The sequence below is a fragment of the Lissotriton helveticus genome, chromosome 1_1 (genome assembly GCF_964261635.1).
Source record: "Lissotriton helveticus chromosome 1_1, aLisHel1.1, whole genome shotgun sequence".
NCBI classification, from domain to species: Eukaryota; Metazoa; Chordata; class Amphibia; order Caudata; family Salamandridae; genus Lissotriton; species Lissotriton helveticus.
The window spans coordinates 1,048,520,312-1,048,664,490 of record NC_136057.1 but is presented as its reverse complement, the minus strand read 5'-3'; the positions used below and the strand labels follow the sequence as shown (position 1 = coordinate 1,048,664,490).

Genomic DNA, 144,179 nt, shown 5'->3' with positions numbered 1-144,179 from the left:
AGCAAGAAACCTCCCCCTGACACTCCTCGGACGCAAGCCCGCCCTTCAGCAATTTCCCGGGACGTTTCTCGTACCTAACCCATAGAAGCCAGCTGAGCTGAGAAAAAGAAGAAGTGGCAGCCCCCATCCAGAGAGGACAGTATTTATACCATAATTATTGGCAGAGTACACAAAGATGTAACATTTTTCAGTAAAACCTTTACGTGATTGGTCAGTCATGATGCATGAGGTCACACTTCCCTGACTCATTCTAAAAACCTGACTTCACTAGTCTTAACAAAAGAAGCATACATGAATAACTACATTTATAAACATTTGCAACATTTACTAGGAAAAATGTTTCAATCTAATTCATCCTTCCTTCCTTCTCAGCACAGTAGATGGACACTTTTAACTAACTGGTACATTGGCAGAATGACAAGAATGTGCAGTTCACGCTGTCCTTGACTTCTTGTCATGAGGAAAGCTGCCACAGTCTGCGCATGCTCCCTTCTCATTAAATTGCAAGTCATAGCCTTGATGGATTCACAGGCAACCATGTTTTGTGTAGGCCCCAAAAATAAAACAAACACAAAGATAATATTAATTTCATGTAAATCAGTCCATTATGTTTCCCAAGTGCATTATTAATTCACACACATTATAAAAAGAGGTGTTATTAACTGAAAATGTTTATCAAAATATGCAACAAGTCAAAGTCTATTAAGACAGGAATAATAAATTTAGATTGGCAAGGGATGAGCTGGGAAGAGAGAAACACATTTAATGAATCTTCAAAGGTAAAAAGGCCACTTTTCTCTACATTGCAAAAAAACACATGTTAATTCAGCAAAAGCATTTTCACACTGAAGTGAATAGGCCTCACTTTCAAGTTTTTCATGTGCCATGTTTTTAACCTGCACCAAAATGTGCGTGGCAATTTAAATGCAGCCTGTCTGAAGCACAAAAAAAATAAACAATGCATGACTGCAGATGAAATCTGCTCCATCAGATGGGTCCCCCTGACCATGTCCTACACTTAAGATTGAAATTGAATATTGCCTCTATGACCATAAATTTCCTACATTGCTGTTCAGCTAATGAACAGCAACATAGGAAAGAGACTTTACCTATGTTTCTTAGAATCCAGCCTCTAGGTTCCCTAACTGAATCAGTCCCCATGTTTTGAACAACTACCCCTATGATTGAGCATTCTCCACGTCTACTGACCAGACCTCTTGTTGTGACCTTTTTTCATGACCTCTCACAGGTCTTCTTCTTGGGCATATCACAGGCCTTCTCCTTGTGGACCTCATCCAGGTATTCTTCTTAGGCCTCTCACAGGCCTTATCTTTGTGGGCCTCTCACAGGCCATCTCCTTGAGGACCTCTCACAGGTCTTCTCTCTGTGTGCTTCTCCAGAGTCCTGTCCCTTTTCCCAGGGATCTTTACTCGACAGCCACGTGCATGTGCCTCTGGACGGCGCCGTTGTGGCACTCGCTCCTGACTCCATTCAGGCATGTTTCACAGGGTCTGTCACCTTGTGACAACCTTGGTCCTCTTCATTGCAGGGCTCTCTCTCCCAGGCTCCTGTAGTGTTGTCTGATCCCCAGACGCATCCCTTGATGCCTCTCTGACCTCACTTTCTTTTCTTTCTTGGTGGATCTCTCCCTCTCCTCCAGATCTGGAACAGTCTATGTCTGCCAGTGACCTCCCTTCTCACAGGGTCTATATTTTGGGCACTTGGCATCACCATCTTGGCCTTACTTGGCCTTGCTTTGCTGGGCTGCCTTGGTCACACTCAAATTGCTTAAACTGTCCTCTCAGCAGCTTTCTTGTTGGGGTCATATAGCCTCTCACTCTTCCATCACATTCACGTCTCTAGGGTGCTTCCCCCACTTCGAATGAGGCACTGGGCAGTCTCCTCTGCCCTGTGAAACTTTCCTCAAGAAAAATGTTCCCTTGAATCCCTTGCAGTAAACCACTTATGACCCTTAGGTGACCCTGAAACACAATTTAGAGTCCCCAACAGCTGTGCCTTGAATATTGTTCCTTTTTTTACCCACTACCTTGGTGCATGGCAGTGCAACACCATCCTCTTGGGAGCTACTCTGTCCCCAACACGACGTCTAAGCCTGGGTAGTTTTATTTCTCCAGGAGCCTTCTCCCAGACAGTGCACTCTTGTGGCAATCTCCCCTGGCCTCACCTCTATGTGGTGAGTGTCCTTTAGCTGTAGCCACCACTCATTTTAAACTTCTTCGGGCGGGCTGCACGGAGCCATCACGCCAACACAAGGCTTCATTTGTTGCCAGTACAGCAACAAAGGCCACTATGTGGAGCTTCCACCATCCCTCTTCCTTGTGGGTGGGGTGTCAGCATGCCACCAGGACCGAGTAATAACAACTGGCATGTACATATTCCCAAGGGAGGTGGCAGCTGCTTTGCATTCTCTTCCCGGGTTGCAGCACCTTTCCTGGCGCCGCCGCACACTGCCCTTGTGCGGCCTCATGATATACAGGGCTGACGCGGGCCCAGCCCCTCTGGTGTCGGAGTGCCATGCACTCTGCTGCAGAATCTGTCCCTCTAGCACCATGTGACACACTTCTTCACAGCAAGGAGGTGAGTTGCTGCACTTGCTCAACAGCAGTCATAATCCAGGCCGTGTGGCATTACTTGCTTTCCTTTCTAGGTAGTGGGCGGTTCACACTATGTCGCAGGGGGTCCACATCATCTGGGCTGCCTTACTTGGAGTGCGGTTACCTCACATTGTGCCCTGTCGTGCTACTTTTCACTTCGATAGGGGGAGGTTCTCCTCCCCTTTAGCGTCAACTAGGCTCCGGGGTTATGCGAGGCCGCTTTCTCTTTCCACTGGCAGGCTCTTCACCTGCTTCCCTTTTAGTGCAGTCAACTTTCTGCCCACATGGACACTTCAGGTGTGGTGTGGGCTCCTGTTCAGGGGGTTGGTGCACCAGACCCAGCACTCCACCTCTTATTTCACAGGGGGAGTGCAGCTCCTCCACCCCGCGGGCTCACCTCACACCCGTCGGGTCGGCAGGCACTTTTTGTCTTGTCATTGATGGCCTCTCAGAGGTCACAAGAGGCTTGCAGCAGGCAGCTACTGTAGTGTGACACACAGGTGGACACCATAACTCCATTCCGACTATGCAATGTGTCAGGTTTACACTCCACAGGATCCGCATGCAGCAACAATGCTCCACCTCCGGACCCCCCGAACACCCTGAAGTATAGACACAGGGTGTTCAGACGATACGGTGAGGGAAAAAACCCCAAAAGGGGAAAAACCCAAAAGAAAAGAGAAGAAGGAAGGGGCAGCAGGGAAAAAGAAACTGGAAGACAAAAGTACAATGGTCAATGCAATGTTAAACACTACACTCAATTAATTCTCACTAACACACAACCAGGAGAGTCACCTGTAGTAATTGCGTACAGACACCATACTGCTTGTTCTTCAGCCTTCCTTCTAACCTGTTTAACACAAGAGAAATGTTTACACATGAGGCATTACACACCATCTGCCTAAATCAGTGATTCTCGCTAGTAACCTACCCCCTAGCCTTCATTCATACATCCCTGGAGCATGGTACCATAAGTAATCCAGAAAAGCACCAATGAACAGGCAGCCCAATAGTGTGAAAATAAAGCAAAGAGATCCATATAGTTCGCCAGAAACCTCCTTTGATACAGTAATGCAAATGACTCCTTTACACCGTATATGCTCCCAAAGGTTAATCCAAACACGGCATGGTGTAGTACCTACTACTACCATCCGCTTTGGTAATTAGTAATCCAATCCAGTCTGAGTAGAACACCACGTCACAGATTCATGACGGTAGTGCGGAGGTCCTCATCCCCCCCTGCACTCCGCCACTTGCTAATCCCAGCAAAGTATCTAACAAACACACCACTGTTGGCTTTCACAGTGCGTGCACCTCTGAACACAGTCAATCCAAAAAAGAAGCTTCCTCGCAGACGCGAGTCCAAACAAACAGGCAATGTTGCTCCGCTCCGCAAAGACAGGATGAAGAACAAAAAACAAACAAACGCGCTAGCCAGCGCGTTTCAAACAATAACAGTCGCAGTCTCAAACCTCTCGATGGGTATTAATGCAAGGACATCACAGGAATACGCCGGACTCATGAGGAGCAGCCGCTCCATCCACACAGCCAGAATTACGAGCACCGATCGCCGAACTCCGCCCCGTGATATCCTGTCAGGACGCCGGGAATTCTGGGAACGGTAGTTTAAACCCCGGTTTTTGCTGGGAATTGTAGTTCATTGGGCAGGCGTGCTGACTTACAACCTGACAGTACGCCCACCTCCCAAGCGCCTCCTAGGCCCAGGCTTCGCAGGAAACCTCCTGTGGAACGACAGTACAGCCCTAGGAGCATTGACGTTTTGCACCGGCTCCCACAAATCCTCCTCTGAACCGTACCCCTTCCAGGAGACCAGATACCAAAGCGCCCCTCTTCGGAATTTGGAGTCACGGATAGACCTCACCTCGTACTCCAGATTCCCATCATCCGCTACAGCAGGAGGCGCTGTACGGCGAGAAGAAAGGGCTCTCTTTAACAACTGCACATGAAACACAGGATGGATTCTCAATGCAGTAGGCAACTTTAGCTTGTACGCTACAGGGTTGATTTGACGCACAACGGGGTAGGGCCCTATAAAACGTGGATGGAAAACGCTCCTCAGTTTGAAGCGTATGTATTTGGTCGAGAGCCACACCTTATCCCCTGCCTTGAACTGAGGACCCGGAGCACGATGCCTGTCCCCCCATCGTTTGTACACTTCTTTGGCTTTCAGCAAATGTTTTTGCACCTCTTTATGTACTCTCCTTAAGGTCTGGACACGCTCCCTAACCGAGGGCTGGTTTACCAAATCCGCAGGGATATTTACAGGCAACGTGTTGGCATCGTACCCAAAATTGGCCCTGAATGGTGACATGCCTATGGAGCTGTGCCAGACATTGTTGTACGCCAGCTCCGCCATCCACAACAATTCCACCCAAGATTCGTGTGCTTCCTTAGAGTAGCAGCGCAAGTACTTCTTCAATGTCTGGTTCAGACGTTCTGTTTGTCCGTCTGTTTGAGGATGGAAGCTGGTAGAGAGCGCTGACTCTATCCCCAATGCCTTGCACCACATACGCCAAAAACGAGCGATAAATTGAGGCCCTCTATCAGACACAATGACTCTTGGAATGCCATGCAAACGTATGACTTGAGATGCCAATAGCTGTGCTGTTTGACTAGCAGTGGGAAGGTTCACACACGGTATGAAATGCCCCATCTTTGTTAGATTGTCCACGACCACTAATACTGCGGTTTTTCCCTGATCAGCTGGTAGTCCTGTGATGAAGTCTAAACTTATGTTCTGCCATGGCCGATCAGGTGTGGGCATAGGCATCAGCAAACCTTTCTTTCTGGTGTTTTCCCCCTTTGCTCTGGCACATGTATCACACCTCTCCACCCAACGGTTAGCGTCTCAGACCAGTGACTCCCACCAGAAATGTCTTTTCAGCAGATTCACTGTCTTTGTAACCCCAGGATGACCAGCAGCCGGAGATTCGTGACACCAACTGAAGGCTTTCTTCCGAATCTCCTCCGTAGGTAGAAACAAACACTCCCCCTGGAAAGGCAAGCCCTGTTTCACCATCCGACCTGGTTTGGCAGCCGCCCACCGGACCCATGAATCCAAACACCTGAAGCCCTTGATGTCATCCAAAAACCTTTCGGCCCTGACCACACACACCACCTTAGCTGAAGGAATGATGGAACGCTCTTCCTCGCACTGTTTCAGAGGGATCTCCTGTCGAGACAGAGCATCTGCCTTCCTGTTTTCCGAGCCAGGACGAAACGTTACCACAAAGTTGTACTCGGAAAAAAATAGCATCCACCGCATTTGTCTTTGCGTCAGATGTCTAGCGGAGGACATGTATTGGAGATTCCTGTGATCGGTATACACTGTCACAGCCTGACAAGTCCCCCACAGGTAAGGCCTCCACTCCTGAAATGCTCTTTTTATAGACAAGTGTTCTTTCTCCGCTATGGAATAGTTGACCTCAGCCGAACTCAACTTCCTTGATAGATAAGCCACAGGATGAAGCTGACCCGTGTGTGAATCCCTCTGGGACAGGACTGCACCTATGGCTTCATCCGAAGCATCTGCCTCGACTATGAAAGGATGTTCCAATACAGGATGGGCCAACACAGGTGCCGTGGTGAAAGCTCTTTTCAGATCCCCAAACGCTTCCTCAGCCTCCCCTGTCCATACAAAAGCCTTTCCTTTCCGTAACAACCGAGTAATGGGGACTGCTGTCTGAGAAAAATGCAAAATGAATCGACGGTAATAATTTGCGAACCCCAAGAAACTCTGCACCTCCCTCACGTTCTTTGGGGCTGGCCAATCCCTTACCGCCTGTACCTTTCTTTCTGACATCTGCAAACCACTTGGACTGAGGTTTACCCCCAGGAATTCCACCTCATGAACCCCAAACTCGCATTTACTCAGTTTCACGTATAGTCGATGTTCCCTTAATTTGTCCAACACCTTGCGCACATGATTTGTATGACAAGACACGTCCTGTGAATAAATCAGGATGTCATCTATGTACATCACAACAAAGTGGTCCACGTATTCCTTCAGGACGTCATTAATAAAAAACTGGAATGCTGCAGGAGCATTACACAGCCCAAAGGGCATCACCAGATATTCATACAAGCCATATCGCGTCTTGAACGCTGTCTTCCACTCGTCCCCCTCTCTTACTCTGACCAGGTGATACGCCCCACGGAGGTCCAAACGAGTGTAAATCTTGGCCTCTCTCACCTGGTCAAGCAAGACCGAGATGAGGGGAAGAGGGTATCGGTTACGGATGGTATTTTTATTCAAGACGCGATAGTCCACACACGCTCTCAAGTCCCCATTGGCCTTTGCAATAAAGAAGAGAGGGGAAGCAGCTGGAGATCGAGATGGCCGAATGAACCCCAAACGAGAGTAATGCTCTATATACTCTTTCAAATGAGCTGTCTCAGGTACCGACAAAGCATACACCCTGCAGGACGGTATCGTGGCCCCCTCCACCAGATCTATGCGGCAGTCATATTCTCTGTGGGGGGGTAGAACTTCTACCTTCGACTCGCTGAACACGTCACTATAGGCTAAGTATTCCACCGGTATTTTAACATTTTTTTCCACAGCAGTAGCTGCCAAAAAAGGGGTGGCTAACGTAGTGACATTAGCAGAAACACATGGCACTAAATGATCCTGACAACGCTCAGGAACGAAGTGAAACGTTTTCGTCTGCCAATCCACCACAGGGTTGTGTTTCCTTAACCAAGGCATACCCAAAATAATTTCGTACTGAGGTGCAGCAATTATGTTAAGGGACAAAACCTCAGTATGCACAAAGCCTTGTACCACCACCGACAACCCCAACTCGCTGGTTCTTTCGGTAATCTGGCCTGATGTTAAAGGCTGCTCATCAACCACTAAAACTTCCTCGGGAGTCTCCCTAGAGACACGAGGTAAAGCCAAACGTCTCACCAGGCCTTCATCCACAAAATTACCAGTGGCTTCGGAATCTAACATCACCATCACCTGATATCTTTCTAGATCACACTCCAGTGTCATAACTATCACCAAGTGAGGTTCTGTTTCATCGTCACCCAAGGAGGATAAAGATGTGAGTTTCCAGGCAGGCCCCCTTTCTACACCAGAAGCGTTGTCTTCCGTCAGTTCGCTTTCCTGCACCGTCTTTGATACAGCAACCTTCTTGAACCTACTAACATTCCCTGAAGACTTGGGTTTAGAAGGACATTCCCGGACGTAATGTCCCTTCCTCCCACAGTACATGCATAAGCCCTGTACTCTTCTTGCCTCCCTCTCTTCTCTAGACAAAGGTGCTCTGAGCGCTCCTATCTCCATAGGTTCAGGTGGATTTTCAGTCCCCCCAGTTGCCTTACGCGGGTTTCTCTCGCCACCGTAAGACCCTTTTTCCCATCTTCGTCTGTTACTCCCTCTGTCGGACAGACGGCTATCCAGCCGTAACACCAGATTCACCATGTCAACAAAAGAAGTAGGTTGAGGATCAACCTGGGCCACTACATCTTTTAAGTCGTCATGTAACCCCTGATAAAAAAGGGACATTCTTTTTTCCTCCGGCCATTCTGCTTCTGCCACTAATCTGTTGAAAGCAGTTAGATACGTAATTAACTCTCCCCTACCTTGTCTCAAAGCTAACAACTCTCGATCAGCACTAAACATCGTAGCTCTGCGGTCAAAAACCCTCTCAAATTCGGTTTTAAAGGCTGACCAATCCGAAAGGATGGCATCGTCCCGTTTTACTAAGGGAACCGCCCAATCAGCCGCATCACCCACCAAATACGAGATCAAAAACGCCACTCTAGAATGGTTAGTGGGGAATGATGAAGGTTTACATGAGAAATGCATGAGGACTTGAGTCATAAATACATGCACCTTGCGGGGGTCCCCTGAGAACCTTTCAGGAGTGGCCAGTGGAATGGGAGGAGGCACAGTGACCTGGACATTAGAGGACGAGGCTGAAGCATTAAAAGGATTACCACTCAAACGTTCCACCTTGTCTCGTAAAGCTGCGGTCTCAGCTTTAGAAGAGGCCAACTCCTGCTGTACCAATACTAAAGCATGCAACACATCCTCCATAGACGCCATTGCTGCTACAAGTGGACCGGGCAGAGTTAAAATCCGTGGGCTCGTGATTCTGTCAGGTTTACACTCCACAGGATCCGCATGCAGCAACAATGCTCCACCTCCGGACCCTCCGAACACCCTGAAGTATAGACACAGGGTGTTCAGACGATACGGTGAGGGAAAAACCCCCAAAAGGGGAAAAACCCAAAAGAAAAGAGAAGAAGGAAGGGGCAGCAGGGAAAAAGAAACTGGAAGACAAAAGTACAATGGTCAATGCAATGTTAAACACTACACTCATTTAATTCTCACTAAAACACAACCAGGAGAGTCACCTGTAGTAATTGCGTACAGACACCATACTGCTGGTTCTTCAGCCTTCCTTCTAACCTGTTTAACACAAGAGAAATGTTTACACATGAGGCTTTACACACCATCTGCCTAAATCAGTGATTCTCGCTAGTAACCGACCCCCTAGCCTTCATTCATACATCCCTGGAGCATGGTACCATAAGTAATCCAGAAAAGCACCAATGAACAGGCAGCCCAATAGTGTGAAAATAAAGCAAAGAGATCCATATAGTTCGCCAGAAACCTCCTTTGATACAGTAATGCAAATGACTCCTTTACACCGTATATGCTCCCAAAGGTTAATCCAAACACGGCATGGTGTAGTACCTACTACTACCATCCGCTTTGGTAATTAGTAATCCAATCCAGTCTGAGTAGAACACCACGTCACAGATTCATGACGGTAGTGCGGAGGTCCTCATCCCCCCCTGCACTTCACCACTTGCTAATCCCAGCAAAGTATCTAACAAACACACCACTGTTGGCTTTCACAGTGCGTGCACCTCTGAACACAGTCAATCCAAAAAAGAAGCTTCCTCGCAGACGCGAGTCCCAACAAACACGCAATGTTGCTCCGCTCCGCAAAGACAGGATGAAGAACAAAAAACAAACAAACGCGCTAGCCAGCGCGTTTCAAACAATAACAGTCGCAGTCTCAAACCTCTCGATGGGTATTACTGCAAGGACATCACAGGAATATGCCGGACTCATGAGGAGCAGCCGCTCCCTCCACACAGCCAGAATCACGAGCACCGATCGCCGAACTCCGCCCCGTGATATCCGGTCAGGACGCTGGGAATTCTGGGAACGGTAGTTTAAACCCCGGTTTTTGCTGGGAATTGTAGTTCATTGGGCAGGCCCGCTGACTTACAACCTGACACAATGTGCAGGCATGGGTGCCTTATACTCAGGCTACACTCTTCCCATTTGCCAAACTTCAGGGCGGCTGTGGCCCACACGGGTTCAACCCGCTTGTCTCAAATGTAAAGATCGGGACCCTAGGCCCCCATGCAGTAACAATGACCACACAGACACAGCGGTTTAGTATCTAGAACTGGCCCAGGGCACGTGCACCCGGCCCCTTTTATTGGCAGAGTCACATGACCTGTGACACTTGTGATGGGTGTGGGTTGCGTGAGGAAACCAGCCCTCGAGAAGAGGCTGGTGAAAACACAGCCTTTGTGGGAAACAGTAGACCGTGACCAGATGGTCACTACAATACTATCAGGTATAGACTAGTAAAAGTTGAAACACTGGAATACAGTCACCATTGTCTGTCAGAGCGCCTAACCCCCTTTGGCCAAGTTCGACTTGTGTGCAATGCACAATCGGTACTAGTTGTTTGCAGTTATATACAGCGCAAACGTGGCAGGAGGGCATTAAAGCATTTTACATGGGAAGCACAAGTTCTACATGAAGGAATACTTTTTGGTTTTCATGGCACAGTGATGTATCTCAGGGTTGACTCAACATCCTGTGATTCTGGCCAAATGACTAAAATCTCCCTGTGCCATAAAAACAAAAAAAGTATGCTTTCATGTATAACTTTGGCTTCGAGTGTAAAACACGTCATGCCCTTTTGCCAAGTATATGCTATATGAAAGTACAACAAATGCTAATTATGCCTTGCACCTTTGAGCTGACCTTGGTGTAATGTTTGAAGGCGCGAGGCAGCGCCGCTGCCGCCTCGCGCCGCCGTAGCGTCCCCGCGCTGACGCATGACGTCAAACGCGGGGGATATAAAAATAAAGGGGCGTGGCCACGACAGACAGTCGGAGCCACGCACAGACCAAGAATTTGGCTTCTGTCGTTATTAGCGTAGCACGGCCGCTAATCTAGCGCTAGCCAAACCAAGCACGCTACACTGGCAACGAGGGTCCCACTGAACCCACTCCCCCACCTGCATGTGGCAGAAGTTCACTATTGGACAGCGTCAGGGGCGAAAAGTGCAAAGCCTGAGGCCACGTGGTCAGAGGCCTCGCTCGTCAGGTGCACTGCATAAGGGGGAAAGAGGCGAATACACCGCCCAAGAAGCGGATGCTGCAACTGCGTAGGCGAAAGGGGGTAAGGCCATCACCTCACGCCACCGCCCTGCGTCTAACACCACCCCAGGAGCCATCCACGCATCGCCACCGAAGCGCCTGGAGCCAGATCGGGTGAGCGCGCCCAGAGCAGGGAGGAACCACAGAACTGGCGCACAAGCCAGACAGCCAGCAGCCCCCAGTCCAGCGCCCCCTCACCAGAACGTCGAGGACTCGCCACAGCGCATCGCGCACGTGCCAAAATGGCATCTATCCCCGCCCTGGAACCTTTTGCGGTTGACGGTGCTCCATCATCCCTTGCCCCACGCTGGAGGGATTGGACAGACCGTCTCCAAATCTATTTTGAGGGCGCGGGAATCTCCATAGAAAAGCGCAGAGCTCTACTGATACACTTAGGGGGTAAAGATATACATCGCATTTACAAGACGCTAACGGAGGCCACCCCGAAGACATATCAAACACTCCTTGCGGCGCTCAATGCCTACTTTGAGCCTATGGCGAGCAAAGATTACGAGCGATTTATCTTCCGCCAAGCGAAACAAGAAGCCGACGAATCGTTGGACGCGTTCCACGGCAGGCTCAAAGAACTAGCCAGCTCGTGCAGGTTTCGGGACGACCAGGAAGAAATCCGTGGACAGATCATCCAAGGCTGCTTCTCGTTGAAACTCCGGGTCGCAATTCTCCAGGAAGATGACAAACCCCTTGCCGACATACACAAACTCGGCCGCTCCAAGGAACTGTCTCAGGCGAGAGCCTCCCACATGGAGTCAGCCCTCCATCGGCCTGTCAAGACGGAACAAGTGAACATGGCAGAAAAGGTGAACGTGGTACGGCCGAAAGGAAGACAAACAGGCGGAAGAAGGCAACCAGACAAAAAGAAGGAGTGTGGATATTGCGGAGGCCTGCCGCACCGCATGCAAGACTGCCCAGCGAGAGGGAAGAAATGCAGTGCATGCGGGTGGATGAACCCTTTTGCGGCAGTATGCAGGTCTACGAAAGCCAAGAAGGAGGCCGCACATGCAGTGAGAGAAGAAAGGGACAGTGAAGACATGGATGACGATACCGAAGACTATCCAATTCACTACGTATATGCGATCAAGCAGCCAGCAAGAAAGAAACGCCGCCTCCCGAAGTGCCACATCAAGATTCACCAGCAGGAGGTGAGAGCAACCATCGACACAGGGGCGTCCATCGAGCTAATGGCGGCGAACGTGTATAACCAATTGCAAGCAACGCCTCCTCTGCGAGAAGCCAAGATCCGGGTATTCGCATACGGCCAGAAGACGCCCATTCCCCTGATCGGGAGTTTCCAAACGGAACTACAACACCAAGAGGAAAAAGTGCACACAACAATCTACGTCACCAAAGAAGGTAGTGGCATGCTGCTGAGCGGACAATCGGCGGAAGACCTCAAACTTATTTCCTACGCCATGGCAGTGCTGGAAGAAGAACTAGACACCATCTTGGAGGAGTTCGAGGGGGTGTTCAAAGGTATCGGATGCCTAATATGAAAAGAAGTGTCTCTCCACATCGACCCGTCGGTCCAGCCCGTCGCACTCAGGCATCGGCGCATTGCATTTCATCTAAGGAAAAAGGTCGAAGAGGAACTCGAAACACTAGAAAGACAAGGAATCATGGAGAAGGTCAGTGGACCCACCCCCGGGGTATCCCCAATAGTGGTGGCCTGAAAACCAAAGCAGCCGGGGCAAGTCCGCATCTGCGTGGACATGCGGCTCCCAAACGCAGCGGTGAAGAGGGAACGACACCTGACCCCCACGATCGACGATATCCTAGGGGAGCTTAATGGTGCCAAATGGTTCTCCAAAGTAGACCTTTGATCAGGATATCACCAGCTATCGCTCCACCCCGACTCAAGGTATATAACCACCTTCTCCACGCACGTAGGGCTAAGGCGATACCGATGCCTCAACCTCGGGATCTCGAGTGCAGCAGAAGTGTTCCAGAACACCAACCGCGAGGTCCTGAGTGGACTCCCAGGAGTTCTAAACGTGAGTGACGACCTATTCATCTACGGGACGTCCATAGAGGAGCACCACCAATGACTCCGAGGCGTCCTCCTAAGAATCAAAGAGTCCGGCTTAACCCTACACCGAGAAAAGTGCCAATTCCTGCAGAACAAAATCAGCTTCTTCGGGTACACATTCTCAGATCAGGGAGTAGCACCAGACCCCGACAAGGTGAAGGATGTCCAGGCAGCCCCAGCCCCAACCAACGTCTCGGAGGCAAGGAGTTTCTTAGGCATGGTGAACTTCTGCGGTCGGTTTATCCCCGATCTCTCCAACCTCACCAAACCGCTCCGAGAACTGACCAAATCAGCCACTACGTGGCAATGGGGCCCAGAACAAGAAAAAGCATTCCGTGACACGAAGGCAGCCCTTTCTGCGGACACCACCCTCTCATACTTTGATCCCTCAAAGTCCACCAACGTAGCTGTGGATGCCAGTCCATTTGGCTTAGGGGCGGTGCTGACGCAGCTTCAACACAACGGAGAGTGGGCACCCATCGCCTATGCCAGCCGCTCATTGACCGACACCGAACAGAGATACTCACAGATCAAGAAAGAAGCTATAGCCATCCTTTGGGCCTGTCGACACTTTCATGTCTATGTGTACGGTCACCCCTTCACCGTGACCACGAACCACAAACCTCTCTTATCCCTATTCCAGGGATCAGCATCAAAACCACCTCCGAGAATAGAAAAGTGGATCCTTCAGCTACAGGGTTACGACTACCGCGTGGAGTACAAGCCTGGATCGACAAACCCTGCAGACTACTTGTCAAGGCACCCCAGAGAAGCCACATCAAAGGAGAAGGAGGAGGCGGAGGACACGGAAGAATACGTCCGACTAGTGACAGAAAGATCCCGGCCACTGCCCATGAGCCTTGACTCCATCGTAGAAGCAACGCAGGCAGATGAATGGCTTCAGCTGGTTGCCAACGCCGTCCGGTCGTGCAACTGGCGCCCCATCCAAGATTCTCTAAGCAAGAGGACACTCCAAGCCAAAGCAACCCTAGAATCCTTCCTGAGGATCAGAGAGGAAATGTCCCTTGACAGCCAAGGATGCCTTCTACGAGGTCCCCGTCTGGTTCTGCCAGCCAGCCTAACCCATCAGGCGGTAACATTAGCACACAGAGGTCACCAAGGGATGGTGAAAACGAAAAGCAGACTGAGGGCCAAGGTATGGTTCCCCGGCATGGACCCCTTGGTCGAACAAACCGTCAAGGCCTGCAACTGGTGCCAGGCCGCAGGACAACCAGACCGGCCCCACCCAGTGGCAACCGAAGACAACCCTCAGAAGCCGTGGGAACATGTGAGTGCGGACTTCGGACACCTCCCGGATGGGCGATACGTGCTTGTGATAATCGATGACTTTACCAAATATCCGGAGGTCGAAATAGTAGGCAGCCAAACGGCCACGGAAGTCATAGCCAAATTCGAGAAGACCATCGCCACTCATGGCATTTTTGGAGTGGTAAAGACTGACAATGGACCACCCTTCCAAAGCCAGGAATTTGCCGAGTACCTAAGGAGCTGGGGTATCCACCACAGGAAAATAACCCCGCGTTGGCCCCAAGCCAATGGGGAGGTAGAGAGGTTCATGCGCACACTCAACAAGACCATCCGCATAGCCCTCGCCGATGGGTCACCCCTAGAGAAGGCCATTTACAGCTTCCTAAGAGAATACCGCATGACGCCACATGCTACAACAGAGGCAGCACCCAGTGCATCGACCATGGGCAGGATAGTGCAAGATACACTCCCGAGCCACCCCAGGTGGGTCCCTCAGCAGGCCAGCCAGGAGAAGACACTAGCAAACCGAACCCGCTCCAATGAGCAAGCCAGCAAGCGACGCGGAGCTCGGGAATCCCCAATCCAACTGAGTGACCAAGTCTATGTCAAAGACCGATACCCAGGAAGCAAGTTCCGACTACCATTTGAACATCAACCGTGGACTGTCACCCGCCATACCGGCACCATGGTGACCCCCCAGAGAGGAGCTGAAACTGTGACACGAGACATCTCATTCTTCAAGAGAGCACACCAGGGTGCCTCACTCAGCCCAACGCAATCCGGCCCAAGTCCACAACAGGAGGAAGAGCCTGAGACTGACCCGTAATTCTCGGAAGAGGAAGGCCTGAGAGATCAAGACAGTCCCCGACCTTCGGCTACCCCGGTGAGCATAGAGTCCAGCCCGTTTTCTCCGGCCGGAGGAAACAATACCCCAACCCCGGGGACACCAAGAGTGACAATGCACAGAGGGGGCCAATCCAGGTATGGACTAAGGCGGAATCCAGCGCCCTCATCCCAACTCGCTGATTACCTGGTGGAGTGACACCCCAAAGGAACACTGGTAGACTGGTAACAGATCCATTGATTATATGCATCTTGTTTTTCTGAAGTTTGTTGTTTTAATAAAGGTTGAAAGGAATGTAATGTTTGAAGGCGCGAGGCAGCGCCGCTGCCGTCTCGCGCCGCCGTAGCGTCCCCGCGCTGATGCATGACGTCAGACGCGGGGGATATAAAAATAAAGGGGCGTGGCCACGACAGACAGTCGGAGCCACGCACAGACCAAGAATTCGGCTCCTGTAGTTATTAGCGTAGCGCGGCCGCTAATCTAGCGCTAGCCAAACCAAGCACGCTACACTTGGCAAAAGGGCACTAGGGCACTTTACATCTAAAAAAGAAAATGGTGATATTGTACATGTCTGTCTCTAAGACACGACCCCCCACTCACCCCCCCTGCCCCCCCCTCACCCGACACGTCCCTTCCTGACCTACCCCAATCAATTTGGTGAGCACCAGCACTTCTCTGTTCCCATTTAAAGCACTGACTGCGGGTTAAATAAATGTTACAGTATTACTATTAGCGTATGCATATTCACACCACCCAGCAGTGTGGCGGCTCCATTGAGTGAGCTGCAGGAGCCATGCTCTTGATGTCAGCGATGAGCAGAGCATCGTTTACATTTAATAAACGAGGTACAAGCGCGCGCCTTCTCATTATGCCCTTAATTTGTGTCAGTGCTGATTAGGTTTCCACTTTCCTTACTAGAAGACGGGGATGGATGGGTCTTGTTTTCCATCTGAAGATGCAGGAGTTAGTTCGGGTTACGCAGGGCTGAGTGTCAGCCTGAGAAAAGACAAAAGACATCCAGGAACACGGCACGTGCCTGCCAGTGAAGCACGAGCAGTGCGTCATAGGGGGCAACCTGCGTGGCGCGAGAGAGGCAGCCTGATGTGAGATGAGACGACCAGGGTGACAGGAAACAGTAAGGCGTAAGGTAGCCAGAGGCACTGGGGTAGGCAGCCAATGTACAACTAGGAAACTGGGGCTGCGACACGAGACTGCTAGGGTCATTTGATGCAACCTTATTAACCAGACGCAGCGAGTGACCAGAGGCAGTAAGGGTGGCACAATAGACTGCCAGTGTAACATGAGACAGTGATGTGTAGTGACATAAGGCAGGCACTGTCACTTAAGGGTGCCTTGTAACACCAGGCAGTCAGCGTGCTACGAGGAGTCCAGGGGGACAGGAGATAGCCTGCCATGGTACAGGGAGGGAGGCGAGATACTCGGGCAGAGGACAGTGAGACATGGGGCAGAAAGGTGACATAAGACAGCTGGGCATGTGGCTATACAGGGCGGCTGGAAGCAGCAAGGAATGAGGCAGGCAGTGTCAATGGAGACAGCCAGGCATAGGGTAAGTCAGAGTGACAGGTGACAGCCAGGCATAAAGCAAGCATTTGTGGCAGGAGACAGTGAGGCTTGGCACATGGAGGGTGGCAGGACATAGACAAACAGGAGGCAGCCAGAATGACAAGAACCTGTGTAGCACCCAAGACACAGGGGGGGGGGGGGGGGTGTAACATGCAACTATTTAGAGGGGGTTGAGGCAGCCAGTTACAGTGCCAATATCGGCAACACTCCCCATCAATAACTTAGAGAAATAATCAGACAAGACACATTCTTAGTGGAGAAAATTGCTGCAGGCTTATTTGCAGAACAAATATGCCAACATGGTGGGTTATCTTACGGGCGATCCCAGGGCAGACAGCCCCTAGCCACCTGCCCACCTGATGAGCCAAAATTCACAGTGGCCCTAGCCACCCGGTGTTTGTTGGATTTGGGGGAGGGGATATCCCCTCCCACCGGTGGACCACCAGTCCACCCCCTTACTCTCGCCCCCCCCCCCAGCTAAGGGGGGCGGAGTGTGCAGGCAACCCCCGGTTGCTCAGGTCCACAACCACCCGTAGGACTAACGGGGCACCATCGCTCCTCCAGGGTCCAACGTGAGGACCTCCCTGGGGATATTTGGCTTTAGTACCCTTACTGTGCTCCTGCAGAGGGTACCCTTCTGTACCTTACAGCCTCTGGATCGCCCTGTAACTCCGCCACAGCACTGGTTGAGGCCGCCGTCACCCCAGGGCCACCCCACCAAGGTAGGCATCTTTACCTATGTCCTCCTGATTCCCAGGCCTCGCCCCGGTACAGGTCCCTGTTTACTAAGTATGGGCCAAAAATCCGCTCCGCTCGCGGAATTTGCGGATTTTCAGCAATTTAGCAATCCGCGAATCTTGCGAAATTGCCCAAAAATCCACAAATCCGCTCGCGGGCGGATTTTTATTTTTTGCAGTTTGTAAGTTGTAACATTCTGGCCCACAGGAAGCACTTACAGAGTTAAGGCAGGTGCCCGAGTTGAAGCTAACTTTGTAACCATTTGAGAAGGGCGCCGGCAAGCCGCCAGAATTGAAGTTGCTTACTTGCAATTTGCAACTATTCTCTGACCCTGTCCTGACCCTAAACAGCCGGGTGTCCGAGGCAGGGTCAGAGAATAGTTGCAACTTGCAAGTAAGCAACTTCAACTCTGACAGCTTGCCAGCACCATTCTAAAATGGTTACAAAGTCAGCTTCAACTCAGGCACCAGCCTTAACTCTGTTAGTGCTTCCTGTGGGCCAGTTGAAGCTCAAATTCAGCGGTGGCAAAGTTACAGCCAGGCACACATGGTCACTGGAGACAAATCGTCTGGCCCTTTACGCAGCTGCAGTGTAGGAAAAGCATTATACATTTACCCAACGAGGTAGCACTTACTGATTAGCCAGTAGAAGTAGAAAAGTACAGTCTATTTGTGCACATTTTTTTGCAATTTAGCGCAAATTTGCGGACCACAAATCCGCAAAATTCGCCCATACTTACTGTTTACTCTGTACAGGTGAGACCCACTTGATCAAAACAACCTGTGTGCTCTGCATGCTAAAGCCCATGCCTGATAAAGCTAACCACCTCTGTTCAGTGAATTTCACGCATGGCACTGTTAACTGTCATAAGCAAGGATTCCTGGCCTCCCCTGGCCGGGTTCCTCGCCATACTAAAACAAGGGGTTAACCCTGACCCCTAACTCATATGCTCCCCGATTAGCTGCTCATCTTACACATGGAGGAATTAAATTCTTACAGCAGTGCCTTCCTACCCAGGAAAGTCAACTCGTTCCTCCTATCAGCACTAACAAGGCAACCTGCACCCTCTCTGGAATGGCACACTCGCGCCCCAGCTGACAGACAGTGCCTATTCGATGTAGCCCATGACCTTGCGTTTATCACTGACGGTATACCAAACTTATGTTGAAACTTAGCTGGCTCTACTGCTGATTGCGCATTGCACCAGCCCAGGTATGTCTTTGCCTCTTCAGTTTCTGGCTGCAAAGTTTGATGACATTGCCAGCCCCAATCCCAGGCGAAATAAAAGGAAGCCTTACTGCTACCCATGTGAGCCGCTGCTGGTGCTAAGAGGTACAAATAGCACCGGTAAACTAGATGCTGTACTATAGCATTAGAGGGCCATTGCAGCACTTCATAAATTCCATAGCTAACCAACTCACAGTATGGCTGAGACAAGGGAGGCTGCAAAATTAAAGCCTAAAGCGATGATCGTTGATAGACCCAACAGGGACTTATCCTGCGAAATGAGGTAGGGACCACCCCCACAACACCCCGCCTGTGATTTTGTCCTGGTTACTTTGTCATGTGCAGTAGTGTAGCCACAATTCGCCATCATCTAACCTGTGCAGTGTCCTGTTCTGTGCAATCCCCTCATGCTTCCACTGGGCACCTCTGCCTGATGTGCATGACCTCGGTACATAGTCCCCTGGCATTGCGAACTGCCAGTGAGACAATACATCACATACCACATAAGTACTACTACCTGCCTATGCTAGAATCTAGCCTGGCATCCCTTCATGCCCAGATAAACCAAGCAATAGTGGTTCAACTCCGTCAACTGACCTGACCACACAAAAAACCCACAGAGACAGATGCAACCCGTTAACCTTCCCCGCTAGTCTGTGGATAAAAGCATGACATTCATCAAAGTATCTCACACCGTTGGAACGTGGCCGCATCTCCCTGACATTAGTGCAAGAAGTATCTGCCACCCCCCAATTCTTCATGAATGCTGGTTTTACTGCTAAGTGTGCCCAGTTCCTACACTGCTATTCTTTTACAAATTTTTCTGTCTAAAACTGCAAGATGCAAGGAGATTGTAGGCCACAGTTCCAAAGTTGAAACAACTACAATGCAAGCCAAACTTGTCAGGGGACATTCAACCTCTGTCTATGAAGCGCAGCTGCCTGGCTAGTCCAATACAGAGTAAGTACGCCCATCTAATTACCCTGAACTTAGATGCCCCGGACTGCTGGTCCTATTACCTGGAAAAGTGGGGTGCATCCCCCTGCTGGTAACGTGTGTATGCCCACCAACCCCTGCATCATCCAACATGTGAGGCCCAAGCTGTTTTAGCAGTCCACCCCAAGTTTGCCAGCTATACTTTTACTCAAGGTGTCAGGCTCTTCACCTTCGAGCGGCTGCATATCTTTCTATAACTTCAAAATGCCAGGAGATGGTAGGCCCCAGTTCTAATGTTGAAACAACTGTAATGCAGCCAAACTTTTCAGGAGACATTCACCTCTGTCGTAGAAGCGCAGCGACATGGCAAACCCCTTCCCATTCCATCCTTACCTTCCACACTGTGTCACCACATGTGGACTTGCACACCGGATACTCTTGTGTGCTTGCAAACTGTGTCACTTCCTGAGTACTCGCACCTCTTGTGTACCTGCCCCATGGCAACTCATGTGTAACTGCACACAGTGTCGTCTCAAGTGTAACTGCAGTGTCTCCTCATGGTAGCTGCACCCAACATCACCTCCTGTGTAACTGCAGACATCGTCACGTCATGTGTAACTTGCACACAGCGTCACATCATGTGTAACTTGCACACAGCGCCAGCTCATGTGTAACCACACGCAGCGTCACCTCATGGGTAACCGCACACAGCGCCACCTCATGGGTAACCGCACACAGCGCCACCTCATGTGTAACCGCACACAGCGCCACCACATGTGTAACCGCACACAGCGCCACCATATGTGAAGGCACACAGCACCCCCCCATATGTAACCGCACCACCACATGTGTAACCGCACATTCACCTCATGCGTAAACGCACCCAGCGTCACCTCTTGTGTAAATGTTGTAGAGGTGAAGTGTCACTCCTAGTTGTAAAACGGCGCATTATTCCACTGAAATTAGAAGCATGTCACACATAGCGTTCTGCCTTGGCAGCTGTGTTGAATTAATGTAGCTAACACGCAGTACACTGGTTGTCCTGCTCATGTTGTAAAGCCTTCCGCTTACTTTGGGACCAGTCCGCGCTCTGTAAGACTGCACGTGAATTACATATTCGGATGCGCTCCGGTGCAGGACAGAGCACAATGCGCAACACTCATACAAGGGCCTCCCCCCAAGCAGCATTTGCCCAGCATCAACTAGCGCGAGCTGCGCACCCGCTTATTCCAGGTTCTACTGGACAGTTTGTGCAGTGAACCTGCGCTAACATTCTGGGCCTCGTCCCCTGTGCAGAGTGGACCTCGAGCCCCTAATAACACTCACCGCATGCTCCTGTGAAACAAGAACTGTGAAGGAAGGACGAGCACCTGAACAATGGAGGGGTGAGGAATGTGCCACCAGGCAGTCCAGTGCCAGTATGCTCACCCACACAGTGATGCTGAATCCTCACCTCAGCGCAAATGAAATTATATAAAGGCATAATCATTGTAACCTGTTGGGCTTTTATCATAACATTCTACTGTTAAAAACATGAGGCCCATGTGTGGTAAACTGCGGCCTCTGACAAGCCTCGAGCAAGGTGCTACACTACACCCCGAGCCAAACTTCGTGGGTGATAGTTGCCTCAGTGAATAAGCACCAGCTATGGCTCCGTTGTGAGGATAATGACATGCAATGGTTCAGGAATGATGAGGCTGTGCAAGATCCTGACCAGTCACTTTGAAGTTACATCCCCGTCACTACTGTCTACAAAACTACAACGTTATCACTGCATTGCCCCAATGCGCACCCCAACGCGAGCCACCGTTGAGGCACCTAGCTTACAGCCCGAAGCCTACTGTTGCTACTCTCCCTAAAACAACGAACCCTGCTAAAAGACCCCTTTACTACCCATGGTGCCCTACCTCAAACTGGCTCCATTCCCACGTTGCCCCACAGAGTATCACTAAACCACATCAATGTGAAAAAGCGTTTCCAATTTAGCGCTGTGAATGCCCCCAGCGTCCTTTCCTTGTCGCGTTTCGCCAGTCGACAATTGACTTGTGAAGGACTTGAGACTGTATCAAAGGACAAATCAAACCACTTAGATCTATCTTGCTGAAAACCATAGAGCAATACCCCTGATTGGTATTAGTGAATGGAAAACAATATACATTCATGTTCAGCCAGATCGTGAAACACTGCCCCCCCAGGTGGCCCTCATACTTTCTGGTACTCTGGCATACAAATTCGTATAGCGCACCCATATTCCCTCAAACTGCTATGCTGTTTTGCCCAACCCAGGGCACCCTGTCCGGTTCCAGCCAAGGCGGACGCACCGCCACGAAAACTGAAGGCAGTGTAAAAACAAGATCTGACCTGGAACTGTTGGCAGCGACACCCACCTAAAAACGCCCAATGTTGCGCAAAATTAGACTCAGCCTTCGCCAGCATTACATTACACATGAGACACGCGCTACCAGGATCGGCAGTCCAAACACAAGCATGTCTCACATGTCACTTTTGGTTCTCCTCCCTTGTTCTGTGAAACCAAAAAAGGCGAGTCAATCCAGGAGCCCCAATCCTGGCGCCAGAGGCCCCTACCCCGCCAATGCCGCCCGACTACCTCATTATGGTCACTGGTATAAAGAAACAAGCTGCAGTGCGACCAGCTTGCTGCAGTTGTGAAACGGTATAATACAAGCTACAAGACGTAGCAGGAATACAATAAAAATACCACCGATATAAATAATAAGGATCCCCATGGCAACTACGAGTAATGCCCCCAGCAGGTGTCCTATTCAATTAACGTGGTCCTATGGTGAAGAAGTGTGGCTCACTGGTTAGAGGAGGCAGACCCTGAAGCAAAGGTCAGACCCGGGACCAGGATTCAATTCCCGACGCGACAGGGTCTTGAGCCCAAAATGTCCACGGACTTGATAATTCTCGCTTCAGTGCCTACTCGAATCGTGGGTTCACACTCTGCAACTCTCGGCAATAGCTTGCTTAATCTCCACTACGGCCCCCCCGCGGCGGGATGCCTGGCTTTCACCTTGGGGATGCCCAGTTAGGGGTTATCTCACAGGGAAAAGCCAGGACGGGTTCCCAAAGCAAGCGCCTTGAGACCTTGCGGTGATAAGGCGCTATATAAGAACCTTTGACATGACTATGCCGAATTTCCAAATGTGTGCCTAAGTGAAAGAGGCGGAGATGCATGTGTTATGCCTTGGGCTACTCAAGCCTCTTTATACACAGTAAACCTCCCTATGTACCTGGTGTGAGGGCCTACTAAAAACTTGGCAACCAGACACAGGGATTTCATAGGGTTTAATGATGATATTGTGCATAAATCTGCATGGGGGATAGGCAGCTGACGCCCAATATATTATTGTGAATATGTGTACCTGAGCATGTCGCAACAGTTTCATTTAATTTGTCGACCTGATTAACGAAGGAGGGGTAAGGCCTTTGCACACATGCAGTCCAGCATTCAAGATCTAAATAAATAGTAAGCACATGGATAGTGAAACAGTCACCACGGAAAACAGCCCTCTCCTAATCCGGCGCTAGGCCCAACGTCACAAACAACGTCTCCGATGAAAAGCGGCACCACCTAAGTAGCTGACTCGTATATTCTGAAGCAACCTGGGGAAAGTTCAAGCCATGTTCAAGTGTCAGAGCCCCTGCCCGTCCCCACAAAGGCTTGGCCATGCCAGCATCGCTTACAGTGCACCGCACCCCTTGCTCTGACCGCAACACCTTCAAATCAAGCAGCTCACCCCCAGCCATGTGCGCTCTCTGCACCCGGCACTGGGTCCGGATTTTACTCCTGGGCAGCTTATTCTGCCTCCCAGATGCAGAACCCCGGTGACACAAGGAACCCCCTTAAGGTTGCAAATTCCCTATAAAACTATTTCCTCACAAGCGGCGACCTTCGCTCTCACATATGCTTAACAATAATCGAAGCAGCTCGCAGTAGAAGGGGAGAACGTCGCTAAAACACGAGGATGGCATTGGGAAACTAAGTGAAGGCGTCTAGCAATTCAAAAACAGGCTTGAGGCAGAAAGCAGCATGTTTTTGAATAATATTTTCTAATTAAGGGTCGTTTGTGACATTGCAGCTGCAGACACACGGCCCCCTCGGAAGCCACGACCACATCAGCTGCCCGACGCCCATTTCCGGTGACACGCTGAGGTGACCCACCCTGCCGAAGCAAGGCAGGCCCAGCCACTTATGCAACATAGCCTTTTTGAAGTTACAATCATAGTCCCAGATGCAAGCAAAGTGCTTTTGGTGCATGGTGTGACCCTGGGCAGGGTGCCAATTCGCCTAAACCACGCTTGTGACGATACTTCTCAAAGACCGCGATGAGATCCCGACCCGCACTCGATCACGCTGCGAGGTCATATGATGTCAGTAGGAGCTAAACAGGACTCTGTAAACATATCGGGCGCACCGAAGCCCTTCCCGCCTCCTTGGCGCTCATGTGAGGGTAGTGAATATGGATACTAGTCTCGCCGGTGCCCACAGTGGCCGCCGCAAACGCACTCAGGGACAGTGAGATCCTCAAATAGAGGACACACACGGCACCCCAGACTGCCCACACTAGCAAAGCATACAAGGCCCTACCCGGCCCGCACACTACGGCCACTACTAGGCCCCACTCTATGGATCCCAGCACCTGTGAACCTATTGAAATACCTAGGAACAGGTGGGGGGTGGACACTACGAAGTTGAAGCTACGCGCCCTTCCCCCAGTGCCGCCTGAAGACAACAGGGCCTCCAGCACACCCGCCCACTCAACACGCCCCCAGAGGTCGCGGCACCGGTTCGGAATGGCTGACCAAGAGACAGCAAAACTGAACCCGGTACCACCATAAGGCGCACAATACCGTTACCCCAACAAAAACTAAATCTTGCTTGGGGAACAGCGCTCCATGCCCGGAGGATACCCGTGACATGAGACACCCCCCCCCCCCCCTACCCCCCACCCCCGACACTGGCTGGAGGAGCTGCATCGCCCCCTTCAGCGGACACCCGTCCCAGGCAGTGGCTTGGCGGTGCCGCTTAAGCTGCGGAGAGGGGGAGGAGGGGTACAGATTTACCACACAATAGCAGCTCCTGGCTGACCAGCGACACGTCCAAACGGCGTTCAGGCAGACTAGAAAAAGAGGGTGACCAGTCTACCGCCTTGTTTTCGTCTGTCAGACTCACAGTGGTGAGTTTTTGGATACCGAGGCAGTAGCCTCATTACTCAACATTAATTTTGAATTTTTTAGTCGCTGTTTAGGTTGTCTTATTGATGTGTGACGCTTTGTCACAGTTGAGGTTGTATCACAGGGTCAGCTCAGTGATGGGCCGCGGGTAGCGGTCAATTGAGTTTGCAGAATTGTCAGCATGTTTCCTCAAAGAGTCTCGTCTTTGTCTATCTAGTACCTCCTGATAGTGTTGAGTTTTGGCTGCCTGCCGAGGCGATTATGCCGTCAGACAGTGAAAGGGTTTTGGTTGCCTGCCGAGGCGATTATGCCATCAGGCAGTGATGAGTTTTGCGCACCTGCCGGGCGATTGCCTTCAGGCAGTGATGAGTTTTTGGATGCTGCGTTGCTGTTTCAGTTTCACAAGGATAGCACTTTGTGCGTTGCTGTTTCAGTTTCACAAGGATAGCGCTTTGATGGGTCGCGGTTAGCGGTCAAATGGGTTTGCAGAGATGTTGGCAAGTTTGCTGATCAGTGGGTTTTCTTTTTGACCCACTCCTTTGTAGAAGTTTTGTTGAGTTTTCGAAGATGGTCATCCAGCATCTCAACGCCCAGGACTCTGTGAAGGTCCGCTATTCTTGTGAAGTTAGAAGCCCCTGCTGCAATACTTAAGGCCTTGCTCAGTACTTTCTGCAAGTTCTGTTGATACCTCGCATGGCAGCCACTACAAACAGGTGAAGTATACGTCATTGTTGGTCGTATTATTGCATTGATTGCTCGCACCTTGCTCTGTATGGGCATCGACTTGGTCTTCAGGAGTGGGTTCAATGCAGCCAGTTTGGTTGCTGCTTTCTGGCAGGTCTTCTCGACGTGGTTTCTCCAGCTGAGTTTAGAGTCCAGAGTCACCCCTAGGCAGGAGCTGCTTGTTTCCCATTTGATCTCATCCCCATTGAGGAGGATCTGAGGGTGTTTCCTGTTTAGCTTTCTGGTGAATAGTGTTGCTGTGGTTTTGCTTGTGTTCAGGGTGATCTGCCAGTCACTGTACCATTCAGAGAGTCTGCTGAGTGATGCCTCGAGGTTCTTAGCCACTTCTATTTCGCTGAAGGATTGGAAGATGACTGCAACATCATCGGTGTAAAGAGCAAGATCAGTCTTCTTTAAGTCCATGGGCATATCATTGGTAAATATATTAAAGAGAAAAGGTCCAAGGATTGATCCCTGAGGTACTCCAGCGAGGATAGGGCGTGTTGTTGAGCATTCCTCCCGTACCGCCACGTGGAAGATCCGTTCTAACAAGTAGCTAGACAGCAGCTTAACCAGGTAGCTTGGGAACTTGAGCTTGATGAGTTTGTAGAGCAGTCCCTTGTGCCATACTCAGTCGAATGCTTTGGCTACATCCAGAAAGACTACTCCTGTAGTCTTGTGGATGTTGAATCCATGGCTGATGATGTCCACAACTCTGAGAAGTTGGTGATTTGTTGAATGGTCTTTCTGGAACCCAAACTGTTCTTTGGAGAGGAGGTTTTCACTTGAGGCAAAGTCCGTGAGACGTGCGAGAATAACTTTTTCAAAGAGCTTCGATAGGCCTGATAGCAGACTTATGGGTCGGTAGTTTGCAGGGTCTCGCAGTGTTTTTCCTGCTTTAGGGAAAACAATGACTCTTGCCTCTTTCCAGGCTTTGGGGAAGTACTGTTGCTGCATACACGCATTGAATATCTCTGTGAGTTTATCCACTGCAGCATCTGGGAGCATCTTGATGGCTTGGTTTGTTATTCCATCCTTTCCTGGAGCCTTGCCATTTTTTAGTTTCTTTATTAGGGCTAGGACTTCACCTGTTGAGCATTCCTCAATGGTTGAAGCTGCGGTTTCTGACGGGTGCGCCAGGTGGTGCTTTGTGACCTCTTGTTTGACTTCTGCTGCCATTTTGCTTGCCTGGTTGGGCCTGAAGGATGCCTCCAGTGTCTCGGCGAGGACCTCAGCCTTGTCCCTGTTGCTGCATGCCAGGTGTGTCTTTCCTTATATGGGTGGGTTTGGTTCTTTCTTTCCAGTCAAGCGTCGGGTCATTCTCCAGAGAGAGTTGTCAGATTCCTTCAGATTGGCTGTTGCTGCTTCCCATTTCTCACCTCTGTGCTGGCTTATTTGCATCTTCAGCTGTCTTGTCAGTTCGTTGTATTTTTTCAGCAGATCAGGGGTGCGGTACTTTTGCCACTCTCTCCGGGCTTTGTTTTTGACAGCTATCGACTTCTTGATGCCATTCAGGAGATCGTAGATGGTGCAGCGTTTGGGCTCTTGCTGGGGATTGCTGCGTTCGATAGCAGTATGGACTGCAGCTGTGAAGTGGTGGACCGCCTGATCAATTTCTTCAATGCAACGTATGGGGCCAGGGGCCAGTGTCTCCTCCAGGCTTCTCTTGTAGAGACTCCAGTCCGCCTTTTTGTAGTTGTGCCTGGTGCCCTGTTGTTGGTTTTCAATCACATCTCCAACTGTGATCAATACTGGGTTGTGATCAGATGTCAGCGCTGTCAAAGTCTCAAGCTCCATAGATTGTGATAGGTTCTTCATGACAACTGTGTCCAGGACATCGGGATTGTACCGTGCAGCACCTGGGTAGTGTGTTCGGCAAGTTGGGCCTGCCACTACAAAGTCCTTCTTCCTTGAGTGGGCGAGTAAAGCGTGTCCTTTCGTGTTTGCAGTGCGAGAGTTCCAGCACTGGTGCTTGGCATTAAGGTCTCCTCCAATTAGTGTTGGGATGTTGGGGTCTAGTAAGGCATCTAGGTCTTTTGGGTGTAGTTTTCTGTGGGTGAGTAGGCAGCAATCAACCGTAGTGGGCCTGCTGGCATCTGGATCTGTATACCAGTTGCTTCAATGCTCCCCACTGCTGGTAGTACAATCTCGTGGTGCTTCACTTTTGTGCTGACAATGACTGCTGTTCCTCTGCCCTTGGCTCCGTTCGGGCGATCTGTGCGGTACACCCTGTGATGCGCTAGGTTAAGTTTCTGGCTTCTTTGGAGATGAGTCTCGGAGATAAGCGCAACACTTACATCCTTAGTTTCCATCAGGTGTAGGAGGTCATCAGTTTTCTTCTGAATGCTGTTAGCATTCCACATCAAGAAGAGGGAGTTTCTTTTAGTTTTTGCTGCCATGGGTGTTGCTTTCCTCACCTGGGAAAAGTCCGGCGATGATATTCACCACCATTGTCACCACACGGTGGATGTCCATGTCTGCGACTACTTTCGCAACCTTCACAATGAGTTCTTGCCAGTTGATGGTTGAGCCTATTCCACCGGATGGTCCCGGTGTGGTTGTTGTTGGGGATGGGCTGACTTGCTTAGGTCCTGTAACGTTCGCGCATGTCCTTCCATCCACGTGTGCATCACTACAGCTGTCGGTTGTATTGGGGGTTGAGATCCTGTGTGCCAATGCGGGTCTGCGGTTGTAAGTCTTCCTTTGACCCTGGTCTGTTGCTGATGAGTGTTGGGAAGACCTTTGTGGTTGTGGGGGTGGCTTGTGTTGTTCATCCTTCTTTGCCTTCTGCAGGTAGGGGCAGCCGCAATAGCTTGCTGGGTGGAGTCCTGTGCAGTTGGCACATATTGCTGGTTCGGTTTCCCGGTTCCTTGCGCATTGGTTAGAGGTGTGCTCGCCTCCACAGCGTACGCACCTTGGCTTCTGATGGCAGAAAGCCGAGGTGTGCCCCAAGCGCTGGTAGTTGTAGCACATGACAGGTCCTCGTTTCCCTCTAGGCGCTTCTGTGGTGACGGTGCAGCTGTAGAGCCGTGTGACTGCTGAGAGGTCTGCTGGCTTCCCATCATGGCTTGCCGACAGGGTTACTACAAAGAGGGGACATTTCTTGTTCTTATCTGCTGGAGAGGCGATCTGTGTTATGTTTTTGACTGGAAGTCCAAGTTCCGATAAATCCTCGGTGATGTACCCGAGGGATGCGTTTGCTGGGAGTACCTGTATTACAAAGCGCTGGGCTTTCGCGGTGGTCAGTGAAAAGGTGTGTTACTCCAGTTTCTGATCTGTAAGCATGCTGGTCACACTCCTGTAGTCCTCGGATGTGGTGAGCATGATCTTAGCGTGGTCCTGCCTGGGCTTGATTGTGAATGGGGAGCTGCAGTGTTCATCCAGTTGCTCCACGAGGTCCTTGTGAGTGGCTAAGATCTTCAGGATGATGGGAGGGATCCGTAGTCGCTTAGTGAGACCTGAAGAGGTCTCTGATTCAGTTGCCTCGTGGTCCTGGAGGTGGGTGTCATGGTTCTGGGTATGTTGGAGAACCAGATAGCGGTTTGAGGTTGCAATTGTAGGGCTAATGAGAGGTGCGCGGACAAGCTTTGTGACTTTTTCTGGTGAGCTTGGAATTGAGTCGCGCCCCTTTCTTTTTGACTTAGTGCGCCATTCCATGTCGTCTTCCGTGTTGCTGGGATGAGCCCTGACATCTGCATCCATGGTTGATGCTGCTTGGTGGGGGGGCTGTGGACGCCTTGGGCAGACATAGTGTAGTAGCTATGGGGCATCTACGGATATAGTATCACTCAGCTTTTTCTGAGAAAAAACAGAAAATCACAAACAGTTTGCCAGGGGAGTCGCAAGATCCAGAGTATAACAAAATCAAATGATGTAAAACCAAAGAATCAGTTGATGTTAAATCACAAATGCAAGCAATGCAAGAGAATAGCACAGCGTTTAGCAGGTCAGAAGCGCAGGAAACAAATGATGCAAAGCCACAAAATGAGTTGACGCAAGATCACAAATGCAAGTGATGCAAGAAAATATGACAGTGTTTACCAGATGAAAAAGCATAGAATCAAATCACCAATGCAATTGAAGCAGGTACTCACTGTTTTGCTCACCCCCGGTAATCCAGCGGCGACTCACAGGTAGGCTGCACGCCCCGCACGGGCCGCGGCGGGAGCAGTCAATCAAGGAGGATAGGTCTGGGGGAGGGTCTGGGGAAGCCCTTGGGATACTCAGGCAGTCAGCCTGCCCCCCTCTCTGGCGCGCAGCCTGGCCACGGTCAAGCCAGGGAGACGCAGGCCCAGCACCCAAAAGGAGCAAGCTGGGTAGTGGGTCTAGTCCTTCTCCTTCCCCTCCTTGGTGCGCAGCCTGGCCTTGGTCAAGCCAGGGAGCGCAGGCCCAGCACCGTAGAGGAGTGGGGAGAGAGGGCGGAGCATTGGAGAGCACTAATCAGGTGCTGCCATCAGGTGAATCTCATCTCTCTGATATGTACCTCACCCCCCCCTCCCACCCCCTCCTGCCCGGAAGTGACGTGGCCATGGGGGACCCTCAAGGGTCCCAAACACTGGAAGGCTGACATGTTGTGTGCCATCCTGTGGCACTAAGGTGGGCCGCCCTCTTAGGAGGGCCCCCTGCGTGGGCCCGGGGCAGCCCTGCATGTCTGATGCAGCCAACTGATACGGGGAAGTCAGAGTGACACAAGACTGTCACTGTTGATTTTGAGGCAGCCTTGGAGAGCTGAGGTGGCCAGTGTAAAATTAATGGGCGAGCCTCACACGAGGCGCCTAGTGTGGCGCGAGGCAGCCAGAGTATCACGAGGCAGTCAGTGCATCACAAGCCAGCTAGTGAGTCCTGAAACAACCACACTGGCTAAAGGCTGCCGAAGTGGCATGCAGCCGCCAGGTTTGCATTGGACAACCAGCCACGCGGCAGCCATTGTACCATGACGAAGTCAGTATTAGAGGAGTCAGCTTGTGCTGCAAGAAACAACTAAAGTGAGATAAAGCAACCAGTGTAACCGGAGTCAGTGAAACAATTAGTGGCAGATTTACAAGCCCCTTGTGCCACTTTTGCGTCACTTTCAACATGGGAAAAGTAACGCAAAAGTGGTGCAAGGGGCTTGTGAATAACGCCCTTACTGTGGCAGGAAGTAACCTCTGTGACACGGGTCTGCAAGAGAAACATGAGACATCCAGCGTAACACGAGACTGCCACTCTAGTACCCAGAGTAGGCTAGTATGATACTAGGTAGCCAGCCTGGCCCAGGGCTTCCAGGCCAGCACGGTGCAGCTTGAATGACACCATTCAGCTAGTGAGGCTCGAGGCTCCTAGGGTGACTTGGCACAGCATTGTACGATGACCAGTGTGATGTGTCAGTGGAACGGTGGAAAGCAACGTTACATGTTATACGATGCAGTTAGAATCTCCCTCTCTCTCTTTTCACATTAGGTTATTTCTGTACAGTAAGGCGTTGTAGTCATAACATTATCTTACAAATACGCCATGGTCTTTGGACCCCTGGAGGTGTCACAGTTAACAGGCTTTCTGCTGCCACCTCTGTTTCCTGTGGGGAGGTTGGGCTTCTTCTGTTCGCTTTCCATCTTTGTAAAGTTAGTGATTTTGCTGGAGAATTCCCATAGTAGACGATTCATGTTTCTGTACATTGGTGAAGTGTATGGGGACGTGAATCTAATTTGTTCCGATGCTTAGTTTCGTTTGTAGAAATAGTAGGATTATTTTGCTTTTCAGATCTGCTTGTGAGCCGTTTTCAATCGCTGGCATGTGATTTCCTTCTTATTAATAGTTTCGTTTAGTATTAGTCCATGAGGGCATTTTCTGTTAAGGCTTACTTTCTGTTTTGTAGCATTTTATTTTCATTTGTTTATTTTTCTTTCCCAGTGGAGCGCACATTTGTGTCTGTTTTCTTTAGATAGCAGATTCAAGCTCGTGCTTTCCACGTGCCTTGGCAGGTGTGTATCTCCTCTTGCCAGAGAGAGCCACCCTGTCACCAGGCGAAGCTCTCTCTTATTAAGAAAATTCTAATGTTTGTACTCTTTTTTGGGTGTCTTCCTGGTTCTGCTTGGCAAGCATTGTTGGAAGTATTCATCTGGACTTTGAAATTTTGCACACCATGTGCTTTGTGCAGTATTTGGGACACATTTTCCTTTCATCCAGGAATAGTGATTTGGGGACTCAAGTGAATAGTTTAATTTACCATTCCACTCTGTGGTCCCTACCTTGGCCTTAGCTTGGAATGAGGTCAAGTCCTACTTCTAGAGCTTCTTCATGCCTTTGGTGGCGTTTCTAGATCTGCTAACTGTTTTTCTTTACTCGGGGTATTTGATTGTTTAAATGATAATCCCCTCGCTTACTTATTGTAAATTGATATCACTTGGTTCTTACTTTGAGTTTTCCTGTAAGATTGACTATTGCTTTATTTGGTTTTTTTAACGCCCCATAGATCGCAGTAATTTTTCCACAAGCTGAGACAATGTTGCAAACCTTGCTTTGTGAGAAGCGTGGCTCAGTGGTTAGAGGCGGCAGACCCGGAAGCTGAGATCAGCCGTGGACCAGGGTTTGATTCCCGCCTCGGCGGGTCTCGGGCTCAAAAATTCCACGGACTTGACAATTCTCGCTCCGGTGCCTACTCGACTCACGGGATCACACTCTGCGACTCTGGGCAATAGCTTGCTTAATCTCCACTACGGCCCCTCGCGGCGGGATGCCTGGCTTTCACCTTGTGAATACCCTGCCGGGGTATCTCACAGGGGAATACCAGGACGGGTTCCCTAAGCAAGCGCCTTGAGACCCCTGGGTGATTAGTGTGCTATATAAATCGAAATACATTTACATTTACATTTGTGGAGGACAAGAAGACGCATTACCTGCATCAATCAGGGACCTGATAGTATCCAAGGGCCTGTGATTTTCTCACTCTATTCTCTCTCTTGGTCTCCATCATTCTCTTTCCCTCCCATTCTCACACTCTGGCGTTCTCCTCCTAAATCTGCACCAACTCACCTTGTCTCTCTTGCCTCAAGGTCTGTCTTTTTCCCTCAGTTTCTTGACATCTTTCTGAATTGCTCTTTTCACTCACTTTCACCCTTTCTCCGTTTTCCTCAATTTCCTCTAATGTCACAAGTTGTTTCTCTCTCACTGTCTTTCTCTCTAACACTCTTCCATTCTAGGTAATTTTATCTTTCTTTCTTTTTTGTCCACCTATTCATGTCTCTCTCTTGCTCTTCCACATTTTCTTGCTCTCCTTCTCTTTTTCTTGCCAGCCCTGGTATCTCTCCACTTTCACTCTGTTTCATAAATTTACAACCATAAACCTCCCAGTATCTGCTTTACCACAGTGACTAGAGACCCTCGACCACTGACGAAAAGAAGCTCGAACTATTGTACGTCTTGAAATTACTTTTATTTTATCTTTCCCACCAGGTGTGTGGTACACATGACTGTTATCATTCTGTGCTGCCAGTCCCATCAAACTACAGGGAAAACTCACAGCAAGCACTGGTTATCCATGCTAAGTTTGAGTGAATTAAAAAATGTTGGGAAACGTAAGCCCTTTGAGATAGAGGGCACAATTTGTGACTTGGCCCAAGATGAAGTTTAACTTCAAATTACGGGACAAGACTTCAGGTTCTAGCAAGCTGTCTATCCCAATAACACATGAGAAATTGAGTTGGTTGGTGACTGGGGCGTGAGGGCTGGTCAAGCAGCAACTACAATCGTTGTCAAGGTGAGGCACCAGCCAATTCTAAATTAACCTGTGCTCAACACTCTGGTAGCTTGGCACACAGCATCCAGGCTTAACTTAGAGGTAATGCGTAAAGAATTTGTGCAACACTTCAAACAGTAACAAAGTAAAAACACTGCACAAAAAGGATCCCACACCAACTTAGAACAATAGAGCTTTCTTTAGTAAGTAAAACAATACCAAAACAACAAAAATCCAATCAGTAGAACCGGAGATAGACAATTCTAAATATTTTTGGGAAAGTAGCACCAAAAAGCAAGAAGTGCCACTGCTGGATATCTGGTTGTACTGGACTGGGGCAAAATCACAAGTTCAGGCCAACTGCAAGGAAGCATGGGCCGGCTACAGGGGCCCAGTTTAGCCCACTGAACAAAGTACCTTATATCCTGGTTTGCGGGGCATTGCGAGGATCCACGTTGACGATGCATCGCACAGCCGAAGCGAGGAGTTTGTATCCAAGATGCAGGGAGGTTGAGATGTGAGGGCCTGCGTCACCGTAGAGAATCCTGTCGATGAGGCTTGTGATACGAGGCCCGGCGTTGAGGATGCAGCAAGCAGTCAGAGCGGTGCATCGGTTCCAAGGAGCTGTGAGCTGCGAAACAGAGTCTGGCATTGTCGTCGAGGCTGTCATTGATGAGGGATGTGAAAAGCCTGTGCCGAGGATACTTGCACAGTGGCGGTTCCGAAGGCATTGCAGGTTGCGGTGGCGATGCTGGTCTTTCTGAAGGGCCAAATCCAAGCAGCAACGAAGATGCATTGATTCTGCTCGGGGTTGCACCGCGTTGCAGAGGTGATGCATCTGGTCCGCTAGATCCACAGAGGCTGGCAGATCACCTCAAGCCAATTTCTGAGAGTCCTTAACTGGGGGCACACTTGGCAAGGTAGACTCAACACAAGCCGAGCCCAACCACTCCCTCTTAGAGAGGATCAGCTGTCAGAGGCTGTGAAAGCCAAGATTCTGTTAAAACAGATCTCTGACCAATAGAAAATGCGTTCATGTTGGTGTTTCTTAGGGTTTTAACACAATACTAGTGTTGACAGGCTGTGAAAGCCAGCACTATGATAGAACTTTTAAAAAAAGGCAACACAAATGCATTGCCTTTTTGACAAATCCGACCAATAGACAAGGTGTCTGTGTTGGTGTTTCGGAGAGTTTGAACACAATGGCTGCAAAAACCAGCATTTGGTTAAAACTTTTAAAAAAACGCCTACAGGAAGATCAAAGGCTCTGTCACAGCAGAGAGAGTACATAGGGAGGGGTGGGAGGGACAAGTAGAGATGCAGCCTTTGCTAGGAAAAGCGCCACAGGGAGAGGAGAAGGGTGCTCTCAGTGAGGTCCTGGGTGGCCCTTTGTCAACATGCAGATGCTGCTAAATTAGAGAGGAGAGGCTGTGAATGGGCTAGGGCGAGAGACAGAAGGAAGGGAGGGGGAGGGAAGGAGAGAGTTTAGGGAAAGGGATGGAACAGCAAAGAGTGATTAGCATGATTGGCTCAGTTGGTCTTCTACAGGCATGACGGGTATCTTTAGGACAAGTACTATGGGGTACAAAAAAGTATTTTCAAGGTTCCTATGCTTATTTTTACGTAGGCTCAGCTCGTATTGGTGCTATTAAATCCAGGCCAGACCCGTGGCTCCACTTTTCCAATTAATTATTTGGCTCTCCCACCTATGCTCCAAAGCTGTTAGCTATGGGAAGCCGATTGGCCACCTATCATGCCCCCACTAATATGCACACTGCATGAATATACAATGCTTGGTGTTTCCACATGCTGGTCATCTAGTTCCACAATGGTGATATAAAGCGCATTGTTAGGGCAGAATAGTGGTATTGGCCTTTGATGGTCATCGTTCGGGCTGCTAGTATCTTTTCTTTGAAAACAGAGGACCATCTGGCATTCACTACAGAAAAGATCAATGAACTCACTGTGCATCACCCATCATCCAATGACTTCCAAAGTTACAAAGTCAACTGACTCTTAACTTTGTGTAAATTATTAAAAACTTTGCTTTGCAAAATGCAAAGTTTCCGTTACACAGGAACCAGTCTCTATTCTGACTCGCCTCCAGACTCCATTCACCTGATGCTTATCATAAGGGCGACCAGCCTCATGAGTGAACAATTTCCTTACACTTTGGGCAAGACATTCTTGTAGGAAGCTGTGTTTCTGTTGAAGTAACCCCCCACTTTTTGCAAGAATACTTATGCACTTTGACTTGATGTGCCCTGGGTCCCTGCCAATCAGGTTCCCAGGGCATGTGCTCTTTCCCAAAACTGTACCTTGTACCCCGAATTGGCACCTCTCTGGCCACACGTCAGTCCCTTGTAAAAGGTACCTTGGGTACCAAGGGCACTGTGGCCATGGAAGGCGTCTAAGGCTGCAGCACTTATTGTGCCACAGTTAGAGTACCTGTACCTTTATGCACACACACACTCCCATTGCTGGCTGTGTGTTTTGGTGCAGAACAAAGTGAAGAGTCAACATGGCACACATCCCTGTCTGCCATGCCTACAACCAACTGCCCTGACATAGGTCAGCTACTCCTCTAGCTGGGTGCACTATACCAGTGGTGAGTGTACAGGTGCACGAGCCCTTTACCCTTACAGTGTCTAGACCAATTCTTAGACATTGTAAGTGCAGTAATGCCATTAAGAGTATATTGTGCTGGGAGTTTGTCATTACAAACTCCACAGCACCATAATGGCTTTACTGAAAACTAGAAAGTTTGGTATCAAACTTCTCAGCACATTAAACCCACATTGGTGTGAGTGTGGGATTTAATGAAAAATGCACTCAGAGGGCATCTTAGAGATGCCCCCTGAAAAACGTTCACTGACTGGTACAAACTAGCCTGCCAGCATGAGACATGTTTCTGGACTCCAGGGGTGGGAGCCTTCGCTCCCTGAGCCCAGAAACAAATACTTTCCCTGGCAGAGGTGGTCACACCCCCCCCAGGCCAGGAAGAACCATCTATGGCAGGAGAGCTTCCAAGGCCTTGACGCCTTTGTAACACGACCACCAGCCTCTCCTGCAATCAGGAGCAGACGCCCTTCCTGTCTCCCCTCCTGTTTGGCAGGAAGACATGTGGGGAAAATTTGCACAGCCCAGAAGGTGTGCCCACCTTTGCCAATCCCACTCCTCAGGTGGGGGAGGTGAGGTGAAGTCCACTCTTTAGTGCCCGTAATCTTGCAGGTGGCTGGCACTCTCCAATCAGGATTAGGGATTGTGCCCATTCCCCCATGTGCTGTGAGCACACCAAGGGTGTAGACACCCTAAGGTCAGTAGCCCATTGGCTACTGATCTCGAGTCCCCTAAATGGCCCACTAAATACAGTATTTAGGGGGCAGCCCTGAACCAAAAAAACAGATTACCGCAGCCTAAGACGAAGAAGAAGGACGGAAATAGATGTCCAGCAGAGGAGACTGCAGAGAAGAACTGACTTGCCCCAGCTCTACCGGCCCGTCTGCAGTTTCCAGAGATCCTGCACCAAAAATCACCTTGTGCTGCAGCCAGCGACCTCTGGAACCCTGGGAGGAATGATTGCCTTCAACAAAGACCGGATCTCTTGTGAACAGCAGCTTTGTTCAAAAGAAACTTCCAAGACAGACTCTGAGCCTGTTCAGGACAAAGAAGCCCAACGCCTGGAACCACCACTGCACCTAATTCCTATGTCCCGAATCCGGGTGGCCCACTGGTCCCAGCGAGGTATCCCATTAGTCCAGAGTCCAAGTCCAACATGGGTTGACCCCTCCAGGACTCCCCGACGTCACCTGCATCCTCTGTACGGAGACCCACCCCAACTGCGAGTGGCCCAGTCAGGTGAAATCTGACCTCAAAAGACACCCCTGCATCCAGCCACCATGCACCCAGGAGAAGAGAACTTGAGGTACACATACATCCCCTAGCCCTCCAACTTACCTGCCCAGCTGTTGGTTCCTTCTGGAAATCTTTGAAAACAACTGGGCACCCAACACCAAAACAGCACCTTGCACCCAGCCACTGCTGCGATGCTGTGTGTGCACCTGGTGTGCTAACTCGGATCCCATTTGCCAGGAGCCTAACATCTGGAGCTTTGCTCCCACAACCTAGTGGCCTACTTGTGAGCAGCCGCGAACCGGAGGCCTCCTATCCCCCATTGGATAACATTGCGCCTCAGCACTCTGCACCCGGCCGCTCTAGATCTGCTGAGGGTGTTCGTGAGTGCATCCTTGACCCTGGGGGAACCATGGTTCTAACCCTAGAATGCCAACTGCTACAAATAAGTACTTACTTGGAAACCGTTAACTTAATTTCCGTTCATAGGATTGCATTGACTGTGTGGAGTTGGTTTGTATGAAACATTGGAAAACTGCAAATTTACTAAAAGTAAATTACTTGCCTTCTGTCTAGGTAATGTCTCAGTGTGATATCTAGGCATATCACACTGATTAACAAAAGTAACTTAAAAATGTAATCTAAAATGTAATGTGCACAGTAATCTGTAAAGTAACTGAAAAGTCATTTTGAACTGTTGATTTACCTGTAATTCAACCAACTGCATTTGAACCTGCATTCAAGTGTAAATGAATTGCACAAGATCTTGCAAAGTAATATTTCACTTACCTGCACCAGACTTGGCTTGGTTCTAGAAATACAAATTTGGTCTGAGTTCAATCTTAGAGTGTGTGACATAATTTCTTGCCTGATTGTGTACAACAAATGCTGAATACTACCCTCTGATAAAGCCTTACTGCTCACTGACACTACCACAAATATAGAGTAAGGTGCTATCTACTTTTACCTCTGCCTACCTTTGGGGTTCCACTGGATTCTGTGCACACTATGCCTCATTTTGGTATAGTATATACAGAGCCAGCTTCCTACAATTCTGCATTAGGAAATCATCATGGACTGCAGGCTAGTCTGACTAAACTTCTGCTCAGGAGAAGTTTTCTGACTCTGTGGGCAGAGCCTACGTTTTCTTGTCGCTTGCACTAGGATTGCATTGTTTTAAGTTATATTGTACTTTTGCATTTTTATAGTGCTTTCAGGTCATTTTGAATTCTCAAAGTACGCTTCAGGTGGATGATATGATGCAAATCAATCTTCCAGTACATGGATTAGGAAGTGTTGTGGGTATAGGTGTCAACTAAAGCATACAGTTTTTATGTCATGCATGATGCCAAGCGTGTGCACCATACTTGTCAAAACAGCAGGTAGCAGAACTTCCACGTTTTGCAAGGTAGACCAAGGAACAGTTTCATCGTCCCCAAGAGGATATAATTGAAGGCCAATCTATGGAGGTCATTTTGAGTCATTCCAGGGATGGCAGGAACCCAATTTCTGGAGCCACTGTTATATCACTCATAAATTCCTCATACGTAGTCCACTAAGGAGTGATATGAGCTCAACCTCTGGAAGCTAAGTTAACCCTGGGCGGAGAACTACGCTCCGTTCGCGGAGTTTGCGAATTTTCAGCAACTTCGCTGCGAGCGCGAAGCTGTCGACTACTTCGCAAACGACAGCGTAGCGTAGTAGTTTTTCTTCCTCGCGTGCTCAATAGCATTCTCGCGTTCACGGTAATGACTTACCGTGGTTCTGCGTTCGCTTTCTCGCTTTTCTCTCCCGGTCGCGTTCGCTACGATGTTTGGAATCCGGCCACACAATCCCAACGGACTTTGAGAACGCGATTACGTCATTCGGACGCGCGAACATGTCATTGGGACGTGCGATCCTCCTTGCAGTGCCATGTTGGTAAGATCGCGTTTCCGAACACGCAGAAACTGCAATCTGGCACAGAATATCTCCTGAGCATGTTAAAATCTTCTCAAAAATGTTCTATTAACCCCTCAGATTATGATTTGGATGTATTTTCTTGGGCTAGGAGTCCTCTTTTTGTTTCTACTCTTTTTTTCAAGAGAGAGGAAGTGCCCCTGAGTCTCCAACTTCCTGTTCCTGTCCACCAGGCTCCTCCCAGTGCTTTGTCCATGTGGTGTTCACTTTCATTTGGAATTGGAGCTGGAAGGATCACTCTTTGTGTATGTCTGCTGCATCATAGCATTTGGATTTATTGAGGAATTTTGGATTTGAACTTTTCTTTTACAAGTAAGTTTGAGAATTGAGAATTGGTGTACTGTAAATGTTTTTTTGGTTTGGTTTTTTATAACTACAGTTTTCTGTGCTTCTCAATCTTTCTTAAAAATTATTATTGAGGGAGGCCTGTACTTTCATGAGGGGCCAAGTTGTATGTGTTTGAAATTTCATCCAGTAGGCCTAGAGGTACCCAAGGGTCCACCCATGTTTCTGTGGTGTCTGTAAAACATCAAGGATGGCATTGGATTTAATTGCATACTCTGTTGTAGTGGAATTAAATTTTTATTTTTGTAAAATTAGGTAACCCTAGTAGTTCATGTAGTTATTGTAGGCCTGCTTGAGTTCATTTACTTTCTGTGGGTGGCTTGGCCAGGTGGTGGTGGCCATTTTATGTTTGTAGCCGCTGTGTTTTTGCCATAGGCCTCCAAGCTTGTGGCCTACTCTGCCAGTAGGCCCAAGGGTACTACTAGAGTCCTCATCATGGGTGCATGAAAGTTGTTCAGCTGATTTTGGGGTGTTTAAGTTGTAAGTGTAACATCATAGGTCATGGATGGCTTTGGATTGATTAGCAAAATGTGTTTTTGGTGTTGAATTGCAGGTTTTGGGTGTGTGTTGAATAATTTGGCTTTTTCTGCGCACTAGGTAACCCTAGAATTCAGCTCGCATAGTTTTGGTAACTTTGCACAGTGCTACAACGTGACCGTACAGTTTTTGTCTTCTTCGCGCGCCCAATGTGCGTGCTCGGGAACGCGAAAACGATGTTTTGTACAGTTCGCGCTGCCGAACACGCAGAATTTGCATTCTCGCGAGCAATATCTCCCGAGTTGGCTAAAACCTTCCCGAAAATGTAGATGCTGTTCATTTTGCTAAAGAAACTCCTCAGGTTGTCATTTGCTTGTAGTTTTTGGAGCATGGACCACTTACTGTTTCTGTCCTCTTTGTACTTTGTTGTTTGAGGGTGGCCTGACCTTTAGGGCGGCTTGGCGGCCATTTTGTGAAGCCAAGCAATGTCCTTTTGCCATAGGAATGTATTGTCTGTCTTCTCTTTCTTTTCATGTTTGTGGGGGTGGCCAGGCCATGGGGGGGGGGGGGGGGGCGGCCATTTTGTGTGACCTTCCATCGTACTTTAGTTTTTTTGCCGCAGGCCTACAAACTTGTGATTTTTTCTGCCAGTAGGCCTAGAGTCCCAGAGGTAGTCAGCGGGGATGCTTGATGTAGCGGTTTCCATTTTGTCTGTTGAATTTAACATCATTTAGGGCATGGGTGGCAATGCATTGAATTTTCAAATGTGGTGTTTGGGGTGTAGTTAACTGTTTGGGTGTAAACTGTAAATGCCTTTGTTGTTTGTGTTGTTGTGTAACTTTCAAACCTTTTCGCCATGGGGATTTTCTTTTTTGCATTAAGCTGTGATGTGTAACAGGCATCCTCCTTTTTCTGGCCATATAGGGTTATTGATAGATCTGCTTGAGTTTATTTAAATCGTATGTACTTTCTTGTTGGTGGGCTGACCATGGGGCTGGTGCCCATTCCCATTTGGTGAAGCCATGCATTTTGCTTTTCCCATAGGCCTGCTTTGTCTGGTTTTTATTTTTATTCCTTCCTTATTTTTTTATTCCTTTTCTTTTTTTATTGTGACCGCCTGTCCATGTGGTGGCGGCCATTTCCTGGTACTAGTAGTAGCCTCTGTGTTTTTGCCTTAGGCCTCCAAGCTTGTGGCCTACTCTGCCAGTAGGCCCAAGGGTACTACTAGAGTCCTCATCATGGGTGCATGAAAGTTGTTCAACTGATTTTGGGGTGTTTAAGTTGTAAGTGTAACATCATAGGTCATGGATGGCTTTGGATTGATTAGCAAAATGTGTTTTTGGTGTTGAATTGCAGGTTTTGGGTGTGTGTTGAATAATATGGCTTTTTCTGCGCACTAGGTAACCCTAGAATTCAGCTCGCGTAGTTTTGGTAACTTTGCACAGTGCTACAATGCGACCTTACAGTTTTTGTCTTCTTCGCGCGCCCAATGTGCGTGCTCGGGAACGCGATAACGACGTTTTGTACAGTTCGCGCTGCCGAACACGCCGAATTTGCATTCTCGCAACCAATATCTCCCGAGTTGGCTAAAACCTTCCCCCGAAAATGTAGATGCTGTTCATTTTGCTAAAGAAACTCCTCAGGTTGTCATTTGCTTGTAGTTTTTGGAGCATGGACCACTTACTGTTTCTGTCCTCTTTGTACTTTGTTGTTTGAGGGTGGCCTGACCATGTGGGCGGCTTGGCGGCCATTTTGTGAAGCCAAGCAATGTCCTTTTGCCATAGGAATGTATTGTCTGTCTTCTCTTTCTTTTCATGTTTTTGGGGGTGGCCAGGCCATGTGGGGGCGGCCATTTTGTGTGACCTTCCATCGTGCTTTAGTTTTTTTGCCGCAGGCCTACAAACTTGTGATTTTTTCTGCCAGTAGGCCTAGAGTCCCAGAGGTAGTCAGCGGGGATGCTTGATGTAGCGATTTCCATTTTGTCTGTTGAATTTAACATCATTTAGGGCATGGGTGGCAATGCATTGAATTTTCAAATGTGGTGTTTGGGGTGTAGTTAACTGTTTGGGTGTAAACTGTAAATGCCTTTGTTGTTTGTGTTGTTGTGTAACTTTTAAACCTTTTAGCCATGGGGATTTTCTTTTTTGCATTAACAGGCATCCTCCTTTTTCTGGCCATATAGGGAGGGATATAGGCCTGCTTGAGTTTATTGTTTTCTGGCCTTTACCCATGTACCTGTGATGAGAGTGCCCATGTGGAGCTGTGGTGGTAGTAGTAGTGTGCTGGTTTGTTTTTGACAAATTGGCCTGTGTCTTGCCATTGTTCCTGTTGGCTTACGACTGTTCACATCCCCATTGCTATCTGCTGCAGGTCACTGATGCTGCATCCATCCGAAATGATGCACAAATTAAGGATAAACAAGTTCCACTTCCACTACATTTGCATTTTAGTTCTTTGCTATTCTTAATCTTACTGAGTGTACTAATACTTCTAGTAAAAATTAAAATTAAAGCTAACAAAAATCCACATTTGACTGATGTTGTTCTGCCTTCTTTGCTTGTATGTGCACAAAAGACTGAAGAGGAGGTGTCTGTCATCATTCATCGCCTGTTCTACTGCCAGACGGACGTCCTTCTGTACTACGTCACGTGTGGTGTGACTAACCTGACCAGGCATCATTCTCAACAACTTGTGCAAGTGAGTGCTGCTGCTGACATCTGAAGAAGATGGGCCCAAAGAAAGCAGGTACCAGGTCCTCCAAGACCAATAAAGTTGCTGAGAAGAAGGAAGAACAGAAGAAGGAAGTGACACTTAAGTCTGGTGTTGACCCGAAAACCTTTTTTGGGAAAATAAAAAGTACGCCTTCAGCAGCAGTGGCCGGGGTCCAAGCTGGGGCCAGCACCTCTGCATCAGTGGGCCCAAGCCACCAACCCAGGCCCAAGCAGATGAGTGGGGAAGAGGTAGCCAGCCTAATGGTGGAAAGCAGTGATACTGAGCCTGACCTGAACTTATCGCTATCTCAAAGTAGTACACATTCCACGCAAGAGGGAACACAGCAGAAAAGTGGTGAACAACAACCACCGGCCTCAATAGTAGATGTTCAACCTCAGCAACCGCCCGCAATAGTAGTTGTTCAACAACCACCGCCCGCAATAGTAGATGCTCAACGAAAAGAACAACCACAACCACCGCCTGCAATAGTAGTTGTTCCACAACCACCGCCGGCAATAGTAGATGTTCAACGAAAACAACAACCACAACCACCGCCTGCAATAGTTGCTGTTCAAGAACCACCACCGGCAATAGTAGTTGTTGTTCCTCCCGAAGTCGGGGCAGTTCAGGAAATTGAGCCTGATGCAGAGCAAGAAGAGGCAGCACTTCATGCAGGAGATCTATTGTTTTCCAAATCCCCACCAAGGAAAAGGAGGGTTAGTCCATCGAGTTCTTCGCCAAGCATCCCTTCTGATGATCTTGATCTCAATTGGGAGGCACAACAATCTGAGCATGAGAGGCAGAGACATCCCAAGAAGACCAGGCTAGGGAAAAGGAAGCTTCCAGGAAGCCTACCACTTATGGAGTGCGATGTTGAACAGCCGGATAATGATGGTGATGACGAGTCAGACCCAGTCATCACAAGCATTACTCCTGGCCCTGAGGACATGGAGACCAACATTTTAACCCTAGCGAGAATGGCTGCGACTAGGGATGTAGCACGCATACCACCAACACAGGCCACACCAAAACTACCTCCAGCTTCCATTTTTACATTTGCACAGAGCCGGCAGCGTCATACATCCAGCACAAGTCCCACCTCAGCAGAAGTAGGTAGTGGTACTACTGCGCAGCCACATAGTGAAATTCAACACACAACCTCCAGTTCATCTGGCATTGGAAGTGGCACCTCTAGCAGGAGACAAAAGTTAAGCTCCCCAGTGTGGGACTTCTTTACAGTTAGCGCAAATGAGGAGAACATTGCTATATGCTCCATTTGTCATTCCTCTGTTAGTCGTGGTAAGCTTGGTACAAACTATGGTATTGGAGGCCAAATGACCCATATGAAAAAACACCACACAATCAAGTGGGAGGACCACCTACGTCTCATAAAAGCAGGAACCATTAATGTTGGTGGGGAAGCAGTAGAAGGTCCACGGGTCGAACAGGAAGAAGAGGGAGACATTCTATCTGGTAGTGGTACACTAAGTACCCCTGTCTGACTCCCCAGCACTGCAGTGGTAGATCCCACATCCTCCGCATCAGCAACATCTCAGTGGCACCAGAGTACGAGTAACCCGGAGACACCAAGGAGTACGGGTGCGAAGTCTGCGACGCGAAGTACTGCATCGGGCATAACTGAAAGAAATACCAAGCAGCGTACCATTGTTAGCATGTTTAGGCAGGAGGGAAAGTACGAGCGTAACCACCCAATAGCACGTTTGTACAATGCTAAGCTTGCCAAAATGTTAGCTCTGGACCTTCTCCCTTTTTCTTTTGTTGAAGGGGTGGGTTTCCTGGAATTTGTGACAACCCTCTGCCCAAAATGGAATGTTCCCAGCCGCTACTATTTTGCCAGAGTTGCTGTTCCAGCACTACACCACGACGTGCTGGATGTGCTTGGAAAAGTCTTGCAGCAGAGTGCTGTGCATAGTATCCACCTCACAACAGACATGTGGACCAGTTGCCAAGCAACTGATTACATGTGCATCACTGCACACTGGATCTCTTTTTCAGGTGTTATAGACAAGATATCTACAGGCATTGACACTACTGAGATTTTTAATGATACTCGCAGGCATGCTACTATAGCCATGTTTGCTATAGAGAAATCGCATTCTGCTGCAAACATTTTGGATGAGTTCAATAGCAAGGTCTTTGAATGGCTGCGACCAAGAGGCCTCAACATTGGTTTTATTGCCACCGACAATGGCAGTAATGTAGTTAAGGCCATGGAAGATGGTGGCTATTTTAGGGTCCCGTGTTTGGCACCCTGCATTAACTTTGTGGTTCAAGACTTTCTGAAAAATGAAAGCAAAGTCAGCAGCTTACTGACCATTTGCAGAAGAATCTGCACGCATTTCAATCATTCTTTTAAAGCCTGGAAGCAGCTACGTGTCATTCAACGTGAGTATAATATGCCAGTCAAAGCACTCATCCAGGAGGTACCAACACGTTGGAACTCTACTTAATACATGCTTGATCGGCTGTTTGAGCAGTACATACCACTTAATGCTTATGTCATGACAAGAAGATCAGGGGATCCAACTGGTGCTATTAAAGCCATGACAGTTGAGATGTCGCAATGGGACCTCATTAAATGCCTGACAGAGATGCTACTTCCTTTTGAGGTCTTCACACGTGCAGTCAGCAGGGAGGACTGTACTATGAGCCAAGCCATCCCATTGTTGTACATGCTGGAGCAAGAGCTGAAGGAGGTGTCTGAAACATACGAAGGTGTTGAAGGAAAACTTGAAGCATATAATTTGGCCAAGTCCATAGCCGGCCGCTTATCTGAGAATACAAGGATTCAAAATAAGATTGTGTCGCATCAACATTACATTACTGCCACAATTTTGGATCCACGGTACAAATTATTTGTGAACAGTAATGCAGTAATTCCTTTTTCAGAAGGGGATGTTTCCAAGTACAAAACTGTAATAGCCGAGGAAGCCACTGATTTAGAAAACAAATGGCTCTCAATTAGAGGCCTGCCAGTGCCAGCCCAGGACAGTGCAAGTACTACTGAGCATCCTAAAGAGTCAAGTTCTTCTTCACAGCATGCGAGCAGTGCGTTTGCTTCCCAGCAGTCACCAACACAAACAATAACAACAACCGCACCAACAGGACCTGATTCATCAGACACAAGCAAAAAAATAGCTGCTTGGTTTCTACAGAAAGGAAAGGGTAAGTCCGTTGCTGTTGCAAAGCAAAAAGAGGACGAGCAAACCCGAGCACCAATGAACATTGAGCGGTTGGTCCAGGCCTATCTGGATGACACAACAGAGGTGTTCATGGAGCAAAGCCCATTGGTGTATTGGTATAGGACAAGAAGCCAATGGCCACTGCTCAGCAGGCTGGCGATAAAGTATCTAGCTTGCCCTGTTGCAAGTGTCTCTTCTGAGCGTGTTTTCAGTGCTGCTGGTGCCATTGTGACTGTGAGAAGGACCAGTCTCTCGCCCAAAAGCGTGGAGAGGTTAACCATGATCAAAATGAATCAACACTTGATACCACCAGACTACAAAGTACGTGAATCAGAGCTGGAAGAGGAGAGCGAGTAGGAAGAAATAATTAGTGGGTTACAGGACCTACTTCTGTCGGAAGAACCACCAGGGTTTGAGGACGAGCTCCTCTTCCCTGACAACTAGGCTTTGAAATTGTTACATTCTCACTTCCTTTATTTCTCCCTTCCTTATTTGTGTGTATCTGGTCTTTCTGACTCAAACTTCAAAACCAACACCATCTTCCTTTCTCTTTTAATTACCTATTGGAGTTGCACATCTGAGCATTTACTGTGCACTCCACTCATCAGAGTCCTGCTCCATCTTTCTGACTCACCCTAAATACATTTCCATCTTGCCAATGTACATTGGATGGAGATGGACAATAGTGCAATATTGTAGCCTCTAACAGTCTCTCCATAACAAGTGAAACGTACGTGACTATAGCCATCTTCTGTTTTGTTTCCAATCTGAAATGCATCACTATCTTTGTAAGGCTACACCTCTGTCTGCAGGCATACACAACTCTTCAATGTCAGAACTTGAGCAGGGCTCCAAAATTAAAGTAAACTCGTCATCACTTTCAGAAGACTGCTGCATCTGTGATCTGACAGCCACAAAGAAGAGAAAGACAGGTATATGAAATGAATGATGCCATACATTGCATTGGCTGCTTGCTGACTCAGAGCAAATGTGCATGAAGTAGAAATATACTAGTAGTTTAATAAAACAAAGTACTTGTGTCTCAAGTGATGGTCAATGTTTCCATGTTGTTTAATAATATGTATCCAATTGTACTCCTAATACTGCAGGTGCCGTCTGACTCTGTACTTAATCGTAGTCACTCACAGACTGAGTTGCTGTTGGTGGTCTGTTGGAGAACACGTACACGTGCCACACCGGATGATGAATGATGATGACCACCATACAGTTTGCACGCTGTCAGTCAGTTTGATCAGAGATGATTGATGGAATATGTTCAGGAAGTGGAATACAAGGTAAACGCACAACCAATCAACAAGAACCACAGCAGACCTAGGCTACATGTGTGTGCAGTGGTGGAATAGAATAGTGGTATGATTGACTGCCATTGGCGCATTGATTTAATCACTTGTTTTGAAAAATGCTAGGTTGATGTATATGCCTTTTGTCTGAAACTGTGAAAAATGTAGGTAAATGGAGTTTGGGCCACAGACTCACGTCCCGGTGTTGTGGTGTGGCCATGTAACTGTTCTGTGCTGGCTCCTATCTTGTTGTTCTTTTCGATGACTGCTGTGCAACTAGAAGAGTAGAGTTAATCAATGTATCCAAGCAGCCTCAGTCTGAAAATCTTCTCGCTCACGAGTCTTGTCTTTTTTGCACTACACCGTAATTTATTATTATGTTTTCATTCAGTTAACTTATTTTGTAATACCCCATTTCTTCTTTCATCAACACTTACAGGCCGGCCTTTCACCCAGCGCTATTATACGTGGAGCAACAACTCACACTTACCTTACCAATCCATCCTCCTCATCATCATCCAGCCAGAGGCGCCCAAGAATGATATAATCAGTCACAGTGTCCATGGAAGGGAGGACAAAGATGAATGACGAGATACAACTACACATTTGGACCTGGATAACATAATACATTAACTTTAGTATCATTTTCGTAATTTTCTTTGATTCCTTTTTCCTCTTCATTTATTTTACGCTTGTGTTTGGTAATTGATTGTTCACTTAAACTATCTCTTAATTTTCTTTGCTAGCTTTCAGCCCGCTACATTAGGTATTACGGTTTCTCAGAGGCCATACAGCCTAGGCAAAAGTCATATTCATATCATGTATAAGAAATACTTCCTTTGAATTGTGTAGTAGTAGTTAAGTAAGTACCACTTATTATTAACCATCAAGTTAATAATAAACCTTCATCATGCATCCATTTCTTTTTTCTTACTTGACTTTACATTTATTGGGTAGTAGTGGATCATCAATCATCGTCTTCATTGTTTTGCTTTTGTTGTCTCCATGCGTACTGTTTTTCTTTGTCAAACCTTTCCCCAAACCACCGTTCCCATCCATTCATCAAACCCTAACCCTCTTCCCCCGGGCTGTGTGGTTTTATATTGAGGTGTGATGTTACTACATTAAATCTACGCCAACAATTGATCACACGCTTGCTGGGGCAGATGTGGTGAAAGCAACACTAATGAAATCAAATGTCAACGAGGCATGGCGAGGATCCTCTTCTGCTTGCCCACCCAAGCTCACTGTATGTACTAGTGTACAAGGCAAATAATTTCCCAAAGTGACCCAACAAATACATCTAAATAATTGGTGGCATTGTTTGAATTTAATTTGACAGCATTTAAGTTTACGAATTGGATTGTGTTTTACTGACTCCTTCAACACAACTACATTTATCTTCTTGTACTTGGCAGTCCCCGACAACATTGATTTCTTTGAGTTTAGCACTAGCAGTTGCAATATTGTTTGTATTTTTTTGGGTCAGTCTTATGTACTGTATTTTTCAACTTCTCCCACATTCTGGCTCAGGCAAATGACTGTCTCTTTGTTTTTGTTTTCCAATGTTAGTGCCAGTGTCTACTAGTCTTCTACTACCATCACACAACCACGGCATATTCTCCGTTGTCTTGGGAAACCATGCAGCCCTGCTTGCAGTGCCAAACTTAATCATCATCAATCACAGGTAAGAAGAGAAGTTTGCTAGGAGGTATAATGGAGGAGAGACTGGTAGTACAAATAGGACAAATATGACTCAGTGAGGGGTACAGCATCTATCTGTTGGCATGATGTTGTTACATGTGGTCAATTAATGAATTATTTCAATCAAACACTGGCCGCTGCCCTGCATGTAGAGTAAACCTTGTGACGTACAACAGTAACCCCACCACAAAACAACATCATATGTGTACGTTGAAAATAAATAACATTTATTGATGTACATAAAAAAATATCCTCCTAGTCCTCTCCTATCCCACCCCTATCCCCACCCTAACCCCAACCAATGTCCAAGTCCAAAGAATGTCCCACAAAAATAACCCCAAAACCCAATTCCCACCCACCAACAAAAGTATTAAAAAAGGGGCAAATGAACAGGGTCCATCACAATCGGCGGGCTTTAAGGTGTTTGTCCACCAATATCTTCACACGCTCCTCTAATTGATCCTCCAACTTTGACACCCGAGTGGAATTTTTTGCCGAAATGCACGGCACCTACATTTGCAATTGCATCCATGATGTGGGGGGGCGGCAGATGTTGTTAAATGCCGGCGGTGAGCGGCTACCTGACCACAGTGCCGTATTCCTGCAGGTGGGGCCTGGCTGGGGCCTGGGGCATTGGTAGAGGCAGCAGCTGCTGCCTCTTCCTCCTCCTCCTCGGCCTCAGCCACCAGCCGGCGGTACTCCTCCACGATGGCCTGCAGTTTTCTTTGCCGTACCCTGGCTCCCAACTCCTTCCTTGATGGTTTTTGTTGAGAAGGAGTATGAGTATCTATAAAAAAAGAAAGAGATTTGTAACTGAAACTCTTCCAAATTAATTCAACACATAGTGGCATAGTAGCACTACCAAGCGCAGTACATACAAATGGTGGCAACTTTTAGTATCTATCTAATCTATCCTCCTGCTTCCCCTGCCTGTAACTTTTGTTGAAGTTTTTTCTGGCATTATACTGGCCCTAGTACTATGGGTGGACTTGAGTACACAGAAGAACACCAGTATTTTTGGTATCTCCTTTTATATTTTCAAAGTAAGACTATGCTTCCAGTGACAGTCTCCGCCTATGATGAATACAATACATTTAGGGGGAAAACAACCAATAAAAATAAATGTCTATCATTCTTTATTATCGCCTTAGCTGGTTTCACTTTCACCAACAACCACCCATGCGTCAACTCCTTCTTTGCCTTGGGTTTCATTGACACAAACTCCGCTCATGATTCTTGCTATCCGCTATATCCATGCACCCATATTGTTTTGCCCAACCAGGCAAGCATCTTCTCTTTCACCTTCCAGTTCTACCCATCCTTCAACAACCCATGCATCGGATTCATTTCAGCCACGTGCATGAACCTTCCAAAATATCCTTCTATGGTAGTCTTTTACATCTTTTGTCCTTCCTCCTTCCACCCTAGTTCGCTTCTTTCCCTATTTGTTGAACACATCCCTCAAGGTCATCTGATCTGACTTTTAGTCTTCTCCATAACTTTCACAGCTGAATTGGAGTCTGAAAGATGAGGCCTTGTTTACTCAACTCACGCTGGTAATGCTGCAAAGGGTGTCTTCTTCAACCATTGGATATTGTCCAGTACAATTTAAAATTCATACTTTTTTAATAAGCCTCATAGCACAGTGAGGGAAATGTTCCCCTTCCACCTAGTAATGCAAATAAGTAATGAATATAACTTACCACCGCCCACCGCTGAGGTTTCCTCCCCCACTGGTGCTACTGCAGGTGCCGCAGCCACTGTCCCCTCCTGGATGGCATTAGTAGTATCGCCGCTGGCCCTGTCGGCACTGGTCGTTGGTAGTGATTGTGCACCTATAAAAGCAAGTACACTGTTTTAGATGCCTGCAAACCTCCCCCTATTTTACTAGTTGTACTTCACCAAGGAGGAAGATTGAAAAAACAGTTACGTACAACATAAAGCGTTGTAAGTGTAACTAGTCCAAATTGCGTACTACTGTACAGCAGTCATTAGACAGAGTTTAGTTTTACTTTATTAGATAGTCCCTAGGGTCATCTAATCTCTACTCCTACTCTAGTCTTTGGAAAGTTAGCCTGAGCCATGTAACCATTTTACAATGATCCGGGTCTACTGTTTTGCCCATGTTGTTACCTCGCAGCTTGTTGCACAGTAAGAAAGACACTTTTGATGCCACATGAGTGTTGCATACAACTAATGAGGTTGACTTACTTACTTACAGTATTGTTAATCCCTTTTGCTTATCCATAATGTTACACTTTTTTTGGCATGACTGCTAAAAACTGGCATAGTTGTATTCACTGTCTAACGTGCAACATTTTTCTCATAGGCAGATGAGAAGATTGCCTTCTACGAACCAGAGATTAGCAGAGCTTTCGAAAGATGCATGTGTAACCAGTATACGTTCAATGGTGAGGGGTCGCCCACAATTCCCACAGTTCTCTATCGTGCACTAGTTGTACAAAAATGTATAGTATTTAATCTTCTTTATTTTGCATGGTGGAGCTGGATGTTTTTCATGGAACAACTTACAAGTTACAACAATACAAAGCTTGTTATTAAAAAAATAAAGTTTTCGAACTTGCACATAGACTCTGTGGTATATTTTGAGTGTCTGGGGTGTTGTGGACTTAAACGAGTGAGTGAGCGAAAGGGTGTTCATCTGTTCTGGGTTGTGTAATAAAATCATTGGGTATATCTAACTATCTTCGTGTGGGGGTCAGGAGTGGGACAAATGACTATGACTGAGACACTTAGGTAGGTAGACTGTCGTTGAATTGTGGGTTCTTCTGACTGAGTTCTGTGACTAGGGTGTAAGTAAGGTCCAACCTCCCTATCACCAACATCCTATTTTCTTGTGCATAGTTCTGTATGTGCCTGTGCAGAGAATAACCGCAACAGTAGTAGTAGTATAATAACCTAACAAAAATTAGTAGGCAAACATCTGTTTGCGCATTTTTTGGTGTGGGAATTGACCAAGACTAGAGATTACAGAGGACAACGCAAAAGACAGGAGTGGACCCAGTGGCTACAGCTATTTCTATCACAGCTTTATCTTAACTAAAGAGTGGCCAACAGGGCAAGCTTAGCTAAAGACAGTCTAATAGTAGTAGTAGCACAGAGAGTCATCGGGCAGAGGCAGTTTGAAGGAATTTAAAGTCAGGGATGGCATTAGATACCCAAAATTTAGAAAACAAATTGAAGACCAAAGAAGGTTTAGCTAACATTTAATTAGGAAGGAGGCTTAATAGGTTTGAAACAATAAGGTGCGTTAAAAAGTTAGAGAAATATAATTCATAATAATATAAGCACTGGAGGACTTACTGGGGCCAGCAGCAGGATCCTCGGTAGCGGAGCGCTCCTCTGGTGGTTGTCCCGTCGACTCGGACCCCGTCTTCGTGCCCCTGGGTGGTGCTAATCATGTAAGAAATAATAAAGAAAGAGAAACATTGAGTGCTGTGAAACAAATACATCATTCAAAAATCCTCTCAAACATTTTAGGAAACAACAATTGCAATAAAATTTACTTCGAAGTCTAAATGACTACTGGCTTGCAGGATTCACAGACAGTCTACTTATAGAACACTAATCAAATGTTCCATAAACATTCTGATTGCAGAATATACTAACGAAGCCAGTACCTCCTGACCTACACCACCTATTCCAGAATCCAGCCGGGCCAATTGTTCAGTAAGTCGGCATTTCCATTTTATTTTTACCCGCAAACATGCATAGATGAGATGGAGGAGTAGGACACATGCATAAATTTGTGCATACACGAAATTGTTGGTTGCTTGCTTCATATGAAGTGCTAGTGACTGACGTGACAATGCTATTGCTGCTAAGCCTACCACTCAGTAAACAAACTGCAAACCGGTTCTATGGAGGGGTGGGATAAATAAGAACTAACTAAGCATTCAGTGACAGAGGAGGCGCCGCATCATGCAGACCGTTAAGAAAATATGAACTAATACTATCCATTCACCACTATTTCACTAAAGGACAATGTAAGGACTAGACTCTAGCAATAGCATTAACTAACTTCAGTTCTCTAAAGTAAACTCTAACATCAATAATCACCAGCCCAAGCTAGCGCACAGTTAAAAACCAGTAAGAGAAGTGGCGAGCGAGCAGCACCTGTGTCATACGGTAACAGAAGATTTTGAGACGGAATTGATCTGCAATGTAACTAAGCGCACAAGTAATCGTGTTACTTATTCGTCCAAGAATTATACACAATACTTATACTACTATATATACATATATTAATATTACTAGCTACTCACCAAGCCCCACGACCTCGACACCTAGCAGGTCCAACAGGTCCTGCTCCCTGTCCATAATGTCTGCCCACCGGTGGGCCAGCTGCTGGTGGGTGCGCCGGATATCCGTGCGGCGGAAGACTGCCTGGCGCACCTTCGCCCACCGGCGGTGACGCTCCTCTGGGAGGTAACCAGAGCCTGGCCTGCCGCCTGCTGTCAAGGTCAAGGGGAGGTGGCGCTGGATAAAAAAATAAGGGCGGCCACCTCCGCTTCCCCGAAAAGATTCCGGGCCTTCACCCCTGAAGGTCGCATTCTGCCGCAAGGCAGCCGGCTCTTGGGCGCAGGCGCCTTGCCCTTCGAGCCGGTTCTGCTGCTCCCCTTTGCCATGGTTCTGGGGTGGAGGTGGAGGTGGAAAAGAAAAGTTAGAACAAAAGGAAAAAAAGTTAGGGGGAAGAAGTAGGAGCTTAAATAAAGAAGTAAAATAAAAAAGTAGAAAAGTTTAAAAAAAGGTGGAAAAGTAGAAATAAAATGCAAAATATAAACTTAGGGACAGAGAGAGATAGATGATAAGTAAAAAAAAGTAAGAAAAACTGTGAAAATAGGTAAAGATTGCACAGATATAAGGTGGATAGAAAACTAGGCCCAGAACCATAGCATAGAGTGTGAAAAACAAGATGGCCGCGCCCCTCGCGACCACGTGGGTAAGTTCACGCGCGATTTCACGCGAACACGCACTTTGTCAGCGTGAACAAGTAGTTGCGTTCCCGAACAAGACGTGCACCGCGCGAACACGTTATACGCGACCCGGAAGAGGAAATAGGGGACACGAGCGGGTGGGACAATTGAAAAAACAAGATGGCCACGCCCATAGCCCACCACATGGGTAAGGTCGCACGCTACAGTACCCCGAACACGCAGACAGCGCCCCGAACACGCACAACCCGCTCCCGAGCAAGAAAAACGTCTCGCGAACGGGACCAGCAAGCTACTACGCACGCTCGCGAAGCTACGCAAAGCTCGCGTAGTGCGAGAACGTCTTCGCGTAGCTTCGGGTAGCGCGACTACGCCTACTACGCCCAGGGTTAAGTTAGACCTCCAGCAAGCCACAGAACCCACCCACAAGCAATAGGACTCAGACAGCATAGAGGCATAGTTAAACCACATGTAAGTGACTATATGGAATCCACCAAGAAGACATAGGAGACCCTAACAATGGGAGCACTGCACCATTTCATCACCAGCAGATTACTTTTTGGAGTCCTCCCAAAAGCCACTAGAGTCCTACCTCTGGAGACACAATTAGACCACCAGCAAACTACAATAGGGAGTGTGCCAAGGAGCAGTAGGATGCCCCTGCCCTTGAGGCACAGTTAAATACCAGTAAATAACTTTATGAAGCCCACCTATGAGCAATTTCTATAGCACTTTCCTACATCTTGCTGAGGCTCCCATGTATTCCCAGCTGCTTGAGTAAGTGATCAACCCCATCCTTGTCATACAAAGCAATAGATAGAAACATCAGAAGACAAAAATCATTGAGCACCTACAATCCTCTCATTTGAAATATTGTGCTCTTTCACAAATTCAGAACTGTCGTTAGTGAGCAGCAGCATGCGTGACCTTGAGTTCAGATGTCCCACTACCATAGAGCATTTCTGCTGATGATCATTATCATATTCTTTCACTAAAGTTGAAGAAACCTAAACGCCTTTTATAGCTGAAGGTGGTAATGTTCTGTCAATGACTTGTGCTACCCCAGTGTTGCATATGTTTTCTTAAGGGCCACCTCATTTTTCTGACTCTAAGAATACTACAAGAGTTCTGCAAATGTATTCAATCGGTTTGCACTGGTGTATGACCTTCCACCACATAGGGCATTTAGAGGTAGGGTCAAATTTGAGTCAACTCACTTGGAACAAGTTAAACATTTTGATTATTTTGGAGTAAGAATTGCAAACATGCTGTAGTGTAGTTCCTATCATCCCAATAGGCTCTGCGCATTGGAATAATATCTTCAATAGTATAGACGTAGGACAGAGGTTAACTAGGTCTTCTACCGATGATATTAGACTTAAAGTTTAATGTTTGTGCCAGCTAGCTCAGAGTTCACTAGACACTTTCTCGAATAGACAAGGAGGAGTTTAACTTCCCTGGATAGACAAGAAGGGATTTAGTTTCTGACAACCATAGAACATGACAACTTTGCTCTCCCCTAATCAAGAGTGTATCTCTAGAGTCGTGTGAAAACAAAAGACAACTTATTTTACTCAGTCAGTTCAGTGCATTCTTAGTTTCACCAGATTGTAGAGAAAAGGAAGAGACGGGCATGTTCAATAAAAAGATGTTATTTATTGATCAGTCTCTTTTCTCATACAAGAGAAATGAATCGCTATTATTGTAATACTTAGAGTTAAGTAAAGTGCATACAGTAATAACAGAATTATAAAATAATACTGTAAAAGCATTGATATGGTTTCTTAGCCATATGATACTTAAAATGGATAAAATAGATACATACATATATACATTGACTAATCGTACTCAACTGGTGCTTCTAACTACGCCTACCCCAATGTACCTGACCTAAGCCTAATACGTGGCGGGAGTAGATAAGTAGCAGTTTAAGTTAAGTTTGCTTTGCCAAGGGTCTGCTTCAAGAATTCTCTACAAAGGATGATTCAGTTCAGTACCTGGGAGTTTAGAAGGCTGGAGGGCTGGTATCTCTATCTCAGGTCTTGATATTCCAGCTGCCTGCGAGGGCTGCTTGGAAGCGCCGGAGCTGGATTTCTCGGAAGGAGAAAAGGCAGCGTCTCTCTCTCTCAGCGCGTCAGAAAGTAGGGGCAGCGTCTGTGGGCTTCGCTGTCAGCTGGGCTCCTCGGCAAGTCTCGCTGCTCCAATCTTGTCACCACCTCGTGTGTTTGCTTAAGGCAATGTCGGTATTATTTATACCTGAAAGGTGCCGGGATTGACGTAAGGATGGACATAAATACGTCAATAAGGATGTCATACGAACTGATCGTTCGCACATTCTTTACTGAAGTTCTCGGCTAAATCAAAACAATGGCTGTGGGGATTTCCCAGGTCGTGGTAGGTTTGATTTGTTTTGAGAACACCGTATGCCTATTAGGGGGCTGGAGGAATAGTGCTTGCCTAATGAGATGGCATGCGCTATGACCTAATCAGATAACGGGCTTCTGTGCCGTTGTGTGGCTAATCAGATAACGGGTTTCTGTGCAGTTGAATGGCTGCTAGTTAATTATTAACCAGACAAGGGTCAGAAATAGGGGGATCGATACAGTACCCATAGTAAATACACCACACCCACTCCACGCAATCTATGTCCATATTTACAAGTCTAGGCATAGTAAACATACTAGTAGTGCATGTGTATACCGAACCACCTCAAAATACAATCAAATGCATTTTGAAATTGCAAAATGGGAAATACACGAAAAGATGAGTATAGTCACTATATGCACTTCAAGCAGCATAATAAAGCTAAATCTAAACGCATATTTTGAAATCAGCATAAATGAAATGCGGAAATTACACATGAAATGGCTCTTAATACAGAAGAAAAAAGTCGAGACCATCTCATCACAAAATTCATAATACTCGTGAACATGCTAGAGGGTAGCTAATGTGTCTTGAGTAGCTAAAGATAGAAATTTTGTTCTCTAAGAATAGTTTTACTTTAAGCAGAAGATAAGTGTCCCAAAAAATCGTAAATATTTTGGAATGGAAGGGGAACAAATGTCTCGCTCTCTGTAAAAACTGATGAGAAAATTACTTTTGCTGTATTTTCAAAGTTGAAGGCCAAATACAGGGTGTAGGGAACGCCGTGTGCTAGTTTGTTCAAAGTCATTCTTTCTGCTCTGGTGAAAACATCATATTGTTGAGACTTTCGAAAAAAACTGTCAACTGCTTCTTGTGAAAGTTCCACTAGCTCGGATAAATTTTGTAACATGCATTCATGAGCATGATTGCCTTCATAGATGTTTTGTTCAGCATAGCTGACAGAAGGTTGTACCTGATCGATGCTGCTTTCATCTTGTACTTCACAACTCTTCAATCGTAGTGGTGAAGTCTCCACGAATGCCGTCATCAGGATTGATAGCCGCTGGGGACAGCACAATGCATGAGCCGTTACCGGACCCAACAAAGTCTCTGCGTCCATTGGCACATCCGATTGTAGTGTCAGACAGGTGTCCAACACGCATTCTTCGCCGCATAGCAAGCACCTTAATACAGGCATAACACAACTTTGCCACATCGGTCTGAATGAAAGAAACCAAGTCATGTTTAAATCTCGTAGCCTTGCTAGTCCAAGGACTTTAGTTATGCGGTCCCGGTAGCCAATAGCTCGGATTGTTTCTTCCATTATCGCTGGTGTCTTGTCTGTGACGTGGTTTGCCATAGCGAAGTAACAGGATCAAAAATAGGATGCCTGCCACTAGTCCCAAAAGGAGAGGAAGTCCGCCAAAGATGGAATGGACAAAATCAGGAAAAATACCCAGGATGGCTTTGAATGGGGTTAAAGCTCCCGAAAACACTGTCTTAAATACACTCGCGATTCCGCTTGTATCAGAAATATTTAAGATTTCGCTCAGTATTTCTGCGAAATGTATGGGGGAATTGGTTGATAACAGTGAATGAATCTCAGCCGTTGTCCTTGCAACTTGGAGATCATATGTTTCTTTTGATGACGATAACATGGTTGGCGTCTGTAGGAGCACTGTCTTCATTCTGCTTAAAGTATCAATTCGAATAGAAGAAATTTTCAAACTGGGCCACAACCTTGCCTCCCTGTCTCGGGCATCGTTCGTGTACAATACTCGTTCACAGCACATGACCTTCGTAGTCACGGTTATGAGATAAGGTTTTCCAGGCAGCAGACTGCAACATCTGCGATCTACAATTAGAATGTAACTCCCGTTCGAGAGTCTCTTAAAGAATGGTTCTATTTGTGTTGCAGGTGTGCCTAGCTGGTGACATGAAAGGTTATTTGAGTTCCCTTCACAAGCTCCATGCAAACTAATACCCTGACACAGAAGTGTACCGCTTAGTGACCTTTCACAATGATTGCCACTAAGGAACACACTTTGTCCTTTATTACTAACACATGCGTGTGTATAGGGCAAGTTCCATGTTGACTTAATGTATCCTTTACCCAACCTTTCATACTGGCCTGCCTGTATATATTTTTGGCAGTATTGAAACTGGAAAGTTGTTATCGGAATATTTATTATCCCGTGTATTATCCATTCAATGACAGGTCGTTCTGACATTGTCAATGTTAATCTCTCAAGTTTTTCAATGCTCAGAATTGTATAGTCAGCGCCCTTCTGTGCCAAACTGATTTGTTTATCAGTAAGGTTAAAGATATTAAATAGTGACGTTGTGTTGATTAAACGCCAAGGCACATAGCCTGAACGCAGATTTTGTAACGTCCAGCCAAGTTGTACAATAGAACGCAATTGGGACTGACCGTGTTGTAACATCAGTAAGTCTTGTGATATTATATCGATTGCTGAAGATACAATACTGTCCAGTGAATATATTCTGGAGGACAGAGTCATTAACCCATTGTCCACAACAGAAAGGGATTTTTCCAAATTAATACGGTCAATTTCCCGTATTTCTTCTGCTGTCTCAATTTGAGTTACTTTCCAAACTTCATTGTAAGCTGCATATATAGAGGCCGCTATGAAACGTTTTTGACGCTGTTTGCGTGGTCCCATAATGAAATCACGCAAGTCAGCACCTTCTTGAAGTAAAGTTAGGTGTTGCTTAATTTCTGCCAGTGTTGTTGTTTGTAGCCATTGAAGGCAGAGCTTGCCCACACTGTAAGTAGTTACTATCCCTGGATGTTGTCTTTGGGAATATCTAGGGTCTGGCCTGGTCAATTTGAACCCCTGTATTTTGTTCAGGAATCTGTCTTGACAGTTATTTGTGTCTGTGGGCCAGATCAACCATTGTTTCCAATCAGGATGTGTTCTGTTTTGGTTTAAAATATGGTTTACGTCTATCTCAACCTCTATAGAGTTATTACTATTCGTTGTTGGCTTTGGAATAGACGGTTTGTTTAAGTCTTTGATTTTGGCTAAGCCAAGACAGGTAGTTTGTTGAATAGTGTCATTCAAAAATATAATTTGTTCTGGGATCATGCAGGCTCTGAACAATGATTCTATACCTTGTACTTGCCAATCTTTTGTACCCCAAACAGTTTTTGTTTCAATGTTACTGTTCCAGAAATCAAAACCAAATGTATTCGTTTGCTCAAAAAATGAATCTGAATATATCAATTTTGTGTTTGTAAGCATGGTCTTCATACCTGTCTTATTTGACAATTTGAAATAAAATGTTTCTGCATTACTTGTATTAAACCCTGAAAAGTATGAATATTTATCAAAAAATGTTTTGGAACTACCCTTTGGTGGAGTAGCACAATGTTCCCATTGGTTATAATTTAAAACATTCCTAGGTTGTGCAGATTTATGGAGATAATGGTTACCATAGTGGTTATAGCAGAACATTTGATCATAATTAGACGAACCCTGCAAATAATCATGTTCTGTAAACTTAGCAGACATTACTAGGTCAGACATCATATCATTAATACTTTCAAAGTCCCAATCATCAGCAAATGTGCTTGGTTTTACAAAGTCACTTAACGAGATCTTAAATTGGTGTGGATACTTCAGGATTTCAACCGGGCCATAGATTTCATAATCAGTATTGTCCCATGCTACACCGCCTGGTATAGGATTGGCTGTGAAGTTCACTGAAGAAAGTTCTCTTTTCTTGACATGTGAAGATGTGTGTGGTTTAAGGACCAAGTTGATTTTCTGGCTTGCTGTGTCCATTTTAGCATATTTTCCCTCAATGAAATGTCCCAAGCATAGTACCATGATGAGCCAAAGTATGAGGACAAATGCACCTAATGTCACCCTAGTTTCAATCCATGGAGAAGTCAGATAGGTTCTCTTTAGTTGCTGAAAAAGTTCCTTTGCTTTGTCTTTAAAAGTTTTTGTTGATGGCTGTACTTCTGGTTCGCTTTGTTCTTCTGAAGAATCATCGAAGTTGATGAAGTAGCCGGATGCCGTTCTGTCAATTGTACCAATTGCTTCTGGATTACTTCTTGTTTTTGGCTTTTGCTTTGTTTCATTAGAAGAATCTGTAGTTACATCATCGTAGGTTGTTGTTTCTTGATGAAAAGCTTTGATTTGGGTTTTAAGAGGTTCAAGTTCCATTGCTTTGTTGCATAGTCCTTGTTGTTTCACTGTAGATTTTCCAAATGTGATCAGTCTTTCAGATTGAACCTCTGTGGATGTAGCAAACTTTGGTGTTCTGCTACTTCTTGGGAGTCCACTTGGCCTACTATTTTTTATCGGCCACATGATTGTGGTTTAACCAGATCGATGGATATGACTCGGTTCTCCTTTTTACCAGCAAGGGGCGGTAGTACTACTGATCTTGTCCCGTTGATAGACAAGATAGGAACTGCTTTTCTGTAAGAAGGCCCAAATTCCTTCTTTACCGCGATCTTTTCTCTGACTAGATCCCCGACTTTTGGAATCCAGACAGGCCTTGCTGGGACAGGTGGTTTTTCTTCAGTGGTTGCTGGCTGCTGTTTCAACTTTATGTTGCTCAGGTCTTTTCTTGTTTCATTTAAGTCCTGTAAAATAGCCAAGCGATCTTTGATATCAAAGCATTTTTCTTTAACCACTGAAGTCTGACTATCTAAGTCCTGGATTAACATTCTAGTCCCAAACAATAGTTCGTACGGACTGAGTCCTTTCAGAGAATTTCTTGGCAGGTTTTTTAGACTACGTTGGACACTTATTAAATGTTTGACCCACCCAGCTGCCAAACCTAATACCTTTGCTGTTATAGATTGCTTTATGCCATGGTTTTTTCTTTATACCATCCTGTTTCCCTCAGGAAGGAAGTGAGAAGAGTCCCGCAATGCAATGTTAATTCTGGCCAGGCACCCCCCTAAGCTGTTCTAGAGCTAAAGGAAAGATTTTGGTCAGAACGTAACATGCTTCTAGCGTATATGCCATTATAGACTCGCAAATCTTTGTATAACAGTTCCGACGTCAGCCGAAAGTTGGGGCCTACATTATAAGTGAAAATAGTCTCTTCATGTTAATACGACGCATTATTCATACTGGGTTTTATTTTTTTGTTGATTTGATACATTCTGGAGTGAAACGCCATGATATTAAACCGTTTCTCTCGCCACTGCGATCTCTATTGCAGTCTGGGCAGTTTTTTACAAAAATGTGCTGATGCAGGCTCATGCCTGGCCACCAGTACACTGATTGTAATTCTTCCAGATAATCTTTTAGCTTAAGGTGTCTGAGACCCTCACCCATATGTGCGACTGCTATTAACAAGCCTCTCCTGTCCATGTTTGGAATTACTCTATCCCCCACTCCAGGGATTCGAGCAAAAGGGACTGAGTTTGCATCGATTATGTATGTATAATTGAGTGGGTAATTGATCGGTAGCGCTGAGCAGTCGCCTTTTGATGACGTTTTTACTGCCAGCACCGTTTCACCGTCAATGTATTTTACTGCACGCTTTTTTGTAGCTACGGAAGCCGATTTAGTTGCTACCGCTGTGGCTGTCTCAGCCAATGAATTCCCTGCAATGTGAACGCCATCACGCCGATGACTCAGTGAATGTATCACGTGAGTTTTTGGTAGTTCTTTCTGTAAATGAACTACTTGTTCCCAAAGCACTTTTTGCTTTATTGTTGCACCTGTGTCATCTTTGTAACCGTTTTGAATCCATTTCTGTAAATCGTTATTGTATGATTTGACGCAGTAATACGAATCGCACACTATAAGTGTCGGGAATTCGCGATCGGCATTATCTAGCGCCATTTTTAACGCTATTATTTCAGTTTGTTGTTCTGAATTATTTTCCACTGAGTGTGTTTTTGTAAGTAGAGGTCTTAATTTACCTCCGCGCCACACTTCTTTTACAATTTCACATGTGGCGTTGTAAGCCAGCTCTCCCCAAACTGAGGGTTGAGCATGTCCGTCTGTATATATTACACAGGCGTACTGTCGTAAAGGCAGAATGTCGATTGGCAGAGGGTATTCTCTCTCATATTCTAGATATTTTAATTCTTTCATTTCCGGGTCAAAAATAGTATTTTACTTTGTCTGTAGCAACAGAATTTACCCATTGTATCCATTCTGGATTCAGTGCAGTTGTCGGTAAATTACATGGTGTTGTTAATGCCTCAAAAGCTGATTCTGCTGTTCTGACTGTAATCTGTCTACCGTCGGCTTGGTATTTTTCCTTTGCTACAGCTGTTTGAACCGCATGAACAATGTTTTCCTTAATGCTGAACCTTTTTTCAGCTTCTGTGTACAAATGTGATTTGTATGCTATTGGTACCTTCTCTCCCTCATTAGAGGTCAGGTATGTGAATCCGCATCTTCCTGGGATGACTCGAATCACAAGGTTGCGTGTGTTGTCACGTGTTTGTAATTTTGTTTTGACTAACATATCTGTTTGTAAAGATCTCAAAATTTCTGTGTGTTTTTGAGTCCAATTGATTCTTTTAAAATCTGGTTTTATAAGGTCATAGAGAGGTTTAACTCTCTCTGCATAATTTATAATGTAAGTTCTTCCGAAATTTAGGAAGCCTAGAATTGATTGTAAGTTTTTTAGTGTTCTAGGTGCTTGGATTACAGCACATTTCTCTAGGAAATTGTCAGCCAGGCTTTTGCCTTCACTTGATAGTTCATATCCTAAAAACAGGACAGTTAGATGGGCAATTCTTGACTTTTTAAAGTTGAATTTGTAACCCTCTGCTGCGAACCCAAGTATTATGGTGTTCACTCTCTTCAAGTGAGTATCCAAGTCATCATCTGTTAGATAGATGTCATCGACATAAGATAATGCCTCATCATCATATATTTGTAGTAACTCTGTTACTCTTGCTGAGAATAATCCTGGGCTGTTCTTGAACCCCTGGGGCAAATGACAGAAATTTTTTTGCACGCCATTTATTGAGAACGCGGTCAAATATCTGCTTTCTGGTGCTATATTTTGACAGATGAATCCATTAGAGATGTCTAATGTTGTTTTGTATTTTTTGCGCACTATGTTATTCATTAGTGCAGCACTATGCGAGTTTTGTACTGCAAAAGTTTTGCAACATGAGTTAAGGTGTCTGTAGTCCAAAACAAGACGATATGAATTGTCTGGTTTGGAGACAGGAAACAAAGGATTATTCATTTGTGAGGTGCAAGTTTCAATCACCCCCTGGTATTCAAGTTGATCTAGGATCTCTTTTACCAGTTTTTTAGCTTCTTGCTTAATTGGATACTGCCTCTGAGCAGTAGGTTGTGATTTTAACTGGATTTTGTGAGGAGGAGAGTCCTCATCCCATCCCACATGGTTTTTATATAATGCAGGAGCTTGGGCTACTGCCCACTTTCTTGCAAGTGTATATTTTTTATGAATTGGAATATGATTTGAGAAGGCAGGCATAATTATTTCTTCGCCATGAGGGCAATCTCTGACAAACTCTGGTGGCCAGTCTCTTTCAGCTAGAAGGATATCATAGCCTTTGGAGAGATTATCCCAAAAGAGACCCCTTATTTTCCTAGTCTTATTCCCCTCTATACGCAATGTTATTTCATATATTTTATGAGGTTTGCTAACTCTGGTATCTGCAGTTTCCACCTGAATGTATTCATTCGTGTCCACTGTCTCCAGATGATTCATAAGGATCTTGCGAGCTATGCTCACTTCTGCTGCGCTGTCTAGCATTGTCTGAGCCCATTCTCTGTTTTTCAGCTGTGTCCTCAGTATTCTCGGCATGGTTGATTACTTTAATACTGGCTACCTTCTTTTTTGGAAACTGTAATTTTTTATTTTGATGAGCAGGTTCCTTGTCTTTGGACTTGACGTGCTCTTCCCTGTGTTCTGACCGTCCTCTTCTTTCTGATTTCTGCGAGGAAGTCTGAAAAGATTGAGAGGGACGTGTATCAATATCTTGATATCTATCAGGTTTCTTCAGATTATCCCTATTTCTAAGGTTGTATTTTTTCTCAGAGGGCTCCCTTTGGGGAGACTTGTGTCCTTGGTCCGGAGATCTTTCTCTCCGCCGAGGAGACCTTCCTCTGGACTGGAATCTTTTTTCTTTAGAAGTGGATTGTTTATTTCCATCCCAGCTCTTTTTTTGAGTGTTTAGATTATTTTTAATAAATATTTTTTCAGGTTTTTCAATGAGTTGGGGTTTCACCGGTTTTCCACCCAAACTATCTCTTCCTAGTTCTTCATAGGATTTTTCTATGATTCTGGCAATTTCAAATGGTTGGTCTGCTATATCTGTCTCTTTTAACCTCTGGCGGATCGCCACATTTGCTGCTTCTCCCTTTATATTGGCTAGTAATATTGACGAGACCTGTTTGAAGTCTTTTAGTAATTTCATACCAAGAGTTAAAGCAGGTTCTGGACCGTATTCATCTTGAATTTGTTTTAGCACATCTGGTATTACTGACATGGATGGAACACCATGTGTTTTTGTGTAAATGGAAGCAAAGACTGTACCCCAAGTGTCACAGTCCTCCACATGTGGTGCGATTCCCATTGGAAGACAGATAGTCAGAATCCTGTGTTTCTCAACCGGGGTGTTATCTGGAAATACCGCCTCTATTTGAGTGATTTTTTGTGCTAACCAGAATGGAATTTGTTCCCGTTTTGCGGGTACTTTACCTAGACAGGACTGTATGTTCTGTGGTGTACTTTTATTTGTGTTCCCCTGGTGAGGGATCAGCTGTGGAATTTTAATAGCTGGTAGGACTGTTGAAGTCCGCATTACATATTGGACTAATTGTCTGTGTATTTTAATTAGTTGTTTTAGCTGTGCTAAAAGATCTGGTGCAGACATTTCTTCAATGTCTGGATGTGGTGTGTATCCGGATAGGACCGGCCACGTTGCTCCTGGTCTACCTAGTGGACCGAGCCTGGTGATGTGATTATTATGTTTTAGGGCGCCATTAAACCAGAGCAGGTGCTCTTGGTATTTGAGTGGTATTTCCACCTCCTCGAAAGGAGTGTACTCATTTGGAGGTTCCTCTATTTTGTAATAGTGGAAGTCCTTTGTTACAGCGTTTGCTGCTGGAAAGTTTATCCATGAATAGAATACCTCTGTCTGCCGATATTCGTGTGCCTCGATTACGAATATGACTGTACCACCTCTCGGTGTCAGCCCATTTTCTATAAGTTTTAAAGTTATATATTTCCTTATGTTGACCGGGATGAGTATTGCCTCCGGGTCAGTTTGCAGCAGAGTATTGTCAGCTGCTATGAGTTCAGCTGCTATTCTAGCTATCTCCCTTTCTTCTTCAGTTTCTGACATTCTAATGTCAAGAAATTTATTTTATTTGCAGATCAGGTTTCTATGGAAACAAAGATTAGATGCACAATATTTTGGAACAGTGTATCCTTCAACGTTGAATAAACCAAGAACCATACATAGGAGTCTCCTCCTACTAAGTTTGGCGGATTTAACCTCTCACCCACTCCAGACGTCTTTGGAGTATTATGGGGAAAAGGGGTCTGTGTGAAAAAGCACGACTGAGTTACTCTAATGTCTTACGTTAGATTTATCGCCCATCCAAACACGTTGGGCGCCATGTAGTGTAGTTCCTATCATCCCAATAGGCTCTGCGCATTGGAATAATATCTTCAATAGTATAGACGTAGGACAGAGGTTAACTAGGTCTTCTACCGATGATATTAGACTTAAAGTTTAATGTTTGTGCCAGCTAGCTCAGAGTTCACTAGAAACTTTCTCGAATAGACAAGGAGGAGTTTAACTTCCCTGGATAGACAAGAAGGGATTTAGTTTCTGACAACCATAGAACATGACAACTTTGCTCTCCCCTAATCAAGAGTGTATCTCTAGAGTCGTGTGAAAACAAAAGACAACTTATTTTACTCAGTCAGTTCAGTGCATTCTTAGTTTCACCAGATTGTAGAGAAAAGGAAGAGACGGGCGTGTTCAATAAAAAGATGTTATTTATTGATCAGTCTCTTTTCTCATACAAGAGAAATGAATCGCTATTATTGTAATACTTAGAGTTAAGTAAAGTGCATACAGTAATAACAGAATTATAAAATAATACTGTAAAAGCATTGATATGGTTTCTTAGCCATATGATACTTAAAATGGATAAAATAGATACATACATATATACATTGACTAATCGTACTCAACTGGTGCTTCTAACTACGCCTACCCCAATGTACCTGACCTAAGCCTAATACGTGGCGGGAGTAGATAAGTAGCAGTTTAAGTTAAGTTTGCTTTGCCAAGGGTCTGCTTCAAGAATTCTCTACAAAGGATGATTCAGTTCAGTACCTGGGAGTTTAGAAGGCTGGAGGGCTGGTATCTCTATCTCAGGTCTTGATATTCCAGCTGCCTGCGAGGGCTGCTTGGAAGCGCCGGAGCTGGATTTCTCGGCAGGAGAAAAGGCAGCGTCTCTCTCTCTCAGCGCGTCAGAAAGGAGGGGCAGCGTCTGTGGGCTTCGCTGTCAGCTGGGCTCCTCGGCAAGTCTTGCTGCTCCAATCTTGTCACCACCTCGTGTGTTTGCTTAAGGCAATGTCGGTATTATTTATACCTGAAAGGTGCCGGGATTGACGTAAGGATGGACATAAATACGTCAATAAGGATGTCATACGAACTGATCGTTCGCACATTCTTTACTGAAGTTCTCGGCTAAATCAAAACAATGGCTGTGGGGATTTCCCCGGTCGTGGTAGGTTTGATTTGTTTTGAGAATACCGTATGCCTATTAGGGGGCTGGAGGAATAGTGCTTGCCTAATGAGATGGCATGCGCTATGACCTAATCAGATAACGGGCTTCTGTGCCGTTGTGTGGCTAATCAGATAACGGGTTTCTGTGCAGTTGAATGGCTGCTAGTTAATTATTAACCAGACAAGGGTCAAAAATAGGGGGATCGATACAGTACCCATAGTAAATACACCACAATGCCTACGTGGGTGCTGCAGAATGCTAAGAGCCAGCTTGCTTTAAAACTCAAGCTATAGGCCAATATCACCAGTTATAGAAATGCATTCTGCTAGAGGGCTTGGCGCAGCACGATATGGGGCAGAGATTTGGGGTACAGACCAAATAGGGAGATTTGACAAAGTGGAAAATAGTTTCTTAAGATCCGAACCTATGCTGCCTCAGAATGCCCCTCTTACTGCCCATGGGACCAGACCTTGGCTTAAAGAATGTTGTATGCATGACAGCTCTAAAACCCCTGCCCTATTGATTTAGGGCTTGGACTAGTACCTACCCAATACCACTACAGCAATAATTTAAAGAAGTAAGAGTGCTAGATAAAATGGGGCTGATACCATGGTTTAGGAACATCAAAACCTGGATGTATAGACTAGGTTTGGGATAATCCAGATTGAATTAAGAAGGACACACTGGCCTTTTTAAAGAGTAGATACTGGAATTATAGCTATGATAATTGGTTGTGCAAGAATGATGTTGGCATCCTAACTGAGAGGTTCCTAGACTTTAAGGGCAACTTGGGATTTGAATCATTCCTGGATAGAATTGAACCACCGTAAACTAGATCCATCTCTTAAAAATCTGGGTATGGAATTCTATCAGTAAATAAGTTTAGAAGTAGATGATACGATTCTTACGCCCAACTTTTATGTCCGTCGTGCGAGGCAAGCATTGAGTCACCGGAACATTTAATCTTTTTTTGCCCCATTTTTACTACATCAAGGAAGTCCTAATATGTAATACATTTAAGGGATGCCATTAGGATATGAAAAAGTGACAAAACCGAATGGCTCATATTCGCATTGTCCAGATACTTACTCTATGCATGGCAATTGAGATGTAATACTTTGAAGTAGGACAAGCGATTTGGAGGTGCACAATCAGTGGCCGAATATTATGCAGCCTGTAAAGGCTTCGACCGATGATCGGAGCCTTCCTGGCCACATCGTAACGGGCCGCTCAGTTTCCTTTCCGACCGCCGCATTATGATGCTTGCGGTCTGAAAAAAAAACAGCTGGTCATTCCGGATGACTTTCGATGGGCTCATGGAGCCTGTCGACCAGTCGGAGCCGGCCTCGCAATCCCAATTGGCGGGCCTTTCTGCCCTTGGGATTATGATGCACGATCTCTGATATGGGTTCCATGCTGGCCTGTCTGACATAGAAACCACGCAGAAAGGATGTTTGGGGGGCTCCCAGCAGGGCCCCCTTAGGTGCGCGGCCTCCGGTTGGGGGTATAGGGGACACATATGGTGCCCCCTTGTTGATCCCTGCACCTTGTGACAGGCACCTTGAGGTGCCTGCTACGGGGGGCAGGGATGAGCAGCACCTCCCATTTCTCAATGGGAGCTTGTGTTGTAACACGAGGTCCCATTGAGAAATGGGAGTATTGCATTGTGATTAGCCATTTGGGACCGCCGACTGGAGGTCGGTCGGTCCAAGGACCAAGACGCTGTAAGGGGGACGCAAGTTCGCCCGACATCCTAGTCAGGCCCTAAGTATGTTATTTTATTGTTTGTAAATTACATCTCAAATGTTTTAGGGTTATTGTTTTAGATCTAAATAGGCTGGTTTTCAATCTTAATTTTTATTGTATCGATGTTGTGAGTAATGAGTATTTCTAATTCTGATGTGATTTCTTAGAAGTATGGTTCCTAGGAGTAAAGAGAACTTACTCATATTTTATTGCATAAGCACTTTAGTTAATCGATTATGATTGTATTCATCTCAATGTATTTTACATTATATAACTATCCAGAGTGAATGCTCTCTTGACCATGACTTTTGGGAGCCTTTCCACTTGTTTTCTTTGCTTTGCGGGCTGTTGGGTTGTGCTGCTTTGCCTCGGGCTGCCTGTTGCCTTCAGGACTCCCTGGTGGAACGCGGATCCCAGGGAGACGTCTTCTTCGCCCCAGCGCCTCGCCAATATCCTGGGAGAGGACTGCAACTCCCAGGGTACAATTCGGCCTGCACAGTTGCCGCGAGTGAGGGGGAGGCATGTCCATCACGCATAAAGCGCTGCCTCTCAGTCTGCAGCGCAGGATGCGTGCGGGACAAAACCGGGACGAAGCCCAGACCAAGGGCAGGCCCGACAGAGCCCGGAGGAGTCCAGGTTGGGCCACTTCTCTAAGTCCTTGTGTTTGAGGCCGATTTCTGTAATTTGCAACCTGTTTGGCTGTGCTGGTATTAGAACATCACTCGCATATGGATACCGTCATAATGAGTACGCGAAAACTAAACAAAGTCCAGGGGGTTGCAGGTACTCTGGACGCTTTCCTTCAGAGGACCGAATCAGTTCATATAAATGAAATTAAACTTACAGTGCGGAGGATGTCACTGGAACCTGTACCCACTCCTACTAGACTCTCCATGACGCCTGTACTCACTGAACCCAGTGTGATGATTGATAATGAGGTATCTCCATCCCGGTCTGGTTCAACATCACACGCCGCAGTAGATCCTTCTGTGGATATTGTGTCTTCGTCATCTTCTGAGTTGGAGCGCAGTCCTGCTAGGCCTACAATTACTACTAGCGGGCAAAAAGCTAAGCCTAGGATACCCCCTACTGTTGAACCCTCTCTTCTCAAAAAACAGGAAGAACAAGAATACTCGGAAGCAGAGTAATCCGGCCTAAGATCAAATGGGAAGACAGCAAAAACCCCTACCAGCTCTAGAGAACTTAACGAGGGACAGCCGAATGGTATCAACTCTAACGAGTTAAATAATCCTGCTGATAGTCTTCAAGATGGGACCTTCTGGGGCAGACTCGAAATTATGATGACAACCCTGTTGGAACCCATCCTGTTAAACATAACTACCTTAGAAGATAGGCTAGCCAAGGTGGAGGAACTTGCTAGACATATACACTCAGCTGCTCCACCGCACAGTCTTAACCCATGCTCCTGTGCCTTGAATAATAGAGAGGTAGACACGGGGCCGGGCCAAACTAGTGGTATCATAAACAAACAACCACAGGGCGGGAACAACATCAAATATAAAGACCCAAGTGCAGTAAATATTTTAGCTCACACTAGGCAGTCTTCCCGTCAAAAAGGAACTCCTGCAGAACATTTTAGAAACTCTTCTGATACAGTGAGTAAAGCACCGACTCTCAGGACGCCTGGTATGCATAAGGATAAAGAGAGTGGTATAACTTCTATTGAGTATCCTGAATCCCCTCAATGCCCTTCATGTAATTTAAATTTGCCTCCAGAAGCTACTCCCTATACAGTGGTCCTGGCAAATGCTCCTCCTTTACCTCACAACACTTTTGAACATTGGGCAGCTTTAAGGAATAAGTCACTTCATTTTTTGGGTCGGAGAACTGGTTTAGAGCATTCTCTCTTCTCTGAATTCAAAATGGCCTGAAGAATAGGATGGATTGGCCCCTCAGGTGAGTCATTTTGAGGGGATTGTGTTGTGTTAACCTTTAGCTCACCTCTTTTGGTGCGCACAATCCTGGAGAGGGGTAATAGTGGGCCCTTTAACCCTAGTGATATACACATCCTACTATTAGGTTATTTTTACAAGCCAGAGAATTCTCCTACATCCCGTTGCTCTACTCTTATGGGAGGTAATCCTGGGGTTTTGGGGAGCCCAGATTCTCGATTCCAGTGTCTAATCGTTTCAACGCTTAGACTGACTGAGTGGACATAGACTGACTGGACACAGGAACTCGGGCATTCCTAAATTCTGCAGTGGAAGGGTCCAGTGATGGGAGAAATTCCAGCATTCGTAGAACAGGAATAGACGGCCTCTCTCCCAGCTGCACCAATATATGTGATAGTAAAGTGGTTCAAAGAGCAACAGAGGAGAAGACTACCACGCCAACTGAATCCCCAGACTCCCTAAATGTTTCTTTGCCATCTAATAACATACTAGAGGATCTAACTAGAATAGCCACAGTTAATTTTTCTGAGAGTAGTAAATCTGGCAGTTGCAACTTTCTCTCTTGGAACGTCGCTGGCATCTCCACCAAGCGAAATAATCATTTGTGGGGAGAACTTATTAGCCAGTTCGAGATCCTCTGCTTTCAGGAAACTTGGACTAAGGAGGCGGTCCATCTGAATGGATTCAGGACTTATCATACCCCAGCAGTTAGTAGTCTGAGAGGTAGGGCTAAGGGCGATCTTTGCATATATATATATCAAGCAATATAAATTCCAAATAGATAGCATCACTTTCACATGACATATACTATCAACTTGTTAAACTGGACCTAGATTCCACGCACTCCATCGCTGTCATTAATTTGTATAATAATATTGCTCTCAACAAAGTAAGAGCTGTGATTCAAAACATGATCAAAACGCTGAAAAATGCTGGTAGAAGTAAAGAATCAATGTTGGTTTTTGCCAGAAATTTTAATTGCACTTTGTGTACAAATGCTGGGGACAACTTATGTGAAGCGCTAAATGATGATGGGGGTATGTGTCTCATTTTTGACACTCAGTTTTGGGGGAACAATTTAACGAGCTCATTTTCTCCCTCGACTTGGGATTTGCAATTGAAATATGCCCAGACCCTGTTTCCATGCCTTGGACCTTTAATGGCAGGGGTCTTTGCTCCACTATTGATTATGTTTTAGTTTCCAATAGCCACGCACACTCCTTCCATTCTTTTTATGTGTCCGATAATTCCCTCAGTGATTACTTCCCTCTATGCCTGGCATAATCACTACCGCTTAATATAACTTCAAGATCGAGGAAGAATAACCATCTCCTAGGAAATTTAACCTTAGAGAGTACCAATGGGTACTCCCTACGTTGGACTACGGTGGACCAAGTTGCACTAGTCAAAATAGTGGTGGGTAAAAGTAAACTAGCATTTGAGACATGCCTGAGTGAAATAGCCACTCCAGAAGATATTTTGGCTTCATTTCAAGTAATTTATAACACGGTCAAAGAGTCTCTCACTAAACTTAAAAGCTCCAAGGGCCCTTTTAATGGCTGGTTTGACTCCAGGTTCACCCAAGCCTATTCTCACCTAAAAAAGGAGTTACATAAAACTGCGAAAAATAGGACTGATGTAAAGGCGGCTAGAGGAGCCTATAAGCAAGCTATCAGGGATAGGAAAGCCACTATAAAAAAGGAGGTGTGGGATGCACTACTTTCTGCCTCAGTGTTCAACGATAACGCGGCTTTTTGGAAAGTCATTAGGGCCCTTTTCTTGTCCGGACAGGATGGCCCATCACTTGAAATAGCAATAACTGAGGAGCAATTGATTAAGCATTTCTCCAAAGTATATCAGGGCGGGAGAAACCCTCCTACAGTCCCGCCCTGGATGTTTCTAATTTGAATTTCCTCCCCCAAGCAAATGCACTATTGTTTACCTTGGATGAGGTAGAGCGTGGTAAGGTTCCTGGACCAGACAGGGTGCCAATAGACTTGTTCAAGTCAAATACTATTTTGTGGGGCCCCCTTTTGACACAGGTTTTAAACGCTAGTTGCAGTGCAATCCTCCCATCCTCTTGGGTGGAATCAACCATTGTCCCCATTTTTAAAAAAGGGGACAGACAAGACCCAGCATGTTACAGGTCCATCTCATTACTGGATGCCATAACTAAAGTAGTGGGTAGAATAATATTGGAACGCCTTCAGGACTGGGCGGAGGAGAACTCTGTCCTGTTGGTCCTCCAATACAGCTTTCAAGCCGGTGTAGGGACTGTTGAGCAGGGTCTGAATCTGTCTCTCTTAGTAGGCAAATATACCAGGGCCATGGTGGGGAACTTATTTTTAGCCTTTGTTGACCTTACAGCTGCATTTGATTGCGTGATTCATAACAAACTTTGGTCAATTTTAGAAGGGATGGGGGGTTGATTCACAGATTATTTATTTTCTTAAAAGTTTTTATTGTGATGACAATGCACGAGAGCGCTGCGGTCTGCAGGGTGAGCGCTCGGCTCCCTTCCTGATCAGAAGTGGAGTCAGGCAAGGCTGCGTTCTGGCTCCATTTCTTTTTAATTTGTATATAAACGGTTTAGGGGAGGCCCTCCTAAAAGATAACCATGACTTCCCCCACATGGCAGGACGACCTATTCCAGCCCTTTTGTATGCAGATGACACGGTGTTGATGTCCCGCACCCAAGTAGTACTTCAGAGGGTACTGGATAGTTTTATTAATTTTATGAATGAGTTAGGCCTAAGAGTTAATTCTTCTAAGACCATTATTATACACTGCGGTACAGGCATAAAAAAACCTAATGATATGTTTGTGATAGGACAAAAGATTGGGGCTACTAAAATTTTTTCATATTTGAGCATTCTCTTTGCCCACAATGACACCTGTTCACAGGCAGTGTCTGCGAAAAAATTAGCATTACTGCGTACTACATCTGCCCTTAGCGCTTTTGCCAAAAAACTAGGTAAAAGACCACCTCAGGAGCTTATCAAGATATATAAAGCAAAATGTGTCTCGGCGGCAGTTTATGGGGTTTGGGGACCAGTTGACGTGTTACCCGTCCAAAGAGTAGAAAACTCTTTTTTTTAAATATATTTTATCTGTCCCGAATGGCACTTTTGCATGTATTTGTCATGTGGCGTTGGGCCTCTCCTTTATTTCAGACTCAATAAAGCTTGAGCCTGTGCTGCTATGGCACAGACTCTGGACAAAAGAAGAGACAAAATTAAAAAGAGACATCATTTTGGATGTCATGAAATTGGATGGGGCCCTGAGGATTCCATGGATAAACTATGTTCGTAAATTCTTGCAAGATCTTGATTACCTAAAGTACTTTACTAATCCCAGTGTCATCAGGGAAATAACAAGGAAGAATTTAAAAGCAAAGGGCTTGTCATTGTTAGACACTGCCAGACTATCATCTGAAATTGTAAAACCTCCTGTCCTACACAATAAACTGGTTTTAATTACTTTTAAAATTCAACCCTACCTCACCTTTGGCCTAAGTGAATATGACAGGTTCCTACTAACCCGATTCCGACTTGGGGTTTTCCATAGATTAGTCACCTTTCCTAAACAGAATGACTGGTCTCAAGACCTCCAGGTGGGCCCCTGTGATAACATATCTAAGCAAACTACGATCCACGTCACTTTTTTCGGTAGATATTATTCTTATGCCAGGAGAATGAGTATAGTCCCCGTGTTAAAATAGTTTGGGCTTCGTCAATTTCGACCTGCCCTTTTGGCACTATAACAACTTGACAATGTGCACAGTATTTTTAGGATGGTAATCTTTCTGAAAGAAGGTCTGTGTCAAAGAAAACAAATGCTTCTTGGTAGGTCGCTCCCCACACCGCACAGCACCGCCTGTGTGCCTGGCCCTCAGCCCAGCTGCCGCTTCTGCTGACAGGGGTTCGAGGCCCTCCCTGCTCGCATTCGTGTCCCGATAGTCTTATTTTATTTACTGTAATTTGCATTTATAATTTGTATTTCTTGCAATACTCGCTGTGTGTTTGCCCATGTGCCCCCTTACTGTGCCCTTTTCTTATTTCTGTATCCCTGCCGGTCTTCCCTTCAGTTTCCCACCGCTGCGTCCCCTGCAGCCCGCCCCCCGCTCTCTCAATCGCCCACTCCCACCTCCCAGCTGCTCCTCCCTCCCACCTCCCCTTCTTATGGCGGCCGCTGCGCGGTAGTGAGAGCGACCCTTGACCCTTGGTTGGTCGCTCCCCACACCGCACAGCATCGCCTGTGTGCCCGCGCCTCAGCCCAGCTGCCGCTTCTGCTGACAGGGGTTCGAGGCCCTCCCTGCTCGCACTCGTGTCCCGATAGTCTTATTTTATTTACTGTAATTTGTATTTGTAATTTGTATTTCTTGCAATACTCGCTGGGTGTTTGCCCTTGTGCCCCCTTACTGTGCATTTTTCTTATTTCTGTATCCCCGCCGGTCTTTCCTTCAATTTCCCGCCGCTGTGTCCCCTGCGGCCTGCCCCCTTGCTCTTTCATTCGCCCGCTCCCACCTCCCAGATGCTCCTCCCTCCCACCTACCCTTCTTATGGCGGCCACTGTGCGGTATTGAGAGCGACACTTGACCCTTGGTAGGTCGTTCCCCACACAGCACAGCATCGCCTGTGTGCCGGCGCTTCTTCTGACAGGGGTTTTGGCCCTCCCTGCTCGCACTCGTGTCCCGGTAGTCTTATTTTATTTACTGTAATTTGTGTTTGTAATTTGTATTTCTTGCAATACTCGCTGTGTGTTTGCCCTTGTGCCCCATTGCTGTGCCCTTTTCTTATTTCTGTATCCCTGCCGGTCTTCCCTTCAGTGTCCGGCCACTGCATCCCGAGAGGCCCCCCCCCCCGCTCTCTCATTCGCCCGCTTCCACCTCCCAGCTGCTCCTCCCTCCCACCTCCCCTTCTTATGGTGGCCGCTGTGTGGTTGCGCCATGGACGTGCCGAAGGCGTGCCAAATGCAAACCCGTCAGCGCCCGTCCGCACCTAGACCGCGCCCAGCGCCAGAACCCCTGGCCCCCCGTGATTCCCATCACCGCTACGATGCCAACACCCTCCAGGCACTCAACACCGTACGAGAACATGCATGCTGCCTGGCCACCCCAAAGCGCATCCAAGGACCCTTCTCCTGCCAGAACTTCAGCTTCACCAGCACACAACCCGCCTGCCCACCAACCAGGAAAGGACCCAACTAACTCAACTGCATCCTTCTCAACACCCGCTCCACCCCCAAACAAGCTGTTGAACTCTAGGTCCTGCACGACTCAACCTCCCCAGACGTCGCCTTCCTGACTGAGACCTGGCTGAACCCCTCCTCGGCACCCGACATCGCCATAGCCATCCCGGAAGGCTACAGGATCTCCCGCAGGGACTGCACCAATGGAATAGTAGGAGGAATCGCCATCGTCCACAGGAACACCCTCAGAGTCTCGACCAGCGCCGACAACACCCTCAGCACCGCCGAACAAATGTACTTCCAGATCTACACTGACCCCAACACCACCCTCAGAGGAACCCTCATCTACAGAACCCCTGGACCCCGACCACAGTTCAGCGACTCCATCGCCAACTTCATCAGCCCACACGCCCTTGCCTGCACGGAATACATCCTCCTAGGGGACCTGAACTTCCACCTCAAGAACAGCAATGACACCAACTCCACCACCCTGATCGACAACCTAGCCAACCCCTGACAACTCGTGACATTACCCACTCACTCCGCTGACCACACGCTCAACCACATCTTTTCCACAAGCCCCCACGTCTCCTTCAACCACACCACCGAACTCCACTGGACCGACCACTGCTGCATCCACTTCAACTTCCGGAAACCCACCACGTGCCACCGCACCCAACAGATGCCTCGCCGCTACTGGAGCAGAGTCACAGAAGACTAGCTAGCCACCACCCTTGCCCAAAGCCCACCCGCTGACCCCACCAGCACCAACACCGCCGCCCGCAACCTTAGAGAGTGGATCGACGACTGCGCCAACACCCTTGCCCCACTAAAGAAATCCTCCAACAATCACACCAGCAAGAAAGCCAGCTGGTTCACTGAAGACCTCCAGGCCTCCAAGCAAACCTGCCGAAAGCTGGAGATGAAGTGGCTACGTGAAAGAACACCGGACAGGTACACAGCCCACAAAGACTTTTATATGAACTTTTATATATGAAATGTTGTTACTATGCTTTTATGATTGTTGGTCCACAATCGAATAAAGCTTTATTGATTGATTGATTGATTAACGCTGCTATTAGTTAGTTAATAACCAAGCTTTTCCTGCATTGAGCCTTACTCAGCATTGAATATTGATTATTATTATATTTGTATTTTCTTGCATCAAGTGTCAATTGGTTGCATTTTATTTTGTAATTAGTAGACCACTTGTATGGGTTACGAATTATGACAATGATGATCATTGACTTTGAATGCGTTTTAAATTATTACGTGTATATGTATGTCTATTTTTTCTTTACATGTTGTGTGCTTTTATGGTTTATTTTTAAACTGAATATAGACTAATAATAATAATAATAATAATTATGAACATTACCCATATCAGATCTCTGGAACTGTCCTCGAATAGTAGCATCTAGCAACATTTTTGCTGTGCTATTTATAATTTAACACAGTTACATATCATTTTGGGTAATTTGGTCTTCTTACTAAAACCTCTGACAAGGATGACAGCTGCCTCACAAATTCGCCAATGTGATTACTAAGAGAAGCTGCTATAGTAGCTTTCCTGTTCTTCAAGACTTACTGTGGCTCGTCAAGACATTACATGGATAGAACCACCTCCACAATGCTGCCAGCCTTTTCCGAAGGACAGAAATCATGACACTGAGATAAAAGTTTCTTCCAAATTAACCATCCGAGTCCATCTCCTTTATGGTAGGAAAATAGTCTGTTGGTTCACTGTAACTCCTGATACTGTGATTACTCAATGGTTGATTTGTAAAAAAACATAAGTGCCGAGGCTCTCGTCAGGAGGCTGCTTGCACCAGCCCATTTCTCATATCACACTGCCTAAAACAGAGCCAACTACTAACCAGGAAGTGAGTAGATGATGTGGCCTAATGACCAGAGCTGCCAACTTCGGAGCTGGGGAACCAGGTTTTTTTTTGTTTTTTTTTGCAGAGGTTACCGTGATTACTACTTGTAAGCCTAGCTCCAGTTCACCCAAGCCCCACTTTAAAGACTGTGAATGTGCTATTAAGATACTCACTAAAGTAAATGGATAATTCTTGGAGCAAACTCTAGGGCCCTTTGCAGAATCCTGCACACTGACTGAGCCTCTAACACTATACAAAAAGACATTTATTCAAGGCTAGTGGGAGCAATAGAACAGGAGCCTTAAGAAGAATCTAATATACCCAGCCAGCACATATACTCATTATTTGAAAGATGCCCGGAATCTTTACCAAGCAGCGAACATCCAACAATCCACCAAACAATTGTGGTCCCTTAACAACATCAGAGTACCATAGTCAGACAACAAATCATCTTCACATATCACATACTCATTTGTCAAAAGTAATCCAGGAAAACTGAAACTGGCCAGGCCAATCCTTGGCATGAAAAAAGACAAGGCAACTGATGCACTTTAATTACCAACTCGACATAAAATGGAAATATAAAGTGCCTCTCGGTAGCAGTGAATGGGCATGTATCCCTTTTAACACCAGTGGCGACTGCAGAATAGCACAGCCTGATGGGTCTCCATACAACTGGCCTCAGTTTGCTAAAACTGCAGCCTTACAGTCGAACTTCATGTGTTCTGTAAAAGTCTCTTTATCACACACTTACTGTTAAAGTCCACAGTTTTAATTCAAAATCACTCAACGTATTCCTACAAGTTCTCATAGATTCTAAAATTTCATGGAGTTCATCTAGGAAGCGGAACATTCTAAACCTTGGCCCATTAGCACTATGCACATTCTTTGGCCCTTTGCTCTAAACAGGATTATTAATGTTTAAGAAAACCCTTTAACATTGGTTGATTCTTACATCATTTTTATTCCATCCCACACTTTATCGAGCAAAGCCAATATCTACAAAGTTCATAAAACAAAGGCAGCCTGAGCAAGAGGTATGTGATGGCTATGCAATTTAGAAATTAAGAACAAACTTGAATAATCTTGCAGGAGTTTTTGGAAAACCTAGTATGTGCCTGATGTGGGGACAAGGTGCCGCTGCCAGTGCTCTTGGGGTTTTCTGTGGCATTTGATACAGTCAGACAATGGATCTCGGTAAATATTGCAAGACCAAGGATGAGGACCTGAGTCTCAGATCGTCCGTTCAGTCTGATTTGGTAAATAGATCGATCGTAGCACATAAGACTGCTTTTGTGGTATTTTCTTCTCGCTTCTGTGCTCATGAAGACTGTAAAATGTTTTTTAGTATTAAGTTATGATATTGGCATTTGTATATTGCTCTTGTCATAGCACTCTTTGTTGCCATGTCAAAAGCCCCAAAATAGTTAGGGCCTCATTTATGAGAAATTACGCATCGCTGCGTGAAAGCAGCGATGCGTCACTTCTCAATTAAACTTCTTGCGTCATGATTGATGCGTCATATTTATAATATGACGCATCATGTCGCAAGGAGTTACAGATACGTCAGTATTTCTGACGTATCTGTAGGCGCAAAAGTGACGCATTGCTGGAGTGTGTCACAAAAGTGACGCAACTCCAGCAATGTGTACTTTCACATGGGCAAGTCCCATGTTGTTAGTGCCTGCATCTGTCTTACGCCTGCCATGAAGCAGGCGTAAGATTTTGACGCATTAGCGGCCAAGAAATGGCGCAGTGAAATCTAATATATTTCACTGCGTCACTTCCATGACCCTTCCTTGCGTCAAAATGCCCCCCTTGCATACATTATACCTGGTGCAGGTATAATATGGCGCAGGGGTTTACAAAGTGATGCATCTACCTAGATGCGTCACTTTGTAAATATGGCGCAACAAGGCGCATTTTTTACACCACTGGTGCGTCACAAAAAGTGACGCACCGGCGGCGTAAAAGTGACGCACGGCCTCATAAATGAGGCCCTAAGTTATCAAGGGCTAATGCAGAGGACGTGCAGAAAAATCTGTTAGTCGATTTTAGTGGCATCCGGAAAAAGACAAATCAACACCATCTGCAGAGACACTGAGTCATGAATTACTTTCAATTTCCTAAAATTAAGCTCTAACAGCGCTGAATAATTGACCAAAAGAATTGCAAATTTGACATTAATCACCGTAAAAAGAAGATGGCAGGAAGTTGCTAATGTGTGATAAGGCACATTCCTAATTTTAGTTTACAGACCTGTGGACCCTATGGATAACACATGGAACAGGCAGCCAAATCGGCCATCCATCACCTCTTCCTTCTTAAATGATTACCAAATTCCTCATTCGGCATGACTCATCGGTTACGGGCTGCACCAAGGGAAGACCACTGGAATGCCCCATGAACTTAGTTAGCCAATGGAACAGTTGGTCCTATCACCTTTTCTTGGTATGGTATTTTTTCAGTCTCTGGGATTCCATAACCATTTGTAGTTAAACCCCAGACGTCCCAAGGATCAAAGCATCATACAGTGGGTCACACTCTTCCTTTCAAAGTCACCCTTCTAGGTGTCATACTGCCTGTCCAACTCACCTTCACCAGCACCAACAGCCATCTCACCTTCATGAATACATAAAAACTCATCTCTTCTCTTGTAAACACCCACGCACCACCCCTGTCCCTCTACGTAACCATCCATAAATGTTTCCTATAACAGGATTGCTATTAGTTAGGACTGGGCGAAATTCTGCTTACGCAAAAGTAATTTGGTGTAAATCCCAATTAGTAAAATATGTGCATTGGAAGTAATTTTTGTTTGCTAACGGTTACACTTTGTCACCTACAAGAGACTGGTTGGAGAAGAATATGTCTTGTGACAACTGAATGTGTACCACATAAGCTTCTGTTGCATGGACAACATTTCCTGCGTTACTTTAGAATCTGTAAGAAAAATAACTTGAGTAGATATTGCACATGACTTTTGTATGCAGGGACATACTTTGTGTAAAATGTTCATGCAGGTGACCGTCCAAGTTTGTTTCGTGTAACACGTGCCAGTTTTGCAAAATATACTTCAATGGACTATGGTTTGTTCTCCCTGTTCCAAAAGCGGAATGACCATAATAGCTGGCTTCCTCAAATCCTAAACTGAAAGAACCCTAAGGCTTTCCTTCTCTGCTCCTTTGGAAGTAGGACCGCAAAGAGGACCCGAGGGCTTATTGGAATGGTGAAAGTATAAAGTATATATATGGTTTTGACAAGGTGGCGCAGGGAAAGTGATGCATCTCTACAGATGCGTCACTTTCTTGTAAATCTGCCCACATAGCTGGAGACCGTCTGCGTGGAAATCACAAAAGTGCAGACTGCTCGGAACCGGTCACAGAACTGAACTAGAATTTAAAAAATCTGCCTACAACTTGGGTATAAAGATCGGCCAGAAACTTCAATCACGGTGCCAAGAAATCCCTGACTGCATTTTGTGGCTCCAACAACAGTAGAGTCTGGGAGAATCCTTAAGAGTGCCAGGGTTGTGGTGGTAACAACTACCAACTCCTCTAGCCATGTTGGGACCAAATACTGAGGCATCTAAACGATGCTGCCAGGAGATGCTGCATGGGCCCAGCTTCAAGGACAGAGCCAATCAACTGCTTAGGAGGGATGCTAGTGGTGTCCTTGCATGAGGATGATTCTGTTGTGAAGTTCAGAGACTGTGACAGAGGCCGACTAAATGATTTGAAGGTACTGCTGGAGTATAGCGAGAGACTTGTACTGCTGCCTAAATTGGAAGCTGCAGGGGGAACTCGGTAGAGCGAGTTCTGAAGGAAGATATCTATCACCATGAAGCACGCATGTGCTGGAAGATGCCATATGACGCATGTGCTGGAAGATGCCATATGACGTTGTGGTAGAAATAGACTAGAAACACTTGCCAACGCCATGAAGAGACTGCACCTGCACACGAGCATCACCACTGTGACCTAGGATGGGCACCAATCTTGTTTAACTGGGTATTGTGCTTGTGCACTCAGAAGAAACTAACCCCCAGATGCATCAAGCATCCATTTTGCGATTACTTATTAGCGAAAAATAAGGATTCGCTAATAAGGAATAGCAAAATGCTATGCATGAAGAAATCGCTAAAAAAATTGTGATTTCTTAATATTCCTTAATTGCGACTCGCAAATTGCGAGTCGCAAGTAAGGCATACCTCCCCATTCATTCCTATGGGCCTGGAGAATGAGAAGACATTCTCAATTTGCGATTATCAATTAGCGAATTGCAAATTGAGATTGCAATTTCAAGGGTGCAGGGGTGTCCAAAGGACACACCGTTGCACCCCGTATAATTAATCTGTGCACATATGCCCCTAAGGGCATGTGTGTGCGCAACATGAAACTTTGAAAAATGCACAAAAGTGCATTTTACAAAGTTTTTGCAAATTACCATGAAGTTCAACTTCATGGTAATTTGCTCCTCCTATTAGTGAAATCGCTAATTTTTTTACTTTGTTGCTTTGCATTTAAGGAATCTCAATTTGGGATTCCTCAAATGCAATCGCAATTTAAGGAATCTCAATTTAGAGATTCCTTAAATTGCGATTTTTGCATTTGGAATGATGCATCCCAAATGTAAAAATACCGCTCGCAAAGGTGCAGATTCTGAGAATCTGCCCCTTTGCAACCAGATTTTCCTTTCATGCATCTGGGCCATGGGCTGCAAGCCTGTGCCAAGACCGTGAGCATTGCAAAATCAATGCAGCCTCCTTTTCACCAGTGTTGGTACTGCCGCTGCTGTCCAAATCAGTAGGTGCTGATACTCTTCATGAGCAGCAACGCAAGCATGTTGGTGGACTGAGAAAGAGCCAACCTCCCCTCCGTAGGCCATGTCAGATGCAAACCACTGGAGTGGCATGTCCGTGCAGACAGCAACCCTGGTAAATAAGCCCTGCCACCAATGAGCCCCACAAACTTTGTCCAGACAGAGAGGTACAGTGACATTAATCCCAGATAAGAGGTGGGAGAATGTCAGAAAACTATTGGGACTAATGAATGATTGTAAAGCCTGAAATGTATCATTTGACTAATGTTGATATTATATTGATATTAATATTCAATTTACCTGACCAGCCATGCCAAAGCCATGTCAAAGGTGACAAACAAATGATCAGACTCACAAAACTGACAGGACCATCCAAATAGAAAATGACAACCCTGAAAATATCCAGGAAATGCAACAGCTCCACCAGAGATGAAGGGGAGGGACACAAATCAAACAATACTGCCTCTTCAGTCGTTTGAAAAAGGGAGCAACTGTAGTCAAAAACAAATGGCAACAAACTAAATGATACTCAAGATCACTGAGGCAAAGAAGATGGCAGACACAGGCACATGGGGCCACCCAGATCACCAATACTACGAACCCGGATCTATGTTGAAATTATCGACCACAAAAATATCCCACTACATAAATATTGTAGCAAAAATATGGACAGCAAAATTATCATGAAGGTAACTATATATAAGCAAAGATGTATTTACTATTCCTTATTCTACATCTACATACCTTGAAGCTATATATATAGCATTAGCATCACATTATATATATGTGGTTCCCCTGAGGTGAGGTGGACACGTGTTCAGAAGCAAGAGAAAACTGACACCTGCGGTTTTCAAGATTTTTGAAACCCAGAACCCAAAAGTAAGCCTTCCATAAGCTACCCAAATCTCTGGAGCCCCCAGCTGCTTCCCGTTGGGAGAGCACACTTTATCACCACTGTCAAGCCAAAAAAACATAATTTAAGTGACTCTCAGAAGAGAAGCGGATACTTCCTATTTTACCCACCATCAGTTTGTCTTTCGAAGGTCCCAGTACAATGTACCTGTTGCTTATTACATGTAAAAATGTCCTTCTATGTTCCACAATGCTACACACTGTTTACGCAATGTATTATTTTATGGCATAGCATGCAAACTTATTGTCTGAATACTGGAAGCTATTACAGGTACCCATTGCACTGAGAAGCAATTCAAACTCTTGACAGGTTTACTTAGCTGTATTGTTGGCCACTTTAGATGCTACTGTTTCCTTGTAGCTCTACGTGTATGTGCACTGTTTTGCTGCCCTGTGCTTTTGGTGCTAAAATGTTCTTTATTTGAATTCTGTACCCTTGCATTGTCGCGGCACCATGAAAACCGACTCGTGTTCAGGGCCCGGCCTGTTAGTGTTGCAACAATGTACAGCGCTTGGACGCCCTCGACGCTGTGCCTGAATTTTTCAAAACTATATAGATATCACTGTGTAGCAGCAGAGCCTGGACCATCCGCCCCAGAATCTGCAGATATTTATACACAGCTTTCAAGAGGTGGGGCGCAGCCTCGTTCCAAGAAACCGTCAATCAATATTTTAACAGGGATTAAAAATGCAGAGTGTTGGAGCGGGAGCCAGGGGAGCTGCGGGGAAACTTCAAGAGCAAGAGAGCCCGAGCGTTTACTTCGACATCCTCCGACTGCAGCCGAACATCCCCAGGCTGGTTTCGGGCCGGGGAGTGCTCCTGGGGTGAGCATACCGAGGTCTGGGGTCGGGCAGCACGTGGCGTGCCTCCGCCCTGGGGCCTCTGCCACGAGAATACTGCCGCAGCCTGCACCGTAGGGGCGCTAATTAAATAGAAATGAGCGGGAGGAGGGAGAGAAAGAGGGAGAAAGGAATGAATGAGGGAGGAGGACCTGCAGGGCCGGACTGGGAAAGCAACCAGCTATGGCGGATTGTTGCTCCACCTGCCCTGGGTGGGGTAGGGGCAGTGGTCGAAGTGGGCGGGAACGGCAGGGCACAGCGTGCCCCTACTTCTTTAATTCTGTAGATTCCGTTCCCCTACTTTTTTATTATGAACATGCGTCCCTGGACGTCAGAAATATTCTGGGCAGGGTGCAGAGAAGGAAAAGGTCTCTTTCTCTTACGTCATGCCCAGACAAGACAAGGAAGGTGTCCGCTTCTGCTCTGCCGCTGGCCGCTGCCCCCTCTTTCTTACTCCTATTCCCTCTCGTTCTGTTTAACTCCTTCTCACTTTTCCGAAAATCATGAATCAAGAAATGGTTCTCACCATCTCTTCCTGTCGTCCATTTGTACCCCTGTGAAATGGATGCAAAAAAGAAAATCACTTTTGCTGGAAATGCCGTTTCGACATTTTTCTATTCCAAAGTGCAGCCTCAGAAATAAAATGTTCAAACTCTGAAAAATAATTAAATAAAGCAAGATGGAGTGTTCATAAAGTAGCCAGATAATTTTTTTTTAAACCCCAACACATTAGCGCCACTTTACAGAGTTTCCCAGTAAAGCGCTACTTTTGTTTTCTTGTCTTTCTTTGAACAGCATTGTTTTCCTCCAGTACCTCCTACCTGGAGGCAGGGCCAACGCTAGGCATGGGCAGTGTGGGCAGCTGCCCAGGGCCTGGCACTCTGCCTGCCAGGATGGGGCCCCCCACAATGGCAATTAACACCCCATTAGTCCTCGTGTATGTCTGCCGATCAGAGTGAAAGAAATGCTTCACAAACGGGCTCATGGGAGGGCCCCCCCTCCTGGGGCCTCTAAGGGATGGTGTGGGAAGGCCTAGGGGAGGGTACACCTCTCAGGCAGCCAGTTCAGAGACTCGGCAGGGTGCCCATTGTCAGCACTTTAGCCCACACAGGTTTAACCCAGCCCCCAAGCAATTCTCACACCTTCAGTTCAAAATGGGCTGTACAAGAGTTGCTTGGGTAAGCTGAGAAGAGGAGCTGCGGCCCAAGTGGAGTCTGCACAGAGCAGCTTCCCAGATTAGAAGGTGTCACTTATGTAGATTTCAGGGGCCTCCCACATTCCCTTTTGCACAGGACCCCGAAAATCCTAGGACCGGCCCTGCCTGGAGGTACTGCAATACCTGGTTGATGGGTGGATTGGAAAACGTAATGTGTACGGCGGCTTTGTGTTCACAAATGTGGTCTTTTGAAACCATACTGCTTACGTTTTGTAAGCAAATAAGCAGTGGACATTGAAATGGGGCCTTTCTGCGCCCTGTAGTTATGTCCTTAACTTTTCAGGCAAAAATACTTGTTGATTTCTGAATAATGACTGTAAAAGCGTTAAGTTCACCATGTTCCTGCTTACATTTTACATGCTTTATTAAATCTTTCATTCCTTATGAGCTTTTTCCAGGATGTGGTTACCTTTTCTTTTAGGCAGCATATTGCTCTTGCCTAGTGTGTAATTTGAATTGAGTCACATCCAGTTATTTATAGCAGGTCAAATTGGATTGTAGCTGAAGGCAGTATGAGTTTCTCTCAGTGGGGCAGTATGGTGTTCAGTGAGAGAGCAGATGTAGCACTGAGGGCAGAGCTGTTACATTTAGAACTGGGGAACCAGGTTCAGCCTTCATGAACAGTCCCCCAGACCACTCTCCTGAGGGAGCACATTCCCATGCCAGACCTTAGAAGGCATCAGAAAAGCCCTGGTGTGTTAGCACCAGCAGGTGGACCCTAGCAGTGGCAAGTGTGGGTTCACCTTGGAGGCTTGCCCACCACAATCCATACTGAAGTTCACCTCCAGTCTTGTGGGCCGGCCTACAAAGTAGCAGACCCTAGAGCAACAGTGACTCTGTCACTGAGGTCACAGGACCCCTGGAAAGAGCTGGCTCTGGGGCGGTGCGACTGGTGTGACCGCAACGGGCGCTGACTTTGAGTGGGGGCATCGTATATTATGGTTTTAAAAGCACTTGCGGCCTCCTTCCTGGCCGCCAGCTATTTTCGGCAATAATAAAAATGTCATGATAACTCTGATGAATAAACTTCTTCCTAGAGCGAGATCTGAGATTTGTCTAGTGGAAGTTTTGACTCATGGAAAGATAGCGCAGAGGGTTAATGTACCTACTGCAAAGAAAATTTACCAGGCCCATCACAAAGTGCACATATTGTAAATAAGTCAGTGGGTTACTGCTTTTGTCAGTGAGATCCTTTTGCTACTTGCAGTTTATAAGTTAAAATCCTAACAAAGAACAGTGAGCTATTAACTTTCATCTAAGAGCTGCATACAAACTGCGAGATATAAACTAGAGCGTTATGGTTTTTTCCCTAAGCCTTTGATTATCCTAATGTTGCAAAAAGTGTTATTTTTGATACAAATCAATAATGATTTTTAAAGAGAACCCCCAATCATGGTATTAAGTTTTAAATTCTGAGTTTGTGTTTCTCCAGGCCAATCACTATTAAACTATACTGTCTACTAGTATGGTTATCATGTGACTCCTACACCTTGTAGTCCTTTGTCTTATGTAACATTTCCTATACAGTAATTTATACACGTAAAATTGATTGTCTCTGTGTATATTGCTGATTACAGAAACTCCATGTCTCGGAAACAAATGGCTCGTGCTTCCACTTTTAAGCATTTTTGGGACATTCTGTGATTAAAATAATTCACAAAGTGCAATATGTTTCTAATGTCAATAGCTCATATTAATCGTTAAATAATCATGTGTATCCATTGGTTGAATTACATAACATAATAAGCTGTAACTGGTCAGTGAAATAAAAGTAAGGGTAAAGTTTTTTTTGCCTGGGCTTTTACCCTTACTTTTGTTTGCTTATCCCTGACCCAGGAAATTTATCCCTTTCAGGGGGTCCTTGTTACCTCACTGGTCGGTGAAATGCCACACAAATACTAAAGATTGGGATGTTTTGCTCATCCTGGCCACACCTCTAACTCCGCCCACTGATCCAATCCCCAGGTTATTCCTGCCCTCTGATTCTCCGCCCACAGTTCCCCTACTTTTTTTCCCCACTTCAACCACTGGGTAGGGGCGGGGGTGGGAGAGGTTTGGAGGGATGCTAGCAAGAACCACCGCCTTTGTTGCAGTGGGCCGATATTGCAGCACTGCTGCAAAACCGTCCCCTAGTGGCAAAGCCGGCCTCCACGGGCACAAAACCAGCCCCCACCCTTCCAGCCGACTGGGGAAATGCCCGGTGCCCGCAACGGCCAGTAAGACAGGGATGAGAAGGAAAGGAGATAGAAAAGAACCAGCATTTGGCAAAGTCAGTAAATCTCGCCTGTTCAAGAGCTATTGGCTTTGAAAATGTGTTAGCCACGTTGTACACAGGCCCGGTTCTAGCGGGTGGGCCAGGTGGGCCAGGCCCTCCCATAGGAGCTCTCTGGCCCAAGCAATGGCAACAGCAACAAGGGTGTCCATTAGTTTTAGTTTCACTTATGCCTGCAGTCCTTGGTTTTTGCCTCCTCCATACACTTGAGGCGGAGAGGGGTGGTGCAGTGGCCAGGGCAGCTGACTTCAGAGCACAGGGCTCATGGTTCGATCCATGGCTGCGGCAGCTCAGCTCAGCACCATGTGACTCTTGGCAATAGCTCACCTGGGGCTAGATGTAGGTAATTCTATTTTACCGACTCATAAATACCGAATTTTACCGATTCGGTATTTATGAATCGGTAAAATAGAAGGAGGGAGATGTAGGTAAATTCTGTATTTGAATTACCAAATCTGTAAAAATCGGTATTTAAGCCCATAGGAATCAATAGGCAATACCGAATCGGTATTTACCGATTCGGTATTTACCGATTCGGTAAATACCGATTTCTACAAGGGTATGGGGGGTGTCACTTTGACACCCTCTAGCACCCCAAATACAGGCACATCTTACATGTGGCACACATACATGCCCTAAGGGCATGTCTGTGTGTCACCTTGCACAGGTGTGCATGCACAGATGTGCATGCACACCTGTATTCGGTATTTTACCACCCAATAGTATTGGGTGGTAAAATACCGACTCTTAAGGGCCTGTGGCACTTTCTGAAGTGCCACCTACATGTCATTTACAGAATCGGTCAATTTACAGATTCGGTATTTTACCAATTCTGTATATTCACCAAATCGGTAAATTTACAGATTCTGTAAATGACATGCCCCCTACATGCCAATTCCTAAATACCGGTCGGTAACGGTATTTTGGCTCCTACATCTGGCCCCTGGTTTCCACAATGGTCCCCAGCGCCTTGAGACCTGTAAGAGTGAGTAGTTTTCGCTTTACAAATACAGATTTACATTTTACTTGTAGGACAGCTGGCAATGAACCTGGATGCTTCGCTGATGGCATTACAGGGCAGTCACAGTGGGAATGCAGCCCAGTCTAGTAGTACAAGAACTGTGGCTTCAGGGGGCCGCTGCCAACAGGAAGTTTCATTCAAAAGGGGAAAAGTATTCTCTGATTGCATTGAATACAGTAAACAGTGGCTGCTGCCCCTCTTAAGGTATAGCTGGGGTGCAGACTTCAGTGAGACCTTTTCTGGGACCTGCCAGCAGTAGTTAAAAACTTACTATCCAGTGGTGCCCTAACTTGAAGTGGAAAACAACTACCAATTTCTCAACAGTGATTGTAGAAAACTTTTCCATGTCAGTGATGCAGTCACTGTCCACAAATCATATGTTTTAATGTAATCTTTCCTTTCTTACGTATAATTGTTTCCATGTTTTATTCATGCAGCATATGAATGAGACTTGTGAAGCACATACTGTGAACTGAGTCACATCTGGGTGACTTTCTGACTTCAGGGTGAGTATGGCTGTTCATGATTGGGCACGATTCAAGCCCTGGAGTTGAGGCAGAAGGCAGGGCAATTTTCGGACAATGCCTGTTTCAGGTTCAAAAGGGTGTTCAGATTTAAAACCCATGCAATCTTTGGCCTCTCTGCAGAGTACACAGCCTGATGCTCACATATGCCCTAATTGTAATTGCCATTTTATGTGCAAGCGTGTGTGTAGGGCGTAAACACAGTTCTGACTACGATCGTCCAATCAAGCCCTCGCCGCTATCCCGCGCATCCATAGATCCACCATGGGGGGAAGATCCTTCTCCTACTTAGCGGCCAAAACCTGGAATTCTCTCCCCACCCACCTCCGCCTTACACAGAACCACCTCTCCTTCAGAAAGCTATAAAAACCTGGATATTCGATAAGTAAAGCACCCCCCCTCCCTCAAGCGCCTTGGGACCCTCTGGGTGAGTAGTGCGCTATACAAATTTCTGAACTTGAACTTGAACTTGAAATACTGACAGCACCAATGGAGGAAAAATGCTGTTTTACAGTTGAGGAGCAAGAGAGAGAAAGGGGGCATGGTGAATGGTAGGTGACACTAGAAATTACTAACAGAAGGACAGAGTGAAAAGGCAGTAATGAAGAGGAAAGGGAGGTGAGACATATGCAAACCGTGGATTCCAGAAAGATGTGATGAGGAAAAGGGCATAAAATGTACCTCAGTTAGCGATTGCACAATAAAGTGGTGTTAAGTGGACAGGAAGAGAGAATGAGACACTCCACCAATCTTTGTAATGTTTAACTAACAGTCTCTTCCTTTCAGAATTTAAACCTTTTCAGTTCTAATTACAGCATAATCATTGTTGTTATACATTAATTTGATACTGCTAACAAGCACTGGCAAAACCAATAGGATTAGCTTGTTTTAGGCATATGATTGCTGTTGTGTGATATATTTGTAGGCAGAGTTGGAATTAAGGGGGATTCAGCCAATTTTCATATCTGCTAGCTATTATTGACCTATATCTGGGACGGCCCCAGTGAAATATGCTGAATTATTCTTGGTGTAATTTGCCCACACTGGAACACATTCCGCAGGGCCTGCACATCGTCTGCTTTCAGTTTGGAGCAGCAACAGGCAAGGGTGAAGGTTTTCTTATTTTCACGTCAGTCTGGGCCCAATACAAAAGCCTCACTTAGAGCGCCAACAACTCTCCTTTTGTTGGAGTCTCATCCCAGCCTGGAGCTATCTAACTCCAAGTAGCCAGTAAAATGCAATGAAACAAATTAAACTCAGCGTGTTATCACTTCACTAGTGCTTAAGAGAAACAATGGTTTGGAGGGTCAAGTTTAATTTATTTGCATAGTTAATTAAAACCATTGCAATACAAAAAATATACTCATTTAAAAACTGTCATGTACATAATTAAAACTCTTGTATTTAAAAAGACATATAGTCTGAGTACCCAAATCATATACTCAGAGTGTTCGCAGACCTCTTGCACTTATACAAGTGCTATTTCTGGTTAGGTTCCTATTGTCGGTATTTCTGGCATCTTGCTGCCACACAGTCTCAGATATTTTACTGTTCTACAGTTCAATTGTGGGTCGCTCGGTTCAAAACATGCTAGCAGAGCTTGCCTCTTGGTGCGGATCCCTCGTTGATTGAAAGGTTGTTTCAGAAATTTCTTCCGTTCCATTGTGAGTTCTCTACAGGAGCACACTTTTGTTTTGCTGATCAGGACTATGTTGTCTGCATAGAGGAGACAAGGTAGTGAAATATCTCCTAATTTCGGGGCATGTGAGTTGCAGCTGGTTAGTAGCGGGACTAAATCAGCAATGTACAGATTGAAAAGGGTGGGTGCCAAAACACAGCCCTGTTTTAATCCCTTTTCCATGGGTATGCGCCTTGACAGATGCGTTCCATTTCCCAGCTTCACCTGTAGCCACATGTTCGTTATTAGTTTGAGTAAAGGCTGTGGAAGCCTCCAACTGTGTAGTTTGGACCAAAGTCTGGTGAGGTTGACATGATCAAAGGCGGCTTTGTAATCAATGAAGCATAGATATAAAGACGACCGTGTGGCATCAGCATTATCCATAAGCATAGCCATGCTTAGAATGCTTGTCGTTGTCCCGACCGATTTTATGAAGCCAGTCTGTTGTAGGGGAATTACGGATTTTTCTACTGCCCATGCCTGAAGCTCCTCCAGTAACAAGCCAGCAAAATATTTAGCTTCATTGTCCAGTAGTGCCACTAATCTGTAGTTTTGTTGATCCGACTTCTCGCTGGATTTGTAGATTGGGGAGATGATTGAGCCTCTCCATGAACTAGGCAAAATGTTCAACGTTCTAATTTCTCTCAAGAGTGGATCCAGAGCTTCAGCCCAGAAGATTGCCTCCTGTTTATACAATGCTGGTGGCATCCCATTTGGGCCAAGTGCGCCTTCTCTTCTCCCTTTTCCTATCTGCCGTCTGATGGCACCTTTATAGGTAGTTTGGGAGTCCTCGGTCTGTATGTCTGTTACTGTGTTCTCAGAGTCGGCGGAATGGTTTCCGGCACAGGACTTAGGTGTCGTTTGGCGATATACTTGGTCTTGATCTAATTGACCATGATCTCTCTGGTCGTTGCCTTGATGGAAATGGGACCTGAGATATTTTGCCCATACTTCCTCTGAGATGTAGGAGCAGATTCCATCATTATTGTTATTGATAAATTGATTAATAGTCATCCAAAATCAGGAGCTGTTGTTGTGTTTAACGTCAGCGTGTAATTTGGCCCAGAGGTCTTCCTCCATAGCTCTATTCGCATCTCTTTTCAGTTTTTTGAGGGCTGCCCTTTGATTCTGTAAAACTTTCAATTGAGTTTTGTCACTGGGTTTGTCCCGAAGGTATCTCAGGAGTTGGTTAATCCTTTTTTTTGCATACTTAATTCCTTGTTTTGCCTTGTATGATATGGGCATTGTTCCACTAAATCTTTGCTGGTTTGATGGCTTGACCTTGCTTGTGTATGATTCCATCGCAGATAAGTAGTTTTTCCATTTCTCGACTTCTCCGTCTCCAACCCTTGCAGCAAAATGTTGTTTAGCAGTTTCCAGCATCTCGCTGCTTGCTGCTGTTTTGAATTTGATTTGTCTTAAGTTGATGGTGGTTGTTGATCCTTGGGGATCCCGGCAGCGTTCGAATGCTGAAGTCACTGTTTTCAGAGCTATTTCTTGGGGCCGATGATCACTGTCACCTTTATTGCCCATCTGAAAAGATATGATTTGCTGGAAGAGGCCTAGAGAAACAAAGGTGTAGTCCAGAAATTAGCTGGTTTTTGTGGAGATTAATGAAGCTACAGGAGGATCATCTTCTGGTAGTCTGCCATCTAGAGCCCTTAGGTTAAGATGTTCTAAAACCTCCAAGGTAATTTGTCCAATCTTGGTTTGCTTACACGTTTCCGGTTTCCCCTGCAGCGGGATATTCCAGTTTGCGTTGAGCAACAGCACTTCTTCTTCCAACGAGGAGCCCATTAGGTAATGATTTAAGTCCCCAGTTAAGATGAGGTCGGTTGTGGGACCCTCTCTTAGGCATGTTTCCGCAAATTTGCACATTTCCTTAATTAGTTTGGTTTTAAGTTTCGGTTGAATATATGCGTTTATTGTCATGATGCTGGTGTCCTTTTTGTTTTTAAATGGTTGTGAGACGGTTACGATAACTGCTAGTGATGATTGCAATGGAGGGCCAAAAATACGAACAGAATGAGCAATTGTGTTTGCCACATATATGACTAGCCCTCCTTGCAGATGGCCATATTTTGCCCCCCTGATGGCGTTTGAATAGAAGCGCAAGAAACCTTGGAGGTGGGGAGGTTCTTTTACCCATGTTTCTTGTAATGCCACAATGTCGAAGGCCCTGACGTAGGTGACAAAGTCGAGATCAGCTACTTTGTTGGCCAGGCCATTTATGTTCCATGAACAGATCCGTACTATATCCTTTTTTCCAATTCCCACATCTAACGTGCGAGGATCGCACACCGACGTTTCCTTTAACTATATTTTTTATTTTTCATCACTCACTATTGTGTTCACTCACGTATAGCAGTAGCTAGTAAGAGTGTAGTGTAGTTCCTATATTCCCAATAGGCTCTGCACATTGGAATAACATAAACAGCAGTTTAGACGTAGGACTGAGATCATCTAGGTCTCTACTGACTATGTTAGACTTAATTAGGTTTGCAAGCTAGCTCAGAGGTCACTAGAAACTTTCTCGAGTAAACAAGGAGATGTTAACTTCCCTGAGTAGAAAAGACGGGATTAGCTTCTGACAACCGCGTAAACATGACAACTTTGCTCCCTCAGAATAAAGAGTATATCTCCAGAGTTGTGTGAAAACAATAGACAGCTATTTCACTCGTCAATCGTGCATGCTTAATTTCACCAGAGTGCAGAGAAATAGAGAGACAGGCGTTTTCAATAAAAGTTGTTATTTATTGAGCAGTCTTCTTTCTCATGCAAGAGAAGTGAGTTGCCACAATTGCAATACTTATCATGAAGTAAAGTGCGTACAGTAAAAGGAGTATTATCAAATAATACTGTAAAAGCATTGATATGCTTAGCCATATGATACTTTAAAACGGATAAAATATATACATACATAAAAACATTGACTAACGTACTCAACTGGTGCTTCTAATATACGCCTACCCCGGTGTACCTGACCTAAGCCTAATACGTGGGAAGGAGTAAGTAAGTTGCAGTTTAAGTTAAGTTGTTTTTTTGCCAAGAATCTGAATCAAGAAATCTCTTAAGGTTTTAGTCAGCTCCGTACCTTGGTTTATAGAATGAAGGAGGTCTTGTATCTCTCTCTCAGGACTCGATCTCCCAACAACCCGCAAGGGTGACTGGAAACACCAGAGCTGGATTTCTCGGCAGGAGAAAAGACAGCGTCTCTCTCAGTGTGTCAAATGGGAGGGTTGGCTTCCTTCAGCACTCGCATCAGCTGGGCGTCGGGCAAGTAGATAGCCGCTCTGCTCCAAACCACCGTGTGTTTGCTTAAGGCAACGTTGGTATATTTATACCTGGAAGGTGCCGGGTTTGACGTAAGGTTGGCCATAAGACGTCACTAAGAACTAACAGTTCTTTCTGGACTCCAGGAGTTCTTGTGCAAATCAAAACAAAAGCAGGGGGAATTCCCAGGCTGCTGGAGGCTTGGTTTGTTTAAAGAACACGTTGTGCTTTCTAAGAGTCTATGGGAGTAGCCTTGCCGTATTTGGAATGCATTGCCTATGCCTAAATATGGACATGATTCTTATGCCTTTATAAGGATATGTTTTGTTATAACCACATAAGGGCATGAATCGGGGATATCTAATTAGGGTCCTAGATAGATTCACAACACCCACTCCACGTATTATGTCAATCAATACTAAATACTAAGCAATACTAAACATATAATGATGCATGTGTTTTCCAACCCACCCCAAAATACATAGATTGCATTTGAAATGGTGTATGGTGTATACACAAAAATGAGTATTATACTGTACGCCTTTCAAGCAGTTGTATCATTCAGATAATGCATATATAAATATTGGCTGAATGAATTGCGAAAATTACATTGATGAAATGGCTCTAAATACAGAAAAGAAGGTTGAGACCATTTCATCACATATTTATACAATACTGTACATGTGCTAGAGGCTGAATCAAAATATTGTCTCTAGTGTCTCTAAGAGTAGAAGCTCTGTTCTCTAAGAATAGTTCTACTTTAAGCAGATTACCGTGTGCCAAAAAAAATGGTAAATATTTTGGAAGTGGAAAAAATAATTTTGCTTTCGGGGGAAAAAATAGTTCCAATTGTTTTCAGTAGTGTTGTTTATCAAAAACTGAAGGCCGAATTCAGAGTTCAGGGAACGCTGTGTGCTCGTTGTTTTAAAAGTTATTCTCGTTGTTAGGGGCGAACATCATATCAGACAGAGTTGCGAAAAATTGGTCTACAACAGTAGGTGAGAGTTCGACCAAGTTCGAAAATGCTGAAATTGTGCAAATGTGAGAATCATTGCTATCATCGATGTCTGGATCAGCAATGCTCACAGAAGGTTGTACCTGTGTGGTGCTGCTTTCATCTCGTACTTCACCGCCACCTACTCGTAATGGTGAAGTCTCAACGAATGCCGTCATCAGAATAGGTAGCCGCTGGGGACAACACGTTGCATGAGCCGTTACCGAACCAAGCAAAGTATCGATATCCATAGGTACTGCTGATGGTAGTATAAGACACACGTCCAACACGCATTCTTCTCCGCATAGCAGACATCGAAGCACAGGTAAGATGCAATCTTGCCAGATTGGTCTGAATGAAAGAAACCAGGTTTGCTTGGTATATCTCAGCAGAAAGAACAAAAATAAAATTCCTGCTACGAGTCCCAAAAGAAGAGGCAGACCGCCGAATACAGAATGCACAAAATTCAAGAAGATGCCCAGAACTGTTTCAAAGGGTGCTAACAGTCCCGAAAAAATTGTCTTAAATACATGTGCGATGCCACTGGTATCAGACATGTTTAAAATTTGACCTAACATTTCTACTAAATGTACGGGGCAATTCGTTGATAATAGGGTATGTATCTCTGCCGCTGTCCTTGCAACTTGAAGATCATACGTCTCTTTGGACGAGGTTAAAGGCACAGTTGTCTGTAAAAGAATTGACTTCATTCTGCTTAAAGTATCAATTCAAATAGAAGAGATATTCAAAGAAGGCCATATTGCCGCCTCCATGTCTGGATTGCTGCTTGGATACAATACTTGCATACAGCAAAAGACCCTGGAAGTAACGGGTACGAGATAGGCTTTTCCTGGCACCATGCCACAACAGCTGTGGTCACTTATTAGAACATAGCTGCCGTTGGAAAGCTGTCTGAAAAAAGGCTCTATCTGTGTTGCAGGAGTGCCATGCAGGTGACATGAAAGGTTATTTGATGAACCTTCACAGGTTCCATGCAAGTTAATACCTTGACACAGAAGTGTACCGCTTAGTGATTTTTTACAATTGTTACCACTAAGGAATACCTCTTTTTTCCCTTCACTATAGCATTTATGTGTATAAGGTAATTACCAGGTTGATTTGATGTATCCTTTACCCAACCTTTCATACAGGCCTGCTGGTATATACTTTTGGCAATATTTAAACTGGAAAGTTGTTATTGGGATTGTAATCGTTCCATGTATTATCCATTCAATGACAGGTCTCTCTGACATTATCAATGGTAATCTCTCAGGTTTTTCAATGCTCAGAATCGTATAGTCTGCTCCTTTTTGTGCCAAACTGATTTGTTTATCAGTAAGGTTAAAGATTGAAAATAATGACGTTGTGTTGATTAGACGCCATGGCACGTAGCCTGAACGCAGGTTTTGCAACGTCCAGCCTAGCTGTACAATAGAACGTAATTGGGACTGACCATGTTGTATCATTAGCAAGTCCTGCTCTATTATACCAATAGCCGATGATACAATGCTGTCCAGTGAATAAATTCTGGAGGACAGAGTCGTTAACCCATTGTCCACTACAGAAAGGGATTTTTCCAAATTTATACGATCAATTTCTCGTATTTTCTCTGCAGTTTCAATTTGCATTACTTTCCAAGCTTCGTTGTAAGCAGCGTATATACAGGCGTATATGAAACGTTTTTGACGCTGTTTGCGAGGTCCCAGTATGAAATCCCGCAAGTCAGCACCTTCTTTAAGTAAAGTTAAGTGTTGCTTAATTTCTGGCAGTGTGGATTTCTGTAGCCATTCGAGGCAGAGTTTTCCTACCCTATATGTTGTTACTATCCCTGGATGTTGTCTCTGGGAATATCTTGGGTCTGGCCTGTTCTGTTTGAACCCCTGTGTTTTGTTCAGGAATCTATCTTGACAGTTATTAGTGTCTGTAGGCCAGATCAACCATTTTTTCCAATCAGGATTAGTTCTGTTTTGGTGTAAAATATGGGATACGTCTATCTCCACATCTGTAGTGCTATTACTATCAGGTATGGGTTTTGGAATAGACGGTTTGTTTAAGTCTTTTATCTTGGCTAAAACAAGGCAGGTTGTTTGTTGAATGGTGTCATTCAGGAATATTATCTGTTCTGGGATCATGCAGGCTCTAAATAATGCTTCTAGACCTTGTATCTGCCAATTTCTTTTTACCCCAGATGGTTTTTGTTTCAATGTTATTTTTCAAAAATTAAAAACCAAATGTAGTCATTTTATCATAACATTTTCCAGAATAAATCAATTTAGTATTTGTCAACATTGTTTTCATTCCTGTCCTATTTAACATTTTAAAATAAAACGTTTCTGGATCACTGTTGTTAAACCCTGAGAAGTATGTGAATTTCTCATAAAATGTTTTCGAGCTGCCTTTTGGCAGAGTTGGACAATGTTCCCAATGGTTATAAGTAAAAACATTTCTAGGTTGAGCAGATTTATGCAAATAGTGATGACCATAATGATTATAACAGTACATTTCTTCATAGTTTGATGAACCCTGCAAATAATCATGTTCTGTGAATTTAGCTGACATTACTAAATCTGACATCATATTTTCAAAGTCCCAATCATCAGAGAAAGTACTTGGTGTCACAAAGTCACTTAATGAAACCTTGAACTGGTGTGGATATTTCAAGAGCTCAATCGGACCATAGATTTCATAATCAGTTTTGTCCCATGCTACCCCCCGGGTGTAGGATTGGCTGTGATGTTCACTGATGACAGTTCTCTTTTTTCGATGTGTGAAGATCTGTGAGGCTTTAGGACCAAGTTGATGTTCTGACTTGCTGTGTCCATTGTACTATATTTTCCAACAATAAATCTACCCAAACATAAAACCATGATGAGCCAAAGCAGGAGGGAAAGTACACCTAACACAATCAAAAATTCAATCCATGGTAAAATCAGATATGTTTCTTTTAGTTGATGAAAGAGTTTAGTCACTTTTTCTTTGAAAGTTTTTGTTGCTGGCGTTTCTTCATGTTCACTTGGATCATCAAAAAAGTCATCGAAATTGATGAAGTAGCCAGATGCAGTTCTGTCAATTGTTGGAATTGCTTCCGGATTTTCTTTAGTCTTTGGATCTTTCTTTGGTACATTAGTATAGTCCGATGCTACATCATTGTAGACAGGTGTTTCTTGACGAACTGTTGCAATTTGGGTTTCAAGAGGCACAAGTTCCATGGCTTTGTTGCATAGTCCTTTTTTATTCACTGCAGGTTTATCAAATGTGATTAGTCTCTTACTTTGAACCTCTTGGATTGTAGCAAGATTTGGTCTTCTGCTATTTCTTGGGAGTCCACTGGGCCTACTACTTATTATTGGCCACATGATTGTGGTTTTACCAGGTCGTTGGATACAACTCTGTTCTCCTTTTTACCAGCAAGTGGCGGTAGTACTACTGATCTTGTTCCGCTGACAGCTAAGACAGGTACTGCTTTTCTGTAAGAAGGCCCAAATTCCTTCTTCACCGCGATCTTTTCTCTGACTAGATCCCCAATCTTTGGAATCCAGACAGGTCTTGCTGGGACAGGTGCTTTCTCTTCAGTGGCGGTTGCCTTTAACTTTGTGTTACTAAGACTTCTTTTTGTTTCATTTACGTCCTGTAAGACAGCCAAAAGATCTTTGATATCAAAGGCTTTTTCTTTTACCACTGAAGTCTGACAATCTAAGTCCTGGATTTTCATTCTAGTGCCGAACAATAGTTCCTAAGGAGTGATACCTTTTAGAGAATTTCTTGGCAGATTGTTAAGACTACGTTGGACACTTGTTAGATGTTTGACCCACCCATCACCCGAACCTAATACCCTCGCCGTTATAGATTGCTTTATGTCACGGTTTTTTCTTTCCACTACCGCATTTCCCTCAGGATGGAAGGGAGAAGAGTACCGCAATGCAATGCCCATGCTGGTCATGGCCTCTTTGTAAGCTCGAGAGCTAAACGCAGGACCCTGGTCAGAATGTAGCATGCCAATTGCGTATGTGCCGATAAAGACTCGCAAATATTTTATAACAGTTCTGGCGTCAGCCGAGCGCTGGGGCCTACATTGTAAGTGAATCTAGTCTTAATAATTATGGGAACGCATTTCTCCGGCTGGATTTCTGCATATAGATAGCCTGATGCTTTCTAATAAAGGTGTCCTGCCAGTAGACTGGTCCGGTTCACAACTGCGATCTCTGTTGCAGTCTTGACAATCCATTGCAAAGTTGTAATTTTGCTGGCTCATCCCTGGCCACCAGTATTCTGATTGTAATTCTTTTTCGAGATTTCACGATCTCTTGGTGCCTTAGACCCTGTCCCATGTGTGCTTCTTGAATCAAGTAAGCCCTCCTGTTCATGTTTGGAATTACTCTGTCCCCCACTCCAGGGATTTGAGCAAAAGGAACGGAGTTTGCATCAATTATGGATGTATTACTGAGTGGATAGTTGAGAGGTAATGCTGCATAGTCGCCTTTTAATGAGGCTTTTACTGCCAGCATGGTTTCTCCATCTAAGTGTTTTTTAGAACACTATGGAATCCGGTTGAACGGCTGCCGCTGTGGCTCTATTAGCCAATGAATTCCCTGCAACGTGAACGCCATCACGTTGATGACTCAGTGTATGTATCACGTGAGTCTTTTGTAGTTCTCTCTGTAAAAGAACTACTTGTTCCCAAAGCGTTTTATGCTTGATTGTGCCACCTTTTGCATCTTTGAAGCCGTTTTGAACCCAGTTCCGCAAGTATTCATTGTAAGACTGAACGCAGTAATATTAACCGCACACTATTAGTGTGGGGAATTCGTGATCGGTATTTTCAAGCGCCATCTTAAAAGATCTTATTTCAGCTCGCTGAGCTGTGCAGTTTCTGAGTGATTCAGTTTTTGTAATTATCGGCCTGAATTTACCTAAGAGCCAGCGACCTTTAACAATCGCGCACGCTACATTGTAAGTTTGGTTTCCCACAACGTAGTGTTGTGCAAATCTGTTTGTGTAAATCACACAGGTGTATTGTTCTAGAGGCAGAATCCCGATCAGCAGAGGATATTCATTTTCGTATTCTAGATCATCTAGTCTTTTCATTTTTGGATCAAAAGCGTGTTTCACGTCTTCTGCAGCAAGAGAATTTTCCCATTGTATCCATTTTGGATCTAATGCCACAGCATTTGGAATGCGTGGTCTCGTCACTGCCTCAAGGGCTGATACTGCTGTTAAAAAAGATATGCTCTTGCCTTGGGCTCTTTCTTTTGCTACAGCAGTTTGAACCGCTGTTAGACTTTTTTCAGTAGAACTGAATTTCATTTCAGCTTGTGTGTACAAGTGTGATTTGTAACCTATTGGTACCGTTTCTCCCTCATTAGAAGTCAGGTACATGAATCCGCATCTTCCTGGGATGACTCGGATTATAAGGTTGCGTTCATTTGCGCCTGTTTGCAATTTTGTTTTAGTTAACATGTCTGTTTGTAATGATCTTAAAATTTCTGTGTGTTTCTCAGTCCAATTAATTGTTTTGAAATCAGGTTTTATTAATTCATAGAGAGGTTTAACCCTCTCTGCATAATTTAGAATGTATGTTCTTCCGAAATTCAGGAAACCTAGAATTGATTGTAAGTTCTTCAGCGTTTTTGGAGCTTGGAGTACCGCACACTTCTCTAAGAAGTTGTATGCTAGGCTTTTGCCTTCACTTGATAATTCATATCCTAAAAACAGGACAGTTAGATGGGCAATTCGTGACTTCTTAAAGTTGAATTTATACCCTTCAGCTGCTAACCCAAGTATTATGGTGTTCACTCTTTTCAAGTGTGTCTCCAGGTCGTCGTCTGTAAGATAGATGTCATCGACATATGCTAATGCCTCATCATCATACATTTGTAGTAACTCTGTTACCCTTGCTGAGAATAATCCTGGGCTATTCTTGAATCCCTGTGGGAGTCGACAGAATTGTTTTTGCGCTCCCATTGTTGAGAAGCAGTCAAATACCTGCTTTCAGGTGCAATGTTTTGACAAAAGTAGACATTTTAGATATCTAATGTCGTTTTATATTTTTTGCGCACAATGTTATTCATTAGTGCTGCACTGTGTGAGTTTTGTACTGCAAATGTTTTGCAGCAGGAGTTTAGGTGTCTGTAGTCCAAAACTAGACGATATGAATCGTCTGGCTTGGAGACAGGAAACAAAGGATTGTTCATTTGTGAGGTGCATGTTTCAATCACCCCCTGATATTCAAGTTGATCTAAGATCTCCCTGACTTGCTTTTAAGCTTCTTGCTTAACAGGATACTGCCTTTGGGCAGTAGGTTGATTTTTTAACTGGATTTTATGGTGAGGAGAATCCTCATCCCACCCTACATGATTTTTATATAATGCAGGAGCTTGGGCCACTGCCCATTTTCTAGCAAATGTGTATTTTTTATGAATTGGAATGTGATTTGAGAAGGCAGGCATAATCATTTCTTCGCCATGAGGGCACTCCCTGACAAACTCTGGTGGCCAGTCTTTCTCAGCTAACAGGATGGCATAGCCTTTTGAAAGGTTATCCCAAAAGAGACCCCTTACTTTCCTAGTCTTGTCCCCCTCTATACGTAATGTTATTTTATATAATTAATGGGGTTTGCTACCTCTGGTGTCTGCAGTTTCCACTTGAATGTATTCATTCATGTCCACTGTCTCCAGAAGATTCATCAGGATCTTGCGAGCTATGGTTACTTCTGCTGCACTGTCTAGCATTGTCTGGGCCCACTCTCCGTTTTTCAGTTGTGTCCTCAGAATCCTCTGCATGTTTTATTTTAATACTAGCTACCTTCTTTTTTGGAAATTGTAATTTTTTACTTTGATGAGCAGGTTCCTTGTCTTTGGACTTGACGTGCTCTTCCTTGTGTTCTGACCGTCCTCTTCTTTCCGATTTCTGTGAGGAAGTCTGAAAAGATCGAGAGGGATGTGTATCAATATCTTGATATCTGTCAGATTTTCTCAATTTATCCCTATCTCTAAGGTTGTATCTTTTCTCAGAGAGCTCCCTGTGGGGAGACTTGCCTCCTCGTTCTGGAGATCTATCTCTTCGTTGAGGAGATCTTCCTCTGGACTGAAACCGTTTTTCTCTGTGAGTCGATTGTTTATTACCCTCCCAACTCTTTTTTGGAGTGTTGAGATTATTTTTAATAAATGTTTTTTCAGGATTTTCAGTTAGTTGTGGTTTTAGTGGTTTCCCACCCAAACTATCTCTACCTAGTTCTTCATAGGATTTTTCTATGATTCTGGCAAGTTCAAAAGGTTGTTCTGCTATATTTGTTTCTTTCAATTTCTGGTGGATGGCCACAAATGCTGCTTCTCCTTTTATGTTGACTAGTAATATAGCCGAGACTTGCTTAAAGTCTTTTAGTAATTTCATACCTAGAGTTAAAGCAGGTTCTGGACCGTATTCATTTTGAATCTGTCTTAGTACGTCTGGTATAACCGCCATGGACGGAACACCATGTGTTTTTGTGTATATTGAAGCAAAGACTGTGCCCCAAGTGTCACAGTCCTCCACATGTGGTGCGATCCCCATTGGAAGGCAGATAGTCAGAATTCTGTGTTTCTCATGAGGTGTAGTATCAGGAAATACCGCCTCTATTTGAGTAATTTTCTGGGCTAACCAGAATGGAATCTGTTCCCGTTTTGCGGGAATTTTGCCAATGGCTGATTGTATATTCTGTGGTGTGATTTTATTTGTGTTCCGTGGTTGGACTGTTGAAGTCCGCATGACATATTGGACCAATTGTCTGTGTATTTTAATTAATAGTTTTAGCTGAGCTAAGAGTTCCCGGTCTGACATTTTTCCAATGTCTGGATGTGGTGTGTAGCTGGCTAGAACCGGCCACGTGGCTCCTGGTTTACCTAGTGGACCGAGCCTGGTGATGTGATTTTGATGTTTTAGGGCGCCATTAAACCAGAACAGGTGCTCTTGGTATGTTATTGGAATTTCAACGTCCTTGAAAGGAGCGTATTCATCCGGAGGTTCCTCTATTTTGTAATAGTGGAAATCTTGTGTTACAGTGTGTGCTGCTGGAAAATGTATCCATGAATAGAATACCTCTGTCTGCCAATATTCATGGGCCTCTACCACAAATATGACTGTACCACCTCTTGGTGATAGTCCATTTTCTATAAGTTTAAGAGTTATAGTTCTTCCTACATTTACCGGAATGATTATAGCATTCCGGTCTTCTTCTTGGAGACTTGTGTCATCCGCTAGGAGTTGAGCTGCTATTCTAGCTCTCTCCCTTTCGTCTTCACTTTCTCCCATTTTACTGACAGAAAGTTTTGTTGCAGATCAAGTTTCAAGGGAAACAAAGATTAGGTGCACAATATTTTGGAACACTGTATCCTTCAACGTTGACTAAACCAAAAACTAATACATAGGAATCTATTCCTACTAAGTTACGGCGGATATTAACCTTTTACCCACTCCAGACGTCTATTGGAGTATTTACGGGAAAAAGGGTCTGTGTGAAAAAGCATGACTGAGTTACTCTAGAGTCTTGCGTTAGATTATCTCCTTACCAAACGTTGGGCGCCATGTAGTGTAGTTCCTATATTCCCAATAGGCTCTGCGCATTGGAATAACATAAACAGCAGTTTAGACGTAGGACTGAGGTCAACTTGGTCTCTACTGACTAGGTTAGACTTAATTAGGTTTGCCAGCTAGCTCAGAGGTCACTAGAAACTTTCTCGAGTAAACAAGGAGGTGTTAACTTTCCTGAATAGACAAGAAGGGATTAGCTTCTGACAACCGCATAAACATGACAACTTTGCTCCCTCAGAATAAAGAGTATATCTCCAGAGTCGTGTGAAAACAATAGACAGCTATTTCACTCAGTCAATCGTGCATGCTTAATTTCACCAGAGTGCAGAGAAATAGAGAGACGGGCGTTTTCAATAAAAGTTGTTATTTATTGAGCAGTCTTCTTTCTCATGCAAGAGAAGTGAGTTGCCACAATTGCAATACTTATCATGAAGTAAAGTGCGTACAGTGAAAGGAGTATTATCAAATAATACTGTAAAAGCATTGATATGGTTTCTTAGCCATATGATACTTTAAAACGGATAAAATATATACATACATAACAATATTGACTAACGTACTCAACTGGTGCTTCTAATATACGCCTACCCCGGTGTACCTGACCTAAGCCTAATACGTGGGAAGGAGTAAGTAAGTTGCAGTTTAAGTTAAGTTGGTTTTTTGCCAAGAATCTGAATCAAGAAATCTCTTAAGGTTTTAGTCAGCTCCGTACCTTGGTTTATAGAATGAAGGAGGTCTTGTATCTCTCTCTCAGGACTCGATCTCCCAGCAACCCGCAAGGGTGACTGGAAACACCGGAGCTGGATTTCTCGGCAGGAGAAAAGACAGCGCCTCTCTCAGTGCGTCAAATTGGAGGGTCGGCTTCCTTCAGCACTCGCATCAGCTGGGCGTCGGGCAAGTAGATAGCCGCTCTGCTCCAAACCAACGTGTGTTTGCTTAAGGCAACGTTGGTATATTTATACCTGGAAGGTGCCGGGTTTGATGTAAGGTTGGACATAAGACGTCACTATGAACTAACAGTTATTTCTGGACTCCAGGAGTTCTTGTGCAAATCAAAACAAAAGCAGGGGTAATTCCCGGTCTGCTGGAGGCTTGGTTTGTTTAAAGAACACGTTGTACTTTCTAGGAGTCTATGGGAGTAGCCTTGCCGTATTTGGACTGCATTGGCTATGCCTAAATATGGACATGATTCTTATGCCTTTATAAGGATAGGTTTTGTTATAACCACATAAGGGCATGAATCGGGGATATCTAATTAGGGTCCTAGATAGATTCACAACAAGACATCCTGATGAAGGCCGCAACACTTATATGGGTCTATAGGCCAAAACATACTGATCACTTCCTAGTGCAACTGCCTCTGATGTTGGCGGCTACACTACTCATTATCTACTTTTAATCCTGACGCGAGGTAGCAATAATAAACCTTGTCTGGCTAACCTCATAGCTAGTTCTAACCATGTTTTCCTAAGCACTGCACTCCCTACACCACACGTCAGGCTCACATTGGGTTTTATGAATACCCCCTTCTTGAAAACATCCCTGAGCATCTCCTTCGCAGCGAGGGAGTTGTAGCCCGCGTCACGACTAGGCTTGTGACGCAAGGAGGTATCCCTAAGATCAAGCATGACACCTCTGGTGTGTGAGGGAAACCGTCCTTAATTGTGATCTCCCCCACCACTCCCCCTTCCAGCATATTGTTTCTATACACACGCTCGCCCGTCTTGACTTTGGACCTGAGGGCTTCTTTTGTGACAGATACAAAGTAGGCTTTGGCCTGGACCCCAGCCTTTCAGGGGGACCCCCTGATAGAGCCAACTCTGTTCTGCAGTCTTGCCCTGATAACCTTGAATAATTCTGAAACAGATTTTTTGAAATGCAGTTTTCCTTTAATTTATTTTTTAATGTGGGTGATGTGTGAGAGTCTTTCACAGACATTTTACAAAGAAATGTTGTGTTTTTGTTTCATGCAACATCTATTTAAAAAAGTTTCTTTTAGATCAAAACAGTATCTCACATATGAGAACTAGAAAGGTGTCACAGAGATTATTTGGAGTAATAATAATGAAGTAATTTGCAGTAAACTGTTGTTGTGTTACAGTATTGAAAATACACGCCACTATGGCTAAATATTAGGTGTAAACACAATTTGAATTTGGACAAGTGTGCCTGTGAACTGTCAGTGACCTGGACAAAGAGGGCAAGAAATTGTTCCAAACAGGGACACCCAAAATATGTTTGGACCAGGGCCCTCAAAATTCTTAAAATGTCCCTGGGACTATCAAAGTCAGTGTTAAACTGGTTCATCTCGTTTCTCCACAACAGAATGCAAAGAATTGAAGTCAATCAATTCCTTTCCAATTCTACTCCAATCATACTTGTGTTGAAATGTAAATGTTATGCATTCATTTTGCTTATGCATCATTCGATGTAAAGTTAGCATTTGCTGCACCATTTTAAGTTGAGCTGCCATGTTGAGCTATGACCTATGCTAATTTCTGTCTCACTCTTATGAATGCTTCAGCGAAACAGCTACTACATTATTATTTTCTTTTCTCGTATTTCTCCAAGGTTGAGCTTTGCTGTGCTAATGAATAGACTGTTTGTCATTGCATACCTTTCTCAATAGATAGGCCTTCTCCCACCTTTAGAGCGGCGGGTGCAGGCAGAGTAACCTTGATGCTCAGATAACATGTACCCGGTCCTGGGATTGCAACTCATCTTTCTGTATCTCCATTGTTCACCAGCTACCAACTGGAAATTTCCAGTCTGGGCGTGCTGTTGGTAGAAGTCAGTCCATCTGCAGCAATCTAAGGTGGCTGGTCAGACCGGACTCTGCTCAAGTGCACTTTCAAGAAAAACCTTTGGTTTGTATTCTCTACTGTCTGACCGACTCTTTATTTGTGAAGAAGACTGAGAGGTGGTCACGAGTGACCCAAGGGGCCCTAATCGGGTCACTTCCTTCCTTTGGCGCCTGAACAGGGATTCCATCGGGTGACCCATCCTTGCCTGCACATGGGTGAGGAGTTCGGGGCAACGTCGGGTCGGATGGATGGACCGGGGATCCCTGCACAAGAGAGGCTGTGCCTCATCTAGTAATCATCCCGACTGGGGTCCTGAACGGCGAAACCCTTGGATCTGACCGTTTGGTCCGAAGAGTCGGCAGTGGAGAATAAACTTGCTTGACCTGTGTACACAAGGTGAGTTTGCTTTGGTTCTTTGTGGATATGGCGTCATTTTGATTTGTATTTGATGAGGTCTGAGGACCAACTTTGGTAAAGATATTTGAAAAATTTGCTTGGCATAATTAGTGAACTTGTTTTCTTTTGCAAAATGCAGTGCTTTAATAAGGTGTTTTGTTTGGGCTTTCGTTGTTGTTCTGCTGATTCTCGATTGGAAGAAAGTCAGCCAGCGCCTCTAGAAGAGACTCCAAATTGTGACATGTACGTAAAACATGGCCTTAGCCCTATTATGTTTAGTACGTTATGGCACAAATATAGGAGGGGCAATGCCGAGTTGCAGTGGCTGTTGATGGGCACTTTTGACGAACAGAAAATACATTTTCTACAGGTCAAATTTGTTTGTGAGAAGGAGTAGGCAGTTGATATTTGATAACCTCAGAACATGGCAAAAAGAGGCTAAACAGAGATAAATAAAAGCAGAGAAAGTGGCCCAGAAAGGGAGAATGCAGACATTGACTCAGAAAGCTGTAGCACATGATAGAGAGAAAATAGAAAAAGGTATAGAGGGGCATATTATCAACACAGGCGATAAAATTATCGCTGCTTTTATCGGCAGAAAACTGCCGCAAAAGCGGCTTTAGCGGCAGTTTTCTGCCGCAAAAGCGACTTTAGCGGCAGTTTTCTGCCGATAAAAGCAGCGATAATTTTATCGCCTGTGTTGATAATATGCCCCAGAGTGTGCTGATAGGAAGTTTCGATTACAATGTGAAATTCTTATGTTGCTCGAGAAGAAAATGAGTCATTTGTGGAGGAACTGTTAGATTCCCGACCTCCACCTCCATACGCCCACAGAGAGTATACCCTGCCATGCCACAGCCTCAGTCCTCCGTTCCTTCTGTCTCTGCTGTTTCTGTTTCTTCTGCTATTGACCATGCTGTTTTGGCCACAGCTTTCTTGCCCTTTCTTTGACTTCGCTTTCTATGATAACCGCCAGTCTCCCTGCTACGTCTATTGTTTCAACATCTCTCTCGCTAGCCCTCACACCTATGACACTGTCACCAGCGACGTTGGTGCCTGTTACTTCTGTTGTCCCTCCTCCCCTGTTCCTCCATCCCCTGTCTTTGCTGAGTAGCGGAATGCCCATACGTGGACTAGGGGACGGAGACTGGGCAACTGCTAGGGAGCGACTGGTGCGGATATTGATAAGATCTGATGTGGGAGAAGAAAAGAAAAAGGTGGTAGCCAACTAGGCGGCCCAGTGGGCTTGTAAGCCCATTTACAGTGTGGAGGATGTGTGGAGTGTGATGAAAGATTATGAGCTGTTTGTGGAGCAGCATTCCCTAAAGTACATTTTGGTTACTTTGATTGGACTGTGGGAACAGTGTTTCATTGATGTAGCACCCCAAATTATTTATGATATTAGGGATCATGTAAATGCTGCCGGTATGGCACCCGGTGAGGTTTTGGTAATGTCACAACGCTGGTCGCTTATCGAAGTAGGCTGCTTGAAAAGAGCCCAAAGACAGTATCCCAGTTTCCGATGAAGGAAGTCCACCCCATCTATCAACCTGAACTACCGGAGCTACGGGATCAGCAGAATACTGTTATTAGACAGAGGGTAGAGGCCCGTTTCCAAGAACAATGGGTCTACACGCCATGGAAAAGGAGTGAGGTTCTGTCACTTAAGTCTCAGTTACCTGACCCTAGGAAAAATCCTACTGCATATTATAAGGAATTGGCTGAGGCTGCTTCATCGATAGTGATGATGCTTGCAGATATTAAAATGTTGCCCATTGATATTTGGAGGTAGGTGTACACACAAGACGACGTTGTGGAATTGGGTGGTACCTGGGATCAGATTAAAGCATGGGACCAGGAGAGGAAGCCTGGGGAGAAGCCTAAGGCTGGGATACTAGCTTTGCCTGGCCGAATTATTACGTATATGCACTCTCATATTCCACCAAGAAGGGTAGATTGGGACAAGTTAGCGGCATGTTGTCAGAAGAAAGATGAGGGTGTCTGCTTTTTTCATTCAGTTTCAAGGGGTGTTTTGGGATTTTAGCAGACAGAATTTGTCAGTGGAGGGAGGTGTCCGATTGTTCATTAATAGATTTGTTACAAACTTGCTTCTTGAGATTATGACTAGGTTACAGGCCGCAGAGAGCACTTGGACTACCTCCTCCCCTCCTGTGATTTTGAGTATGGAGCAGTATTATGAGCACAGGGAGAATGAGGAGAAGGAGAAGGTGGAGAAAAAGCATAAGGAATTGAAGACAAAGGTGTTGTTGAAGCAGGCTTCTAGAGGAAATGGTAGAGGATTGGGTGGTTCAGACCGGCAGCTTGCGCGTACCAGCCGGAATACTACGCCTATAGGGCCGAATAAGTGTGCATATTGTAAAGAGGAGGGACATTGACGTAGTAAGTGTCTAGTGTTGTTGTAGAAAGTCGCGGCCCCTAGAGGACGGGGTTCTCGTGGATGGGGTCATGGAGCTGGTAGACAGGACAGGACATTGGGGGACAGGACATTGTCTCGACAGTAACTACTTCAATGACAATGGAGGCGGACACTATTATCATGATGACTATGACGTGGATGAGGTGACTGGACTGTCTCACAGCTAGGACACTTCCTCAAAAAATGACCTAGACCACCAAGGCACGTCACACTGTTCCTGTTTTAATGTATCTTATGTTGTAAAGCATTACAACCGCCTCCTCAACTTTATAGTCACGGGGTTGGAGGTACATTTAACACTGTGCCTAACTTAAAAATCGCCCAGTCCCTTGTTTATAACAACAGTTGTGAGACAACAACAACACACCCAGATGTCAAACATAGACAAAGAAAAGATGTGTGTGAGCGAGATGGCACCTCACGGGCACACCACCAACGGGAACCTGGCAGGTACTCACCAGGATTGCCCTGATCTCATCATCGGCACCATCAAGCTCTAAAGAAAAATGTGTCCAGAAAAAAACCAAACAAAACGTGTTTGCGAAAATGCAGTGAAATAAATGACAAACAACACCTATAGTGTCACAAAAAACATATATGACACACAAGCAACACAGATATGTAATTTTATTCTGTTTCTTTCGTGTTGGTTATGTTCTCTAAAAAAAGTGAGTCTGGTTACTACTTATCCAACCATACTCCACTTGCCGACATGTTTCATTGCCACATGAATTTTTAGGCAATTTCTTCAGGGCATCAAGTATTTTGGGCCACTGCATAGGACAATGTAGTCTTCACAACCTCAAACGACCAAGCTGACTCCTACCAGCCGAGAGGGCGGTACTATCATCTGCTTCACAATAACCCCAACTGTGAGTTATTTTCTTTCCCTTCATTCCTATGTCACGCTTTTGAGAAGGAATTCCGGCATCAGCTCAACTCAGCTAGGACAGCCAGGGACAGAGTGAGGGACTAGTTCTGATATCTGTAGATCAGCACGGGCCTTCTGTTACTACAGAAATGCATGGCTCAGCTGAGGAATTTTTGGTAGATACAGGTGCAATGAATAGCTCTATCTCTTGTTCACTGGTCCCCTGGGCAGCTCTGTCTGGCCATAATAATGTTTCGGTAGAATTTTCTGGTGTACCGGTTGTAAGACCCATTTCCAAACCTCTTACACTGACTATAGGTCCTTTAACTGTGGATTCGCCATTTTTGTTGACATCTAACATGGCGAAAATTTGATGGGCTTAGATTTATTAAAGAAGTTGAATGCTACCATTTATTGTGCCCTGAAAGGTGTTTACATGACAATGGGTCTGAACATAGTCAGCACTAAGCAGTGTCTGTCCAAAGATGCACCCTCCCTGCTGAATTTAAAGATGTGCCGCCCACGTTGTGGGCAATGGGTGAAACGGACATAGGACTCTTACAGATACCCCCAGTTTCTATCAAACTTAAAGACAATACAGTTTTGCCTCTTATTCCCCAGTACAAGATATCGTAGGCAGGGGAGCGAGCCTTGTTGCAAATTATACAAGACTTGATTAAGTTAGGGGTTATCGAAGAGACGACTGCAAATGTGTATAATAGCCTCATTCTTCCCATTCTTAAGAGGGCACCTTCAGGCTCCTCTGATGATCATCCTGATGTTTATCGTTTTGTGATTGATTTGCGCAAAATTAATAAAATAGTGGTTCCTCAGTTCCCGGTGGTCCCTGACATTACTGCTCTTCTAACTATGAGTCCTTCCGCTGCTAAATTATTTTCTACCATTGATCTGAAAAATGCATTCTTCAGTATTCCAATCCATCCAGACAGAAGGCACTTGTTTGGTTTTACACTAGCAGGCAGAAGCTTTAGATTCTGTTGCACTCCTCAGGGGTATACTGGGGTATACTGAGAGCCCTGGTATATATAGTCAAGCTTTAAAAGCCCAAGCTTTAAAAGCCCAATTGGACTCCCTCACGTTTCCTCAGGTAACGTCATGCTCCAATATATAGATGACCTTCTCATCACTTCTGACACTGAAAAGACTTGCAAATCCAGGACGGTTAAATTGTTGCTGCACTTGTCACACAAAGGGTCCCTTTCCACATTTCAATATTGTTGATAGGAGGTCACTTACTTAGGTCACCAACTGTCGAAGGAGAATAGGAGATTGACTCCTGAGCGCATCAGTATCATTGTTAAACAGGCACATGCATCAGCCTTTTTTGCGAGCGCAAACGGTGCGATTCACAAAAATCGTCCGGTTGAGCCTGCAAAAGGCTTTTGTGATTCATCAAGGGGTAAGGCACTCTCAATTTAAGAAATCCCAATTAATTTCAATTTCTTGAATTGCAATTGCATTTAAGGAATCACAATTTGCAATACCTTAAATACAATGCAAGAACCACTTTTTAAAAAAAGAATATCTTTATTAAATTTTTCAATCAAGAACCACTTTTAAATAGCGATTTCGCTATTTGGGGCCGCAAATTACAGAGCAATTAAACTGGTCGGAAATTTGCAAAAACTTTGAAAAATGCACTAAAGTGCATTTTTCAAAGTTTCATGTTGTGCACACACATGCCCTTGGGGCATGTGTGTGTGCAACTTAAGTGCACATTGCAATTTCAGGGGTGCAACAGGTTGTCCTTGTGACACCCTTGCACCCTTGAAATTGCATGCACAATTTACGAGTACCTATTTGTACACGCAAATTGCGCATGCAATCTCCCTTTCATTCCCGTGGGCCTGTAGGCCCATAGGAAAGAATGGGGAGCCATTCCTTAATTGCGACTCGAAAGTTGCGAGTCGCAATCAAGAATTGTTTTGGAATCGCTATTTTATAGCGATTCCTACGTGCATAAGCTTTTGCGAGGCCTTAATTGCGATTCCTTAATAATCGCAATTAGGGACTCGCAAAATCCTACCTTGATGCATGTGCCCCAAAATGCCTATCCCTGAAAAGGATGTGCGTGCTTTTATTGGCATTACTTCCTATTGTCGCCACTGGATGCCTAACTATTCATTATTAACAAAGCCTTTGCTAGCATTAACCACTAAAGATGTTCATGAACCCTTGCCTTGGACGCCTGAATGTCAGCAGTCTTTTGAGCAATTAAAAGTTGTGCTTTGCTCTGCACCTGTGCTTGGTACTGCTGATTAAGCAAAGCTGTTCATGCTGTACGTACATGAGATGGCTGCTTGTGCACTCTCTGTTTTAACACAGGCCTTTGGACGTAAGCAACAGCCGTGTACTTATTTTTCTGCACTTCTTGACCCTGTCGCAAGAGCCCTCCCGAGCTGTCTAAGAGCGGTTGTGGCTGTGGCCGCCTCAATAAGACAACCTGCTGGGCTCGTACTTGATACTGACCTCACAGTCATTGTGCCTCATGCTGTGGATACGGGAATTCAAAATTGGTCCTTGACTAATTTCACAAGAGATAAATTCAAATATAGACAATCTGTGTTGCGTAAAGAGCTACAACACTGGTGTTCAATACCTAAAAGAACCACATTCATGTATGCAGTCAATATCATTTGCAAACCATTTATTCGTTCAATTAGACGAAACGTCAGTTGATATAATGACAATAGGTTGCACAAGGGGAAGAAAAGGAGAGTTAAGGTGGTGGTAATGATGGGTAGTGAGAGTGTAAGTCATAGAAGTGAAACTACAATTGGTTTTGTTCGGTAATTACTGGTAAGCAGACCAGTGTTAGCAGACCTGTCCATTATAGACACATTTATTTACACTAATTCTGTAAATTACAATCATGCACCAATGCACTTTCAAGGGTATGCCGGGTGGGGAACCGGTACAGGTCTTGTATGTTGGAGAGCGTCACTGAGCAACATGGATCGAGCCGGTTTCGCATGAATAAGGAGAGTGATTTCTCACACCTATCTGAACAAAGATACAAGTTGGAGGATGGTTCAATCCCTGCACTCCACGGGTTCCAGTACTTTTGGTGACTTTGGGCCAATATTCATCCCTTATTGAGCAACAATTCTTCTACATACCTGAGTAGCCAGGCCTGGCAGCAGGAATAGGTTGCCATATCCCATCCTGAAGAAGACTCGATGCTGAGGTCTAAACTTCCCTGATTGCATTAGTCGAGTTGAAATGTCAATGCTCTCCAACATACAAGACCTGTTCCCCACCCGGCATACCCTTGAAAGTGCATAGGTGCATGATTGTAATTTACAGAATTAGTGTAAATAAATGTTGCTATAACGGACAGGTCTGCTAACACTGGTCTGCTTACCAGTAATTACCAAACAAAACCAATTTTTGTACCTTCACTTCTATGACTTTCACTCTCCCTACCCATCACTACCACTACCTTAATTCTCCTTTTCTTCCCCTCGAGCAACCTATTGTCAGTATATCAACTGAAGTTTAGTCTAATTGAACAAATAAATATTTTGCAAACGATATTGGTTTCTGTGGTGCTTTCTTGTGTGGTTTCTCAGATTTTTTGCTTTCAGCACATGCTTTCATAAATAAGTTATTGACTGCATACATGAAAGTGGTTATTTTAGGTATTGAATACCAGTGTTGTAGCTCTTTACACAACACAGATTGTCTATATTTGAATTTATCTCATGTCAAATTAGTCACGGACCAATTTTGAATTCCCGTATTGTACCAAGGTCCGCTTTTGACTGGTTGGGTTACCCCATGTTTCATAATGATCATGTTGTGGATACCCTTTTGAATAAGACCAAGATGCAGTACCTCACCAGAGCACGTCTGACCGGGTATGAGGTAACTCTCTTTGCAACACATGTTACAATCAAAAGATGTGCCACTCTGAACCTAGCCACATTGCTACCCCTCCCTTCTGAAAGTGAGGAAATTGACATACATGATTGAATCTTCCTGACAGAGGTGGAGATGAAAGGATGGGTAGACCTGATTTATGTTCTCTTATATGACCCTCAAGGGGAACTATATGTCGATAGCTCTTGTTTTAAGTTACCAGATGGTACTACAACAGCTGCATATTCAATAATAACACTGCACACAGTAGTTGAGATGTCACAAGGGCCCTATCAGTCGGCTCAAGCTGCAGAGCTCGTTGCCCTTATTCATTGAGTTGAGTGAGGGACTGGCTGTCAATATCTATACTGACAGTCAGTATGCCTTCGGAATTGCCATGATTTTGGACGGCTCTGGGCAGAGAGAGGGTTTCTCACTTCCCATGGGATGAAGATTCAGCATGGACCCTTATACATAGGCTTTTGTCTGCTTTGATACTCCCCAAGTATTTAGTGATAGTGAAGTGCTGTGCACACAAGAAAATTACTGATAATGTAGGTAAGGGGAACGCCTTTGCAGACCAGACAGCTAAGGAGACAGCCCGAACAAAGATGAAAAGGATGTTTATAGCAGATCCCGCTAGGTGGGTGCCCGAGGTAACCACGTTTGTTGATACGCTGGACAAATGATACAGGAGATACAGAGTGAGGCAACGATTGAGGAATTACCAATATGGCAGGAAAGCACAGCACATTTGGATGATGAGGGGTGTTGGACTGATAAGTCAGGGAAACAGAGATGGATGCTATCAGATGCATATGTTCTTCCCATAGTCACCATGGCGCACAGGCCAGCTCATATCAGTGCTAAAGGTATTTAGCATCCCCGACTCCAGTCTCTTGTAGAGATTGGAAACATATCAACCTTGACCAGCTAGCAGAACTGATGTATGATATTACCACCCCAAATGAACAGGATCCCGCATTAGCGTCCTCCAACTTTCTGAGCAATCTAAACATAGCCTGTACGAAATTAGCTCCGATTAAAACCTCTCACCGCAGGAGAAAATTCCCCTCAGCACAGTGGTTCACGGAACCCTTAAGAATACAGAGACAATATTGCAGGAACTTGGAAAGGCAGTGGCGCCGTAATTTTAGCCCTGCCGACAAAATGACGTATAAAAGTGCCCTCTCCAACTATAAAAAGTTTATTGCATCAGAAAAAAGTCTTTATTACACATCTCAAATCAACCAGGCGAAAAGCTCGGTAGGAGAACTATTTGAGGTTGTCACTCGTCTGTCCAACCCCCCGGCCACACGTTTAGAAGGATCTCAGGCCATTTCAGATTCTTTGGCCAAATTCTTCAAGGAGAAGGTGAGTTCCATCTTTTCGACCTTCTCTCACTCCTCCCCACTTCCTCTCCTTAAGGTACCCCCTATCAACAACTCACCAAACTTTGTAGCTTTCGAACCGACAACCCAGGAACATATTCAACATCTTGTGGCCTGTACTAAATCGGGTTCTCCTCTTGACCCGTGTCCGCCAGCGATCCTGAATCGCATCCCGGAAGCTATTGCTCCTGCCCTAACCACAATCTGCAATGCAATGTTCCTAACAGGCACATATCCATCGGTTTGGAAGGAGGCTATTATCAAGCCACTTTTAAAAAAGCCCTCCTTAGACCCTCTTCTTCCCGCCAGCTTTAGACCTATTGCCTGTCTCCCCTTCCCAGCAAAGATTTTCGAAAAAATCATGAATACGCAACTTTCGAAATTCATCAACGACAATAACCTACTGGATGATGCCCAATTTGGGTTCAGACAAGGTCACGGAACGGAGACAGCGCTGCTCAAAGCAGCAGATGAGATAAGGACTACAATGGATAAGGGAGGATCAGCGGTTCTAATACTTCTGGATCTCTCCGCAGCTTTCGACACGGTCGATCATGTCACCTTGATCGACCGTGTCTCGGCATTAGGAATTAAAAACAAAGCCAAAGAACTCCTTGTCTCGTTCCTGGCCAACAGTCCTCAGACAGTTAAGATGGGCAATTACACCTCCCAGAACTTTTTTCTCCCCTGCGGAGTACCACAGGGCTCCTCGCTAAGTCCGACACTTTCAACATTTATGTCTCGGACTTGGCGAGGGTCATAAAATCCTACGGAATTGCCCTAACTACGTATGCTGACGACACTCAGCTGGTGTTATCGGTATACAAAGACGGTACCTCAGTCGCGGCAAATTTCCAAGAGGGAATGCTGGCAATAAGTTCCTGGATGTCATCTAACTGCTTGAAATTAAACTCTGACAAGACAGAGGTGATGACATTCGGGAACTTGCAACCCACCTGGTCCCCCCAGTGGTGGCCACCTCAGATGGGAGCACCTCCCCAACCGGTAGTCAAGGTACGTAACTTGGGAGTCATATTTGACAACAAGATGACCTTTCTCCAACATGCTAACTCGGTGGTATCTTCAGCCTTTTTTATCCTAAAAAGGATTAAAAAACTACTCCCATACCTTCCCCCATCTGCGGGCAAAACTTTAATCAGCACACTGGTGTTCTCAAGAACAGACTACTGCAACTCCCTCCTACTGAACGCCCAAGAAAAGGTCCTCAATAGACTACAGATGGTACAAAATGCCGCAGCCAGGATTCTACTATCCATCCCCAAATTTACATCCACTTCCCCCTATATCAGACAGTTGCACTGGCTCCCTGTTAGGAGCCGGATTAAATTCAAAGCCCTATGCATAGCCTATAAGGCCATCAATAATTCAGGCCCACTATTTAAAAAAAAAGCTTTTTCCCCGCCAGAGCATTTAAGAATCTTACGCTCTTCCTCAGCCCACTTGCTGAAGGTTCCACGCACAAGAAGGACCAACTGGGGAGACAGATGTTTCACCATATCAACAGCCAAACTCTCAAACACATTACCTTTCCAGATTAAAACCGCTCCCACGCTTCTGAATTTCAGAAAGAAACTTAAGACGTGGCTGTTTTCAGCATAAACTACCATTTTCTCCACAAGAGAGAGTTCTGTAAAATTAGCGCTGAGACACCCGTAAGGGTATTTGCGCGCTTTAAAAATCGCATAAATAAATAATAAATAATAAATATTTCTTAGACCCTGTATGGCAAAATGATAACATCCCCAAGACTGCCGCCCATTTGGTCAAATACTGTATGTTGTGCATGATACACAATCCTGAAAAAGGTACCGCTACGCCACCTGGTAATTTTGCACCTCCCACTTTCCCTTTTGAGGTCCTTCAGTTTGATTTCATAGAAATGGACCGAATCAACAACTTGAAATATGTGTTAGTGGTTGTTTGTGCATTCAGTAAATGGGTGGAGGCTTACCCCACCAACGAAAATACAGCCATGGCAACTGCAAAAGTACTCCTGAAGGAGTTCTTTCCTCGCTTGGGCTTGCCCCATTTGATTTGGAGTGATAACCGAAGTCACTTTAACCTGAGAATCATCCAGTTAGTTTGTGAGGGATTACATATCAGACTGAAATTTCATGCTGCAAATCCCCCCCCCAGTCCGCAGGTTTAGTTGAGAAGTACAATGGTACTCTCAAGCTGAAATTGGCAAAGATTCGGGAGAGCACAGGGTTGCAGTGGCCAGATGCTTTACCATTAGCTCTCTTGTCCACATGAATAACAGAATCTAGAACACGACTGTGACCCACCCTACAAGGTCATGTTTCGGTGTCTGGCAAGTGTCTGGGGCGTCCCGCGTCCTCATTGGTTTTTCAGAAAATGAATATCCTCTGTTGGCGGACTATCTGTATGAGTTGACTAAAAGTTTGCGTTCTATTCCCCAACAGATCCAGGATTCTCTTCCGCCAACTCCGGCGGGGCAAGGACATGACATTCGGCCTGGTGACTATGTTTTTCAGAGAAAGACGAACTTGGAGCCGGGGTGTAAGGGGCTGGTCCAGGTGCTCCTTGCAACACGCACAACCATCAAAGTCACCGGCCGAAAGAACTGGATTCATTGTCAGCATTGCCAAAGAGTGCCTCTTCCCTTACCCTATGATCAGTGGGTCAACAAAGGAATTTGGGACTCGGAGTGGGAGCAAGTCCCACGATTTGTTCCCTTTTCGGATGCCAAACTTACAAGGACCCAAACAGAGGCTGAGAACGATGAGGTACAAAATGCAGCAGTGCTCACGGAGATTAAGGTAATTCAAGAGCCCTGTTCTACTGGCCCCTCTGTGTCTGAGCCCCTTTTTACTCACCGCTCAGTGCTTGGAGTAGCTAGGTACAATTTTCACCCCAGATGGAGGAACAGTGCACCAAAGGAGAAGTCCGATTAATAGGGATGGACTGCGCAAGTCAGGGTGTACCTTGCCTATGGTACCAACTATAGATTAGGGAGAGGCAAAATTGGTGCATTGTTTGGACATTGGACAGGATAGCTTGAACGTGCTTCCCTGGAGGGGGGTATGGTAGCCTGGACAACTTGGTATTTCTTCAAGAGCTAGGATTGAACAGTTGCCCCGCTGGTGCTCAAAAGTATCAACGTTGATGAACAATAGGAGTCTGCCAGTTAACGAACACTGGGAACTCTTGTCTTTTGCTATTAGTCTTATCGCATTCCTTTTTCTCTGGTTATACAATGTATCCGTTTGGGCAGCCCATTAATGGGGAAGAACAGCCATTTTCACCTCCGCGCCCAGAGCGGGGTTGGTCCACAAAAATTAAAATAGTTTTCGCATTCATAATTGCAAATGTATTAATATTTCTGTTAGGATATCTTGGTTCTTGGAAGAAAAGTATCCTGTATGCTCTTTGATTGGGACAACAGTCATCTACCTTGTTCCTCACAAAGAAGACATCAAAAAACCTACGCACAATGTATTTTTACAAATGTTGCATCAGGCCCATGAGACTTCCAATGCTACTAATTGTTGGATCTGTGGATTGCTCCCCTCATTCACACATAAGAGTTATATTGTATTATCCAAGCCGTTATCCTCTCTCGGAATTTGTGATGGGTGGTTTGAACTGTTTACGATGGTGCATTATGACTTTCAGTTCTCTGCTATAAATATGACATGACATCTGCTGACTCTCGCACTGTAGTAGAATATATACGTTTCCATCAGGGGTTTACTCCCATGGGGGTAGGAGAACAAGGGACTCCTGGTACATTGTCTCCAACAGCTTGTATGAATGAAGGTACAGAACGAAACATGGCTTCAAAATGAAATGTCAGATTTTCAAGGGTTTAATGCCAGTGAATATTTCTGATCTTTCCAAACCTGCAATATTACTAAGGACAAAGCGATGCCAGTGTCAGTAGTCAACACAACAGCTGGTTTCTGTGTTCGGGGAATTGGGAAGGTGAAATTGGGAGAGAGTAATTACAATTACACATATACTCTGAGTACGATTAGTATCCCACCTTTGCTCCCACCATATAATGTCTATTTTTTTGGCGAATCCCAAGCTTATGTTTGACTTCTTAGGGGATGGTCAGGTCTATGTTACCTTTCTTTCCTTCTTCCCCAGTGTATATAGCACCGTCCAATTACCATAAGGACCATCGATTGCAGAGTAGGGGTGCATACCTGCTCCGAGTTAGAAGAGTTATCAACACAGAAGATATAGATCAGACAGGTACCACTTTGCAACAGTTTACAGATGCCCCTTTAGGGGCCCCATGTCTAACAGTCTTAATATTCGTTGGCTCACAAGGGTTGTTGAAGGGGTCATTAACACAACGGCTGTTATACTGACAAACATCACTGCTGAGCTCCAGGCCAAGAGGCTTGTTACCTTACAAAAGTGGATGGTGTTAGACGTCATCCTTGCTGACTGGGGAGGGGCCTGTCGCGTCATTGGCAGTAGCTGTTGTGTGAACATCCCAGAGCATGCCCCATCGTATATGCTGCCATATAGAAGTTGCATAGGCTCTCATCCAACATACTTCAAATCGGAGGGGGACCCCACATCAACTTAGGCAGGTCGATGGGGAAAGAGACAATCAAACACTGAAAGGGGACCTGCCCACAATAATTTTTGTCACTGGCCTAAGAGAGGTCCTTTGTATTATAAAAATTGTCCTGAACCCAAGCAATTCATATAACCAGTTAGATTTTATCAAAATATATTTTTTATTTTCATGAATTCATTATCATTATATATAAATATAAATGGTTATACATCCAAATAAATAAACATCTTAACAACAATTAAATAGTGGTTCTGACTTCCTACTAACATACCCTTCACATTCTAACAAAAAACATTCACACATCATACATCCTACACCACTAGGCAGAGATGATTTTTAGATGACAGGGGGACCGATGATCAGATGTCCGGGTTGGTTCAGAGGGTTCCTAAATAGGAACAGACGCCAACGCGCGTTTCGGTGTATAGCCCCGTCCGGGGCAACACCTTCATCAGGGCAAAGTGGGGTACAGAAGAGGGAACCACACATGTACAGAAGATCTGTATGGAGAAACATATTAAAAACATATATTTTAGAACACATACTTGCGTGGGTTCAAGGTACAATAAGGCAGAAATATATAGATAATTATACAAATAATGACTAACAGTTTGTATCGTCCAGACTGGGCCCAGAGACAACAATTATGCAGTAGAGGAGCTACACCAATATATAAACAATTTTAGAAAAAGAGGAGAAACAAGCATTTTAATGCCTCGATGGAAATATTAACGAAGGACATCTTCTTTGGCCTAATATAATGTTAGTGCTGTCTGAGATTTTACCTGCTGGTGGCGGAAGGAGCTGGCATATGGTTAGCCACAGTTGAAGGCAATTTGCTTATGCCTGGAAAAGATCGAGTTGCTGGGGGAGAATGGCTGGGATAGAGGGAATCCCGTCCCCAAATGTATGTGGCGGAGTCAGCCCCGAGGGGAGTAACGCAAGGATAAGTCAGATTGAGAGTCCCTGGGGTGGAACAAACGGCACATCAGTATGCTAGTCTTACCCTGAATTAGTTTTTAGCCTAAAAGTAAAGTGGTGAGGTACATTGTCACAGTTTATAAACGCATACCTTCACATCAAGAGGGGGATACCGTGGAGCATAGTAGGAGAATGCTGACCTTGTCTGCTGCCCGTATGGAATAAATATACCTGAAACATCGGAAATGGAAGTTTAGTTTAAACGCTAACTGTTGGTATCTTCCTGACTCCAAGAGAGACACACGTTATAGCAATATAGGGGATTATTTCAGGGGTACCTTTTCTAGGCTGGGGCGAAAACCACAATTGGATTCTGGTCAGAGCGGGGCCGCCGGCTGGGGGTGTAGATTAGACTTATCTACAACAGAAGGAAGAGAGGGGGATGAGTGAGGATTAAAACTGCTAAGAACATTGGCTGAAGGTAAAAGACAAGATAGGAGCTAGCCTACCACCGAGGATGTCTTGGACGAATTCGTCAGTACTGCCGTCAGATGGATTTAGAGTTTTAGTTGGATCCCCTCTGGAAGGAACCTGGGGGGTAACAAACAAGTATTACCGGAATGCAAGGATTATACAGAAAGGGCGGTTAAGGGTTAGAGCTGTGACTGCTCCATTTAGTCAGCAAACTTACCTGGCGCATTGGCAGGGGGCAGTCTCCAGTCGGCGGTCCGGGTCGCTCACACGAGGGTGGGACAAAGCGTACGGCGTTAGGGTGCGACTATATATACTGACTATGGGGGCCGGTATCGGGTTCAGGTGTGGTGGCGCGAGGGAATCCTGGCGTTTACGCAACATAGAGGACGGGTTTAGGGAGGTGTGCATTTCTGCGGAGAAACCGCGGCGGCCATCTTGTAATGGGAGTCCTGACGTTTACGCAACATAGAGGACGGGTTTAAGGAGGTGTACATTTCTGCGGTGGAACCGCGGCGGCCATCTTGTAACGGGGACCCATCATAACAGCACAAAGGGTGAAATAGGGAGTACTTTGAGACGATCAACAAACCGGAGGGATACTCTGGGTAGATAGCGAGGTACAATAGAACCAAAATTTACGGTAGGTATACATTTCTGCGGTGAAACCGCGCCGGCCATCTTGTAATGGGGACCCATCAAGGCAGCACAAAGGGTGAGATTAGGGGTACTTTGAGGCGATCAACAAACCGGAGGGGTACTCTAGGTAGATAGCGAGGTACAATAGAACCAAAATTTACAGTAGGGCATTGGCCCAGGGGCATTCCTCGTTCAGGCCCTTTTCCATGCTGTTAAGAAAAAAGATCCAAAAGACCTCACGTTTTTTTCTCAGCGATGTGGGGTTAGTGCCTGCAGGGGTTTGAATTTTTTCCAGTATGGACCATCTGAGGTCGTTTTCGGAATGCCCTTTGGATATCCAGTGTTCAACTAGAGGAGCTCCTCTTTTGCCAGTGCGTATGTTGGATTTGTGCTCTCCAATGCGCACCCGGATCTCCCTTCCTGTTTCACCAACATATGGTGTTTTACATGGACATATGATGATGTAAATACAGTTGGAGGACCTACAGTTGCTCATTTTAGAGAGGTGGATGGTTCGGGTAGGAGTCACTATTTCATTTCCCACTAGAGCATTTGGACATGCATGGCATTTACCGCATTTGTGGTTTCCCGTCACTGGGCCGGTCCCAGTGATGGAACTCTGTGTTAAGGGTTCCGGTCCACGCATTTTACCTCTTACTAGGTGATTTTTGAGGTTTTTATTGCGTTTAAATGCAAAAATGGGTTTCGGTAGCGCACTTTGGTCTTGGTTTAAGTTAAGCAGAAACCAACTAGAGTTGATAGCTTGTCTTAGTTGGTTGTTTATGGTCGAGTGTCTGGTGATACAGACGATGGATTCCTTGGGGTTAGGGTCCCTAGGTTCGAACATGGCTTCCCGGTTGTAATAGCGAGCCCGTTTGAAGCTATCCTTCACCAGCCGGTAAGGATACCCCCGTTGCAACAACTTCTCCTTGAGTACATCTCCCTCAGTTAAGAAGTTTTTGATGTCTGTACAATTCCTTCTGATGCGAAGGAATTGACTGAAGGGGATGTTATCACGTTGGCAACGGGGGTGATAACTTCCATATTGCAGTATGGTGTTTCGGGCGGTGGGTTTGGTGAAAAGAGACACGGTGATCTCCTCGTTGCCATGTTCGACCCATAGGTCCAAGAATTCGATCTTGTCTTGACTGAAATGGCTGGTAAACCTCAAATTGGGGTCTGCTGAATTGAGCCATGCAATATATTCAGTCAGGGTGCTGTCATCCCCTTCCCAAATAAAGAAAACGTCGTCGATAAAGCGAGACCAGGCTCGCACGTTCTCGTAGAAAGGCGACATCTCGTTGTAGACATGAATGCGCTCGAATTCGCCCATGTATAGGCAGGCAATGCTAGGGGCGCAGGCAGCGCCCATGCTAACTCCGCCTACCTGGTGGTAAAAGTTGTTATTGAACTCGAAATAGTTCTCCTTTAGTACTATTCTTAGGCAGTCCATAATGAAGTTGGAGTTTTGTATCTGGGGGTTGGATGTTAGAATATCTTGTACTACCAATAGGGCACCTTCCTGGGGGATGTTGGAGTAAAGAGACTCCACATCCAGGGTTACCAGGAGTTCCCTGTTGGGATGGTAGGGGGTTCCCTCTACCTTAGAGATAAAGTGGCCTGTATCTTTGATGAAAGAGTCTAGAGCTCCGACCAGAGGTTGGAGGAATTGGTCAATATATTTTGATAGGGGCTCTAGGGCGGATCCTATCATGGATACAATGGGCCTTAAGGGTGGATCAAGTTGGTTTTTATGGGTTTTAGGAACCCCGTAGATAATCGGTATCCTGGTGAATGAAGGAGTGAGAAACTCAGCTTCTTGTTCACAGATATCACCGTTCGTGACTCCTCTTTCGGTCATTTGCAGGATACGACGCTTGAGGGCTGGTTCTGGGTTTTTGGTGATTTTTACGTAATATTCAGGGGCAGATAGAAGGATGTTCATCTTATCCATGTAAGTAGGAGTGTCAAAGATGACAATGCCCCCTCCCTTGTCGCAGGGTTTTATGGTGAGTGAATCGTTAGTTTCTAGGGACTTTAGGGTTAGTACCTCATTGCTACTTAGGTTTTTGGGTCCTGTGGGAAATTGTCAGAGTCCACTAAGGTCGGACGGTTGGAAAGAACCTTAGTGGACTCTGACAATAAATCAGGTCTCAAACCTCCATCCACTTTTACCCCGAGTTTGGAAGAAATCGGTCATGAGGTAGGAACTTTTGAAAAAACGGTAACTCTGAAAATTAACAGAATTTTGAAATTTGTTCCCACAGGACCCAAAAACCTAAGTAGCAATGAGGTACTAACCCTAAAGTCCCTAGAAACTAACGATTCACTCACCATAAAACCCTGCGACAAGGGAGGGGGCATTGTCATCTTTGACACTCCTACTTACATGGATAAGATGAACATCCTTCTATCTGCCCCTGAATATTACGTAAAAATCACCAAAAACCCAGAACCAGCCCTCAAGCGTCGTATCCTGCAAATGACCGAAAGAGGAGTCACGAACGGTGATATCTGTGAACAAGAAGCTGAGTTTCTCACTCCTTCATTCACCAGGATACCGATTATCTACGGGGTTCCTAAAACCCATAAAAACCAACTTGATCCACCCTTAAGGCCCATTGTATCCATGATAGGATCCGCCCTAGAGCCCCTATCAAAATATATTGACCAATTCCTCCAACCTCTGGTCGGAGCTCTAGACTCTTTCATCAAAGATACAGGCCACTTTATCTCTAAGGTAGAGGGAACCCCCTACCATCCCAACAGGGAACTCCTGGTAACCCTGGATGTGGAGTCTCTTTACTCCAACATCCCCCAGGAAGGTGCCCTATTGGTAGTACAAGATATTCTAACATCCAACCCCCAGATACAAAACTCCAACTTCATTATGGACTGCCTAAGAATAGTACTAAAGGAGAACTATTTCGAGTTCAATAACAACTTTTACCACCAGGTAGGCGGAGTTAGCATGGGCGCTGCCTGCGCCCCTAGCATTGCCTGCCTATACATGGGCGAATTCGAGCGCATTCATGTCTACAACGAGATGTCGCCTTTCTACGAGAACGTGCGAGCCTGGTCTCGCTTTATCGACGACGTTTTCTTTATTTGGGAAGGGGATGACAGCACCCTGACTGAATATATTGCATGGCTCAATTCAGCAGACCCCAATTTGAGGTTTACCAGCCATTTCAGTCAAGACAAGATCGAATTCTTGGACCTATGGGTCGAACATGGCAACGAGGAGATCACCGTGTCTCTTTTCACCAAACCCACCGCCCGAAACACCATACTGCAATATGGAAGTTATCACCCCCGTTGCCAACGTGATAACATCCCCTTCAGTCAATTCCTTCGCATCAGAAGGAATTGTACAGACATCAAAAACTTCTTAACTGAGGGAGATGTACTCAAGGAGAAGTTGTTGCAACGGGGGTATCCTTACCGGCTGGTGAAGGATAGCTTCAAACGGGCTCGCTATTACAACCGGGAAGCCATGTTCGAACCTAGGGACCCTAACCCCAAGGAATCCATCGTCTGTATCACCAGACACTCGACCATAAACAACCAACTAAGACAAGCTATCAACTCTAGTTGGTTTCTGCTTAACTTAAACCAAGACCAAAGTGCGCTACCGAAACCCATTTTTGCATTTAAACGCAATAAAAACCTCAAAAATCACCTAGTAAGAGGTAAAATGCGTGGACCGGAACCCTTAACACAGAGTTCCATCACTGGGACCGGCCCAGTGACGGGAAACCACAAATGCGGTAAATGCCATGCATGTCCAAATGCTCTAGTGGGAAATGAAATAGTGACTCCTACCCGAACCATCCACCTCTCTAAAATGAGCAACTGTAGGTCCTCCAACTGTATTTACATCATCATATGTCCATGTAAAACACCATATGTTGGTGAAACAGGAAGGGAGATCCGGGTGCGCATTGGAGAGCACAAATCCAACATACGCACTGGCAAAAGAGGAGCTCCTCTAGTTGAACACTGGATATCCAAAGGGCATTCCGAAAACGACCTCAGATGGTCCATACTGGAAAAAATTCAAACCCCTGCAGGCACTAACCCCACATCGCTGAGAAAAAAACGTGAGGTCTTTTGGATCTTTTTTCTTAACAGCATGGAAAAGGGCCTGAACGAGGAATGCCCCTGGGCCAATGCCCTACTGTAAATTTTGGTTCTATTGTACCTCGCTATCTACCTAGAGTACCCCTCCGGTTTGTTGATCGCCTCAAAGTACCCCTAATCTCACCCTTTGTGCTGCCTTGATGGGTCCCCATTACAAGATGGCCGGCGCGGTTTCACCGCAGAAATGTATACCTACCGTAAATTTTGGTTCTATTGTACCTCGCTATCTACCCAGAGTATCCCTCCGGTTTGTTGATCGTCTCAAAGTACTCCCTATTTCACCCTTTGTGCTGTTATGATGGGTCCCCGTTACAAGATGGCCGCCGCGGTTCCACCGCAGAAATGTACACCTCCTTAAACCCGTCCTCTATGTTGCGTAAACGTCAGGACTCCCATTACAAGATGGCCGCCGCGGTTTCTCCGCAGAAATGCACACCTCCCTAAACCCGTCCTCTATGTTGCGTAAACGCCAGGATTCCCTCGCGCCACCACACCTGAACCCGATACCGGCCCCCATAGTCAGTATATATAGTCGCACCCTAACGCCGTACGCTTTGTCCCACCCTCGTGTGAGCGACCCGGACCGCCGACTGGAGACTGCCCCCTGCCAATGCGCCAGGTAAGTTTGCTGACTAAATGGAGCAGTCACAGCTCTAACCCTTAACCGCCCTTTCTGTATAATCCTTGCATTCCGGTAATACTTGTTTGTTACCCCCCAGGTTCCTTCCAGAGGGGATCCAACTAAAACTCTAAATCCATCTGACGGCAGTACTGACGAATTCGTCCAAGACATCCTCGGTGGTAGGCTAGCTCCTATCTTGTCTTTTACCTTCAGCCAATGTTCTTAGCAGTTTTAATCCTCACTCATCCCCCTCTCTTCCTTCTGTTGTAGATAAGTCTAATCTACACCCCCAGCCGGCGGCCCCGCTCTGACCAGAATCCAATTGTGGTTTTCGCCCCAGCCTAGAAAAGGTACCCCTGAAATAATCCCCTATATTGCTATAACGTGTGTCTCTCTTGGAGTCAGGAAGATACCAACAGTTAGCGTTTAAACTAAACTTCCATTTCCGATGTTTCAGGTATATTTATTCCATACGGGCAGCAGACAAGGTCAGCATTCTCCTACTATGCTCCACGGTATCCCCCTCTTGATGTGAAGGTATGCGTTTATAAACTGTGACAATGTACCTCACCACTTTACTTTTAGGCTAAAAACTAATTCAGGGTAAGACTAGCATACTGATGTGCCGTTTGTTCCACCCCAGGGACTCTCAATCTGACTTATCCTTGCGTTACTCCCCTCGGGGCTGACTCCGCCACATACATTTGGGGACGGGATTCCCTCTATCCCAGCCATTCTCCCCCAGCAACTCGATCTTTTCCAGGCATAAGCAAATTGCCTTCAACTGTGGCTAACCATATGCCAGCTCCTTCCGCCACCAGCAGGTAAAATCTCAGACAGCACTAACATTATATTAGGCCAAAGAAGATGTCCTTCGTTAATATTTCCATCGAGGCATTAAAATGCTTGTTTCTCCTCTTTTTCTAAAATTGTTTATATATTGGTGTAGCTCCTCTACTGCATAATTGTTGTCTCTGGGCCCAGTCTGGACGATACAAACTGTTAGTCATTATTTGTATAATTATCTATATATTTCTGCCTTATTGTACCTTGAACCCACGCAAGTATGTGTTCTAAAATATATGTTTTTAATATGTTTCTCCATACAGATCTTCTGTACATGTGTGGTTCCCTCTTCTGTACCCCACTTTGCCCTGATGAAGGTGTTGCCCCGGACGGGGCTATACACCGAAACGCGCGTTGGCGTCTGTTCCTATTTAGGAACCCTCTGAACCAACCCGGACATCTGATCATCGGTCCCCCTGTCATCTAAAAATCATCTCTGCCTAGTGGTGTAGGATGTATGATGTGTGAATGTTTTTTGTTAGAATGTGAAGGGTATGTTAGTAGGAAGTCAGAACCACTATTTAATTGTTGTTAAGATGTTTATTTATTTGGATGTATAACCATTTATATTTATATATAATGATAATGAATTCATGAAAATAAAAAATATATTTTGATAAAATCTAACTGGTTATATGAATTGCTTGGGTTCAGGACAATTTTTATAATACAAAGGACCTCTCTTAGGCCAGTGACAAAAATTATTGTGGGCAGGTCCCCTTTCAGTGTTTGATTGTCTCATCCAACATACACCAAGGAAATGGTACTTGGACACTTTCCGGATGGTTCTGGGGCATATTCACTTCCTGGGGTTGGAAGATCCTTGCTTCCTAGCGGTAGTTGCTGGTATTTTCCTCACCTGTTGCCTCTGTATACAATGTCCACCAGCCTGTTGCTCTTATTGTATCATACTCCTCACTCTAAAACCGAAGGCGCCAGTCCATGATACTAATGCTATGAATATGACTCAGAAGGAGATAGATAGCTTTATGCAAATAGATGATGGTATATTTGAAGACTCCTCTGACCTTGATGCTGAATACATGGAGTGCTCTGAAATTTGAAGATTATTTGTTGTATACATGCTATGCTGCCCTCTCTATTTTCTAAACGTTCAATTCTAATTTCTAATTTAAAACATTTATAGAGCGCAACGTCCACCGAGCGGTTTCTTGGCGCTAACAAAGGTCCAAATTACTGAGGATTGCAGGGGTAAGCGAGTTTATGAGGGGAAGGCCTGTCTAAACAGGAACGTTTTGAGGTCTTTTCGAAAAGAGGCATAGTGGGTGGCAAAACGTAGGTGATCAGGCAGAGAATTCCAAAAAGTGGGAGCCAAGGTAGAAAAATTGGCTTTGCTTAAAACGTGGAGTTTGGAGGAAAGATTTGGAGGAGGACCGGAGCTCTCTGGAGGGGACATATTCGCTTATCAGCGAGGAAATGAAGGCCGGGGCAGTGCCTTGCCGGGCCTGGAAGGTCATGCAGGCGGTCTTGAAAAGGGAGCGCTCCCTGATAGGCAGCCAGTGGAGCTCCCTAAGAAGGGGGGAGGAATGATGGTAGCGTGGGAGACCGTAAATAAGCCGGGCCGCGTGGTTCTGCACCACCTGGAGCCTCCGTAAGCTGTATGCCGGAATGCCATTATAGAGGGCATTGGCATAATCCAGCCGCGAGATTACCAATGCGGCCATGATCAGTTTGAGAGCCTGGGGGGAAAAAAAACGGGAAACGGTACGGATTGTTCGAAGGGTGAGGAAGCAAGAGGAGACTACGGAACTGATTTGGGAGTGAAGGGTGAGATGACTATTCATTTTCACTCCCAGTGTTTTTTCCGTGACTGAAGGGGTAGGGGCGGGACCAAGAGTGGGGGGCCAAAAGTGGGGGTTCCAGGGACTGGATGAACCACCAGTGAGAACCAACTCGGTCTTCTCCGGGTTCAATTTGAGGTGGTTGTGGTTCATCCAGTCCCTGATGAAAATCATAATGGACTGAAAATTAGAAACAGAGAGAGAAGAAGAAGAAAGATCGAAGATGAGCTGGAGGTCATCTGCATAATTAAATACAGTGACCTCCAGCTGCTGAAGAGCGAAAATAAGAGGGGAGATATAAAGGTTGAATAGTAGAGGAGAAAGGGAAGAGCCCTGGGGGACACCACAGGTGACGGGGAGTGAGGTGGTCGTGAAGGCTCCCAGCCGAACCGCCTGGGTACGGTCCCTCAGAAAGGAGGAAAGCCAAATCAGGGCTGTTCCCTGGATTCCAGCCGCCCCGACACGGGACAAGAGGATGTTGTGGTCCACCGTGTCAAAAGCGGAGGAGAGATCCAGGAGCACCAGCGCCTGGTGTTGGTTATGATCCATTCCCTTCCTGAGTTTATCTAGGACCGATACCACGACTGATTCGGTCGAGTGCCTGGGACGAAAGCCAGCCTGGCGGGAAGCCAGTCCCCCATTTGCCTCTACGTGGGCGCTGAGTACCGCGGTGACATGGCGCTCTAGCACCTTGGCCAAGTAGGGCAGTAGGGAAATGGGGCGATAATTGGCTGAGATGGATAGGTCCGCGCCAGGCTTCTTCAGTATGGGCACTATGATGGCAGATTTAAGTGCAGGTGTCACGACTCCCTGGGTCAGAGAGTTATTCAGGAAAGTGACGGGGGGTTCAGGGCAGAAGGAATAGATTTGTTGCAGAATGCGTGCAGGACAGACATCTGCGGGGGAGCCCGATTTAACTTTAGGGAGAATCTCCAAGAAAGCTTCCTGGGTAAGGGGGGGAATAGAGGTAAGACAACATGGGACGGTCGGAGGGGGAGGGTCGATGAAGGCAGATGAAGGGGGAGGGATGTTAGCCTTGATGGTAACAATCTTATCTCGGAAATATGAATTGAGTTGGGCACATAAAGACTGGGATGGAGGAATTTGGGGTGAGGCTCTGTCAGAGAAGGCTAGATCATTCACTATGCTGAAAATCTCCCTGGGCTTGTTTTCAGCTGACGTGATTTTGGTAGAGAAGTAGGTGGTTTTGGCATCAAGGATTGCCGTTTTATATTTGGCAAGTGCAGAGAGATAGAGGGTTTTTAATGAAGGACAGTAGTCCTTCCTCCAATGTCTCTCTGCTTGTCGGACGGTCAATTTAAGTTTTTTTAAGTTGCCATTGAACCATCTATTTGAATCCTTGGGTCGACGGGTGGAGATACGGCGCAAGGGAGCTTCAATGGTTAGCTCATGCTAAAAGGAGGATCTGTTGAAATGTAAATGTTATGCATTCATTTTGCTTATGCATTACTCGATGTAAAGTTAGCATTTGCAGCACCATTTAAGTTTAGCTTGTTGTACCTTCCCCCTCCTGAGGCGATAAGCCGGGAGGTTCTCTACGCACTATTGCCTGTTTTTAACACTGTTTTATTCTTTGCTCAGCTTGATTCAAAAAGCTTCTTACTCGGCTTGATTTGAAAAGCATTTTTTAATTGTGCATTGTGTGTGGAGCATTACTACGAGATCGTAACTATTATTCTTACCTGCCTAAGGACCTTCCCCCACCAGTCGCTGCCGGGGCCGCTCTCAGCTGAGCATTGACGCTGAGAGCTCGGCCCCGGGGAGGCGAACTTGGTTTTGGCAGCCATATTGGGGGTATTCCAGCACTCGGATGCGCTCTAGTCGGACATAAAAGGGGACGACTGTCTTCTTCGCGCAGCGGACGCGCATTGTGGACGGGCCGGACTCACCCCGGAGTCATGCCAGAGTCCTGCCCGTCTGCGCCCATCAGCGCTAAGGAGGCATCAGGGGTCAGGGGCGCTGCTCAGACTCTTATCCCTCCTCCTGAAAACCTTAGGTACTCACTTAGCACCCTCAAATCACTCAGACCTTCCCGGCAAGTGTGCCATCACAAACTATTTCCCGAGCAACTGCGCCATGGCTTAAATTGTAGCTGTCCGAACGAACCTAGCCTGCTAAACCCTGGTTATGCTGCAAATTCATCCAGGATATCTGGGGCACAGGACTTCCCCCTTCCCCTCAAAGAAGTAGGCTTTCTCATTAATGCCCGTTCCCTGGCCAAAAACAACTTTGCTTTCAGAGACTTTGTATCTGAAAGAAAACCTTCCTGGGTCTTTGTCACCGAAACGTGGGGCTCAGACTCAGCAGGCCCCGACCTGATTAACGCCCTCCCTGATGGTTATTCCATGGTGAGACAGGACAGAGAGGGTCGTAGAGGGGGTGGAATAGGCATTATATATAAAAATTCCTTCACCTGTCGCATGGAGTTCCTTCCTTCTCCCCAGAAATATTTTCAGGCCCTTTTCTTCTCCCTCAGCACCTTCCCTAAGGAAAACTTTGCAGGTATCCTTATTTACAGACCTCCGGGCTCTAGGTCTTCGTTCGCCGCCGACTTACTTGAAGTAATCGAACCGTTTATTAATAGGCCCTCCCTGACTATTCTTGGAGACTTCAATTTTCACTTAGAAAATTTCAACTCGGCTGATACGCTGTCCCTTGTGGACTTAATGTCCTCTCTCAGCCTTTCCCAAAAAGTGCTATTTCCTACCCATTCCGCCGGCCACATCTTAGATGGGGTGTTTACGAACGACCCCAGGCTAGAGATTGGCTCCCCTTTGCCCCTCTCCTGGTCAGATCATAAAGCAGTCCCCCTGGAATTCACGTCAGGCTTTCTTTCCGCCCCTCCCATGGATACAAACTGTTGGGTCCTGAAGAGGAGCTACAGGGGCCTGTCTAACTAATCCCTTGGCCCTCTCATCACCAACTTCAAGCCTCCCCCTTCTCAGGACATTGATACCACTGCCCACGCAAGCACGATCGCTAGGGCTGTGGACACTCTCGCCCCGCTTAAGTCCCACTACTGTGCCAGGAAACGCCCATCAGCGCCCTGGTACTCAGATTCCCTTAGATTGCAGAGACAGGAGTGTAGGAGGCAAGAAAGGCTCTGGAGAGCCAAGCCTGACGCTGACGGATGGACCAAGCATAAAAATCTCCTTAAGAGTTATAAAACGGCGGTGTTAGCTGAAAAGCAAACTTACTTTTCCAATCTAACCTTCTCCTTCACTTCCCCTGGAGACCTTTTCAAAGTTGTAGATACCTTATCTCTCGTCCAACATCCTGATCCCATAGTTCCCTCGCAAGAACTCTGTGATCAGATTTCCACCTTTTTCCACACTAAAATATTGGACATTTACACAGCACTCCAGACTCATATTCTCACTCAAGTTCCTCTTCCCAGTCTAGAGCATATCCCAGTCCCCAATGAACCCTACCCCAGTTTTCCTCTTCTTACGGCTGAGGTCCTCGACAAGCTCCTGGACTAGATCAATTCAGGATCTCCCCTCGACCCCTGCCCGCTCAAAATCCTAAAAAACTGCAGGGATACCTTACTCCCCGCCTCGCTGGAAGTTATGAATAGGGCTATCTCCAGCGGATTATTTCCCGCATCCTGGAAGACTGCCATCGTTAAGCCCCTCCTGAAAAAGGCCTCCTTGGATCCTGGGACCCTGAAGAACTTTCGTCCCATTTCCCTTCTTCCTGCTCCAGCCAAGATGCTGGAGGCTCATCTGAATTTCCATCTTAGCGCCTTTCTTGATAAGACCTGCCTGCTTGACCCCTCTCAGCATGGCTTTCGAAAGGCGCACAGCACTGAGTCAGCCCTCACAGTGGTGGTCAATAACATCCGCATTAAGGTCGACAGAGGTCAGACTACTCTTCTGATCCTGCTCGACCTTATAGCCGCATTTGACACCCTGTCCCCTACCATCTTGGCCTCCCATCTCAGGGAGACGGGGGTGGAGGGTCTGGCTCTGAGCCTCCTCACTTCTTTCCTTAACCATCGGGAGCGAAGGGTCAAATTGGGTGACTTCCTTTCCACCACCAAGCCTCTGCAGTGTGGGGTCCCGCAGGGCTCTTCTTTGAGCCCTACGCTCTTCAACGTTTATGTGGCCCCACTTGCTAGGCTTGTCAGGACTTTGGACTGGAAGTGCTCTCGTACGCCGATGACACCCAGATCATGGTCTCTCTGTCGCAATCAGTCGAGACCACGGCCCTAAACTTTAGAAACTGCATGGAAGCTGTGGCAGGTTGGATGGGCTCGAACTTCCTCAAGTTAAACGGGGAAAAGACTGAGATCCTTGTCTTTGGTGGAAACAAGGAGGTTTGGTCAGCCGACTGGTGGCCACAGACACTGGGAACATGCCCCCAGCCTTCTCCCGTCGCCCGTAATCTGGGAGTCATATTTAACACCTCACTTGCCTTTGACAAGCAAGTTAACAGAACGGTCCCAACCTGCTGCGGGGTCCTACGGGTGTTAAGAAAGCTTACCCACTACCTCTCCCCTGACGCCCGGAAACTTGTTTCTGTTGCCCTCCTATCCTCGCGCCTGGACTACTGCAATGCCTTATATCTTGGCATGAGCAACAAACTAATCCATCACCTGCAAGTCGTCCAGAACGCTGCAGCGAGGTTTGTCGTCAATGCCCCCAGACGTTCTTCAGGAACCCTGATCAGGAAAAATCTTCACTGGCTCCCCGTGTATGGCAGGATAAAATTTAAAATCTTGACCATTACCTACCGGGCTCTTCATGGTGCTGGTGCTGAGGGCATCAGGTCCCTAGTGTCAACCTACGCCCCTGGTAGGGCCTTGCGCTCTGCCAGCCAGAATTTGCTAACCGTCCCTCGAGTTGCTAAAGCGAGATGGGGAGGCAAGGCGTTTTCCTCCCTCGCCCCTAGACTTTGGAACGAGCTCCCCTTGGAACTCAGGAACCAAGAATCTCTTGTCCTCTTCTGAAAGGGCCTTAAAACCTTGCTCTTCACTGAAGCCTACTCTTAGGCTCCTATACTCCCTATATAAGTACCTAGCTATTTTCCATCATCTGCGCCTTGACGCCTTCGGGCAAAGTTGCTCACTACAAATCTCCATTCAAATCATTCAAATTAAAGTTGAGCCGCCATTTTGAGCCATGACCAAAACAAATTTGTGTCTCACTCTTATGTCTGCCTCAGCAAAAGCAGCTGCTACATTATTTTTTCCATTTCTCCAAGGTTGAGCTTTGCTGTGCTAATGAATAGACTGTGTTTGTCATTACATACCTTTCTGACTAGATAGGCCTGCTCCCACCCTTAGAGCAGTGGGTGCAGGCAGAGTAACCTTGATGCTGAGATAACATGTACCCAGTCCTGGGATTGCAACTCATCCTTCTGTATCTCCATTGTTCACCAGCGACACCCTGGAAATTTCCAGTGTGGGCGTGTCTTTAGTGGTTCTCAAAATGTACATTACATGTTGCTCTGATGGCAGAAGTCAGTCCCTCGGCAACAAACTATGGTGGCTGGTCAGACCGGACTCCACTTGAGTGTACTTTCAATAAATACCTTTGGTTTGTATTCTCTACTGTCTGACTGACTCTTCATTTGTGAGGAAGGCAGAGAAGTGGTCGTGAGTGACCTGGGTGGCCCTAATCAGGTCACTTCCTTTACTTTGGGTCCACAGGGGTCAAAACTAGAACTATCTGGTGCAGATGTTCTTGGAGTTCCAGCACCTAGTTGCTGAAACCACAAAAATTCCAAAGAAAGAATACTTATAACTGTGCCTACTCTGGTATTACCCCGGGAATCAGGAACTCCCTGCCTCCTGAAGCAAGACTGAATCCCTCAACAGCATCTCACAAAAAAGAAGTGAAAACACTACTGAAGAATACTTTCTGAACTAGATATTTACCAACTCTGCCCTTGGGCCCATGTTATGATGCTTCCTCTACACACATGTTTTTCTTCCTTTTATGACTTCCTCTCCCAGCTTGGTGCTGCTACATAATGTTTCATTCCTGAACATATTTTTGTATTCAACACCCTTGTTTTGTTATTGCTTATAAATGCTCTTGTATATTGACTTTTTCAACTTTGCAATATATCGGTCCTCCTGGAAACACCTGTATCTCTCATGTTCATATTATTGTTTTGTCCTATTTGTCTCCCTCTCATTTGTCCTTGACTATTTGTAAAGCACTTTGATTCCCTCTTGGTTCATGCTTGCGCTATATGAAACTCTAGAAATAAATAATGTATATAAAATCAGCTGGATTTTATTGGCTAATTTTGTGTTAGGATCACTCCAACCATTTCCACTTCAGGGGGCAACTTCTCTTGTCCTGCCAGGCAAATTTTGGATCTCGCCCCCATACAGAAAAATGTATGTCAAAGCCAATGGTATGCAGATCTTAAACAAATACTTGAACTTTCCCAAAAGTGACACATTTGATGCTCAGTAACACTTACATTCACTTGTGTTTCATGTTTACATGCTGCAGTGAAATATTTGAACCACATTGTCACTGTACTCATGCGAAACATGAGAATTCGACCCTTTAGATGACACTACAACGAAGCCGTCCACATCCATGCTTTGAAAGATTGGATCTTATTAGTAGGCTACTTGGAAAGTGCTTGAAAGCCTCAATAAGAGGTGTAGAAAACACTATAGAAATACTAAAATAGTACTTGTTTAATAATGATAAGGATTCTTTAAGGTGGTGTCTCTGAAAAACTAATAGAACTGGGTCAAAATCAATCACATGTCAGGAAATAATATTACATTTTCGCTCAACATGTTGCTGAATCATGCTGAGCTCATCCTCATTTTAATTCCTACCATCCTGTTATAAAATCACCATCTTTTCTAAGCACATTTTAAAATCATTCTATTTTGTTCCTTTTGCTTATACCCTAACATGTGGCGGTCACTGTCACTGCCCCACGAACTTTAATTGAACCATGCCTTTCCTTTAAATAATTATTAGACAGAAATTACAAGTCCCATGTAAAATTTTGTTAATATCCCATTGTATTTTAGGCAATGTGACTGACCCAGTATGCATTAAATTTCAACATTAAACAGTTTTGTCCAAAACGAATGTATGATGTTACAACACATACATTTACAACGCATGCCTTTACAACGCAGTTTTTACATCACAACATCCTTTACAAGGCATTCTTTTACATCGCATGCAATTACATCGCATTTTAGGAAACTACCTTTACAGTGCATTCCATTACATCGCATCATAACATTACAACCATACCATTACATTGCATTTAAGGTAAGTGTTGGATAGTGTAGGGATAATAATTACTATTCTAACTCCAGTGAGTGCAACAGTCCGTTAGGTGTTGGATAATGTAGGGGTAAAAATTACTATTCTAACTCCAGTGAGTGCAACAGTAGGGTAAGTGTTGGATAGTGTAGGGGTAACAATTATTATTCTAACTCCAGTGAGTGCAACAGTAGGGTAAGTGTCAGATAGTGTACGGGTATTATGCGTTGTAAAGGTATGCGTTGTAATGACTTGCGATGTAATGCCTGAGTTGTAGTGACATGCGTTGTAATGACATGCATTGTAGTGACATGCGATGTAATGGCTGCGTTGTAATGACATGCGATGTAAAGGATGTTGCTATGTAATGACTGTGTTGTAAAGGTAGTGTGATGTAATGACTGCGTTGTAAAGGTTGTTTCCCATCCAAAACTCATTAGATGAATTTGTCTTCCCATAACTATAAAAACATATTTTATTTTGATCATTGCTATCATTGCTACTTGCCCACACTGTTTAAAACAACTCCAGCTGTCTTCATGATTCCAAAACTATCCAAAGACAACTCCTAACCATGTGTAAATGTTCCTCTAAATTCTCTCAACTTTTGACGAGTAATACTACAATATCTTATAAAAATGAATCATTTGCTATGGATGCTCTACAATTCCTTGGGAGAGAACTTAGAGTAGGATCCTACTCTAACTGTATGACTAGCCTTTTGTGTGGATAGATGTGAGTTCAGTGAGGAGGAAATGTAATGATTAGGCCTTGGCTGAGTTTGTGGAGTTCTTTTCTGTGAAGTGACACAAAAACTCTGCCCGCTTCATGGAGTACCATGAGCGGTGGAGTTTGGCAAGTAGCACTGCTGGCACTGATTTTTACCGCCAGGAGTTAGTCCTGCACTGTAAAATCATTGCGAACAGCACTCCAAGCAGCGCAAGAGAGCGCTGCTTCATTCTGCTGCTCGAGTAGATGTTTTACTCAAGCGGAAGCGTCCTTAATGCGAGCGGCAGATTTCTCAACGTGAGCAGGCGCGAGCTGTCGCAACCGGCTGCAACCACCCACTTCGAGAAGTGTGGCAAGGAGGTGGCCTAGCACATGATTTGTTCTCGCAAGTGCTCGCCAACTTAACATTAGTGAGCTGCTCAAGAGAAAAACTCTGGGCCGTGTCACTTCACAGAGTTTTGTGGAACTTTGCGCTCTGTGAGGAATGCGGAGTGGACAAAACTCTGCGAATTCCACTGGCGGAGCGGAATTCCTCGCCCACCCTTAGTGATGATTTCACATCATCCATCAACAGAGAATGCAAGCTCCCATCAGAAGATAGTTTAAAGTCAAAGACAAAATAAACCTGTGTTGGGCAGAGCCATATATTGTATTCACTAGATCCAGCATTACAAAAGACATGTTACTGTCACTTCATAGACATGTCCATACTCAATAGATATGGTCAGAGTCTAAACAGATCTCCAAAAATCTAGATTTTTACCCGCTACCCCAATGTATCTTCAATGCCCACCCAGGCTTCTTCATAGCCCTCCCAGATCTAGGTTCCTGGAACCAGGCCTGGTTGTACACCAGCGTGGCTGCTGTTCAGCATGACTGTGGCATAGAGGAGAGTGATGTGGAGTGGATGTGAGTGTCATAGAGTTCAGTGGAGTGTTGTGGTGTGGCATAGAGTGGAGTGGAGTGGCAAAGAGTGGAGTGGCATAGAGTGGGATTTAATAGAGTGGATTGTGAGTAGAGGGGAGTGTTGTGGAGTAGTGCTGAGCTGAGTGGAGTAGAGTTGTGTAGAGTGAAATAGAATCGAGCTGGTGTAGAGTGTTGTAGAGTCGGAGCTTAGAGTGGAGGGGTGTAGAGTGAAGTAGAGTGTTGTTGAAAGAAGTGGCATAGAGTGTTATGGAGTGGAGTGGCGTGGAGTGGAGTAGTAGAGTACAGTGGCTTAGTGTGTTGTACAGTAGAGATGTGTGGACTAGTGTAGAGTGGAGAAAAGTGGTGTGGAGTGGCATAGAGGGAGTTGCATAGAGTGGATGAGAGTAGAGTGGCATAGAGTGTAGTGTCATAGTATGGAGGGGTGTAGAGTGGAGTGTCGTAGAAAGAAGAGGCATAGAGTGTTATGAAGTGGGGTGGCATAGAGTGGTGTGGAGTGGTGTAGAGTGGAGTAGTGAGTAGAGTGGATTAGTGTGTTGTACAGTAGAGATGTATGGAGTGGTGTAGAGTGGATTAAAGTGATGTGAAGTGGCATAGAGGGAGTTGCGTAGAGTGGATGAGAGTAAAGTGGAGTAGAGTGTTGTGGGGTGGCATAGAGTGGAGTGTCATAGAATTGAGGGGTGAAGAGTGGAGTGGAGTAGAGTGATGTAGAGTTGAGTAGTGTAGAGTGTTGTAGATTAGAGAAGAGTGGATGAGTGTAGAGTGGATGGTGTTGAGTGGAGTGGTGTAGAGGGGATAGAGTGTCATAAAGTGGAGGGGTGTAGAGTGGAGGGGTTAAGACTGAAGCATAGTGGTGTGAAGTGGCATAGAGTATTGGAGAATGAGGTAGCATAGTATGGCCTGGAGTAGTGTAGAGTTCAGTAGAGTGGAGTAGTGTGTCATAGACTGAGTGGTGTAGAGTTGAGTTGTGCAGAGCGGATTAAAGTGGTGTGGAATGGCATAGTGTGGAGTAGAGTTTCATAGAGTGGAGTGTCATAGAGTGGAGGGTCGCAGAGCGGCGGGGCATAGAGTGGAGTGGTACTGAGTGGAGTGCTGTCTTGTAGAGTGGTGTACAGTGGTGTGCAGTGGAGTGGAGGAGAGTGGAGGAGAATGCAGTAGAGTGGTGTAGGGTGGTGTAGAGTGTTGTAGAGTGGCGTAGAGTGGAGTAGAGTGGAGTGGTGTAGAGTGAGGTGGTGTAGAGTGTCGTGGAGTGGGGGCATAGAGTAGAGGGGCATAGAATGGAGTAGAATGTGGTAGAGTAGAGTAGAATAGAGTGTCATAGAGTGGGGTGGCATTTAGTGCCGTGGAGTGGTAAAGAGTGGAACAGTGGAGAAGAGTGAAGTAGTGTGTTGGAGAATACAGTAGAGTTGAGCAGCATAGAGTGGAGTAAAGTTGCGTAGAGTTGAGAAGAATAGAGTGGAGTAGAGTGTCATGAAGTGGTATAGAGTGGAGTAGAGTGTCATGGAGTGGAGGGGCGATGAGTGGAGGTGCCTAGAGTGGAGTTTTGTTGAGTCGAGTGGTGTTGAGTGGAGTGGTGTAGAGTGTTGTGGAGTGGAGGGGTGTAGAGTGGAGTAGCCTGGACTAGAGTGTTGCAGAGTGGAGTGTCATGGTGCAAAGGGGCATAGAGTGGAGGGGTGTAGGGTGTCGTTATCTCCAGTGTTGTAGAAAGGAGGGGTGCGGAGGGGAGTAGAGTAGAGTAGAGGTAAATAGAGTATCCCAGAGTGGAGTGGCACAGTATGGCATGTAGTGGTGTAGAATGGAGTAGAGTGGAGTAGTCAGTCATAGACTGAGTGGAGTAGAGTGGAGTAAAGTGGAGTGTAGTTGAGTTGCATAGAGGGAGTTGAGTAGAGTAGAGTGGAGTGTTGTAGAGTAGGGTGGAGTAGAGTAGAGTAGAGTACAGTAGAGGGGCGTAGCATGAAGGGATGTTGAGTGGAGGGGTGTAGAAGGTAGGAGTAGAGTGTCATAGAGTGGAGTGGCTTAGAGTGAAGTAGAGTGTAGGAGAGTGGAGTAGAATAGCATAGAGTCGAACGTAGGGGTGTAGAGTGGAGTGCAGTGGAGTGTCATAGAGTGGAGTGTTGTACAGTAGAGTTTCAGAGTTGATGGTCACAGAGTGGAGGATCATAGAGTGTCATGAAGTAGAGTGTTGTGGAGCAGAATAGAGTGGAGGGCTCTAGAGTGGAGTGGAGTGAAGTTTTGTGGAATAGAGTGGAGTGTCGTGAAGTAGAATGGAGTGTTGTGAGTGGAGGGGAATGTTTTGAAGTAGTGTTAAGCTGAGTGGAGGAGAATGGTGTAAAGTAGAGGAGAGTGCAGTAGAGTGGTGTAGGATGGTGTAGAGTGTAGTAGAGTGGTGTAGAGTGGAGTAGAGGGGAGTGGTGTAGAGTGAGGTGGTGTAGAGTGTTGTAGAGTGGGCTGTAGAGTGGAGAAAAAAGTAATAGAGCAGAGTGGCATAAGGTGGCATGGAGGGCTGTGGTGTGGTATGGAGTGGAGTTGTGGATTAGTGTGTCATAGAGCACCGTAGAGTTACGTAGAGTTGCGTAGAGAAGAGTAGAGTGGATTAAGGTGTGGTGGCTTGGCATACAGTGGAGTGGAGTGTCGTAGAGTGGAGTGTCATAGACTGGAGGGGCATAGATTGGAGTGCTATTGAGTGGTGTGGTGTCGAGTGGAGATGTGTAGAGTGTCACAGAGTTGAAGGGTGTATAGTGCAGTAAAGTGGACTAGAGTGTTCTAGAGTTGAGTGTCTTAGAGTGGAGAGGCGTAGAGTGGAGGTGTGTCGAGTAGAGTGGAGTGGTGTTGAGTGCCATAGAGTGGAGGGGTGGGTGTAGAGTGGAGTTTTCGTCTCTCTGCGCTCTATTTGGAGGATGGAGTTTGGCAAAAACTCAGCCTACACCGCATATTGGAGTTTACGGGCACCCACCACTATAAACAAGCCTGTTGACCCTCAACACCCTGCGCCTACTGTTTAAGGATAGTTCAATTGGACAGTTCTCCTATCCTCTCCCACCTACTGTTGTGACAGTCTTTGTACGGAAGACGGCCCTTTCTCTAACCAATTGGTCTCTCTCTTTTGTTAAAGACCCCTTTCACCTCTACAGTACTGACAAGTCTAAATCAACCTCTCTTACAAGGAGATTTCTCCACTCCCTCTTCTCTTATAAAAACAGAGCTTAGACTCACTTCTCACTCCTCTGACTCACTTTTCACTTCTAAAGATGATTCCGGCCAGACTCACTTTTCAACTTTTATTAAAAAAAGAAAATCCAAATATTCCCTTTCTCCCACTTATAAAGAAGATTCTCAAACTCACCTTTCACCCTTCTTATAAGGAAAGCACTCAGAATCAATTAGTATCTATTCTTTTAAAAAAGGGCCCTCGCGCACTTACCCCCACCCCATATCTCAAGATCGTTCAGACTTTTAACCGCACATAAAAAGAGAAAGTATAACCAAATCTCTTGCGCTCAATTTTCACCTCTCACATCAGAAAGCACTCAGGCACTTCACCATGTAATACAGCCCCTCCTCTTCAATAAAGAAAATTCTCCTCACCTTTTAAGATGTGAGTGGACATTTTGTGATTGTGTTCATGGTCGGTACTGCTCAGGCTGGAGAAGAAGGGGAATATAGTATGGGGCATGGAGTGGAGGGGCATATAATCGAGGGGCGTGGGGTGTCGTGGCATAGAAGGGGCTGTTATAAAGTGGAGTGGCATAGATTGGAGTATTGTGGAGTAGAGTGGCTTTGGTGGTGTTGATTTGAGTAGAGTGGCATAGAGTGGAGTGTTGTAGAGTGGAGTGTCACAGAGTGGAGTACCGTAGAGGGGATTGGTATGCCATAGAGTGTAGGGGACTACAGTGGGCAGGCATAGAGTGGAGGGGCATAGGGTGTTGTGGCATTGAATGGGCTGTTATAAAGTGGAGTGGCATAGAGTGGAGCAGAATGGCATTGGTGGTGTTGAGTTGAGTAGAGTGGCATAGAGTGGAGTGACAAAGAATGGAGTAAACTCTTGTAGAGTCAAGTGGAGGAGAATAGAGTGGCGTAGAGTGATGAAGAGTGACCTAGAGTGGAGTGGCATAGAGTTTTATGGAGGGGCATAGAGTGGAGTGGGGTAGAATGTCATAGGGTAGAGTGTTGCACAGTGGAGGAGCATAAAATGGAGGGGCGCAGAGTGATGCAGAGTGGAGTAGAGTGGTTTAGGTAGAGTATGTGGCCTAAAAGCTAGGGCAGTCAACATCAAAGCTGGGAAACCGGGATCGAGTCTCAGCAGGGATGCTCAACATCCTGTGATTCTGGTTACATCACTTAATCTCCCTGTGCCGAACAAAAATGAATGTGTCAGTCTGTAACACAACGGGAGCTCCTGTAAAGTGCTCTGATACTTTCAGGTCTAGTTCAAGCTATATAAAACACAACAAAGAAAATAGTGTCAAAGAGTGAAGTAGTGTTTAGGAGAGTGACATATCATAGAGTGTTGTAGAGTAAAGTGGAGTGGAGTGGTGTAGAGTAGAAGGAAGTTGAGTATGCGCAGAGTGGCATAGTGTAAAGTGTGGTAAAGTGTAGTAGAGTGGAGTAAAGTGTTGTAGATTGGAGTAGATTATATTGGCACAGAGTGCTGTACAGTTTGGTAGAGTGGGGTAGAGTAGAGTGGAGTAGAGTGGCATGGAGTGGCATGGAGCAGAGTGCCATGGCATAGAGTATTGTGGAGTGTTATAGATTGTCATGAAGTGCTGTAAAGTGTCATAGAGTGGCGCAGAGTGGAGTAGAGTAGAGTGGCATAGAGTGGAGTGGCGTAGATTGGCTACGGGTCTTAGAGTGGAGGGTCATAGAATGGAGCAGAAAACAGTGGAGTAATGTAGAGTGGAGTGGTGTGGTGTGGAGTGGAGTGGTATAGAGGGGAGTGGCATGGAGTAGAGTGAAGTAAAGTGTTGTAGATTGGAGGGTTGTAAATTGTCAAAGAATGGAATGGAGTGGAATGTGGTAGAGTGTCATAGAGAAGAAGGGTGGCGGGGTCTAGAGTAAAGGGGTGCAGAATGGAGGGGCTTAGAGTGGAGGGGTAAAGTAGAGGGGCTTAGAATATCACATAGTGTTGTGGAGTGGCGTAGAGTGAAGTGTCATAGAAAAGAGGACCATAGAGTGGAGAGGTGTAGAGTGAAGAGGCGTTGAGTAAAGGGACATAGAGTAGAATGGTGCACAATGGCATTGAGTGTTGTGGATTGTCATATAGTGGAGTGTCATATTGAAGTGCTGTGAGTGGAGTGGCATACAGTGTAGTAGTGTCATAGAGTGGAGTGGCATAGAGTGAAGAAGAGGTAGTAGAGTGAAGTAGAGTGTCATAGAGTTAAGTGGCAAAGGTGGCATAGAGTGCTGTGGAGTGTTGTGTAGAGTGGAATAGAATGGGGTAGAGTGTTGTAGAGTGAAGTGGCATAGAGTGGGCTAGATTGGAGTGGAATAGAGTGTCAGAGAGTGGAGTGACGTGGAGTGCAAGGGCGTATGGTGGTAGAGTGTCATTGAGTGGAATAGAGTGGAATATTGTAGAGTGTCATAGAGTGACATAGAGTGGTGTGGAGTGGCATAGAATTGCAAAGAGTGGATAGGTGTATAGTGTTGTAGAGTAG

The 144,179-nt window shown here is 45.6% G+C and overlaps 1 protein-coding gene across 1 annotated transcript; it reads left to right on the top strand.

The window, feature by feature from the left end:
- The first annotated feature begins 36,913 nt into the window (after positions 1-36,913).
- On the top strand, positions 36,914-119,120 carry LOC144763387 (uncharacterized). The gene is made up of 6 exons (XM_078648959.1): positions 36,914-37,082; positions 48,760-48,874; positions 51,221-51,302; positions 106,542-106,661; positions 106,777-106,994; positions 118,020-119,120. The coding sequence occupies exons 1-5, from the start codon at positions 36,914-36,916 to the stop codon at positions 106,888-106,890; spliced, it is 600 nt and encodes a 199-aa protein (XP_078505085.1). The 3' UTR covers positions 106,891-106,994; positions 118,020-119,120.
- The last annotated feature ends 25,059 nt before the right edge of the window (positions 119,121-144,179 follow it).

Coding starts and splice junctions, on each gene's coding strand:
- LOC144763387 (XM_078648959.1), top strand. CDS start 36,914: ATGATTGCCTTCAACAAAGACCGGATCTCTTGTGAACAGCAGCTTTGT. Junction 48,875..51,220: donor TTAATCATCATCAATCACAG/GTAAGAAGAGAA, acceptor TTTTTCTCATAG/GCAGATGAGAAGATTGCCTT. Junction 51,303..106,541: donor TAACCAGTATACGTTCAATG/GTGAGGGGTCGC, acceptor ATTGTTCACCAG/CTACCAACTGGAAATTTCCA.